The sequence below is a fragment of the Caretta caretta genome, chromosome 13 (genome assembly GCF_965140235.1).
Source record: "Caretta caretta isolate rCarCar2 chromosome 13, rCarCar1.hap1, whole genome shotgun sequence".
NCBI classification, from domain to species: Eukaryota; Metazoa; Chordata; order Testudines; family Cheloniidae; genus Caretta; species Caretta caretta.
This window is the reverse complement of record NC_134218.1, coordinates 42,576,861-42,720,723: the sequence shown is the minus strand read 5'-3', so window position 1 is coordinate 42,720,723 and position 143,863 is coordinate 42,576,861. Positions and strand designations below refer to the sequence as shown.

At 47.5% G+C, this 143,863-nt stretch overlaps 3 long non-coding RNA genes and 8 gene segments (V, D, J or C); 10 read left to right on the top strand and 1 right to left on the bottom strand.

The window, feature by feature from the left end:
• Nucleotides 1–27,382: 27,382 nt before the first annotated feature.
• Nucleotides 27,383–28,249, top strand: LOC142068775 (T cell receptor delta variable 1-like). The segment is given in 2 exon segments: nucleotides 27,383–27,654; nucleotides 27,870–28,249. Coding segments are annotated over 2 exon segments (378 nt in total).
• A 5,947-nt stretch (nucleotides 28,250–34,196) lies between these two features.
• Nucleotides 34,197–35,293, top strand: LOC142068774 (T cell receptor alpha variable 30-like). The segment is given in 2 exon segments: nucleotides 34,197–34,497; nucleotides 34,995–35,293. Coding segments are annotated over 2 exon segments (336 nt in total).
• A 2,174-nt stretch (nucleotides 35,294–37,467) lies between these two features.
• On the top strand, nucleotides 37,468–39,030 carry LOC142068773 (T cell receptor alpha variable 21-like). The segment is given in 2 exon segments: nucleotides 37,468–37,809; nucleotides 38,313–39,030. Coding segments are annotated over 2 exon segments (354 nt in total).
• A 10,896-nt stretch (nucleotides 39,031–49,926) lies between these two features.
• Nucleotides 49,927–54,999, top strand: LOC125629016 (T cell receptor alpha variable 27-like). The segment is given in 2 exon segments: nucleotides 49,927–50,811; nucleotides 51,027–54,999. Coding segments are annotated over 2 exon segments (348 nt in total).
• Nucleotides 55,000–66,329: 11,330 nt separating this feature from the next.
• On the top strand, nucleotides 66,330–67,997 carry LOC125629018 (T cell receptor alpha variable 41-like). The segment is given in 2 exon segments: nucleotides 66,330–66,444; nucleotides 66,866–67,997. Coding segments are annotated over 2 exon segments (408 nt in total).
• Nucleotides 67,998–75,248: 7,251 nt separating this feature from the next.
• Nucleotides 75,249–76,146, top strand: LOC142068719 (T cell receptor alpha variable 27-like). The segment is given in 2 exon segments: nucleotides 75,249–75,306; nucleotides 75,854–76,146. Coding segments are annotated over 2 exon segments (351 nt in total).
• Nucleotides 76,147–90,163: 14,017 nt separating this feature from the next.
• On the top strand, nucleotides 90,164–92,935 carry LOC142068868 (uncharacterized). Its single transcript, XR_012664790.1, has 3 exons — nucleotides 90,164–90,414; nucleotides 90,624–92,273; nucleotides 92,854–92,935. It is a non-coding gene; the product is annotated as an uncharacterized LOC142068868 (long non-coding RNA).
• Nucleotides 92,936–95,160: 2,225 nt separating this feature from the next.
• On the top strand, nucleotides 95,161–95,875 carry LOC142068718 (T cell receptor alpha variable 4-like). The segment is given in 2 exon segments: nucleotides 95,161–95,164; nucleotides 95,550–95,875. Coding segments are annotated over 2 exon segments (330 nt in total).
• Nucleotides 95,876–95,914: 39 nt separating this feature from the next.
• On the top strand, nucleotides 95,915–98,199 carry LOC142068772 (uncharacterized). The gene is made up of 2 exons (XR_012664647.1): nucleotides 95,915–96,815; nucleotides 97,511–98,199. It is a non-coding gene; the product is annotated as an uncharacterized LOC142068772 (long non-coding RNA).
• A 2,766-nt stretch (nucleotides 98,200–100,965) lies between these two features.
• Nucleotides 100,966–107,747, top strand: LOC125629019 (T cell receptor alpha variable 4-like). The segment is given in 2 exon segments: nucleotides 100,966–100,999; nucleotides 107,446–107,747. Coding segments are annotated over 2 exon segments (336 nt in total).
• A 7,589-nt stretch (nucleotides 107,748–115,336) lies between these two features.
• LOC142068856 (uncharacterized) lies at nucleotides 115,337–130,943 on the bottom strand. The gene is made up of 5 exons (XR_012664777.1): nucleotides 130,719–130,943; nucleotides 129,687–129,778; nucleotides 117,897–118,050; nucleotides 116,510–117,706; nucleotides 115,337–115,897 (listed from the first exon to the last, which is right to left on the bottom strand). It is a non-coding gene; the product is annotated as an uncharacterized LOC142068856 (long non-coding RNA).
• Nucleotides 130,944–143,863: the final 12,920 nt, after the last annotated feature.

The window sequence follows — 143,863 nt, the reverse complement described above, 5'->3', positions numbered from 1 at the left end:
TAATTCTCTTTCTTCCTTTCTTTCCGAGGTGCCCTGGGCAGAGCGGAGACCCAGCAGCCCGTCTCCGCAGAGGCGTTGGAGGGAGAGAAATTGAACCTGTCTTGCAGTCACCCTAAAGTGGCCACCGAGAACATAACATGGTACCGCCATGTCCCCAGCCAGGCACCGAGGCTTTTGGCAGGTGGATTCAGGGGAGAGACTCCCAGCACCGAAGCGGACGGCACTTTATACATCGCTCAGGACAAAGCTTCCAGCTTCTTTGAGTTCCGCAGGGTGCGGCTGGGGGGACTCAGCGGTGTATTACTGGGCTCTGAGCGACACAGCGTGACAGCCGGGGGGGGGGGGGGCGCAACATCTCACACCAGCCCCGAGCAGGTGGGCAGCAGCGTCTCTTGGCTGGGCGAGCTAAGCAGAGAGAGTTTCTCTCATCTCGGGAGGCAAGAAAAAGGACCCACCCCTTTCAGAGTCTAAAACGTGGGGGATTAGAACTTCTTTTGTGGGCCGGTGAACAAAGTGAAGCACCAGCTGTCTGCAATTTCTCCCTTTCACACGCAGCCAACTTTCTGTCTGCAGTGTTTTTTTTAAAGACCTCCCCTCACCATCTTATCGGAGCTTCTGAATGATCCAGGCAAAGTGTGGGAACCCTTTAAACTAACGCCAAACTCCATACAGACATGCGAGGTTCTGTCTGTAGCTAAAATCAGGCAAACTGGTTGGAAAAATCTATAAGAAGGAGAGACCTAGTGATGTATGAAACATTTCCCCATTCAGTTCGTTGTTTTGCCCGTAAGGGGACGCTGCTTTTCACACACGCAAGGTTGTAGCAGTTCTGGGTACAGGATATTATGGACCCAGGGTGGATGAGATCGTATCTTTCATTGGACCAACTTCTGCTGGGGAGAGACACAATCTTTCAGTCAAGATGGATTGACCAGCAGAAATCCTTGTAGCAGATCTGTTCTATTTTGACTCATTTGGGGAAGGTATCATTGTTAATAATAATAACAACAACGTGTTATTTGAATTACCAGAGCCCCTTAGAGCCCAAGTCATGGACCATAGCCCCAGTGTGCCAGGCCTTCTACAGACAGAACAAAAATACAGGTTTCAGAGGAACAGCCGTGTTAGTCTGTATTCGCAAAAAGAAAAGGAGTACTTGTGGCACCTTAGAGACCAATTGGTTAGTCTCTAAGGTGCCACAAGTACTCCTTTTCTTTTAACAAAAATACAGTCTCTGCCCCTAAAGAGTTTACAATCCAAGAGACAAGTGGATACAGATAGAGAGAGCGGGATTACCAGGAAATAGAGACACTTTACTCAGCATGATAAGCAGTAGCCTATCCCTTGCCAAGTTTTGTGTAGGCAGCAGAGCACAGGAGAGTTTTAAGGAGGGATCTGAAAGAGAACAATGAGGCTGTTTGTGGAAATATTTGTGGGGAGCTCCTCCCAAGAGTGAGCGATGGAATGCTAGAAAGCTTGAAGATATTGTTTATAGACCGTGTTATAGACCGTCAGGTTCATAGAAGGAAGACAGGAGGGATAAACCCAACATTAACAAATGACATAGCCGTCAGGTAAATTCCCTTTTATATAGAGAGATGTTGTCCCTTCCCCCACAGAGCTAAACTGTTCATGGGGTGCCTGAAAACACCAAGTTGGAAAGAAGTTAACCCCCCTAATTGCTGAGGGTTGCCTAGCTATGCCTGAGAGTCTACAGTGATTAGTGAGACAGAGGAGCCTGTATAGAAGAGAAAAAGAAACAAACACCCCCCCCCCTTCCAGATAGCAGAATCTCACATCAAGGCTGAGATTTTTCAACGCTGCCTGAGGGATTTGGATGCCTTCTTCTGATTTACTGTTTAATGGGGCTTGGACATCCAAATCCTGCCATTAGGAACTAGCAGGACACACAGCCAGATCTACATATATTTTAAAAAGAATATCCGATGAAGTGAACTGTAGCTCACGAAAGCTTATGCTCAAATAAATTGGTTAGTCTCTAAGGTGCCACTAGTACTCCTTTTCTTTTTGTGAATACAGACTAACACGGCTGCTACTCTGAAACCGTATATTTTAAAATTTCCTTTTCTTATTTTCCAGTGGATTAAGTGAAGCACGACCAATCAGTCCTCAAGACATCCAGCACTCAATCACTCTTAAGGACCTAGGTGCTTAAGTAACTAAGGTGCCTTCTGAAAATTTTACTTGTAGGCTAATTTGATTCCCAGACTAAAATCACACAGAAAGACTGCAGTAAAGCCAGGAACTGACCTCTTAGGTCCCATGAGTTTCAGTCCAGAGTGGGAAGCACAAGATCACCCTTCTTGCTTTTAAATTTTAAAGTGGGAGAGGAAATATTGAGGATGTCCTATGATTCTGTCCCTCCCCTTTGGCAAGATAATTAACACAATGTACCAGAATGACTTCAATGGAGCTTTGCCAATATACAGGCAACTGAGGCCTTGTCTACACTATGAAATTAGGTCGAATTTATAGAAGTCGGTTTTGTAGAAAGCGTTTTTATACAATCAATGGTGTCTGTCCCCACACAAATGCTCTAAGTGCATGTAGTCAGTGGAGTGCGTCCACAATACCAAGGCAACTGTCGACTTCCAGAGCGTTGCACTGTGGGTAGCTATCCCACAGTTCCTGCAGTCTCCACTACCCATTTGAATTCTGGGTAGAAATCACAATGCCTGATGGGGCTAAAACATTGTTGCAGGTGGTTCTGGGTACTTATTGTCAGGCCCCCCTTCCCTCCCTCCCTCTGTGAAAGCAAGGGCAGACAATCGTTTCATGCCTTTTTTCCTGGGTTACCTGTGCAGATACCATACCACGGCAAACATGGAGCCTGCTCAGCTCACCGTCACCATATGTCTCCTGGGTGCTGGCAGATGCGGTACTGCATTGCTACACTGCAGCAGCTTATTGCCTTTTGGCAGCAGACAGTGCAGTATGACTGGTAGCTGTCTTTGATGTATTCCTGGGTGCTCTTTTAACTGACCTTGATGAGGTCAGGGTCGCCTGGGCAAACATGGGAGTGACTCAGCCAGGTCATTACCCTTTTAAGTTTCATCTCATGGGGATTCAGTCCTATCGGCAGCCATACTGCACTGTTTTTTAATGAGCACCCAGGAGATGACTATGGCTAGCAGTCGTACTGCACAGTCTGCCGACAGCACGATGTATAAAGATAGATGAAGTGGATCAAAACAAGAAATAGACCAGATTTGTTTTGTATTCATTTTCTCCTCCCTCCCTCTGTGAAATCAACGGCCTGCTAAATCCAGTGCTAAATCCAGCTTTTGTCCCCAATATGATTTTTGCCTAGACGGACTCTGTCTTATCCATTCCATTACTTCTTATTTCTTTACAGTTGTCAAGGTTCCTCCCCCACTCTGAACTCTAGGGTACAGATGTGGGGACCTGCATGAAAAACCTCCTAAGCTTATCTTTACCAGCTTAGGTCAAAACTTCCCCAAGGTACAAAATATTCCACCCATTGTCCTTGGACTGGCCGCTACCACCACCAAACTAATACTGGTTACTGGGGAAGAGCTGTTTGGACGTGTCCTTCCCCCCAAAATACTTCCCAAAACCTTGCACCCCACTTCCTGGACAAGGTTTGGTAAAAAGCCTCACCAATTTGCCTAGGTGACTACAGACCCAGACCCTTGGATCTTAAGAACAATGAACAATCCTCCCAACACTTGCACCCCTCCTTTCCTGGGAAATGTTGGATAAAAAGCCTCACCAATTTGCATAGGTGACCACAGACCCAAACCCTTGGATCTAAGAACAATGAAAAAGCATACAGTTTCTTACAAGAAGACTTTTAATAAAATAGAAGTAAATAGAAATGAAGAAATCCCCCCTGTAAAATCAGGATGGTAGATATCTTGCAGGGTAATTAGATTCAAAAACATAGAGAACCCCTCTAGGCAAAACCTTAAGTTACAAAAAAGATACACAGACAGAAATAGTTATTCTATTCAGCACAATTCTTTTCTCAGCCATTTAAAGAAATCATAATCTAACACATACCAAGCTAGATTACTTACTAAAAGTTCTAAGACTCCATTCCTGGTCTATCCCCGGCAAAGACCCAGCATACAGACAGACACAGACCCTTTGTTTTTCTCCCTCCTCCCAGCTTTTGAAAGTATCTTGTCACCTCATTGGTCATTTTGGTCAGGTGCCAGCGAGGTTACCTTTAGCTTCTTAACCCTTTACAGGTGAGAGGAGCTTTCCCCTGGCCAGGAAGGATTTCAAAGGGGTTTACCCTTCCCTTTATATTTATGACAACAGTCTACCTCATCATTGATATACAATGCTACTCCACCACCTTTGCCTTTATTTCTGTCTTTCCTAAACAGCACATACCCTTCAATACCCGTAGTCCAGTCATGACGACTATTCCACCATGTTTCTGTTATCCCTAGAATATCTGGTTTCACTTCCTGCACCAGTAGCTCTAGTTCCTCCATTTTGTTACCAAGGCTCCTCGCATTGGTGTACAAACATCTTCATTTTTGCTGTTTAGCTTCACTCACATTTTTTACCCGATTAGGCACAGACATTCTGCAGCCAGTATGACCTATTAGACTGGTATCCACGCTGCCCTTCCTCCTTAAATCCATTCTCCTACCCACGGCTGTATCCTTTCTTACTTAGTTTTCTTCCCTCTCAATGTTAAAATTCAGCGTGGAGATTACTTGGACATCTCCCAACCATCTCCCCCAAATTCCTAGTTTAAAGCTCTCTTAATCAGTTGTGCCAGCCTCCATCCTAGAAGTCTATTTCCCTCCCTACTCAGATGAAGTCCATCCCGAGAGAACAGTCCCCTGTCCATGAATGCCTCCCAGTGGCCATACATCTCAAAGCCCTCCTTATAGCACCACTGCCTGAGTCATCTGTTGAGCATCATAATCTTGTCACGCCTTTGTTGCCCTTCTCTAAGAACAGGCAGAATCCCACTGAAGATCACCTGAGCCTCAATTTCCTTAAGCGTCTTCCCCAGCCTGGAAGTCTCCCTTGATACGTTTCAGTGAGAATCTAGCTGCATCATTTGTTCCCACATGAAGGACAATCAGTGGATTTCCTACTCCCGTTAGGATCCTCTTCAGCCTCAGGTCCACATCCCGTATCTTAGCACCCAGTAGACAGCACACCCTTCTATTCTCTGGATCAGCTCTAGTTACAGGCCTGTCTATTCTTCTCAGTAAGGAGTCCCCAAACACCTAGACCTGCCTTTTCCTGGTGACGGTGCGATTCTCTGGTCTATCCCCTCTTCCCTCTGGCTGCAAGTCCTCTCGATTCCTATTGTCCCTTGCAATCCTCTGCAACCCATCCTGTATCCTCCTGGGGATCATATTTGGTGTTATCTCCATTGACTCTTCCCCTCTTCCTATAGGACTAGCTGCTTTTCTCTTCTTCCTTGCCCCTCCACCTTCAGTGACCACCTGCTGTGCCTCTTCTTCATTTTCCAACTCCGCAAACCTGTTCCTGAGCTCTATTTCTCCTTCACTAGCCCGTCTTTTTCTCTGCCCGGTTCTCTTAGTCACATACTTCCACTGTCCATTTTCTTCACCCAGCAGTCTTCCCTCAGAATTCTTTGGTCCTGCTTCCATCTGCAAGTCTGAGCTTTTCCCTTCAGCCTCCTCATGTCCTTGCTCCATCATCCACTTGAACCCCCTTCTAAACTCAACCAGAGTCTCCACCTGCATCTCCAGTCCTCAGATCTTTTCTTCCATCAGCTCTAGCAGACGGCATTTCATGCAGACGAAACTCTTGTCAGGTCCCCCCTCCAGGATCACGTACATGCCGCAGTTTCCACATCCCGTCATCTTCACGGTGTCTTTCATGACATGGGTCACTCCCACTGCTGCTTCTGTATCTGTCCTAGCCTTCCCACCTAAATCCTGTTAGTCCGGGAAACACAAACCACACGAAAAAACACCAGCACCCACAGCAAAACAAACCCCCAGTGAGCACCAGAACACTGCCAGACCACCACACACTCCCTTCACTAGCCTGGCTGTTCCTCTGCCTGGCTCTCCTAGTCTTCCTCCCAAACTCCCCTGTTTACAGCTCTGTGTGCTGGCTCCTTTGCCACTGCAGCCCTATTCCCATGACTACCTCCCTCCATCCCATCAATATACCCCTATTTTCCATCAGGACACCCCTGTTCAGCGGATGCCTTTGACCACAAGGAGGGTCTGTTTCATCTTTACAATGATATTTTATCTCTGCATGACCCACCCTTCTGTCCCCTGGTGTCTTATGAACTCTTGGCCTCTTGCAGTCCAACCCCTCCTCCTTGTGTTTGAGCCCTGTTTAAAACGCTGTCACTGCAGCTCAAGAAAAATGTCAGATGTGAAGGACCCACCCACTCAGGAGGATCTTAGCACCCACACAGACAGCTGAACAGAAACAGTAGAGAACCAGCCCGTGATTTTAGGGCTTTACTCTGAAATAGACAGTTTTCTGGTAGCTGTGGGAAATAAAAAGGCGGATCCTTTCCTCATAATTGTTTTTTTTTTTTTCCCGAGGGTGATAAGAACAGTTCGGATCAAGAACCATTGACTTCCCACCATGTTCTTCACCTCAGGGTCAATTATTTTGTTGGTTGTGATTTCAAGTAAGCAGCATTTTCATTTGTCCAGCTTGAAATACTTTCTATTGCCATTTTGCAAAACTCAACCACTCTTGAAAAGCCTAGGCTCGGAAGAGTTAAATGTTTAAAAGAGGCTGGATGCATTTAAGGTTCGGGTTACCCCCAGATAACGGGGTATAGGCATCTAAACCACTTAGGTAACTTTAAATATTTTCACCCTAAATGACAGTGTTTAGAATAAATGTCTGTTCTCTCCCCCCCCCCTCCCCCGCGCTCCACAAGGGAAGTTCGGAGACTCGGTCACACAAACTGAAGGCACAGCTATTGTCAAAGAAGGAGCACCTTTGGTTACTGAGTGTACCCATGAGTCTATCCTATTCCCTTATCTCCTCTGGTATATTCAACACACCCATAAAGCACCGAAGTTATGGCTGAGAGATAAAACGTCAGGGGGTGCCATGATGAAGGGGACTAGCAGGGGTTGTTTGCTGACCATGTCCAAGACAAGAAATCCGTCCATTTGAAGAAAAGCTCCAGTGAAATGAACAACTCTGCGGTCTATTACTGCGCCGTCAGAGACACAGAGATTGCAACTAGCAGGGGAGCTAAACAAAAATCCACTGACGCACAGAAAGTCCAAGACTCCTGTCTCTGAAAAAAAAGTTATATTTTCATAACTTGACCTCATTGTGGTATAAGTACTGTACCCGCAGGGAAGGCAGAGGAAAGAGCTGTAATCTAGTGGAGAGGGGAATGAAAAGAACCAATGGCTGGAAGATAAACCCAGACCAATTCCAATGAGAAATAAGGCATACTGTTAAAAATGGGGGAAGGGGGAGAACAAACCACCAAGGGAAGTGATGGCTTCTCTATCACCTGAAGTCTTAAAAATCAGGACTCTCTGCTTTTCTGGAATCTGTGTTTTTGTCAAACACAGGTTATTGTGCTCAATGCAGGAGTAACTGGGTGAAATTCTTACAGGTTCTGGTACACATGCGGTCAGACTAGATAATCTCTCATCCCTTCAGGGATTAAAAACTATGGTTCTACCAGTCTACGTACATAAGAATGGCCAGGCTGGGTCAGAACAATGATCCATTCAGCCCCAAGCCCTGTTTTCCTAGAGTGGCCTGTGCCACTGTGCCAGATGCTTCAGAGGGAATGAACAGAACAAGTCAATGTATTGAGTACTCCATCCCCCGTCATCCAGCCCCAGTTTGTAGCATCCCAAGATTTAGGAAGCACAGGGTTGCATCCCTGACCATCCTGGTTAATTGCCATTGATTGACCTATCCTCCATTAACTTATCTAGTTCTTTTTTCAACTTATTCATTCTTTTGGCTTTCACAACATCCCCTGGCAAGGAGTTCCACAGGTTGACTGTGTGTTGTGTGAATAAATACTTCCTTTTCTTGGTTTTAAACCTTCTGCCTATTAAATTCATTAGGTGACTTTCTCATTCTTCTGTTATGAGAAGGAGTAAATAACACTTCCTTATTTACTTTCTCTACACCAGTCATGATTTTATAGACCTCTATCATATCCCCCCTTAGTCCTTTCTTTTCCAAGCTGAAAAGTCTAATACCCAGTGGAACCCCTGCTCCCAGCTTGGGCAGACTCTATTAGGCTTTGTTTTAGATGTGGTCCCTTAAACGTTTCTGAGTTATGTGAGGGCTTAATAATTCTTTACTCACTTTCTTCACACTATTCATGATTTCATAGACCTCTATTATATGTAACAGTATGAAACCTCAGCTGGTGAAAATCTGTGTGGATCCATTTGTCTCAATGAAGCTATGGCTCTTTAGACCATTTGGGGATATGGTACATTAAATACGAATCCTTGTGGTGCATATTTTTGATTATTTCTCCCCTCTGTCTGCGTTAATACAGGGTTTTCTCTGGTTTATAAATTGATGTTAAACATCACAACCTCCTCCCTCCACAAATTTTAAATAAAATTAGGGAATGGGAACAGCTGGTTTAAATGCTCATGGTAGAGTCAACGGATCTGCAACAATCCACAGTAGCTGAGGATTTAGCCCATAAACGTGGCAATTCTGGAAGGGACCCGTGGCCACCGGTGATTATGATAACAAGTAGGAGCCCCTGTTGTTCTAGGCAAATACAGAACAAAAACAGGCATCCTCCTCACTGAATCCACTTACAATCCAAGTGGAAGAGGAGACAACAGGTGGGTGCAGATAAACAGAGGGAGGAATACAAAGGAAACACTGAAAGGACTTTGGGTGACACGACAGGCTGAGGTCTCAGCACAACAGCTGCCTAACCCGGCTCAGCATCACACCAGGCAGGTTTTACAGCTGGCTACTATGGCCGGAGTGTTGTAAAAGAAACCGTGTTAGAGGCTGAGGAAGTTCCCCTGCAGATGTACCACAAGAGGGCCCTGTTCTACCAGCCCCTCACCCAAGCGCAGAGCTGTCATTTCACAGCCCGCTGCTTCCTGTGGTCTCGGATTCCCCCGCAATTTCTCCCCCGCCCTTGCTCTCAGACACCCCGCAGAAGTCAGGGAGCCTAGTTCACGGGCAGTAGCAGACTGCCGTGTAGTTAGCGCCGTAGGCACACAGCGGAGGAGAGTTGCGCCGCAGAGAAAGTGGGTGGATTTATATTCTAAAGACCTCTTTCCCCACTTGTCCTCACGGCTGGGGAAGCCAAGGGAGACGCTTCCCTCTGCAGCCTGGGGACAAGGTTCTAGCTCACCTGATCCCCTGAAGATGTTCCTCACCTGGGTCTCAGTTGTTGCAATATTTTCCACTCTCGGTGAGTAAGATTTCAGGTCTACTGGGCCAGATCCTCAGCTGCTGTGAATTGTCACAACTCCGTGGAAGGCAGTGGGGTAAAAAGACGCCGCAGGAGATGCGGAGTTAGCTCCAGATTTTTGTTATTAAACCACCAGTTTTATAAATCTTAGCCCCTCCCCTCAGTTTTTGGAAGTTTGGAAGGTAGATAAACATCCCTGGTTCAAACCAAGAGCCGTCTGTATCCATGTGACTTTTTCTCCCCAGAAAGAGCTAATGGAGAGCCAGTGACCCAACCTGATGAGCGAGTGACAGTATCCCAAGGGGAACCAGTGCTGCTGAAATGCACCTATGACCCGACCCAGTCTCCAAGGCTCTGGTGGTACGAGCAGTACCCAGATGAAGCCCCTCGCCTCTTACTGGGAGACTATGAAGCATCGGATGAGGAGGAGAGAAGGAGCCGGAGAGGGTTCTCGGCCACACCCGACAGACAGGGGAAGACTTTCCACCTGAAGAAAAACTCCAGTGAACTTCGGGACTCCGCCGTCTACTACTGCGCCATGAGCGACACAGTGATCGCACCCAGCAGGGTCGCTGCACAAAAACCCGCTGGGGGAAGAGGCGGCGGCACTTAAGATGTGTGGGTTCGAGCCGCAGAAGAACAGACTTTGCACAGCTCCGTTGGAGTCACTGAATCCCATCCCCAGGGTGTAAATGCGTGTAGCTTTACTGGAGTCAATGGGCCAGATCCCAAACTCTTGGAACTGGGTGCAGCTCCATGGGAGTAAATGATCCAGTTCCTCAAATGTTCTAAATCCCTGAGAAAGTGCATAGGAATCAGCTGAGCTGCACTGGTTCCTATCTGCTGTGGAACTGAGCCATTGTAGTAGGACATTGGGGATCTCTAAAGACATTCAAATGTTAAAACAACGAGGAGCCCTTGTGGCACCTTAGAGACTAACAAATTTATTTGGGCATAAGTTTTCCTGGGCTAGAACCCACTTCGTCAGATGCATGGAGTGGAAAATACAGGAGCAGGTATAAATACATGAAAAGATGGGAGTTGTCTTACCAAGTGTGAGGTCAGTCTAACGAGAGAATTCAATTAACAGCGGGATGCCAAGGGAGGAAAAATAACTTTTGTAGTGGTAATGAGAGTGGCCCATTTCAAACAGTTGACAAGAAGGTATGAGTAACAATAGGGGGAAATTAGTATGGGGGAAATTAGGTTTAGGTTTTGTAATGACCCAACCACTCCCAGTCTTTATTCAGGCCTAATTTGATGGTGTCCAGTTTGCAAATTAATTCCAGTTCTGCAGTTTCACACTGCAGTCTGTTTTTGAAGTTTTTGTTGTTGAACTATTGCTACTTTTAGGTCTGTTATTGAGTGACCAGGGAGACTGAAGTGTTCTCTTACTGGTTTTTGAATGGTATAATTCCTGATGTCAGATTTGTGTCCATTTATTCTTTTGTGTGGAGACTGTCCGGTTTGGCCAACGTACATGGCAGAGGGGCATTGCTGGCACACGATGGCATAGATCACATTGGTAGACGTGCAGGTGAAGGAGCCCCTGATGGTGTGGCTGATGTGGTTAGGTCCCATGATGGTGTCCCCTGAATAGACTGGGAGTGGCTGGGTCATTACAAAACCTAAGCCTAATTTTCCCCATACTAATTTCCCCTACTTTTACTCCCAAGCTTCCAGAGACTGGAACCCTCTGCCCAGTCTCTGTAAGCTTGGGAGCAAGATAAACATTTCAGGTTCAAGCCAAGAGCCGTCTATTATTGTTTTCCAGAAGGGGCTAATGGAGAGTCGGTGGCACAGCCTGAGGACAGAGTGACAGTATCCCAAGGGGAACCAGCGCTGCTGAAATGCACCTATGACACTTCCTATACGCCTGCGCTCCGGTGGTACCAGCCCTACGCGAATGAAGCCCCTCCCCTCTTGCCGGCGGAATATAAAGAAGCATCGGATGAGGAGGAGAGCAGGAGCCGGCGAGGGTTCTCCGCCACACCCGACAAACAGGGGAAGACTTTCCACCTGAAGAAAAACTCAAGTGAACTGCGCGATTCTGCATCTATTACTGCGCCGAGAGAGACACAGTGAACGCAACCAGCAGAGGCGCTGTACAAAAGCCCACTGCGGGAAGATGACGAGAGACAAAGATTTTGTGGTTTAGCTCCCCAAATGGTTTTAATCTGCGTAGCAGCTATGGCGTGAATGGGCCAGATTCCAGATGGTGTCAATCTGCCTATGTCCCGTGGAGTCACTGGGGCAGATCCCACCTCGGTGCTAACTGGTCATAGCTCCGCTAAAAACCGGTCCAGTTCCCCTTTTGTTTTGAAGCAGTGAGCTTCCTAGGAATCAGTTGAACTACTCCAGTTTACAACAGCAGAGGATCTGAAACATTAAATATATACGGCATTGTGAAACTAAAAATTCAACGTGTTACTTTTTCCCAACAGGATACCTAAAAATGCAAATTCTGTCATTAATTTTTACACAATTCGTTGCTCCTGTAACTCCCCAGCTGTCTCTTGCGTGAAGGTTTCAGAAATGGAATGAAAGAGACATTGGGACGACAGGAACATTGGACTGACCAGACTGGATCAGAACAGAGGATCATCCAGAGGAAGGGGCAGGAGACGACACCTTGCTCTGGGTAGTTATGGGATAATCTCGGATAGGGGAGTTTCTCCCCTAACCCTGGACAAATATCAGTTTGTTTGAGATTGGAAAATTTCATCCACCTTCCAATTGTAGAGCCCTCATCAGGGACACGCTGGGATTTGTTTAGCCATATAATCATCCTTACAAAAAAATCCTGGTAAACTGTTGACATCACATATATAGTCTTGTACCAATGAGTTCCAAAGGGTCAATGGCTAACGTGACCATGAATTTCCATGAACCATTCACCAGTTTAAACAATGCATCCTACGAAGTGGGTATTTACCCAGGAAAGCTTATGCTCCAATACGTCGGTTAGTTTATAAGGTGTCACAGGACTCTTTGCCTCTTTTACAGTTTAAACAAGGATTTATTCATTGGAAATCTACAATTTAAGGACCAAACTATGAAATTTCTACTCAAATGTTATTTCCACCTTAACATGTCAACGTGAAAGCTGAAAATCCACCACAGTTAGACAGACATCTAGATGCCTTCAAAAGGCTATTCCTCGGGGAGTTACTGGGTACTAAATGGAACGATTTATAATAAACGGTGAGATTGGTAAGGAAGCTGAACAAGTTCTTATCTCCCAAGATACCCAGAAAAGATGGAAATATCTGGGACATGGGTGAAATGAAGCCGGAGCATGCATGGAGGAACATGTAAAAGGAGCTGGACAAAATAACTCCTCTTTTGAACACCACTTAAGAGGGGGAAAATTGAGGCATTTAACAACAGAGGCCACTAGCCGAAGAACTGGCCTCAAAATTCCCTTTGCATAACATGAGTCAGGTTTTGCAGCTATTACACATGGGAATAGTTAGAAGAGAAACACTTTAAGCTGCTTTGGAAAAATAACTTCCTCCTTTTTAACACATGGAGGCGATGTTTTATCAACAACACACCTTTCAGGCAGGGCTGTCATTTCAGAGCCTGGTCTTTAATGTGGTCTCCCTTACCCCCACAATTTCCCCTCCCACCCCCTCTCAGACACTGTGGAGAAGCCAGGCAGTCTCATTCAAGGGCGAGATCAGATTTCTGTGTGGTTAGAGTCACCGTCATTCTACAGATCAGAGAGTTTCTCACCACTGAAGCTGTATATATATGTAAGGCATTGCTCAGAATAAGACCTCTCTTCCCATCCCCTCTTCATCTCTGGGGAAAGAAAAAGGAGGAAGATTCATTCATGGGTGTTGGGAAGAAGGTTCTCTCCCAGCTGGTAGCGGGACTATGTTTTCCTCACCTGGATCTCAGTTACTGTGATCCTTTCCATTCTCGGTGCGTATGAACTCAGAAATGTGTCAGAACTATTGAGCCAGATTCTCAGACTTCACTCGAGTTAAATCAGGTTCCGCCAACTGAGAATTTGAACCCAATTTCTTTTTATCCCTCTAATTTAGCATAGATAGTGAAAGTTTGGAAAGGTCAGAAATACCCCTGCTTTGGGGCATAAACCTACCTCAAAGTGATTAATAGATTCTTAGATTTTTATACAGGAGGGACCACTATCATCTAGTCTGACCACCTGTGTAATAAAGGCCAGAGAATTTCACCAGTCTTTCCTGCAATAATCCCAGAATTTCTGGTTGAGCTATAAAATACCTTGTAGAAAGAGAGATCTAACTGAGGGAAGTTTCACCCATAACTGGCTTTTGCAGGGTGTTTGGCATCTGTCTTCCTTTGAAGCAACTTGTTCTGGCCACAGCTAGACACTAGTTGGATTTCTGATCTGATCCACTTTGGGAATTCCAAGAGCAGATGATAAAGTTAACCATTGTATCGGGGCTTCCAATATTTTTCCTCCTCTCATTTAACAAGGAACTACAGAACCATATTTCAGTTTTGTTAAAAATAGCTACTTATCTTTTTGATCAAGGAAGCCTTCAAACCATGCAATGAGGCATACTAGCCACTTTGGGAATATTCTTGTGGAAATACAATTTTTATTTTGTCCTGGGTGGAAATTATTAGTGTCTCATAGGGTTTGTGGGGGGAAAAGCCCAGCCTTTTCCATTTCAAGCACTGCATTCTTCCTTTTTCCTTTCCTGAAGTGGAGATAAAATATCCCCAAATGTCCTAAAATGTTGTGATTCATTTTAAATGTCTCTATTGTTCATTGCTTTCAGGATGGTGACCCAGAGCAGGGTAATCCTTGGTCTTCTCTAATTTTGCTATGGGGGAGGAGGGGGGAAGAGGAAGGCCAGGGGAGGAAGATAATTTTCCTTCCTTGCACTAAGTAAACCCTTCCATGGTTTATGTTCATGGCTCTACCTTGTGTAACTTTTGGGGAAAAAAATTATCCAAAGTAATGTGGATTATGTATTTCACTCAGCGATTCAAAGAAATTAGGAATTTACCACCTACCTACCATATTTATCACAACACATACACATTTATTTTTCCACCCAGGGGAGACACACAGACAATCGGTGACACAGACTCAAGGCAGCATCCCTCTCTCTGAAGGGGCATCTTTGCTTCTGGACTGTACGTATGAGAGCTCTGTGCCTGCTCGTACCTTCTGGTACATCCAATATCCCACAGAGGTGCTCCAGCTCTTCCTGAGAGACTCTGAAGAGCAGGCCGAGGAGGGAGAGAGGAAAGGATTCAAAGCCAAACACGAGAAAAACTCCTACCCTCTGCTCAAAAATTTCAGACTGCTCAGTGACTCTGCTGTGTATTATGTGCCGTGAGCCCCACACTGAGCCACAGGGCCTTCCAGAATGAAAATAAACCCTCCTCAGTTACCCAGGGGCTCCTTCTGCCTTCATTCACCCCAAAACAACAGGCTAAATTAGCCCCTTGCTCTGTACCCAAGGCCTCATTTCACCCCAGCGTTCCTTGGTCTATACAGAGTCTCTGGAGAGAGAGCGAGAGAAAGCGCCCTGAACTACCTAAAGATTAACAGTCTCTCATTGTATCTAATAAAGGATCCCACAGCAGATTTAGCCCTGCTCTAAGAATACACAGGCTTTTCCATGCCATCCCCAGTGTATAGGAACACAAAGGACTGATGCATCTGAAGTCTGGGTCACTCAAGAACTCAGCATGTAACAAATTTGTAACAGGGCACAGGCAAAATAAAATTCCCTTTTCTTTAATGTTTTCAATAATTCTGTCATGCTCTAATTCCCTCATTTATCCTTGGCCAGGTTAGTGTTAAGGCTGAAGGTTAGCATTAGGGTAAATATTTAAGGAGTCAAGGTTTTAGATTAGGGTGAGGTATAGGGTTATAATTGGGGTTATCATTAAGGTTAGTGCTGATAGTTGTGGTTAGGATTTCAGGCATATGTATCATTAGAGTTAGCATCAAGATCAGTGGTAATGGTTCAAATGTATGGCTAAGGTTAACATTAAGGCTTATGGTTCTGGTTTAGCATTAGTGTTATGGTTAGGTCAGGCTTAGTGCTGAAGGTTACTGTCCAATGTTGGTGTTTTGGGGGTAAAGTTTGGGCAAAAAAGCATTAGTGATTGGGATTAGGGTTAAGAATTAACTATTTTTGTACACAAATTTTAATTAAGTCAAGAGACACAGGACCATACTATATCAGCTGTTTAATATACCACAGTCTCCTGTCTCCAAGAGTGATACAGAAAAAGTTGCAGGAAACCTTGCAATGAGCAGTTATAGAATAATAGAACTGGAAGGGATCTTGAGAGGTCATCTAGTCCAGTTCCCTGTACTCAAGGCAGGACAAAGTATTAGCTAGACCATCCCTGACTGGTGTTTGTCCAACCTGCTCTTAAAAATTCCCAACAATGGAGATTCCACAACCTCCCTAGGCAATTTATTCCAGTGCTTAACCACCCTGACAGTTAGGAAGTTTTTCCTAACATCCAACCTAAACCTCCCTTGCTGCAATTTAAGTCCATTGCTTCTTGTCCTATCCTCAGGAGTTAAGACAAACAATTTTTCTCCCCCCTCCTTGTAACGACCTTTTATGTACTTGAAAACTGTTATGTCCCCTCTCAGTCTTCTCTTCTCCAGACTAAACAAATCTATTTTTTTCCAATCTTCCCTCATAGGTCACGTTTTCTAGACCTTTAATCATTTGTGTCACTCTTCTCTGGACTTTCTCCAATTTGTCCACATCTTTCCTGAAATGTGGCTCCCAGAACTGGACACAATACTCCAGCTGAGGCCTAATTAGCGTGGAGTAGAGCGGAAGTAATTCTTCTTGTGTCTTGCTCACAATACTCCTGATAATACATCCCAGAATGATTGCTTTTTTTGCAACAGTGTTACACTGTTGACTCATATTTAGCTTGTGATCCACTATGACCTCCAGATCCCTTTCTGGAGTACTCCTTCCTAGGCAGTCATTTCCCATTTTGTATGTGTGTAACTGATTGTTCTTTCCTAAGTGCAGTACTTTGCATTTGTCCTTATTGAAGTTCATCCTACTTACTTCAGACCATTTCTCCAGTTTGTCCAAATCATTTTGAATTTTAATCCTATCTGCCAAAGCACTTACAACCCCTCCCAGTTTGGTATCATCCACAAACTTTATAAGTGTACTCTCTATGCCATTATCTAAATTATTGATGAAGATATTGAACAGAACCGGACCCAGAACCAGTCCCTGAGGGACCCCACTCGTTAGGCTCTTCTAGCATGACTCTGAACCATTGATAACTACTCTCTGGGAATGATTTTCCAACCAGTTAGGCACCCACCTTATAGTAGCTCCATCTAGGTTGTATTTCCCTAGTTTGTTTATGAGAAGGTCATGTGAGACAATATCAAAAGCCTTACTAAAGTCAAGATATACCACATCTACCACTTCCCCCCCCATCCACAAGCCTTGTTACCCTGTTAAGGAAAGCTACCAGGTTGGTTGGACAGGATTTGTTCTTGACAAATCCATGCTGACTTATTTATCAGCATATTATTTTTTAGCTGTTTGCAAATTGGCTGCTTAATTATTTTCTTCATTATCTTTCTGGGTACAGATGTTAAGCTGAGTGGTCTGTAATTCCCCAAATGGTCCTTATTTCTCTTTTTACAGATGTGTCATAAATATAAAGGGAAGGGTTACCACCTTTCTGTATACAGTGCTATAAAATCCCTCCTGGCCAGAGGCAAAATCCTTTCACTTGTAAAGGGTTAAGAAGCTAAGGTAACCTCACTGGCACCTGACCCAAAATGACCAATGAGGGGACAAGACACTTTCAAATCTGGAGGGGGGGAAGTTTTTTGTCTGTCTTGTCTGTCTCCTTTGCTGGGAACAGATCAAGGATGCAAGGCCTTCAACTCCTGTAAAGTAATCTAGCTGGAAAATGTATTAGGTTTTTCTTTGTTTTGGCTTGTAAATTCGCTGTGCTGGCGGAAATGTGTATTCCTGGTTTTGTGTCTTTTTGTAACTTAAGGTTTTGCCTAGAGGGATTCTCTCTGTTTTGAATCTGACTGCCTGTAAGATTATCTTCCATTCTGATCTTACAGAGTTGCTCTCTCTCTCTCTCTCTCTTTTTTTTTTTTGTTCTTCTAATAAAGTTCTGACTTTTAAGAATCTGATTGGTTTTTTTGGGTCTTAAAAATCCAAGGGGTTTGTGCTCATCTTGTTTATTCTCAAGTCTCCCCAGGAAAGGGGGTGTAAGGGCATGGGAGGATATTTTGGGGAAATAGGAACTCCAAGTGGTCCTTTCCCTGTTTTTTTGTCTAAAACACTTGGTGGTGGCAGCTTTTTACCTAATCCAAGGGCAAAGACTTTGTGCCTTGGGGAAGTTTTAACCTAAGCTGGTAGAAATAAGCTTAGGGGGTCTTTCATGCAGGTCCCTACATCTGTACCCTAGATTTCAGCGTGGGGAAGAAACCTTGACAAGATGGGCACTGTATTCGCCCTTTTCCAGTCTTCTGGATTCTCTCTCATCTTCCATGAATTTTCAAAGATAATTGCTAATGGCTCAGATATCTCCTCAGTCAGCTCCTTGAGTGTTCTAGGATGCATTTCATCAGGTCCTGGTGATCTGAAGACATCTAACTTGTCTAAGTAATTATGGACTTGTTCTTTCCCTATTTTAGACTCTGATCCTAGCTCTTTCACTGGCATTCACTATGCTAGACGTCCAATCACCACCAACCTTCTTGGTGAAAACTGAAACAAAGAAGTCATTAAGCACGTCTGCCATTTCCACATTTTATGTTATTATCTTTTTCCCCTGTCATAAATACAAAGGGAAGGCTAACTACCTTTAAATCCCTCCTGGCCAGAGGAAAAACCCTTTCACCTGTAAAGGGTTAAGAAGCTAAGATAACTTCACTGGCACCTGGCCAGAATGACCAATGAGGAGACAAGATACTTTCAAAGCTGGGGGAAGGGGAGAACAAAGGGTCTGTCTGTCTGTGTTGCTTTTGCTGGGACCAGAGCAGGAATGCAGGTCAGAACTCCTGTAAAGAGTAAGCAAGCAAGCAATCTAGTTAGATATGCGTTAGATTCTGTTTTGTTTAAATGGCTGATAAAATAAGCTGTGCTGAATGGAATGGATATTCCTGTTTTTGTGTCTTTTTGTAACTTAAGATTTTGCCTAGAGGGATTCTCTATGTTTTGAATCTGATTACCCTGTAAGGTATTTACCATCCTGATTTTACAGAGGTTTTTCTTTTACTTTTTCTTTAATTAAAATTCTTCTTTTAAGAACCTGGTTGATTTTTCATTGTTCTTAAGACCAAGGGTTTGGGTCTGTGGTCACCTATGCAAATTGGTGAGGATTTTTATCAAGCCTTCCCCAGGAAAGGGGGTGTAGTGGTTGGGGGGATTTTTTTTGGGGGGGGGAGACGTTTCCAAGTGGGCACTTCCCATGTTATTTTTGTTCGACACTTTGGTGGTGGCAGCATAAAGGTTCAAGGACAAAAGGTAAAATAGTTTGTACCTTGGGGAAGTTTTAACCTAAGCTGGTTAAAATAAGCTTAAGGGGTCTTTCATGTAGGTCCACACATCTGTACCCTAGAGTTCAGAGTGTGGAAGGAACCTTGACACCCCCTCATTGAACAACCTGTCCACAGGTTTTTTCCCTTCCCTGAACTCTGGTCAGCTAGAATTTGGCTCATGCCCTGAAATAGAAGAGTTTGGTTCATTCCAAAACAGATAAATAACAAACCCACAAAAACACGAAAGAAAAAGATAATTCCATACCAATACTCTCCTCATTTTGGTGGTACAATTTTAACTGGGAAACACCCTTATAATCAGTGATAGAGAAGAGAAAACTCCCACGTGGTGGCAGTGTTGCATTTGCAGTATATATCCCATCTATCAATGACAGCTTCTAAAACCCTGTGTGCTCTGGAACTCTGCCTTCTGCAGTCCCCACCTCCTCCTTCCTTTCGGAGAGACTCAAAAAGAATTCTTGAGCAAGGGCAGAGCACAAAAGAAAGAGGCTAGGATAAGCTGCATAAGGCTAGGAGACAGGAGAAGTCCAAAAGATGCAATATAGATTTTAAAGGCATCACCGCCAAGACAGTATTTTCGCTTTGCGCTTTTTTTTTTTTTTAAATTTGGCAAAGAAAGAGGACACAGCTTCCTCTTTGCGCATACGATCAGGGGACAAGCAGAGGTGTAACGTTAACAATTATTACAATGAAAATGCCTCTGATTTTTGCTTTATGGGTTGTAATGGTTTTTGTTTTAAGAGAGTGTGATTCAATTCTGCCATTTTAAATATTATAGAATTTAATCTGTAGTTCTATTCTCATATCCTATACTCTATTCCATTCCCCATACATCTCAACGCCCAAATGTGAAACTCGATTGTTGAGAAAGATCCAATATGAGGGACACAGAAAAGTATTAATGTGGGAAAATGAAAAAGAGGTGGGCTTCCCTTCCTTTTGTAAAAGTGGTTCTTTATCTCCGATGTAAATATTTTTCAGCTATAAAAGGAAAAAGGACACCTTTTCTGGGGGACAGGATAAGATAGGTACTTGTGGGAGTAAATTGAATGAGAAGTTTTGAAATTATGTAAACTTGATGTAAGCAGTGTCAGGATGAGCTCCACCCTGACATCTGGTGGTGAGGTGTGGCAAGTTGTGGAAAAGAACTTCAGGGGCTGATCTCATTTGCATAGGCACACCCACCACGCCTAGAACGAGACCATAGCTGCCCAAATGGTCACTTTGGCTGCTGTGGGATCCCCAGTGTCTCTGTTATTGGGGCAGGAAGAATAAATTGTTATTACCCTGATTATGGGAACTGTGCTTGGAACTGTATGTGGCCTTTTGTTATGATGGAGGGATTCACCATCAACTAAGTAACACTCGCTAGGCAAGGGTCATGGGTTCCAAAACTGTGTGAATGGAGAGAGGCTGGGGACAAATATTAATACTTGGTGGCATGGGCCCCTTGGTGAGGGCCTTACATGCTAATTGCACCTCCTCCTCTCTCCACTGTGGAATATCAGAGCTAATTATGATTTCATTAGAAGTCTAGTTATAGGCTGTTGAGCTCACTTTGGGCTGACAGTGCACCAGCACTGGGGCTCCCCTACTACAAGCTGAATTCACCTAAGAGCTGAAATCACTGAGTGTTGTGTTAAGTAGTGGGGGAGCCTGAAGATATATTGTGGAGCAGTTTGCTGGATGGCTGGAGTGCCTTGTAGACCGGCTGGTGAAGCAGTTGGACGTGGAGCAGTTTGTGGATGGCAGGAGCTGCTTGTGGGCCGCGGAGCTGAGCGAAGGAGTTCGTGGGGCAGCTGGCGGAGTGAAGTTATGGAGCTATGGGGCAGTCAGCTTCAGATCATGTAAGGTGCCTCTTACCCCCATCCCATCTCCACCCAGGTTGGGAGGTAAAGCTCCGCAGATAAACTTTCGAACTCTGGGGCTGCCCTGACCAGGGACAGAGTCTTTTGGGTCATTGGACTTTTGGGACTTTGGGTGATTTGGGGTTGCTGGACTCAAGAACCAAAGGGAAAAGGCATGCCCCAATTTGCTTGGGGTGGGTTTTTTTTGCTCATGGGTTGTGTTATGAATCCTGTTGGTGGTGTTTCCCCAACATAATGCCACATTGTTTCTCTCTGTTATTAAAAGGCTTTTTGCTACACTCAGACTATGTGCTTGCGAGAGGGGAAGTATTGCCTCTTGGAGGCGCCCAGCGGGGGTGGTATATATTAGTCCCAGGTCACTGGGTGGGGGCTCGAGCCAGTTTGCATTGTGTTATTGGAATGGATCCCCTAGGTATTGAACCCGGCTCTTGTTGCTGCCAACTCTGATGGCAGAAGGGTTACATTGAGAAGTAAAGGAGTGAGGAACCCATCTACAATTACGTTTGGGATCACACCTGCCTCAGGAAGCTATGAAAACTCCAGCCCGAATCAGTTAGCAATTTTGTTTTCTTTTGCAGGAAGGTCCTATGCAGACCCAGTAACTCAGCCAGAAGGCGCCGTTCCCATCCACGAAGGAAAACCCGTGCTTCTCAACTGCACTTTCGACTATGCTGGGGTTCCAGATCTCTACTGGTACGGACAGTATCCCCATGAAGCCCCTCGCCTGTTGCTGACACAATACAAAGCCTCGGATGAGGAGGAGAAGAGACGCAGGCGAGGGTTCTCTGCTAAGCTGGAGAAAGACTCCAAATCCTTCCACCTGGAGAAAAAGTCCAGCGAAATGAGCGACTCTGCTGTCTACTACTGCGCCTTGAGAGACACAGTGAGCAAAGCCGCCAGGGGAAACTGTACAAAACCCCCGCTGGCTGAGAAACACAAAGGACTGAAATAGCTGAGTCTGTGGGTGTCTCAAGAGCTCAGAGGTGTTTGAATGTTCATAACTGGGTACAGAGAGAGCAGATCCTCTCTCTTTAACACTTTCAAAAACTCTGTCATGCTCTAATCCCCATTCTTTAGTCTAGTCCAGGTTAGGGGTAGGTCAAAGGTTAGGGGTAAGGGACTGGGGTGTTGCCTGTATGGCAATAAGTTAGAATTTAGGGTTACATTTATTGTTATTGGTAAGGGTTAGGGATTAGGGTTATGGCTATTTTAAGGTTACGGTTAAGATTGGGGTTAAAGCTTTAGGATTGGAGCATGGCTAGAAGCTGAAGGGTGGAAATTGGGGTTAGGCCTCTTTTAGGGTTAGGGTTTTAAATATGGGTTTAGGATTAGTCCTAAGCAGTTAGTGCTAGCACTAGGTTAGGGGTAGGATTATGTTTCTAATTACCATTTTTCTTAGGGTTATGGTTAGAGACATTGATGTGTTAGGTTAGGATTTAGGGTTAAAGCGAGGGCTAGGAGTAGGATTAGAATTAGGATTGGATTTCCATTTAGTGTTAGGGTCAGAGTTAAATTTTTGATTAGGGTTGGGGATAGGATTAAGGGAAAGTAGGATTAGAGTTGGTATTAGGGTTAGGTAAGGGTAGTGGTACAGATAAGTTAGGATTAGGTTAGCGTGAGGGTTTTGGCAATTTTTAGGTTAGGGTTAAGGTTGGTGTTCTGTTTAGGGTTAGGATTTCAGCATTTGGTTATGGCTCTGCTGGAATTAGGGAAAGGGTTTAGGATAAAGGTTCAGAGTTCATAGCAGGGCTGGGGGATAGGTTTAGCGTTAGAATTTTGAGTTAGGGTTTAAGATTACAGTTAGGGTAGAACACTAAAATTGCTCACAATTCTAAAGGAAACCAGGAAATGCAGGATCATAGTGGATCAGGCTTCACCTAGTCCAGTATTCTGTCTCCAGAAGTAGCCAGTACAAAGCTGCTTCAGAGGAAGGTCCAAGGGACCCTTTGCTGGATCGATATGGGGGAACCTGCCCTTAGGGAAAATTTCTTTCTACACCCCACCCCACCCCACTCATAAGACATTATTTTACACCCTAGAGCAGGAAGTTTATTTCCTTTACTCACTCAGATAATATTTTAATTGACCCCTCAGTTTTTATTTTGGGTAAAACTAAGTGACCCTAAACCCCCCTCCCCGCCCCCACTACGTCCAATGTGGAGTCCAGACAGACTAACGCATTCCAGCTGTTCTGCGACATATTCCCCATTGCTTAACAGATTAGCACACAGGGGGTCGCTGTTACACCTGTGAGACCTAGTCCATTTGTCTGCGACACAAAGCGTCTTTCCTTTCATCTGCAGTTTCCTGTAACTCTTCTCCTCAGGCATTGTCAGAAAAAGTTCAAGGGCTCTTGCAGGCAGAAAAGAGACACAAGCATACAACTAACACAGCTGCCAAGCTATTGCAAAAGCAGAAATATTTCTAAAGGCATCCCTTCCAAAGCAAACTTTTGTCTTTGCTCTTCTGTGCATGAGGGAAAAGAAAAGGACTCAGCTGTGGATGTGGGAAAGGGCAGATTTTGCAGGACTATTAAACAACAAATTATTAAAACGGTCATGACGCTCTCTTTCTCCTTCATGATTTTGATAATGTTTTGTTCAAGTGAGTATAATTTGTTTTGAACTATTTTATTGTTTTCATTTTATGAATTGTATTTTTGCAGTGGCCAAGACATTCTAGTCTATTTTTCTTACCTTCCAACATTTCAGTGCCTAAATATGAAACGGATAGCTGAGAGAGACACAACAGAAGGACATATACAATTATTCGTGTGAAAAAGAGATGGATTCCTTCCTTTTGTGTAAATGGTTCTTTATTTCTGATGTAAATGGCTTAAGAATAGAAGGAATCTGGACACCATTTTTAAGAGGGGGAAGATAGGTAATTGTAGGAGTAAATTGAAGGAGATCTTTGGAAGAGAGGTAAACTTGAGAGGATGTTTCATGTTATGTTTGGCTGAGATTTCAGATGGATTTTAAGAAAGTGAGGATCCGATCTACAACTCAGTTTGGGACCCCAAATGCCTTAAGATACTATGAAAATTCCAGTCCTGATCAATTAGCAATTTTATTTTCTCTTTTGCAGAAGCGACACATGCAGACTCAGTAACTCAGCCCGAAAGCACCGTTACCATCCATGAAGGAAAATCTGTGCTTCTTTATTGCACCTATGATTACTCTGGGTCTCCTGTACTCTACTGGTACGAGCAGTATCCCCATGAAGCCCCTCGCCTGTTGCTGACACAATATGAAGCCTCGGATGAGGAGGAGAAGAGACGCAGGCGAGGGTTCTCTGCTAAGCTGGAGAAAGACTCCAAATCCTTCCACCTGGAGAAAAAGTCCAGCGAAATGAGCGACTCCGCTGTCTATCACTGCGCCTTGAGAGACACAGTGAGCAAAGCCGCCAGGGGAGCTGCACAAAAAACCCACTTACTGAGGGCATGGCTACACTTGGCCCAGCGGCAGAGTTTGGTGCAGGATCACCCATAGTCCTCCAGCTTGTGAATCACTCTAGGGTTTAGGCCTCCACTTTCCTGTCATGGCAGTGTGCATCCTGACAGGAAAAACCACCGCAGGCACCTAAGGGAACTTTTACTCAAAAAAAATTTAGGCACGGTGAGATTTTAGGCAACTACAGGGCTTGGGAGCAGCTGAACCGGGGTTTTGTGAATCCTAAAAAGGCCTGATTCTGGGATTTAGGCACCTACTTGCCACTTTAGGTGGCAAAGTCCCTTTGTGAATCTAGCCCTTAAATGTGTTACGATGGAGATTAGGCGCCTAGAGGGGTTCAATGAGAGTTAGGCATCTAGGAGCTTTTAAAATACCACAAAGCCTCTATATTGCCTCATTGGTCACCTTAGTGCCTATAATAATCAGACCCTAAATGACTTGCCCAAAAAGTCACCCAGGAAATTTGTGGCAGAGCAAGGAATCAAAGCCGAATTATTTTGTATCTTTTGAGGGTAACTTTCAAAAACTGGTAACCCTCCCGTAATCCGGACAATGGCCTCATTGTCAAAACTCCTCTGGAGAGAGACCCCGGGCGCCGCGTCCCATGGGAGACGGCGGATTGTCGCAAGAGATGAGCGCTTGGTTTTCTTGTTGTTTTATCTGACATCCACTAGAGGGCGCGCCACACCTTCACATCCATATTAGGTTTTGCCTGTGTGTATTAAAGGAATTTGGAATCAGAAGCTAGATGAGTCTGCCTCGTTGTGTGGCGTCACAAGCGGAGAGGAAGGAGACAAAGGTCACGGAGGAAGCAGGTTTCATTTTTAGGACATGAATGGTCATTCTCAAAAACACAAATGAGGAGGAGGAGATATTCTCTGACTAGCTGCAGATCGTAGTAATAACACAAGGATAACCTGAAGCTTCAAAATGCTCTTGTACGTGGCTGTACAGCTCTGTCTTCTGCTTCCGCAGTCAGGTGAGACTAAAAAATTTCGTTTGAAATAAAAGCATTTGCAAAGAAAAAGAAAAATACAGGTCTCTGAACAAATAAGTCGTAGGAGGAATTTTGTTTTCCTTTGCAAAGAGACAGCCAGGTTAGCATCACAAATCAAGTCATCAGCGTGCTGGGAATAGAGAGATATTTTTTTTAAAGGTGTGACTCAGACCTATACATACACAGGCTGAAATTTTCACAGGAGCACAAGCGAGTGAAGGATCCAGGTGCCATCGAGTTTAAAAGTTCCAGCCACACATAGGTAGACGTTTAAAGCTTTCCTTTCCCTCCACAGGTCTTGCACAAACTGACTCCTTGCACCAGTCTCCTTCAGAAGTGAGAATCTCAGAGGGACAAAGTGTAACTTTACAGTGTAATTTCACCACCCGTGACCCAAGCCCGTATCTGTTTTGGTACCGGCAGTATCCGAACCAGCCTCCCCAGCATATACTGACTAAAGCGAAGTTTGATGCTCCGGATCAGACGCTTGTCCAGGGAAAATTCTCAGCATCTTTGTACATGGGTAATAAGACGGTTCCCTTCAAGATTGAGGCTGTTTCTCACCAGGAGAGCGCTGTGTATTACTGTGCTCTGAGACCCACAGTGAGGGAGAACTGCACCTCCACTCGTACAAGAAGCCAGCGGGGGTTTGTTTACGGTAATAGGACAGAATCATATAAACACAGGGCTGGAAGGGACCTCAAGAGGTCATCTAGTCCAGCTCCCTGTGAGGAGGCAGGACCAAATGTACTTGGATCATCCTTGACATGTCTTAGGGAAAAAAAACGTTGTTGTTTTTTAAACAGATTGTCCAATCTGATATTCTGTCAGTCCTCTCGAACACAATTTAGTTCCTTCATTTTGCCCTACAGTATATTCCTCTGTTTTTTTAATTATTATCAGTGAAGATGTTTTGGACTAAAATAGTCTTTTCGATAAGAAAGGTAAGCCACAAAGGACAAGTGTTAGAGCAAGGGTACAAACTTTTAATAACATTTTGTCACGACTATAATTTCATGTGAAAGTGAAATTCAGGAACTCCCTCCCAGTGTTATGCTACGTATCGGATAACAAGTTTACCAAAACAAGTCTGACCCTTCTAGAGAAGAGGAGGACTCTATCAATAAACGTGTAATGGATACGCTAAAATTTGTCTGTGTTTACAGCATTTTACGTGGCAACAAGACGCATGGGCATGCGTTCATTCCTCCTCCCTCCACCCCATGAAATCCTATCCACCCGAGCCCAGTGTAATGCAAGCCAACCCTGCCTAAATCATTCCAGCCTGGCTGAACCCTATATCCATCTGAACCGATCCCAATACAATCCAATCAAACCCAACCCAAAGCAGTGCAACGTAACTCAATTCAATGAAATTCAATCCCAAACCCAACTCGGGATTACAGCCCAACCCAACCTACTACAAACCCAAAGAAACCCGGTTTAACTCAATTCATTCCAAGCGACAAACAATCTCAGAGAGCCTCAACCCAGTCGAATCCAACTCAACGCAATTCAAACAAATGAAAATGGAGCGTTTTCTCAGCAAGACTGAGGCCCATTACATTTTAAATGAATGGGGGAAGTTGCGCTATTATTTCCCACTTCCATGCATCTCTCTCTCCTTCTCTGCCCAGTCTCAGTTGAAAACAGATCCCATTGTTTGTAGCAACCCTAAAATTTACATCTGGGGGGCGGGTGCCCGGTTCTCAGTAGAGAACTCTCAGAACGGGAATTCCTTTGCCCCTCTGATCCTGCAAAGCTCAAATACCCGGATATTCAGGAAATCCTTTGAAACCTGTGTGCATCAACCCCGACTTTTCTTGAATGAGCTCCAGGGGCGCACTCGGGTGTAATTTTGCCGTCCGGGAGGTCTCTCGCGAGCGATTCAACTTGAACATTTAAATGTGATCGTTGTAGAAGCGGGGATTTTCCAAGGCAGCCAACCCTGAAGCGCACCTCTTACTCACCGTGCACCAGTAAACAAGCACCCTTGAGATATTGGTCGCAGGGAGGTGGGGTCCTAGATTTCTCCGACATGTAATTTACTCTATGTACAACCCGTCACTGTACTTCCTACTTAATGTAGCCGCTTGCAAAGAGAGTCGCACTTGCTAGCAAATCAAGACCACGACAAGGGAGGTCTGAGGAAGGCAAGGACGCCGTTCAGAAGCGAAACCAACCACACTCCGTTTTCTGTGGGCTAGGAAGGGCTCCGACTTCCACATACGCCCCTTATTAGGCCAGGGGCTGAAGAAACTGGGGCTAGTTTATCACATTCAGCTGAGGAGGCTGTTTCTCCAGGGCTGAAGGGTTCAGGGCGGAATTGAAACCGGAGCCACTAAACACCATGAGCAAACGTGTGATGTTCGGCCTTTTTGTTTTCACTCTTTATCCAGGTAGTTGGTCGTAGAATTTGCCTCATTTGTAAGGAATCTCTCTCTCACTGTATATACACCCCCCAGGGTTTCCCTGTTCCCATTTCTCTCTTTCCCTCTCTCCCTCTTTGCAGTCTCTCTCTCTGTCCCGCTGCCTCCTCGCTCTCATTCTATCTAAGGTATAGACGTGAGCGCTCAGACTGCATACAACTAGTACATTTTATGTCTTGTTGCAGGTGCTGTGGTGGGTGACCGTGACTCGGTCCAGCCCAGGGAACCCCAGATATCTGGAGCTGAAGGCGGCTCCGTGACCCTCAGCTGTTCGTATGAAACCAGCTACCCTGCTGGTGTCTATCTCTACTGGTACCGTCAGTATCCGACCCGCGCCCCGCAGTACATCCTGCGGAGAGGGACGAAGGAAGTCAGCTCCGTCAGTGATACCGCAGGTTTCGCCCAGGAGAGGTTTTCTTCCCAGGCTGATGGCAACTCCACAGCTCTGAACATCACAGCCCTGGAGCTGGCAGACACGGCGGTGTATCTCTGCGCCCTGCAGCGGGCACAGTGACAGAGCCTCACAGCAGAGCTGTACAAAAACCCTCCCCTTCCCTTCACCTTCAGGGGCTCTGCATGGAAGAGGGACCAGAGAGAACGTCCCCATGACCCAGCATTCGCCCCCTGTGAGGGATGCAGGGCTGGGCCACAGCTCAGACACACAGGTGCTGTCCTCCCTGTCAGCATCTCGCTGACAGATTACAGAATGTGTACACACACACCCCTCTCCTGAAAATGCCACTCGTCAAAACAAATGGATACAGGCATTCACAAATACCTGTGATTGAATGGAGGCCTTCCTTCCTCGGGCTCTTAAATCCCAGCCCAAATGTTTAAACGCAGCGGGGTCTGTCTCTACCAGTGTCTGGGCAGCACCCAGCACAATGGGGCCTCGAAGTCAGCTGAGGATGAACTTACCCACAGTGCTCCTCCTCCTCCTCCTCCTCATGCCCCTCACTCATCACAGAACTAGGGTGATTTACACAATGAATGAGAAAAGACACCCGAGATCCAAAAAGTTAAAGCTATGTGACCATTCAAACATGATGTTGCCAATTTGTATGTCAAATGCAAAGTAAATAGCCCATAAATCAAACTCCAAATAAGTTCTCAAGCAGCGTTTTTCTTAACTGAACTTTACAGGGAGGCAAAGGGTTATCAAGGGAAACACTTGTACCTGTGTGGGTGTGGGGGGAAATCCACACTTGTTGAATTATTCTGGTAAAAATCTAATCAGTCCAAGCCTTTACAAGGCATATAAAGGACTCATTTGATGGATTTATTTGGCAAAGTTTTATAGCTGGCTGCCAGCCGGATGCCAACTCTCCTGCTATTCCAACCGGGATTGGGATTGGTTATGGCAGAGTTACAACCCCTAATACTCCTAATAATTTACACTAAGCAGGTTTTAAATGCGGAACTCTAGTGAGAAGATCTTTTTTTCTTAAGAAGCAATGAAACACTTTCCCCAAACTCCTGTAACTAAGGGATGGCTTGTAGGAATAATACAGTCTTTGAAATAATTTCTTTTGGAGATAAGTAACACAGAGATACACAGATTTTTAATATCCAAAGGAAGAATTATGCCCATGTAGTTTAACCTTCTGCTTAACAAGGGCTAGAGAATTTCTCCCAATGACTTCTGCACCAGACCCATAAATTATGATGGACCTAGAGAAGCGTGAGAAATTCCATGTGAAAATAAGCCTTTTTCCCCTTCAGAGAAATATATGATTGGTTCATGGAGGATAGGTCCATAAATGGCGAGTAGCCAAGATGGTCAGAGATGCAACCCCATACTCTGAGTATCTCTAAGCCTCTGACTGCCAGATGCTGGGACTGGACGACAGAGGACGGATCACTCGATACTTGCCCTGTTCTGTTCATTCTCTCTGAAGCGTCTACCTCTGGCCACTGTTGGAAGACAGGACACTGGGCTAAATGGACCTTTGGCCATACTGGGCTAGACCACTCTTACGTTTTCTAGCTGTTTTTTCAAAATTACTTGCATGATTTATTGTGTCCACAAGGGGGCGTGCCTGACGTTCTGGGAATTACATTTTACATTGTATTTTATGTATTTAAGTTGTAATTGAACCCTACACTCCCCTGGATAGCATTTCTTTCTCATGTCAGAAAGAAAAGAAGAGAAGAAAGAGGGGGAGTCACAGAGAGAGCATTTTTACAGCATGTACGTTCTTTTAATAAACGAAACAGGAGGAAGAATTATTTTTATAATTGGGTAAAGGGCCTCGCAAAAAGGAGGATAATTTCAAGTTGCAAAACGGTCTTCTGCCTTCTGCCTTCTCCTTGTGAAGTCAGGTGAGAGAAATGATAGTTTTTACGTGAGTTATTGTGTTTAAGAGCTACAAGAGTCCTCTTATTACAGGCGAGGGTTTTCAAACCCTAGGGGGTTTTAGGCACCCAAATTCCTAACGATCTTTTGAAAATCCCACCTAAAAGTTTTAAAAGAAAACTGGATTCGCTGAACCAGAGAATCGTATGGTTTAAGGAAAGAACTTTGCTTTCCTTTCGAGATACTTTGCTTTAAAATGGAAACCAGTTTCTACATAAGATCATTCGAGATTTTTGTGTAAAAATATGAATGAATAAATATAATTTAATTACTGGGTTTTTTTGTCTTTCAACATGTCTTGTTCAAAGTAATTTTGTGTTTCAGTCTCCTGCAGCAATGAAAATCTCAGAGGGGCAACCCGCCACTTTGCAGTGTAATTTCACCGCCGCTTTCACCAGCCCAAATCTCTTCTGGTTCCGTCAGTATCCGAACCGAGCACATATAGACAGCGCATCAATCTCCTGCTGAGAAGAACACGGTCACCTCTGGAACATTCTCATCAGTTTTTTCGACCATAATAAGAGGGTTCCCTTGAAGACTGAGGCTGTGTCCCTGCAAGGCACAGCCGCGTATCACTGTGCTCTGAGGTGCGCAGTAGGGCAGAGTTGCAGCTCTTGAGATACAAGAAGTGAGCGAGGGGCTCACACACACCGAGGGTGGCAGAGACTGTTTTCCTACCCGACCCTTTTTTATAACACGTCTCTGCCGAGTTCAGTTCCTTCTGCTCTTCCCATGTCTGGGAGGATCTTTCCGTTTCTATCCCTGTGCAGGGTTAGAGCCACCATGCTGTGCAAACCGAGCCCGATGCGTTATCGTCTCAGTTATATTTATGTGAATTAATATATGCATGAATTTACAACCTTTATGTAACAATATTTGTTGTCAATAAAACAAATCACCCACAAAACTTGGAAAATTGTACCAGGATTTCCTGCAGCTGGAAACATGGTAAAAGACACTGGGCGAGGTTCTGATCTGTGTCCCATCACCGCAACTCTGGTCTAACTCTGTCGGGCCAGGTTCTTAGCTGCTGTGAAGCGTTTCAGCTCCTCTGAAATCGACATCCATCCACCCAGGTCTCTCTTTGTGTCTGCCAGTCTCTCTGTTCGCCCAGCTTCTTATACACGCATGCCTCGCCAGGGAATCAGAGAGCCTAAGAAGTGCACTTCATGTCTAAACATTTTATCTATTGCATAGAGATAGTGACAGCTACAAAGAACCAAACCTTTCTGAAAGCTGGGGTGGCTGAGAGAGCCAGGAAACAGACCGTTTCACATAGAAATCAGAAGCAAACACCACTCCCCTCCCCTCATTTCCTCTGGGTTCGGGCACTGCACTGGGTTCAGATCCGCCCCTCTGGACTTTTCAGGGAGGCATGTGGGTTGGTTTATAGCATTCAGCCAACAATCCTGTTGCTTCCCTGTTGTGTTTTCGCCTCCTCTTTGTGACTCAGAGCAGAGTCCGCTAAACAATGGAAATGTGTTTTGTTCTAGACCTTTTTATACTCACTCTGTATCCAGGTCATTGAGCAGTTAGATTTGTTCATGCAGCCTGGCTCACTGCTAATTAAACACCCTCTCTCTCCTCCCCAAACCAGAAGCAATCCGCCACCTTTCTCCATTTCTCTGTAGCACTTTCTCCTTTTCAGTCTACCTACCTACATACCTAGTTTTATTCTCTCTCTTCCACAATCTCTTCTCCTCTCCCGGTTGGGCACTCCGCTTGTCTGTAACTGGTGCATTGTATTGACTTATTTCTTGTCCCTGGTGCTGCGCTGGGTGATTCGGTCCAGTCCAAGGAATCCCAGGTGTCTGACGTAGAAGGAGGCTCAGTAACATTCAGCTGTTCCTACAAAACCACCGGTTCTTCTGGCGTCTCTCTCTCCTGGTACCGACAGTCTCCTAACCGAGCCCCGCAGTACATTCTGTGGAGAGGGACGAAGCTGTACGGGGCTTATCGAGAAAATGCGGATTTCGCCCAGGGGAGGTTTTCTTCCCAGGCCGCTGACAGCTCCACAGCTCTGAGCATCGCAGCCCCGGAGCCGGCGGACACCGCGGTGTATCTCTGCGCCCTGCAGCGCGCACGGCCACAGAGCCACGCAGCGCATCTGTGCCAAACCCTCCCTTCCCTTCCCCTTCGCCGGCCCTGCCCTGGAGAGAGACCAGAGACGGGCGTCACATCAACACTCCTGTTGTAGCGACATTTGCATTTTGGGTAGATTTGTTTGGAAACTATTTAATTGCAAGACACTTTCCCCGAGAATATGTGTGTGGAGACCGGCGAACTCTGAAGTCCTGTGGTACGTGGTAAAACCGTGAGAAAGCAGCGCCCTCTGCTGGTTGAACAGATAAACACAGCTTGTCATTGGAAACCCTTCGACGCTCGGCATCTTCGGTTTCACTCGGGCTGTCGGCAAAGGCCGCAGAGGAAAGAGGAAAATGATTTAAAACCATTCTTTCAGGAGTTCTGGCTGGGCATTTCAAATGACGTTAACGGAGTTGGGTGCCTCATCCCATTACATTTGTTGTGATAATCCCAGACATTACTGCCGGTAAACATATTCATGCCCCACTGATTCCTGGGCCCGTCAAGAAATCTGAACAGTCCCTATATGAGTTAGAAAAAAACTCTCCTTTTTTTACAGCTAGGGAAACTGAGGCATAGAGGAGTACACATCCTCATACACAGACAGACTGCGGCAGAGCTGGTCTCTGAATCCCAGAGCAGACCCTTGTCCACAAGCCCATCCCTCTCTCCTTAACAACACTAATATGTCAGCTGCAGGCTGACCTGAAACCACGCTGTTCCGTGGATCTGCGGGCAGTTCCCCCAAACTCCTCCCTCTTCCTCTCCGTCGGTTTCTAGCTGCCCTTACAGACGTGAAATTTATATTCCTCTGAGGCAGCGGCAGTAGCTGGTAGTTTGAAACTTGGTCTGTATAGATAGAAGATACTATGGAAACATGTTTTATTCTCAGCATTTGGATATTTATCCTAGGTAACTGGGCTGAGATTTGAAAGAGGCCTCAGGAATCTAAAAAGAAAAGGAGTACTTGTGGCACCTTAGAGACTAACCAATTTATTTGAGCATCAGCTTTCGTGAGCTACAGCTCACTTCATCAGATGATCTTCAAACATCTGATGAAGTGAGCTGTAGCTCACGAAAGCTCATGCTCAAATAAATTGGTTAGTCTCTAAGGTGCCACAAGTACTCCTTTTCTTTTTGCGAATACAGACTAACACGGCTGTTCCTCTGAAACCTCAGGAATCTAGACACTCAATTCCCATTGAACCGTAAACCTAACCCTCTACTTAACCCTTGCCCTGAACTGTAACTGTCCCGCAAGACTGTAACCAAAAATGCGAATGCTACAACCTGACAGTTCACTCTCACCATAACCCTAAACCCTACCCCTGCCCTAGGGGGTGCAGAAGCACAGTCCGCCAGCCCAGTCTCTTCCCTAAAGAGCCTACAGTCTAAGGATGACTACCCGTCTCTGCCACTGACCTGCTATATGAGCTTGGGCAAGTCCGTTCTACTCTCTGTGCATGTTTCCCTCCCATCCCCTGGTCTGCCTTTCCCTACTGCCCACGTCATCTCTTAGGGGCAGGGAGCCTTGGGGCGATCTGTTTTTAAAGCACCAATGACGCTGCCGAGGGGGGGCCCTAGCCTCTTGCTGAAATAATCACAGTGCGGCACCAGCCTGTTTTGGAGTTGGGACACCAGGCCAAACGGATCGGCCCAGCCATTCCCGGGATACACCTGAGGGTAGAACCAGGCCAGTGCCCCATGTGCCGTACCCTCTGCTGCCCCCTAGTGGCTATTCCGCTCCACCCACCTTCAGCGGCAACCATCCGCTTTTCATTGACACCCTATTTTCACTCGCTTCCCCTCATCTTTTTTTTTTTTTAAATTCCCGATACAATTTTCGGTGCCTGATAGGGAGACAGGCTGGCTCTTCGCCTTGTTACCCTCTTCGGCCAGTGGCTTTTAACCATTTTTTTGCTTCCTTGATGTTGGTGTGTGCGCGCTACATAAGTATTGCTTAACCCAGGAGAGCACAACAGAGAGGGAAATCCATGAACTGTAGGGACAGAGCCTTAACTGTCAGAAACGGGACCAGCTGCCCCGGATTTAAATGCAGCTCCAGTGATTTACATCAGCCATTTACACAGCGGAGCTATGGCCAGTTTGCTCCAGCTGGGGAACCAGCCCAGTGACTCTGATGGAACCCAGTTAATCTGCACCAGTGGAAGATCAGGCCCAGGGCACTCAGACGCAAAACCCTTTCCCTCCCCCACCCACTTGAGCAGGGTAAATGTACCGATTTCCTTCCAACCTGAAGGCCACCCCTGGAGGCTGAGCGGTGTCAGAGCTTCACCTCGTCCAGCCACTTCACTCTGCAGCTGGGTCCCTGACAATGAGCCTGCACGTTTTGCTGCTGGTGCTGGCTCCAGGTATTCAAGGCTCTGCTCTGAGCACGGCGCCACGGGTTGGGATTTCCAGGCTTTTCTGAAAGAAAGGCACTCCGATACCATGGGGATGGGAGCCCGTGGGTAGACAGACGGACAGTGCAGAGGGGAGGATGCACAGATGGTGCAGAGTGAGAGAGAGACAGATGGAGTCGGGAAAGACAGCACAGAGGGAAGGTGGATGGAAGGACAGAAGGACAGTGCAGAGGGAAAGATGGGCAGATGGACAGGCAGCGCAGTGGGAGGGAAGGGTGGACGGACGGACAGACAGCAAGAGGGAAGGGTAGATGGATGGATAGGCAGACAGCGCAGAGGGAAGGTGGATGGATGGACAGACGGACAGTGGAAGGATAGGCAGATGGACAGGCAGAAGGGTGGATTTTCGTTTGCTTGTTTTCTCACTTGTCTAGACAGAGGTGCATGTATTTTTCTGTCATTGCTGAGCAAGAAAACCTGAACTAAAACCAACCTCCTCCCCCCAGGTACTTTGGCCCAATACACGGTGACCCAGGACCGGTCCCAGGCCCCTGCCCATGAAGGAGAACCCATCCAGCTCAACTGCTCCTACACGGGCACCGAGTACAGTGTGCATTGGTACCGCCAGCCCCAGGGGCGCCAGCCGCGGTTCGTGGCCTCCCTGTCCTCTAGCGGCAGAGACACCCGAGAGAATTTCACCATGAGCCTGGACACCAAAACCAAAAGCAGCTTCTTGTACCTGAACAGCAGCTGCCTGGAAGACGCCGCGGTGTATCTGTGCGCGCTGGAGCACCGTGCGAGATGAACACAGGCAGCCCGTCACAAAACCCTGGGTGGGGCAGGCCACAAGGACCGAAGAGAGGAGATAAGAGGAAGTTAGAATAGAACAGAGGATATGAGCACAGAAGAGAGGAAAGGGAAGTAGAACAGAGTAGGTGAGAGGCAATAAGAACAGAATGGACCGGAACAGAAGCTATGTGAACAGAATAAAGGGGAGAGAAGTCAGTAATTTAAGGAAGAACCTTGAAGAAACACCTGGAAAATTATAGACAGTCACATTTTCACCTTTTCGCCTTCCCCAGTTGCCTGGATCGGGTGGTTTTATATCACAAATAGCTTCCTTGCCCCACAACACTAGCAGATGGGGAAGCATTCTCTGGGGAGACAATCTGGTAACTCAGTAATTCCAATAAGAAAAGGAGGACTTGTGGCACCTTAGAGACTAACCAATTTATTTGAGCATGAGCTTTCGTGAGCTACAGCTCACTTCATCGGATGCATCTGATGAAGTGAACTGTAGCTCACGAAAGCTCATGCTCAAATAAATTGGTTAGTCTCTAAGGTGCCACAAGTCCTCCTTTTCTTTTTGCGAATACGGACTAACACGGCTGTTACTCTGAAACCAGTAATTCCAATGTGATTTTCCCTGTTGTTCAGGTCAGACAGTTTCAGACTGGAAACGTGCACACAGACATTCTCACACAGAGTCACACACAGGACACACTCACAGAAGTAGTCTCTCTCTCTCTCTCACACACACACACACACACTTGCACAGACATACACACTCACATAAGGATTCTCACATACCACACACACACTCCCTCCCTCCTAGACTCACACACACAAATAGACAGATTCTAACACACAGCCGGAAACCTACACACTGAAATCACACACACAGGCACACTCTCTGACATCTATCCCCCCTTCACACACACTCAGAAATATAGATATCTATGCCTACCTCCGTCACACACACACACACATTTCTTCTCAGAGGCAAAGAGATCCATGCACGATCCTAGATGATAATATCCTCGCTTGGACCAACTTCTGTTGGGGAGACAAGTTTTCCAGCTACACAGAGCTCTTCCTCCGCTGGGAAGCCGGTCTCTCCCACCAACAGAAGTTGGTCCAATAAAAGATATGAACTCACCCACCTTATCCCTCCAATAGCGTGGGCCCCACACAGATACAACAACACGGCACACTCCTAGATAAACCTGCCCCCAGAATGCAGCCCACACCCAGAGAATGTCCTGTGTCAGACTCAGATCTCTAGGCAAAGGGACCCAGTCCTGCCCTTCATTGCAAGGTCTGACAGACACCACAGCACCCATGAACTTCCTTCTGCTCATTGCACTGCTGCGAGGTATTACACCCTTTAGTTCTCTGTGTTTTGTTATTCTCTCTCACACACACACCCCAACACACCTTCCCCCTCACACTCATGCAGGATTTAAGAGCTTGGCGTCACTTGGTATTTTATTACTGCATTTAAGCCAATCCCGTCTCTTTGTGGTCAGCTCTACTGAGCACAACAGAGACACCTGCAGTTTGTAAAACTCCGTCTGTCTCCTGGTGGCTCATCTCTAGCCCTCCACTGCAAGGGGACTTCCAGCCAAACACCCGCCCCTCCCTGGGCCTGACCTCCTTTGGCCTCCCTCACCCCGTTTTCCCCACAGGGGCCCGCGGCCCATACGCCGTCACTCAGGACAAATCCGCTGTCTCCAGCGAGGGACAGTCCGCACAGCTCAGCTGCAGTTACCGGCGGGGAGAGCGGAGCATCCCTTGCTGCCAGCAGGTCCCGGGCGGTTCCCTGCCGTTCCTGATATTAAGGATCACAGGTGGCTGGCAACAGGGAGATTCCTTCACCAGGTCCTTGGAAACCACCAACCGGTGCAGCTCGCTCAGCTTCCCCAGCAGCCAGCCTGGGCCCTCAGATGTGAACTCGTGTGCTTTGTACGAGTGTGCTTTGAGGACAAAATCCACGGCAGCCTGTCCGGGAGGTGGGTATGTGCTTGCAAAGACTTGTAGAGCCCTTGGGCCTGTGTGGGGAATGATTTTACTCTCAGCCCTCACATACCACGGAGATGCGTGTCAGCATAGATAGATATTGCAGCAAGAGGGAGGGCTGGACAAAGCAGCGGGCAGGGTGGCTAAATGGATGCCTAGACCGATTTGCAGCAGGAAATCTAGATAGCTATTCTAGCCACAAGTCTCACAACATCCAGTCACAACTCCGCCCACTCACAACACCCACTTGCTCAGAGCAGTTCTACAAAGTGACTTCCTGGGACTCATTTCCTGGCTGTCTTAGGCTACCCCGTAATTGCTGAAGGCACCAAAGAGGCTCCTACTTCAGGAGGAGGAGCTGGTAAATTTGCCCCAGGGGGAGAAGTAAATCTACTTGTGAGGGGGCGGAACCTTCTGTACTGAACGGGGAACACCCGGCTATAAAGCTCCTTTGCTGAGGGACAATGGAGAGACCCTGGCTGCTGTTCCCACGGCTGCTGCTACTGCTGGTGAACATTCCCTGTAAGTCTCGGGGCAGGAAACGCTACAGATGATGCTGAACGTGATGGTGGATTTAAGAGACAAGAACTAATTCTCTGACTCTCCCTTTGCTTTGCTAGCCACGCACCATTCTCTGTACTGGAGTGGATGGGGATACAGGACTCCTGGGTTCAGTTCCCAGCTCTGGCCTGCTGGAGTTCCTTCCCTTTTGTGTGCCTCAGTTTCCCCTCCCACCCTTTGCTTGGCTATTTAATCTGTAAACTCTTTGGGGCAAGGGCTGTCTCTTATTATTGTGCCTTTGTGAATCTCGCAGCCAGCAATAATCTACGGCTAACCCCCTAACCCTAACCCTAGATGAGAGCAATCTAGGAATACAGCAATCTAGGAAAAGAGCAGTTGTGGGCCAGATTCAAAGCCCCTGGAAATGAAGAGAAACTCCACCGGGCTTTGCATCCGGCCAGTGTGTGAACTGGGCAGAGGTGCCCTGTCATCTATGGGGTGTGTCTTTTGCCTTCTGCCCGCAGGGGGGAGCTGCCAGGCCGAGGTGCACCAGAACCTGTCTGCGGTCACTCGGGAAGGGCAGAACAGCAGCATCACCTGCCACTACACGACGAGCAATTTCTGGAATTTGCAGTGGTTCAGGCAGCTTCCCGGAGGCCAGCCTGTCTCCCTGCTGATTCTGGTGTCCGATGGGAAACAAACCAAGGAGCCCAACCTCACGGCGGAGCTCGACAAGGGGAAGCAGCTGAGCTCCCTGCACATCAGAGAATCACAGCTGGGAGATGCAGCCACCTATTTCTGCGCCGTGGAGACACAGTGACACAGGAGCACTGGCAGCCTGTGCAAAAACTCCCCAGCTGGAGGGTAGCTGTCAGGCTGGCAGGCGGTACAACACCACCACCTACTTCTTACACAGTGCATCTCTGAGCGTGCGTCACCTTCCTTAACACGGTCAGCCCCCCACCCCCAGGTGAGGCAGGGCTGTGCAAGGATCCCCGTCGCATGGGTCGGGAGCTGAGACAGAGAGGCTGAGGAGGGAATGCACTTGGGGAATACCTCCTAGGGAAAGACCCCCAAGGGAGCGGCTCTCAACCTTTCCAGACTAGTGTTCCCCTTTCCAAGGGTCTGGTTTGTCTGGCATACCCCCAAGTTTCACCTCACTTAAAAATTACTTGTTTACAAAATCAGACCTAAAAATACAGACGTGCCCCGGCCACACTGTTACTGAACAATTGTTGACTTTCTCCTGTGTACCAAATAATTATAAAATAAATCAACTGAAATATAACGACTCTACTTACATTTCAGTGCATAGTATATAGAGCAGTATAAACGAGTCATTGTCTGTATGAAATGTTAGTTTGTACTGACTTCGCCAGCGCTTTTTCTGTAGCCTGTTGTAAAACTAGGCAAATCTCTAGATGAGTTGATGCACCCCCTGGAAGAACTGTGTACCCCCCGGGGTACATGTACCCCTGGTTGAGAACCACTGACCTAAGGAGCCTGGAGGTTTGGAGGGAGGAAGGAAATTAAAAGTTAAAATATAAAAACAAATGAACAGGGAGAAAAGAAAGGGAAAAGAAAAAAGAGTTGGGTGGGTTTATAGATACATCGACAGGGAGAGGGACAGACAGTCAGGCATAAGAAACAGAAATGGAGATACACAAGATACACCAGGGGCACAAAATAGCCCCCTTCCTTGGGGGAGCATGAGACGCTGAGGATTAAACCGAGGCTGATCTCCGGTTGCCACAGGCTGCGCCCTACAGCACAAGGCTGAGACAGAGGCAGAGTGTTTGTGCAGAACTGGCTCTGCCCATTCCCATGAAGCCCAGCTCTGGGGATCCCCCCTTCGCCCAGGGGGAGGCAAGTCAGAGCGTTAAACCCAGGGGAAAGGGAACTATTTAACACAGACACAAAACATAGAATCATAGAATATCAGGGTTGGAAGGGACCTCAGGAGGTCATCTAGTCCAACCCCCTGCTCAAAAGCAGGACCCATACCCAATTAAATCATCCCAGCCAGGGCTTTGTCAAGCCTGACCTTAAAAACTTCTAAGGAAGGAGATTCTACCACCTCCCTAGGCAACGCATTCCAGTGTTTCACCACCCTCCTAGTGAAAAAGTTTCTCCTAATATCCAACCTAAAACCTCCCCCACTGCAACTTGAGACCATTACTCCTTGTCCTGTCCTCTTCCACCACTGAGAATAGTCTAGAACCATCCTCTCTGGAACTACCACTCAGCTAGTTGAAAGCAGCTATCAAATCCCCCCTCATTCTTCTCTTCTGCAGACTAAACAATCCCAGTTCCCTCAGCCTCTCCTCATAAGTCATGTGTTCCAGACCCCTAATCATTTTTGTTGCCCTTCGCTGGACTCTTTCCAATTTATCCACATCCTTCTTGTAGTGTGGGGCCCAAAACTGGACACAGTACTCCAGATGAGGCCTCACCAATGTCGAATAGAGGGGAACGATCACGTCCCTCGATCTGCTCGCTATGCCCCTACTTATACATCCCAAAATGCCATTGGCCTTCTTGGCAACAAGGGCACACTGCTGGCTCATATCCAGCTTCTCGTCCACTGTCACCCCTAGGTCCTTTTCTGCAGAACTGCTGCCTAGCCATTCGGTCCCTAGTCTGTAGCTGTGCATTGGGTTCTTCCGTCCTAAGTGCAGGACCCTGCACTTATCCTTATTGAACCTCATCAGATTTCTTTTGGCCCAATCCTCCAATTTGTCTAGGTCCCTCTGTATCCTATCCCTGCCCTCCAGCATATCTACCACTCCTCCCAGTTTAGTATCATCCACAAATTTGCTGAGAGTGCAATCCACACCATCCTCCAGATCATTTATGAAGATATTGAACAAAACCGGCCCCAGGACCGACCCCTGGGGCACTCCACTTGACACCGGCTGCCAACTAGACATGGAGCCATTGATCACTACCCGTTGAGCCCGACAATCTAGTCAACTTTCTACCCACCTTATAGTGCATTCATCCAGCCCATACTTCTTTAACTTGCTGGCAAGAATACTGTGGGAGACTGTGTCAAAAGCTTTGCTAAAGTCAAGATACAATACATCCACTGCTTTCCCTTCATCCACAGAACCAGTAATCTCATCATAGAAGGCAATTAGATTAGTCAGGCATGATCTTCCCTTGGTGAATCCATGCTGACTGTTCCTGATCACTTTCCTCTCATGTAAGTGCTTCAGGATTGATTCTTTGAGGACCTGCTCCATGATTTTTCTGGGGACTGAAGTGAGGCTTACTGGCCTGTAGTTCCTAGGATCCTCCTTCTTCCCTTTTTTAAAGATTGGCACTACATTATCCTTTTTCCAGTCGTCCGGGACTTCCCCCGTTCGCCATGAGTTTTCAAAGATAATGGCCAATGGCTCTGCAATCACAGCCGCCAGTTCCTTTAGGACTCTCGGATGCAGCTCATCCGGCCCCATGGACTTGTGCACGTCCAGTTTTTCTAAATAGTCCCTAACCACCTCTTTCTCCACAGAGGGCTGGCCATCTATTCCCCATGTTGTGATGCCCAGCACAGCAGTCTGGGAGCTGACCTTGTTCGTGAAGACAGAGGCAAAAAAAGCATTGAGTACATTAGCTTTTTCCACATCCTCCATCACTAGGTTGCCTCCCTCATTCATTAAGGGGCCCACACTTTCCTTGGCTTTCTTCTTGTCGCCAACATACCTGAAGAAACCCTTCTTGTTACTCTTAACATCTCTCGCTAGCTGCAGCTCCAGGTGCTCCTACATGCCCAAGCAATATTTTTATACTCTTCCCTGGTCATATGTCCAACCTTCCACTTCTTGTAAGCTTCTTTTTTATGCTTAAGATCTGCTAGGATTTCACCGTTAAGCCAAGCTGGTCGCCTGCCATACTTACTATTCTTTCGACACATCGGGATGGTTTGTCCCTGTAACCTCAACAGGGATTCCTTGAAATACAGCCAGCTCTCCTGGACTCCTTTCCCCTTCATGTTAGTCGCCCAGGGGATCCTACCCATCCGTTCCCTGAGGGAGTCAAAGTCTGCTTTCCTGAAGGCCAGGGTCCGTATCCTGCTGCTTACCTTTCTTCCCTGTGTCAGGATCCTGAACTCAACCAACTCATGGTCACTGTTTCCCAGATTCCCATCCACTTTTGTTTCCCCTACTAATTCTTCCCGGTTTGTGAGCAGCAGGTCAAGAAAAACTCCCCCCCTAGTTGGCTCCTCTAGCACTTGCACCAGGAAATTGTCCCCTACGCTTTCCAAAAACTTGCTGGATTGTCTATGCACCGCTGTACTGCTCTCCCAGCAGATATCAGGAAAATTAAAGTCACCCATGAGAATCAGGGCATGCGATCTAGTAGCTTCCGCAAGCTGCTGGAAGAAAGCCTCATCCACCTCATAGGTCCGGTGGTCTATAGCAGACTCCCACCACTACATCACTCCTGTTGCTCACACTTCTAAACTTAATCCAGAGACACTCAGGTTTTTCTGCAGTATCGTACCGGAGCTCTGAGCAGTCATACTGCTCCCTTACATACAGTGCTACTCCTCCACCTCCTCTGCCCTGCCTGTCCTTCCTGAACAGTTTATAACCATCCATGACAGTGCTCCAGTCATGTGAGTTATCCCACCAAGTCTCTGTTATTCCAATCACGTCATAATTCCTTGACATTACCAGGACCTCCAGTTCTCCCTGCTTGTTTCCAAGGCTTTGTGCATTCGTATATAAGCACATACTAACAGTGACAATGACAGGGGGATTCACTTCAATATGTGTGTCTCTTGCCAGGAGGGGGAAGCATTTGTAATGAAGAGGAAGGAGATTGAGATTAATCAAAAAGAACAGGAGTACTTGTGGCACCTTAGAGACTAACCAATTTATTTGAGCATAAGCTTTCATGAGCTACAGCTCACTTCATCGGATGCATACTGTGGAAAGTGTAGAAGATCTTTTTATACACACAAAGCATGAAAAAATATCTCCTCCCACCCCACTCTCCTGCTGGTAATAGCTTATCTAAAGTGGTGCTGGAAATGGTCCAACTTGATTATCATACACATTGTAAGGAGAGTGATCACTTTAGATAAGCTATTACCAGCAGGAGAGTGGGGTGGGGGGGGGAGAGAAAACTTTTTGTAGTGGTAAACACCCATTTTTTCATGCTTTGTGTGTATAAAAAGATCTTCTATACTTTCCACAGTATGCATCCGATGAAGTGAGCTGTAGCTCATGAAAGCTTATGCTCAAATAAATTGGTTAGTCTCTAAGGTGCCACAAGCACTCCTTTTCTTTTTGCGACTACAGGCTAACACGGCTGTTACTCTGAAACCTGAGGTTAATCAAGTTGCACCCGTCTCTTGTCTCTTTGCCCGGCAGAGAGCAGCTTTTCCCCTAAGACACCAGAGGCAAAGGGAAGGAGGACTTGTGGCACCTTAAAGGCTAACGAATTTATTTGAGCATAAGCTTTCGTGAGCTACAGCTTATGCTCAAATAAATTTGTTAGTCTCTAAGACTCCACAAGTCCTCCTTTTCTTTTTGCAGCGACAGACTGACATGGCTGCTACTCTGAAACAGAGGCAAAGGGTTATGCCAGGGCATGGTTCTATTTTAGTGAGACTAAGGGCTTGTCCCTGATTGTCTGGGCTCACAGTGTGAGAATAAAGTGTGTGATTCCTCCAGCAAAGAGGGCTGCAGACAGATTTTGCATCACTGTCCTGGAGGCAGGGAAAAAGCTCCATCCCCTGGCCTCAGTGCGCTGAGGGGTAACCCGGAGCAGCAATGGAAAGGCAGCTGGCATTCTTGTCAGCGATACTGTCCATTCAGTTCTAGGGGGAGTTTGTCTGTCTAGACTGTGAGCTCATCATGGCGTGGGCTTTTCCACACTGTGTTTGTGCAGTGCCTGGCGAAACAGGGCCCAGATCTCAGTTCCTGGGGGTCTCTGCAGCATCCGTCACAATGCCTCACCCCCCAGCTCAGTTCAGTTCCATTGTATGTTTGTGGAGGTTTTGTCTATTGAGCTCTGGGGGACAGGAATTGTCTTGTATTCTGTGTCTCTACAGCGCCTGGCACAAGGGGCTCTGATCTCAGCTGGGTCTCCAGGTGCTATAATAATAATTCATAGAGTTTAATGCCAGTAAGGACCTAGCCTGTTCTCCTGGGCAATGAACAGGCCATGGAGTTGCACTGAGTTACTCCAATACTGAGATAATTATAATGTGGGGATGAGGAAGGTCTGGTGCTTTAGCCATTAGACTGGGCTCAGGAGACGTGAACTCATTTCCCAGCTCTGCCACAGACTCTGTGGTCTTAGGCAAGTGACTTAGGCTTGGATTTTGCAAGGAGGCCAACAGCGTCAGGTGCCTGAATCCCTTTGAAACTGCAATATGCATTGAGTGCCTGGCTCCTTTGGAAACCCCCTCCCCTGTCTCTTGGTGCCTCAGTTCCTCAGAGCAGTTCTAGTCCCTGATGACCCAAGAGGCCTCTGCATTCTCCAGGAGATGCTGGGCTGAATATCACAAGAACGGAGCAGGCACTCAGCTGGTGCTTATCAGGGGAGGTTTGCTGACTTTGATGGAGCCACACAGATTTACACCAAGGCCCAGAATATTAAGAGATTCTGATTTATTTTGGCTGATGAAGAACAGCGATAAGGAGCAACTGCTGGGGAAGATGAGGGGCTGATGAGAACCGAACAAGCTCATCTGTTGCTTCTCCATTTGCCTTTGTCTACAGGGGTGAGCTGCCAAATTAAAGTGGATCAGAGTCCTCCATCTCTGACCAGATCTGAAGGGGAGATCTCCACTCTGACCTGCAGCCACTCGGGCGCAGCGGCCTGCTTATGGTGGTACAGACAGTTGCCTGGGGAAAGTCCTGCCTTGCTGCTGAGCCTGTATGAGGATGGGAACGTTACCCAGGGACCAGATTTCATAGCTGAGGTCTTGGAAAGGGAGAGACAGAGCCATGTCACATCAACGGTTCTCAGCTCGCCATTTCTGTGCTGTGGAGACCCAGTGAAACAAAGTGGCCATCCTCCTGTACAAAGACTTTAACTGCTGGGGGCAGTGTTGCGTCTTGAAAGAAGTGCATTGGAGAGGAAGTTAATTGCATAGGTCTCTGCAGTGAGTTTGTGTTTTGTCTGGGAGGGACGGGCCTTGCTGTTGATAGGGCGAGAGGGGACGTGTCTTGCCTCTAAAGCAGGAGAAATGCAAGTTGTTAGGGGGCTTATTCCTTCACCCACTTACTTCCCTGGTCCTTCTCGCATGAACAGAGAGCAACAATACCCGAAGTCCAAAGGTGCAAACAATTCGATGTTTATTGGGGTGAACTTCCAGCAAGCATGATTCCAGTTTCCTTCCTTAGTATCCTCCTTCCCAGCTCTGACACCACAGAGCCTTACACCTGTGTCCCTGTTCCCATTCCTGCCCTTAGCCAAACATGATTCCAACTTCCTTACTCCCATTCCCTGTTCCCATTTCCCCCTTTAGCAAAACATGATTCCAATTTTCTTACCCCCATTCCCTGTCCCCATCTCACACACCCACATGCCCACCCCCACCCACCCCCCTTTACTTCCTCATTGACTACAGATTATATAGTAAAACTTGAGTTCTGCTTAGCTATACCTTAACCAATCATTTTCCTGAAATTTAACGAACCAATCCTAACATATTGTAACATGATTATGTAACCAATTATATCCCACCACCTCAATTAGTTTACACCCAGCAAAATTAATTATACAGCAGACAGGAACAATCACAGAACCAGACAGAGATTATACAGACAAACAACAGCAAAGTGGGAACTATAATGACAAAACAATACAGAAGTGAGGATTTCACATCCCAGCTATTGATAAGTGAGTTCTTGCCAGACAGGATGCTATCAAACTAAGTTTCCTTTTACATTTTCTAGGCACTTCCCTTTCTCTGGAGGTGATAGGAATACAATCCTGTCCTGATAGTGCCTAACAGCCCAATAGCACCTTATTTCAGTGTGACTAGTTTGGAATGTGAGGAGGTGACCGGTCGCTTCCCAGCTTATGGCTGCCTCTGCTGCTTAGCCAAAGGTCTGAGCCTAAGCACAGGGCCACAAACTGTCACAGTAAGAGAAGGCCCTTACACTGGCAGACAGTGGTTTTGATTCTTTCTTTTATACCTCTATCACTAGCCAAGTGATAAGAATACACCTAAATTCTTAGAGTATAGGCCTTTACAGACAGGCCTGAATATCTATATCCTAACACAAGTAGATTTAAAAAGCTCCAGGAGAGGACGGAGAAGCCTGCAGGTGATAAATACATGAGGGGCCAGGAACCCTTCTAGGACATGGGTCACAGAAATGAGAGGGAGCACAAAGAAGAGGTGTCCTGGGGCCTTACTAGTGATCCTGGTCGTTCACCTTTACTGTAAGTCCTGCCGCTTTTTAAACCCTTTGATTATAACAGGAGCCAAGATTCTCAGAAGTGATGAGTGATTCTGGGTGCCTCTGTTTCATAGATTTTAAGGCAGAAGGGAATACTGTGATCATTTAGTCTGACTCCCTGCACCCCAGACAATGTCACCAGTGATTCCCGCATTGGGCCCATGCTCTGTGTGGATCTGGAGAAAGACATCCAGTCTTGATTTAAAGACTCCTAGCTGGAGAATCTACCCACTTCCTTAAGAAAGTTGCTCCGATGGCTAATCACCATTACAGAGCTGGCACCTTATCTCTAGCCTGAATTTCTCTAGCTTCAGCTCCTGCCATTGGGTCTTACATGTCTTTGTCCGGTAGATTAAACAGCCATCTACTCATAAATCTCCTTCCCAGATAGATGCAGAGAGACTGGGACAAAGTTACCTTTTAAGAATTATTACAAGAATGGCTTAAATCATTCTTGTAATCACAAACTAGAGCATTGCCCTATAACTGATGTTCCTGAGCTCAACATTCAAAAACCAGTTGGAGAACACTTCAATCTCCCTGGTCACTCAATAACAGATTTAAAAGTGGCAAAGTGTCCTGTGGCACCTTATAGCCTAACAGACGTATTGGAGCATAAGCTTTTGTGGGTGAATATCCACTTCTTTAGATGCCACCCAGGTGCCACTGGACTCTTTGCTGCTTTTACAGATCCAGACTAACATGGCTACCCCTCTGATACTTGAGATTTAAAAGTGGCAGTTCTTCAACAAAAAAAGAAAAAAAAAAAACCTTCAAAAACAGACTCCAATGAGAAACTGCAGAACTGGAATTAATTTGCAAACTGGACACCATCAAATTAGGCTTGAATAGAGACTGGGAATGGATGGATCACTACAGAAACTAAATCAATTTTTTAGTCTCTAAGGTGCCACAAGTACTCCCTGTTCTTTTTACAAAAGCCAATTTCACCTTGATAAATAGTCACACCTTCTTGTCAACTGTTTGAAATGAGCCACCTTGTTTACACTGGCCTCATTAACACTATAAAAGTGATTTCCACTCCTTCTTGTCAACTGTTGAGAATTGCCTAATTCCAACTTAAATTGAATCGGCTCATTAGCACTGACCCCCCACTTGGTAAGGCAACTCCCATCTTTTCATATGCTGTGTATTTATAACTCCCTACTGTAGGGTGCACTCCACGCATCTGATGAAGTGGGTTTTAGCCCATGAAAGCTTATGCCCAAATAAATTTGTAAGTGTCTAAAGTGCTACAAGGACTCCTTGTTGTTTTTGTATTACCCTAGTGCCAGGGAGCCCGAGTCATGAACAAGGAGCCCATTGAGCAAGGCGCTGCCCAAACACGGGACAAGAGATTCCCTGTCCCAAAGACCTTACAGGCTAATTAGCCTAGGCTACAGATCACACTGAATTCCATGCACACGTCATTCTTGGGATCAGAGTCTTAAAGTCACCTCAAATCATTCCTGTAGCTCTTTTCTGGCTGGCTGGGGACACTGCCTCTGGTAATTAGACTCTTTACCATGTCTTATGCTGGGCACCCAAGAATCACGAGTCACTTTTGTGAATCTTAACCCAGGGGAGGTGATGACTGCCAGAACAATGTGAAAATGATGCATTCTTCTGTTCTCCTGGGATTTAGGGATGATGGAGGGACCTGTTTAATTGATTATTCTGTTTATAAATCTAAATTCCCTTTCCCACTAGGTGTAAGTTGCCAGGTTAATGTGGCACAGAGCCCGCTGTCATAAAATCATTGAATATTAGAATTGGAAGGGACCGCAGGAAGTTATCTAGTCCAACCCCCTGCTCAAAGCAGGACCAATCCCCAACTAAATCATCCCAGCCAGAGCTCTGTCAAGCCAGGCCTTAAAAACTTCTAAGGAAGGAGATTCCACCACCTCCCTAGGTAACCCATTCCAGTGCTTCCCCACACTCCTAGTGAAAAAGTTTTTCCTAATATCCAACCTAAACCTCCCCCACTGCAACTTGAGACCATTACTCCTTGTTCTGTCCTCTTCCACCACTGAGAATAGTCTAGAACCATCCTCTTTGGAACCCCCTTTCAGGTAGTTGAAAGCAGCTATCAAATCTCCCCTCATTTTTCTCTTCTGCAGACTAAACATCCCCAGTTCCCTCAGCCTCTCCTGATAAGTCATGTGTTTCAGTCCCGTAATCATTTTTAAGAGTAGCAGCCTGTCAAGGTTCCTTCCCCACTCTGAACTCTAGGGTACAGATGTGGGGACCTGCATGAAAACCTCCTAAGCTTACTTTTCCCAGCTTAGGTTAAAACTTCCTCAAAGTACAAACTATTTTACTCTTTGCCCTTGGACTTCCACTGCCACCACCAAACTTTATCTGGGTTCCTGAAAAAACGTAGTTTGGAAACGTCTTTCCCCCCAAATTCTCCCAACCCTTGCACCCCACTTCCTGGGGAAGGTTTGGTAAAAATCCTCACCAATTTGCATAGGTGACCACAGACCCAAACCCTTGGATCTTAGAACAATGAAAAAGCATTCAGTGTCCTTACAAGAAGACTTTTAATAGAAGTAAAAAAAGAATCACTTCTGTAAAATCAGGATGGTTGCCTAGGGGATTTGAACACCCAGTTCTGGTAGAGGTCAATGGGAGTTGGGCACCTGACTCCCCTTTGAAAAGAACTAAATATTTCTGCACCCGCTTATGCACTTGGCCACAAGGGGGCAGCCCTCACAAGGTGAAGGGCCCTGAGCGAAGGAGTTCTCCGCAGGGACACACGGCTGTGATGGGAGAGAAGGGGCTGGTCGCTGATTGGCTGGGCACACGAGGGGGGAGAAGGACATGTCCGATCCCTACAGCAGAGGAGACCTCAACACACGTGCCGGCCCCAGGGAGAACTCAGCAGCGTCCCCGCGCCCTGGGGTGTCAGTGAGCGCAGGGATGGGGAGGTTGCGGGGGCTGTCCTGGGTGATCCAGCTAATGCACCTGTGGGGTAAGGGCTGGGGAGACAGAACCCCTGGTCACTAGCAGGGAGCCGGGGCTGTATTTTATTGACTGTGTGGTGGGGAAGAAGGGAGTGAAATGGAGAGATCGGTCAGTCTATCCACCCACAGCCTAAAAAGAAAAGGAGTCCTTGTGGCACCTTAGAGACTAACAAATTTATTTGAGCATAAGCTTTCGTGAGCTACAGCTCACTTCATCGGATGCATTCAGTGCATCCTGTCTTTCTTCCCACCCTGTCCTGCGATTGCCAGGGGCAGGTGGCTCGGGGCAGCGTCTGACTTGGTTCCCCCTTGTCTCCGTTATTCCCAGTGGCCAGCGAGCAGCTCTCTGTGGAGCAGAGCCCGGAATGGCTGGATGTCTCTGAGGGGCAGAATGGCACCGTGACCTGTACTTACTCGGAAACCATCAACAGCTTACACTGGTACCGGCAGGCTCCCGGGGAGCGGCCCCTTTTCCTGCTGATGCTGTTCGGCAAGGGGAACCAGACACAAGAACCGAATTTCACTGCGGATCACGATCCGGGGCAGAAGCGGAGCTCCCTGCACGTCCGCGGCTGCCGGCTGGGGGACACCGCCCGCTACCTCTGCGCCGTGGAGACACAGTGACACAGGGGGCAGCGTAGCCTGTACAGTAACTGTGGGTGTGACCCGGGAGGGGGCTGCGGGGCGCTGGGGGCGCGCCGGGCGGTGTGGGACTAGCCTCATAGAGCTGGGGGAAAGGATTTACAGCTCTGGGGAGGGGGAGGCTGGTCTGGTGGTTAAGGGATGGGGTAGGTCTCCTGAACCCAGGGGTCAGTTTCCCGCTCTGTATCCCCCATTCCCAGCTCTCGGGCTATAGATGTATCTATCCCTTCACCCACGGGATTTTCTTTCTATCCGCCTGGGCATCTTTCAATACAATCTTTCTTAACTCTGCGTGACCTTGGGCAAGCTACTGAGACGAGCTTTCCCCAGGGAGCTTAAGGAAGTCGGGTTCCCCCAGCCCACTACGAAATGGACCTCTTAGTTCAAATTTATACGGTGGTGGCTGATAAAGCCACGGCCAGGTTCAGTCTCACTGTACAGACAAGGTAGCGGAGGAAGACAGTGGCAGAGCCAGGAAAAGAGGAAGTGATTTTCAGAACATCTTATGAGAATTAGGTGCCCAAATAATATGATATCTAGGTGCTTAACTCCCTTAGGATCGTTTGAGAACTGTGAAGCAAGTGATATATTTCCACTGGGATCTGCACTCAATTCCTTTGTGAGGGGAAATCACCCAACTGAAAGGATTTTCTGTCACGCTGGGGGAGGGTCCAAGAGGATGCTCTACTGCGACCTGAGGTACGGATTTGGCCACTAGGGGTCAGCGTTTAGCAGTGTAACCAACACACTAAGGTTGCGCACAGGGACGCACGGCTGTGATGGGAGAGAAGGGGCTGGTCGCTGATTGGCTGGGCACACGAGGGGGGAGAAGGACGTGTCCGATCCCTACAGCACAGGAGACCCCAACACACGTGCCGGCCCCAGGGAGAACTCAGCAGCGTCCCCGCGCCCTGGGGTGTCAGTGAGCGCAGGGATGGGGAGGCCGCGGGGGCTGTCGTGGGTGATCCAGCTAATGCACCTGTGGGGTAAGGGCTGGGGAGACCGAACCGCTGGTCACTAGCAGGGAGCCGGGGCTGGATTTCATTGACTGTGTGGTGGGGAAGAAGGGAGTGAAATGGAGAGATCGGTCGGTCTGTCCCCCCGCAGCCTGTCTCTCTTCCCACCCCACCCCGCGGTTCCCGGGGGCAGGTGGCTCGTGGCAGCTTCTGACTTGCTTCCCCCTTGTCTCCGTTATTCCCAGTGGCCAGCGGGCAGCTCTCTGTGGAGCAGAGCCCGGAGTGGCTGGATGTCTCCGAGGGGCAGAATGGCACCGTGACCTGCACTTACTCCAGCGCTATCCAAAGTTTACACTGGTACCGGCAGGCTCCCGGGGAGCGGCCCCTTTTCCTGCTGATGCTGTTCGGCAAGGGGAACCAGACACAAGAACCGAATTTCACTGCGGATCACGATCCGGGGCAGAAGCGGAGCTCCCTGCACATCCGCGGCTGCCGGCTGGGGGACACCGCCCGCTACCTCTGCGCCGTGGAGACACAGTGACACAGGGGGCAGCGTAGCCTGTACAGTAACTGTGGGTGTGACCCGGGAGGGGGCTGCGGGGCGCTGGGGGCGCGCCGGGCGGTGTGGGACAGAGCCCCGTGGGCAGACGGGGACAGGAGTTTATAGCCCTGGTGAGGGGGAGGCTCCCTAGTTAGGGCGGTGGGAGGGGACCGAGGAAACGTGGTTTCGGCTCCCAGCTCTACCGGAGGTGGTTTGACCTTGGCCATGAAGGCAGCATTTCCCCAGGAGCCCCAGGGAGCGGTCGATGCTTCTATGCCCGAGGCCTCACCTCTCGTGTCCGGGTCTGGTGTGACAGGGGACTTCGCCTGGCTACTTCCTTGGCTGCCGGGTCCATTCCCGGCTGTGTTTTCTCTGGGCTCCAGGCTCCAGCCAAGTCATTCAGCAGTTCACTCCCCTTTCTGGGCTAACAAATGGGGCAAATTAACGTCCTCAGCAACTGTCCAAACAGCTTTTCTGCCCCTGCCTCCTCTGGACCCACTGAAGTCCTCTGCTTCTTGGCCCTGCTTCCTCTTCTCTCTCTTCTTGCCCAGCATAATGCCCTGCCGCTTCCCTTCCCCAGGGACTCCAGCAGTTAAGCTCCGAGGAACTCCTCGCTTCTTTCGGGCCCAATCTCAGGGATCCCCCTCAGGAGCAGCCTGGGTCTCTGTCTCCTGTTGCAGGCCCTATCTCAGGGACCCCCCCCTCCCCACAGGAACCTACCCTACAGTCTACGGGTAACTCAACCTGACAACCACATGCTCTTCCTAGGGAGGGCCTCCCCTCACACCTCTCTCCAGGACCGTCTCTCCATTAATGAGCGCCCTGCCCTATTTAAATAGTGCTCTGCCTGCCTCACCACCGCAACTGGGGCTTGGGGCGGGTCAGCCTTTCTAATTAACCCCCATTAGGTCACTAATGAGCCCTTATGTTGCCTGGTCATGAGAGAGCTGGTAGCTGAAGCTAGCTTGCTGCAAAGGGCCGGCCAGCCTATGAGGCTGCCCAATCCCCTTTGAAACTTTCTTATTATTGCTAAATTGGGTCTGGTGGTGCTAGGTGTCCTACAAAGAAGCGACTCGTGCAAGGTCACATAGGAGGCCAGAGCCAAGACTGTCAGAGCATTTTATAGGAATTAGATGCTTATCTCCCATAGGCACCTTGGAAAAAATCCAACCCTAATCTCCCTGGGTTTCAGTTCCCCATCTGTATAATGGAGGTGGCGAATAATACTTTCTCTGTCTGTCTTTTCTATTTAGAGTGTAAGTTTCTTAGAGCAGGGACTGTCTCTATATATCCGTGCAGTGCCCATCAAAAGAAGGCTCTGCTCTCAATTGGGCTTCCAGGTGCTATTATAATGTCAAAAGACAGCAAATGGTACCAACAGCAGCTCTGAATGTGTAATTCGTTTTCATATATGCTACGTGACCAAAGACCAGATCAAAGGCAAACATTTTTTAACAGTGAGGGTAGTTAACCATAGGAACAACCTGCCTAGGGGTGTGAGGGATTCTCCACCCCTTGAAGTCTTTATATCGGATTTGGATGGGACACCTGATAATTCATGGGATGGTGTGGGTGACTCAGGGCTGGCCTCAGTGCCTCAGCAGGGTGGTAGGGGGCGCTGTGCTGCAGGCAGCAGGGTGGGGGCTCTTTATGGGGCTCTCTTCCCTGAGAGCTAGTGCTCACCCCAGTGTGACACTAGGGGGCGCTGTTCTGCAGGGGGCAGGTGGAGGAGCTCAGGCGGGAGGGCCCCCCTTTTTATAGAATCATAGAATATCAGGGTTGGAAGGGACCTCAGGAGGTCATCTAGTCCAACCCCCTGCTCAAAGCAGGACCGATCCCCGACTAAATCATCCCAGCCAGGGCTTTGTCAAGCCTGACCTTAAAACTTCTGGGGAAGGAGATTCCACCACCTCCCTAGGTAACGCATTCCAGTGTTTCACCACCCTCGTAGTGGAAAAGTTTTTCCTAATATCCAACCTAAACCTCCCCCACTGCAACTTGAGACCATTACTCCTTGTTCTGTCATCTGCTACCATTGAGAACAGTCTAGAGCCATCCTCTTTGGAACCCCCTTTCAGGTAGTTGAAAGCAGCTACCAAATCCCCCCTCATTCTTCTCTTCTGAAGACTAAACATCCCCAGTTCCCTCAGCCTCTCCTCATAAGTCATGTGTTTCAGTCCCCTAATCATTTTTGTTGCCCTCCGCTGGACTCTTTCCAAATTTTTCCACATCCTTCTTGTAGTGTGGGGCCCAAAACTGGACACAGTACTCCAGATGAGGCCTCACCAATGTCGAATAGAGGGGAATGATCACGTCCCTCGATCTGCTGGCAATGCCCCTACTTATACATCCCAAAATGCCATTGGCCTTCTTGGCAACAAGGGCACACTGCTGGCTCATATACAACTTCTCGTCCACTATAACCCCTAGGTCCTTTTCTGCAGAACTGCTGCTGAGCCATTCGGTCCCTAGTCTGGAGCGGTGCATTGGATTCTTGCGTCCTAAGTGCAGGACTCTGCACTTGTCCTTGTTGAATCTCATCAGATTTCTTTTGGCCCAATCCTCCAATTTATCTAGGTTCCTCTGTATCCATTCCCTACCCTCCAGCGTATCTACCACTCCTCCCAGTTTAGTGTCATCCGCAAACTTGCTGAATTGCAATCCACACCATCCTCCAGATCATTTATGAAGATATTGAACAAAACCGGGCCCAGGACCGACCCCTGGGGCACTACACTTCATACCGGCTGCCAACTAGACATGGAGCCATTGATCACTACCCGTTGAGCCCAACAATCTAGCCAGCTTTCTATCCACCTTATAGTGCATTCATCCAGCCCATACTTCTTTAACTTGCTGGCAAGAATACTGTGGGAGACTGTGTCAAAAGCTTTGCTAAAGTCAAGGAACAACATGTCCACCGCTTTCCCCTCATCCACAGAGCCAGTTATCTTGTCATAGAAGGCAATTAGATTAGTCAGGCATGACTTGCCCTTGGGAAATCCATGCTGACTGTTCCTGATCACTTTCCTCTCCTCTAAGTGCTTCAGAATTGATTCCTTGAGGACCTGCTCCATGATTTTTCCAGGGACTGAGGTGAGGCTGACTGGCCTGTAGTTCCCAGGATCCTCCTTCTTCCCTTTTTAAAGATGGGCACTACATTAGCCTTTTTCCAGTCATCCGGGACCTCCCCCAATCACCATGAGTTTTCAAAGATAATGGGCAATGGCTCTGCAATCACATCCACCAACTCCTTTAGCACTCTTGGATGCAACGCATCCGGCGCCATGGTCTTGTGCTCGTCCAGCTTTTCTGAATAGTCCCAAACCACTTCTTTCTCCACAGAGGGCTGGTCACCTCCTCCCCATGCTGTGCTGCCCAGTGCAGCAGTCTGGGAGCTGATCTTGTTCGCGAAGACAGAGACAAAAAAAGCATTGAGTACATTAGCTTTTTCCACATCCTCTGTCACAAGGTTGCCTCCCTCATTCATTAAGGGGCCCACACTTTCCTTGACATTCTTCTTGTTGCTAACATACCTGAAGAAACCCTTCTTGTTACTCTTAACATCTCTTGCTAGCTGCAACTCCAGGTGTGATTTGGCCTTCCTGATTTCACTCCTGCAAGCCCGAGCAATATTTTATACTCATCCCTGGTCATTTGTCCAACCTTCCACTTCTTGTAAGCTTCTTTTTTATATTTAAGAGCAGCAAGGTTTTCACTGTTAAGCCAAGCTGGTCGCCTGCCATATTTACTATTCTTTCTACACATCGGGATGGTTTGTCCCTGTAACCTCAATAAGGATTCTTTAAAATACAGCCAGCTCTCCTGGACTCCTTTCCCCCTCATGTTATTCTCCCAGGGGATCTTGCCCATCAGTTCCTTGAGGGAGTCAGAGTCTGCTTTTCTGAAGTCCAGGGTCTGTATTCTGCTGCTCTCCTTTCTTCCTTGTGTTAGGATCCTGAACTCGACCATTTCATGATCACTGCCTCCCAGGTTCCCATCCACTTTTGCTTCCCCTACTAATTCTTCCCGGTTTGTGAGCAGCAGGTCAAGAAGAGCTCTGCACCTAGTTGGTTCCTCCAGCACTTGCACCAGGAAATTGTCCCCTACATTTTCCAAAAATTTCCTGGATTGCCTGTGCACTGCTGTATTGCTCTCCCAGCAGATATCAGGGTGATTGAAGTCTCCCATGAGAACCAGGGCCTACGATCTAGTAACTTCTGCGAGTTGCTGGAAGAAAGCCTCATCCACCTCATCCCCCTGGTCTGGTGGTCTATAGTAGACTCCCACTACGACATCACCCTTGTTGCTCACACTTCTAAACTTAATCCAGAGACTCTCAGGTTTTTCTGCAGTTTCATACTTGAGCTCTGTGCAGTCATATTGCTCTCTTACATACAGTGCAACTCCCCCACCTTTTCTATCCTTCCTGTCCTTCCTGAACAGCTTATATCCATCCATTACAGTACTCCAGACATGTGAGTTATCCGACCAAGTCTCTGTTATTCCAATCACATCATAATTCCTTGACTGTGCCAGGACTTCCAGTTCTCCCTGCTTGTTTCCCAGGCTTCATGCATTTGTATATAGGCACTTGAGGTAACCTGCTGATTGTCCCTCTTTCTCAGTATGAGTCAGGAGCCCTCCCCTCTTACGCGCTCTTGCTCATGCCTCCTCCCAGTATCCCACTTCCCCACTTACCTCAGGGCTTTGGTCTCCTTCCCCCAGTGAACCTAGTTTAAAGCCCTCCTCACTAGGTTAGCCAGCCTGCTTGCGAAGATGCTCTTCCCTCTCTTCGTTAGGTGGAGCCTGTCTCTGCCTAGCACTCCTTCTTGGAACACCATCCCATGGTCAAAGAATCCAAAGCCTTCTCTCTGACACCACCTGCGTAGCCATTCGTTGACTTCCACGATTCAACGGTCTCTACCCGGGCCTTTTCCTTCCATGGGGAGGATGGACGAGAAGACCACTTGCACCTCAAACTCCTTTATCTTTCTTCCCAGAGCCACGTAGTCTGCAGTGATCCACTCAAGGCCATTCTTGGCAGTATCATTGGTGCTCACGTGGAGAAGCAGGAAGGGGTAGTGATCTGAGGGCTTGATGAGTCTCAGCAGTCTCTCCATCACATCGTGAATCTTAGCTCCTGGCAAGCAGCAGACTTCTCGGTTTTCTCGGTCGGGGTGGCAGATAGATGACTCAGTCCCCCTGAGGAGAGGGTCCCCGACCACCACCACCCACCTCCTTCTCTTGGGAGAGGTGGTCGTGAAACCCCGAACCCTAGGACAGTGCATCTTATGTCTTCCAATCGGCGGAGTCTCTTTCTGCTCCCTTCCCTCAGACGTATCATCTGGTCCACTCTCCGCATTAGTACCTGTGGAGAGAACATGAAAACGGTTACTTACCTGTATCTGCCCTGCTGGTACATGGACGCTCCCCTTTCTTCTTCTGGAGGTCACATGCTGCCAAATTTCTTCACCATCCTTCTGTCCCCGCAGTGCAGCCTGCTCTGAATCTTCAGAACCTTGTGTCCGTAGAACCATATCCTGACGTCTGTCCAGGAAATCTTCAGTTTCTCTTATGCAATGCAGGGTCGATACCTGTTGCTCCAGACCTTGAACCTTCTCTTCCAGTATGGAGACCAGCTTGCACTTTGTACAGACAAAGTCGCATCTGTCCTGTGGAAGAAAGACAAACATGGCACATCCAGTACAGGTCACAACAGCTGAACACCCCCCATCCATATTACCTTCCTTCTACGAGCTTCCTCAGGAGTTGTAGTAATTACTCAGAGAATCCGGCAAGATGTAAGCCTCAGTGGGCTCTCCCCAGGTGAACTCCCAGGCAAACTCCTTTTGTTAGCTGCTCTGCTGTTCGCTGCTCAGCTGGTTCGCAACTGACTGGCTTTTTCTGCAGTCAGGCCCACTTAAGGCTCACCTGGAACAAAGCACACCCAGTTCCCGCCCTTTTAGCCAGTTCTGATTGCAATCTGCCAGTGGGGTGGTGGTGTCACTCAATCAGTGGTTAACTCTGCCAGGAAGTTTGGGTCTGCTGCCAATCTACAATCAATCAGGAAACACTCTTTGCTTTTCTGCAGCAGAGAAGTCACAGACATGTCAGTTGTCATGTCGAGGGCCATGCAGCAGCCTGAGAGCTAACACGACTTCTGGTGCAGAAGAAGAGAGAAGTGTGATACTGAGGCAGGAGGAAAATCTTTTCATTATGAAGGAACAAAACCTACACTGGGCTGTGACCGCTTTGGTATTACTTGGTAAATAGAGACTCTACAGTTGGAATCTTCTTAACTCAGAGCCAGAATAGACTCGACTAGAAGTAAAGGTTGTGGAGACTCGGTGAACTGAGCAGGGATTTTCAAAGGGAGGTTTTGGGTACCTAGTTCTCTTCTGCTCCTTTGAAAAATTTCAGCCTGAAAGTTTGGTAAACCTTGGATGAAGAGGGTGGATCACTTGATAATAACCTATTATGTTCATTCCCTCTGGGGCCCCTGGTGTTGGTCACTGTCGGAAGGCAGGATACTGGGCTAGATGGACCTTTGGTCTGACCCGCTATGGCCGTTCTTATGTAATGGGAAAATATCGCAATGCTGCCCAGTCCTTGGGCCATTCTTCCCGTGGGTAAAACGTTCCAATGGAAATCACTGGGAATCTGAGTAAAACTGATTGTGGGGTTGGACTAGTAATAAAATAATAATACTATATAATAATATTTAATAATTAATAAATATTTGCCAAGAATTAATCAGCAGCAACAGCCAATGATTTCTACCTCGGGGTAGGTGCTGTGCAAAGAAAATAAGTGTCAGTGCCTGATCCAAGATGAAGATGACGAAGAAGATTATTATCATCATCAGGATAATCAATGAGGGATGCGCTCCATAAATCAAGTCAGGGGCAACATTCTACGACTGACCTCTCCCTCACCCACTCTGTGTAACAGGCTCCAGCATGGAAGATGCGGTAACGCAGACCCAGTCGGCGGCGTCGGGTGTGGAGAGTGGGTCTGTGACCTTGGACTGCGCTTACGAAATGGATGCTAGCTATTATTCTTTGTATTGGTACAAACAACATGGAGCAGAAAAGCTTGTTTTCCTACTTTGGGAATATTCTGATGGATTAAAGAAGAACGAGGCTGGGGAGAGTGTCTCTGTGGACTTCAAGAAATCCGAAAGCTCCATCAGTTTGAGGATCACGGGTTTGGAGCTGAGGGACTCAGCCATGTACTTCTGTGCTTTCAATAGAGACACACGGTGATGTGATTAACAGGGAGCTCTGCACAAAACCCCTACAGCTTTCTCCTTCCCTGAGAAACTGACTCCTTCACGCAAAGTTAGAAGGAGACCACAGACAGGAAAGGGGTGTGTGTGTGTGTGTAGGGGGAAAGGGAACTGCTGCAGCTGGCTTCCTGGAGATGAAAACCTCTAACTGATTTCTGGGAATCTGCACCACAACTGTGCTCAGAAATTCACCACAAAGGGGAGAGCTGGAAGGAGACAAAGCAGAATGTGACCCAAGGACCAGAAGGACCATTACTGGGAGAAGATTACTGGAAGCAGAGGAGTCTTTAATCAAGTATGAGAAAGTCAGAATGAGATCCAGTGTCTGGAAACTGAAGCAGGACAAATGCAGGCTAGAAATAAGGTGAAAATTTTCGAGGGTGAATGTTTCAGTTACCCATTGGACCAGCCTATCTAATGAGGTGCTGGGTTCTTCATCACTTGGATGATTCAAACCCAGATTGGATTTCTCTTTCTAAAAGACATACTATAGCTCAGGGAGCCGTGGCTGAAATTCTCTGCCCTGTGTGATACAGGGGACCAGGTCACATGATCATAATTGTCCTTTCCTTACAAATCCATGAATCTGCTGAATAAACCCCTGGTTGTGAAGGCTGGAACTGTCACAGGCTCCTTATGGTGTTAGGCACCCACATTCTATTGAAACTCAAGGGGGATTTAAGTGCCTAACTCCCAATGGATCCTTTGAAAATCACAGCTGAAATTGTTTAGTTGATCAGCAAAAAGGCCTATGCACCACTTAAGTCTTACTTCAGCCCCCAATGCATGGATTTAATCTGTGCTGGCCCCTCTGAATTGGGGCAAACACCACTGTATCGTAAGAAGAGTTTAGGCAGAACTGAAAAAAATAGCTCCCAGAGTTATATTGATACTGGAATTTTCAAAGGATGATCAAATCCCATTGAAATTAAAAGAGATTTGGGCACCTAACTCTCTTAGTCTGCTTTGGAATCCAATCCTGAATGCCCAATCCCTATTAATTTTAGGGATTATTTACCTTGCCTACCCTTAGGCAGTCTTCACAGTTACAGCCTGCATTTTCAAATCCCAGGGAAATATAAAATGGATTGAAAGTAGAAGGGTCCCCATAACCCAAAAACAAAAGTGAAATAATAGAACTCTTTGAAGACCCAGTGTGTTTATTTGTACATAACATTTAATAAAAGTGTGACCTGTCCTTGTCTGGAAGGAAATAGCGGGTTTGTGTTCAAGCGCTGCCACCTAAAGGCCTTTTCATCCAGTATTCACATCTACCGAAAATTTGTATAAAATTGTTCTGCAGTTTTCCACCACTGTTCTACTAGATAGATGTCAAATATCCACATAAATCCTCCTGTCATCCTGGACATTTGACCTGTAAATTTTACATATAATCCAGTATATTCTGGTCACAACCACACACCACTTACCCACACAAAATTCACTCATACATTCAAACTTACACACATCAAATTTACTCCCATACTCGTGGATGCGGCCGCTGGAATAGTCCCTATGGCTGGGGTTGCAGAGCTGCAAGAAGGCAGTTCAGCTTGGTGCCTAGCAAGCAGAGGCAGATATGGAACCTCAACCTGGTTTATGTGTCAGGTGATGAGCCTGAGGTGCAAAAACTCAGGCAGAGATGAGACAGGGAGCCAGTGTATCTCTGTGCTTTGAATGTCTCAGGTACTAGTAAAGTAACACCACTCATGTTAGAGCCATGAGGCTGAAAATGCCTTTGGGTCTTTCTTCACTTCTGCTGTAAGTTTCTGCTCAGAAAACTCTGGCCTCTTCCAACCCAGCTACTTCGTTTGTGGGATGTTGAACCGGAAATGGCTGAGGCAGCATTTCACTCGGGGTTTAGGATGATTAGGAGGTACTGCACACATAAAGAGAGAGGGGGCTGCCAGCTGGACGTGTCACTGTCCTATTTCATTATTTGTAGTGATTTGGAACATTTGTTGGCATTTTTACCTCCTTTTCTCAAGACTTCAGAAGGGCATCAAGAGAAAGCGAGAGAGAGAGATGGAAAGATATGGAAATTGCATTTTACAACAGATTGATGTATGGATAGATGGTGCAGAAGGAAGGACAGATGGACATGGGTAGATAGGAGAATTAAGAAATTAGAGAGAGGCAACAGAAGAAAGAAAGATACACAGATAGACTGGGAGAGAGACATAAGAATAGCCGTACTAGGTCAGAACAAAGGTCCATCTAGCCCAGTATCCTGTCTTCTGACAGCAGCCAATGCCAGGTGCCCCAGAGGGACTGAACCGAACCGATAATCAGCAAGTGATTCTGATCCCCTGTTGCCCATTCCCAGCTTCTGGGAGACAGACAGACATTACGTTAGACAGGTACTGTAACACTCTGACATACGTCGTCCTAATGCTATCATTGTGTTTCCCTGCAGTGTCCTGCTGTGAGGCCTTGTCGATTTAGGGACCCGAGTCATGGGCTGCTTGGGAAGGAGACATCTCCACCGTGACCTGGACTTACACCAGCGCTTACCAAACCTTCCAATGGTACCAGCAGCTCCCCTGGAGAGGGTTGGCTGCCTGGTGACTGTCAATGCTAGGGAGACAGTCACTGATGAGTGGCTCATGGGTGAGCACCTGGAGGATTTGAAAAGCAGCTCTTGGCAGAACTCAGACTCCCAGCTGGGGGACTCAGGCCCCTACTTGTGTGGGGTGGAGGCACAACGACCCAAGATGGGCTAAGTGTAAAAACCCTCATTCTCTGCAAGGCAGCTTGGTGGAGGAGATGCTGGTGCAGAGATCCCCAGCTGGTGTGAATGAATCATAGCTTAGCTAGAGTCAAGGAGTCAAATCCCCAGCTGCTGTACATAAACACAGAGAAAGTCTCTGCCCCGAAAGAGTTCACAAGCTCTATGGGCAAGACAGAGAAAGACTGAAAGTAGGGAAGGGGGTTTCTCAAGGTCAGACAGCTGGGGATAGAACCTAGCAGCTCTGAACCCCGTTCCAGCTGGTTATCCACCAGACCACACTGCTTATCAATTACAGTGACTTTATTGGCACTGCTGTGGGTTTACACTGATGTAACCAGATGTAGGGCCTAGAGTCCCTAGTGCTTTTCTTTCCCACTTGATACTCCTTAAAACATATGACCACAAACATTAAAAACAACAGGTAAACCCTGGAGGGGAATTTTTCTTTAGGAAATGGAATTTTACCATTTGTCCCTTCTCTGGACAACCTGGCATCATCCACCATTGCAGCCATGGAAAAATCCACCGGCAGCGAAGGGAAAAACGCCCCCAGCTTTTGGGAAGCGCAGCTCCCTTGGGACAGAGATGATGGGTCAGTTTCCGGCTGGCCCTGGGTCCGGCTGCGGTTCAGGCTGTTCTCCTCCAGAAGGCACCGCAGCACAGTCAGCATGGCTCTCCATAGACAGGGCGCACCAGTTTATTCCAGCCTCTGCTGTCCCGTGGCCGAGTTCTCCTGCCAGCCCCTCATACGTGGTGAGGCATGTGGGGGCTCAGCCAGGGGCGCTGGAACAATGTGTACAGTGGGGTGCTGAGAACCATTGAACCAAACTGTAAACCCTGGATCTGATGGAAACCACTTCAAGCCAGGGGGTGCAGCAGCCCCCGCTCTCCCCCCAGCACCCTTAGTTCCAGCACCTGTGGGCTCAGCGGCAGGGCAGGTATTGAGGGGAGGGGAGGCTCATGCTTGGCCCCACCTCCAGCTGTGACATCACTGCCTGATGTCTGACCTTCACCATTCAGACACCGGCTCTCTCGCCTCCCTCGGCCCAGGGCTGCGGGTGGAGGAGAAGAGCTGCCGCCTGGGTGACTCTCTCCCAGGCTGGCTGGAGAGAAAAGCGGGGGCACCCTGCAGAAGAGCCGAGATGCTGGGGGGATGGTCACGATCCCAGACTCAGCCATTGTGCTGATTTGTCTTTTCAGTGAATAAAATTCCAAATCCCATTTCTGAAAGATTCTCCACCTCCGCCTCCCCCTTCATTACTGGTGCCGAGAGATTAAACATACCTTCCTCCTCCTCCTCCTCCTCTTCCTCTTCCTTCCCCCTCCTCTTCTGCAATAAAGGATGCTCTCAGGCAGGCATTTAGGTGCCCAAATCCCACTGGAATTGAATTTCAATGGATTCTGGGAATCTAAATAAAGGGGAGGGTGATCTGTTCTCCATGTCCACAGTGTGGGACAAGAAATAACTGGCTTAGTTTGCAGGAAGGGAGATTTAGATTAGATGTTAGGAAAACCTTTCTAACTATAAGGAGAGTTGAGCTCCAAACAGATTAAGTAGGGAGGCTGTGGAATCCCCATCGTTGGAGGGTTTGAAGATCAGGTTAGACAAACACCTGTGAGGGATGGTCTCATGGTCGGGGGGGGGGGGGAGCACTGCACGACCTCTTGAGGTCAGCCTGACTTTTCTATGATTCCATGAAATCCCTGCAGATCCTTAAAAACTCCTTGAACAAAGAACTCCCCTCAGTGACAGCATCCTCCGACTAACCTCTCTTTCCCCCTCTCCTTGTGCCAGGCTCCAGCATGGAAGATGCTGTAACTCAGACCCAGCCTTCAGTGTCAGGGGTGGAGCGCGAGTCCGTTTCCCTGGACTGCACTTATGAAACAGCTGCTAGCAGTTATTATTTGTATTGGTACAAACAGCCCCCTGGGGAAAGCCTTCTTTTCCTTTCTTGGCAACATTCTGGAGGAACAAAGAGGAATGAGGCCGGGGAGAGATTCTCTGTTAATTTGGAGAAGTCCAGACGCTCTGTCAGTATGAGGATCACAGCTCTGGAATTGGGGGACGCGGCCATGTACTTCTGCACTTTCAGGAGAGACACTGTGTTGAAATTCATAGGGAGCCCTGAACAAAAGCTTGACACCTCTCCAACTACTGTAAGAAACTGACTCCTGCAGGTGAAGTTAGGAGGCGAGCACGGGCAGGAAAGGGGTGTGGGGGTGGGGGGAGGGCTATGAAGTGGGGTGAGACCTGCCACGGTTGGGTTTCTGGAGATGAAAACCTCTTCCTGATTTCTGGGAAAAGGGGGCACCACAATGGTACTCAGAAATTCGCCGCAAAGAGGAGATGGAACAAGACAAAAGCAGAATAAGATCCCATGGCTGGAAGCCGGAGTGAAACAAATTAAGACTAGAAAGAAAGTGCACATTTTTAACAGTGAGGGTAATTAAACACTGAAACAACTGACCCAGGGACATGGTGGATTCTCCATCATTTGAAGTCTTCAAATCAAGACTGGGTGTCTTTCCTCTAGGTCAGCCACAAGATATGGGCTGGATGCGGGTATCCCTGAGTATCCTTCTCTGGCCTGTGTTAAAGCAGGAGGTCAGACTAGATGATCACAAAGGTCTCTTCTCACTTTAGGATCTATCCATCAATCAATCTATTAATATCTCACTGTGGGCTGGCGAAGTATGGGATGGGTTCCTTGTGGATCTATTCAAAACTAATGGTTGCTGGGCATTTAATTCCCCTAGGCTCCTTTGAAAACCCTAGTTGAAATTCCATCCTGGGTTGACATTTAACCCAAGGGACACCTAACCCTCACTTCTGGACTCAACTGGCACTTAGGGCTCTGCACAGGGGCAAACATCATGGTATGGTCAGAGGAGCTCAGTTATTCCTGGAAAGAGAACTCCCAGATTTATACTGAGGCTGGCATTCTCAAAAAGCCCTAGAGGATTTAGAGGATCAACTTCCATTCAAATTCAAAAGTATGTGGGCATCCCTTAGGCTGCTTTGGAAATGTGGATACTCAAGCTGCATGAATTTTAATGGGAATCGGGCATCTTTTTCTCTTGGGCTAGTTTCAAACTCTCAGCCTGCATGTTCAAATCACAGGAACTACAAACTGCATTGAAAGTGCACGGTTCCCCATCACCTAAAATCGAGAGCGAAGTAACAGAAATCCCTCAGGCCCTGCTGGGTTGATCTGAAAAGAAAATGTAATAAAAATGTGGCAAACCCTGTTCTGAAAGCAAACAAACAGGCTTGTGGTCACGTGCTGCCATCTGGTGACCATTGCGTTGCACTTTGACAGCTGCAGGAACTAATGAAAATTTGTGCAGGAGTTTTCACCACTGTTTTACTACCAAATATAAAGGCACATCCTTATTTCAGCCTGGACATTGAAATGTCATTTAGACACATAACTACTTATGTGTTTCACGGACACAGACACAAACAGAAAATCTCTGTCACACACACTCACAAAGTTACTCTCTTTCTTCTTTGTCTCTCATACACACACACACACACACTTCTACATAAGTGAACTCACAATTCACATGCACAAACAAGTCACACACTCCCAGAATAACACATATACCAAATTTTCTCTTACATACAACAAACAGCCACACAATCACTCATACACAACCTTCAAATTCTCTCACTCACACACCATAAAGTGACACACACATCCCAAACTCACTCACGCATGCAGATCAAACATAAATGCACTCTCTCAAAGTCCTGCACACAACTTTCTCTCTCTCTCTCTCTCTCTCTCTCATACACACACACACATTTCAGAGTAACAGCCGTGTTAGTCTGTATTCGCAAAAAGAAAAGGAGTACTTGTGACACCTTAGAGACTAACCAATTTATTTGAGCATAAGCTTTCGTGAGCTACAGCTCACTTCATTGGATGCATGTAGCTCACGAAAGCTTACGCTCAAATAAATTGGTTAGTCTCTAAGGTGCCACAAGTAATCCTTTTCTTTTTACACACACATTTGTTTGTCTGCTGCAACCTGGTCATTTCTGGCCTTCTTGATATCAGAAATATTTGAAAATCTGTCCCCTTGTTTCCTCTGACTGAGAATAACTATTGCTAGACTCCTTAACTTCATAAAAACTCAAGAAATGTGCCATTGTGAGGCTAGGTGGCCAAATGTCACTGAAATGCAACAGGACATGGGTTCCTAAATCCCTTTGGTTCCTTTGAAAATCCCAGGCTAAATCCATTCATGTCTGTCTGGTGCTGAGATACTGCAGGGGTTGGGTCGGGGGGGTGGGATGGGACAAAAGCGCGTTTAAAATATTTTCAAAGGAGCCCAAGGGAATTAGGAACTCAGCTCCCTGTGGAATTCAAGGAAAATTGGGCTACAAACTCCCTCAGAAATCTTTGACCATTCCAGCCTAAAACTGCCTGCATTGGGTATTTCTCTGGCCATATTATCACAGTATCTATCCACCTCACAATCATCACTTTATTGGTCCACACAATACCCGTGTTAGGTGGGAAAGTTACCCCCATTTTATGGCTGGGGATCTGAGGAACAAAAGGACAGATTTTTAAAGGGCTTTAAGTACCTGGTGGGATTTTTCACAAGTGCCTCGGTGCCAAACACCCTTTGAAATCAATGGGTGTTAGGAGTCCTGGGTGTATTTGAAAACCCCACTGGGCCACCCTTTAAAAACGTGGCCCTGAGTGATTTGCTGAAAGCCACCCAGAATGTCTGTGGTGGAGGAAGGACTCGAACCCAGGCCTTGGCTAACATTAGAGCCCCTGGACATCGCAGCGGGTGCTGGTCAGATACTGCCAAGGAAGCCCCTCGTGCTGGGTGCTTTTGTCTACGCTGTGATTGTACAGCTCCGAGAAGGCAGCTGAGCTTGTGCAGGAGCAAGGGGCGGCAGTTACAGGACCCTAGGCTGGGGGTGTCACATGCTGTGTCTGAGCATAAGAAAACATCAGGCCGAGATGAGCCAGGCACCATTGCACCTCAGTGCCCGGCTGCTACCGGTCTCAGAAATTCACCTCACCCCCCTGGGAATCATGAGACTGCAAAGCCCCTGGGTCTTTCTTCCTTTGTACTGTAAGTTTCTGCTCAGAACACTCTGGGCTCCTCCAAGGCAGCTGCTTCGCTTGTCGGACATTGAGGCAGAAATGAGTGGAGACGTATTTGATTCAGTTCCCTGCTCTGTTTGATTCAGAGTTACACCACCTATATATGGGAAAGAGGGGGCTGCCAATGGGACACACTCCGTGCCTGATCTACTTACAGAGTCATCTTGTCCCGGGGTTCTTTGTTAGCATTTCTTGCCTCTTTTCAGACTGGGGAAGATTCTAGGTGGAGAGAGATAGGGTGCATGGGTCAATAGATGGACGGAAAGGTGCTTCAGAGGGAAGGATAGGGAGATAGCACATAGGGAAGAATGGTCAGATAGGTAGACAGGCAAAGTAACACACTCTCACCTACACTTGAATATTTTAACTGGTATTTTGTTTCTCTCCAGTCTCCTGCTGCGAAGCCCAAGTGGATCAGAGCCCCCAGTCGCTGGCTACTTGGGAAGGGGAGGTTGTCACCATGTCCTGCACGTTCACCACCAAGTACCAAACCTTCCACTGGTACCAGCAGCTCCCTGGGCGAGACCTGACCTACCTGCTGGCCGTGAGCCCTCAGGACAACGCTACCGAGCAGCGGTTCGTGGGGCAGCCCCTGGAAGATGGGAAACGCAGCTCTCTGCACATCACCGACTCCCAGCTGGGGGACTCAGGCAGCTACCTCTGTGCAGTGAGAGCACAGTGACACAGGCAGAGCTGGGCTCAGGGCAAAAACTCTCATCTTCTGAGAGACAGCTTAGGGCAGGAAATGCAGGGACAGATCCTCAGACGGTGTAAAGCAACTTTACTCCATGGAAGTCAATCACAGAATCATAGAAATGTAGAACTGGAAGGGACACTGATAGGTTATATAGGTCAGGCTTCTGCACTGAAGCAGGAGTGAGTATTATCTAGACCATCCCTGACAGGTGTTTGTCTAACCTGGTCTTAAAAATCCCCAGTGATGGAGATTCCACAACCCCCCTAGGCAATTTATTCCAGTGCTTAACCACCCTGACAGGGGGCTTTTCCTACCGTCTAAACTAAATCTCCCTTGCTGCAACTTAAGCTCATTACTTCTTGTCCTGTCCTCAGCGGTTAAGGAGAACAATTTATCACCTTCTTCTTTAAAACAACCTTTTACCTACTTGAAGACTGTTATCATGTCCCTCTTCCTTCTCTTCTCCAGATGAAACCTGTAGTTTTTTCCTCTTTTCCCTCTAGATCATGTGTTCTAGACCTTTAATAATTTTTGTTCCTGCCCCCTGGGCTTTATCCACATTTTTCCTGAAGTCTGGTGCCCTAAACTGGTCGCAATACTTGAGTCACAGAATGATGTCCACTGTTTTTGCAACAATATTACAACGCTGACTAATATTTAGTTTGCGATCCACTACAACCCCTAGATCCTTTTCTGCAGTACTCCTTCGAGGGCTGGATTAACTCTTCTGGGGTCCTGGGGCTATTAGATTTTGTGGGGCCCCTCGGCTCCAGGGTAGGGCCAAAAATGAGGGGTTCAGTATGTGGGAGAAGACTGAGACATGAGGGTGGGTGTGGGAGGGGTGAGGGATCCAACTGGGGGTGCAGGCTGTAGGGTGGGGCTGGGGATGAGGCCTTAGGGATGCAGGAGGTGGCTCCAGGCTGGGGCCAAGGGGTTTGGAGTGTGGGAGGGGGCTCAGGGCAGGAGGTTGGGGTGGGAGTGCGGGGTCTGGGAGGGAATTAGGGTGCGAGAGGGGGCTCAGGGCTGGGGTCTGGATTCTAGGCAAAAGTTAGGGTTTGGGAGGGGGCTCAGGGTTTTGCTGTGGGGGTCTACCATCTAGAAGAGATTTAGGGTGCTCGAGCAGGCTCAGGGCTTGGGCTCAGAGTAGGGGCTCAGGGTTGGGGTGTGGGGTCTGGGAGGGAATTAGGGTGTGGGAGAGGGTTCAGGGTTGGGTTAGGGGGTTGGGTTGAGGGTCACTTACCTGGGGCAGCTCCCCTTTGTTGTGTGTGTGGAGGGGAACAAGTGGCTTTGCGCGGCCCATGCTGCTGCCCTGGCATGCAGCCTCCACCCCCGCCGCTCCCATTGGCCACGATTCCTGGCCATACTTCCTAACTTTCCTATACATTAGGATAGTTTTCTCTTCTGGCCATAATAATATCCCTCTAGAAAAACTGCCAACTCTCCTGCTCTCTTTTTCCTTATAGACTTGCTTACCAGGGGATCTTACTTACCAATTCTCTGAGTTTTTAAGGGACAGATCCTCAGCTCTTGTAAATTGGCAGTGGTTCATTGGAGCCAATGTAGCCATATCCCCAGCAGGTGTAAATCAGTGTAGAAAATGGGGAATGAAACTGTGTTTGTTTCTGTACCATTCTCGTGATCCTTCAGCTGGGATTCCTCTGAAGCAAAAAACTTCTTCCCACCCCCTCTCTGTCCCAGGGCAGCAGATGGCGCGAGAGGGCTCACCCTCCTCCCCTGCAGACCCTGGTTAATTCCCGCAGCCTGAGGTCCGGGCTGTCCTCAATGTCCCCAGCCCAGCCCAGGTCACAGAGCTGCCGTTCCTCCCCGGGGCACACAATGAAACAGCAGCCTCTGTAGGCGGAGAATCCTTCCCCTTGAGAAGGCTGAAACCTGAGGGGAGGGAGAATTCTCATTTCCACTGGCCTCCTGAAAACCTTCCACGGATTGACTCTGCCTCGGTATATTCCTCTGCAAGGGAGAGAAGAAACGGAGCTCACCATGGCCTCAGGGAGAGGAACTGCTCTGTGGAACCTTCTCCTCACCTTTGCTTTTCTCTGTGAGTGAAACAAATATCTTCTCGTTCTAAAGGGTAAAAAGATGCAAACTCTTAAAAGTCAGTGAGGGGCAAGATCTTATAGATGGATAGGTAAATAGTTAGATAGATAGCTCTCCATTACACTGTCTAACTATGAGCTACTGCACCCATCAGGAGAGAGGGGCCTGCCAATGGGACATATCGCAGCCTCTGATCTATTTGAACAGTAATATTGCTTTGGAGTTCTTTGTTATCATTCCTTGTCCTGCTTTTTTAAGATTCAGGGAGTGTACAGAGAAGAATAAATAGATGCTGATGGCAAGATCTATATCTAACTGTATAGACAAGTAGATATAGATACTGGGGATAGAACAATAGAGTGATGGATGGAGTCTGCAGAGGGAAGGCTGGATAGATAGATCCATAGATAAAGAGTCAATGTAACACTCTCATAGTCTTTATTTTACCTGCTGTTATTTCTTTTCCCTCCAGTCTCCTGCTGCAAAGCCCAAGTGGTTCAGAGCCCCGAGTGGCTGGTTACTGGAGAAGGGGAGGTCACCACCATGTCCTGCTCTTTCACCAGCACTTACCGAACCTTCTACTGGTACCAGCAGCTGCCTGGGCAAGGGCCGACCCACCTGTTGACCACGAGCTCTAATGAAAATGTCACTGTGGGGCGGTTCATAGGCGAGCGCCTGGAAAGTGGGAAACGCAGCTCTCTGCACATCACCGACTCCCATCTGGGGGACTCAGGCAGCTACCTCTGCACGGTGGATGCACAGTGACACAGGCAGAGCTGGGCTCAGGGCAAAAACCCTCAGTCTCTGACAGGCAGCTTAGGGGAGGAGATGCAGGGACATATTCCCAGATGTTGCAAAGCAACAGTAGTCCATGGAAGTCGATCACAGAATCATAGAAATGTAGAACTGGAAGGGACACTGATCAGTCGTAGAGTCCAGTCCCCTGCACTGAAGCAGGAGTGAATATTATTTAGACCACCCCTGACAGGTGTTTGTCTTAAAAACCTCCAGTGATGGAGATTCCACAACCTCCCTAGGCAATTTGTTCCAGTGCTTATCCACCCTGACAGGAAGCTTTTCCTAACGTCTAACCTAAATCTTCCTTGCTGCAATTTAAGCTCATTACTTCTTGTCCTGTCCTCAGTGGTTAAGAAGAACAATTTATCATCTTGTTCTTTAAAATAACCTTTTACCTATTTGAAGACTGTTATCATGTCTCCCCTCCTTCTCTTCTCCAGATGAAACATACACAGTTTTTTCTCTTTTCCCTCACAGATCATGTTTTCTAGACCTTTCATAATTTTTGTGGCTGCTCCCTAGGCTTTGTCCACACTTTTCCTGAAGTGTGGTGCTCAGAACTGGTCACAATACTGCATTGGAGGCCTTATCAGTGCTGAGTGGAGTGGAAGAATTACTTCTCTTGCTTAAGCGGGAAAGAGTCCTGTGGCACCTTATAGACTAACAGACTTATTGGAGTATAAGCTTTCATGGGTGAATACCCACTTCGTCGGATGCATTCTCTTGCTTAAAGCGCTCCAGTTAACATATTCCAGAATGATGTTCATTTTTTTGGCAACCATATTATGTTGCTGACTAATATTTAGTTTGTGATCTACTGTAACTCCCAGATCCTATTCTGCAGTACTCCTTCCTAGGCACTCATTTCACATTCTGTGTTTGTGCAATTGATTCCTAAGGGGAGTACTTTGTATTTGTCCTTATTGAATTTCATCCCATTTAACTCAGACCACTTCTCCAGTTTGTCAAGATCATTCTGAATTCTAATTCTGTCCTCCAAAGTACTTGCAACCCCTCCCAGCTTAGTATCTTTTGCAGACTTTACAAGTGTACTCTCTGTGGCATTGTCCATAAACCATTCATGAAGATATTTCATAGAACAAAACCTGGGACAGATTCCCCATGGGACCCCATTCGATATGCCCTTGTAACTCAACTGTGAACCATTGATAACTATTCTCTGTGTACACTTTTCCAGGCAGTTGTGCACCCATCTTATATAAGGTTTGTCTGGGTGATATTTCTCTAATTTGTTTATGAGAAAGTCAGGTGAGACAGTAGCAAAAGTCTTACTAAAGTTGAGATGTATCCCATCTACCACTTCTCCCCTATCCATGAGACTTGTTAAAGAGGGAACTATCTTCGTTTGACATGATTTGTTCTTGACAAATCCATGCTGGCTGTTATTTATTATCTTATTTTCTTCTAGGAGATTACAAATATATTGTTTGATCATTTTTTGCTACATTATCTTTGCAGACCCTGAAATTAAGCTGACTGGTTTATAATTCCCAGGGTTGTCCATATTCCCCTTTTTAAAGACAGGCACTACATTTGTCCTTCTCCAGTCCTCTGGTGTCTCTCCCGTCCTCCATAAGTTCTCAAAGATAATCACTGATGCTCAGAGATCTCTTCATCCAGTTACTAGGATGTATTTCATCAGATCCTGCCAACTTGAAGACATCTAACTTGTCTAAGTAATTCTTAATTTTTTCTTTTCCTGTTTTAGCCTCAGTTCCTACCCCCATTTACACTGACGTCCACTATGTTAGCTGCCCAATCACTTTTTTTGGTGAAAATGGAAACAAAATAGGCATTTAACAATTCAGCCACTGCTGCATTTTCTGTTATTGTCTTTCCATCCTTAATGAGTAGTGGGCCAACCCTGTTCTTGGTCTTCCTCATGCTTCTTGTATATTTGTAAAATACTTTGTTATCCTTTATGACCCTAGCTAGTTTAATCTCATTTTGTGCCTTGGCTTTTCTAATTTGTTCCCGACATGCTTGTGCTGCTGTTCTTAAATATTTGCTCTCGTTTCTACTGTTTACCTTTCTTTCTTTCTTTCTTTCTTTCTTTCTTTCTTTCTTTCTTTCTTTCTTTCTTTCTTTCTTTCTTTCTTTCTTTCTTTCTTTCTTTCTTTCTTTCTTTCTTTTGAGTTTCAGGTCATTGAAAACCTCCTGGTTGAGCCAAGGTGGCCTCTTACCATACTTCCTAACCTTCCCATACCTTGGGATAGTTTGCTTTTGTGCCCTTCATAATATCTCTCTAAAAACCGCCAACTCTCCTGAACTCTTTCCCCCCCATAGATTTGCTTCCCAGGGGATCTTACCTACCAATTCTCTGAGCTTTCAAGGGGACAGATCCTCAGCTCTTTTGAATTGGCAGTGGTCCATTGGAGTCAATGGAGCCATATCCCCAGCTGCTTTAAATCGGGGTAGGTCCATTGGAGTAAATGCATGTTGAAGAGGTGTATGGCTCTGTATCATTGCCATCCTTCCCCTTGAGAGGCTGTAACCTGAAGGGACAGAAAATTCTCATTTCCACTGGTCTCCTGCAGACCTTTCTCGGATTGACTCTGCTTCGAACTGCATCTGCAAGGGAGAGAAGAACGGAGCTCACCATGGCCTCAGAGAGTGGAGCTACTCTGTGGGGCCTTCTCATCACCTTTATTTTTCTCTGTGAGTGAAACAAATATTTCCTCATTCTAAAGGGCAAAAGGATGCAGATTCTTAGATGTCACTGAGAGTTTAAAATCTCTTAGATAGATAGAGGAATGAAGATCTCTCTCTCTCTCTCTCTCTGAGCTACTGCACCCATTTGTTTCCCTCCAGTCTCCTGCTGTGAATCCCAAGTGGTTCAGAGCCCCGAGTGGCTGGTTACTGGCAAAGGGGAGGTCACCACCATGTCCTGCTCTTTCACCAGCACTTATCAAACCTTCTACTGGTACCAGCAATGCTCTAGGCAAGGGCCAGCAAATCTGTTGACCGCAAGCTCTAATGACAATTTCACTGTGGGGCGGTTCATAGGCGAGCGCCTGGAAAATGGGAAACACAGCTCTCTGCACATCACTGATTCCCAGCTGGGGGACTCAGGCAGCTACCTCTGTATGGTGGATGCACAGTGACACAGGCAGAGCTGGGCTCAGGGCAAAACCCCTCAGTCTCTGAGAGACAGCTTAGGGGAGGAGATGCAGGGACATATTCCCAGGTGTTGCGAAGCAACATAACTCCATGGAAGTCGATCACAGAATCATAGAAATGTAGAACTGGAAGGGACACTGATCAGTCGTAGAGTCCAATCCCATGCACTGAAGAAGGAGTAAGAATTATCGAGACCAGGGCTTCTCAAACCTGGTCCATGGCTTGTTAAGGGTAAGTCCCTGACACGCTGCAAGATGCTTTGTTTACCTGAGCATCTGCAGGTACGGCAGCTCGCAGCTCCCAGTGACCAGGGTTCACAGTTTCCAGCCAATGGGAGGTGCAGGAAGTGGTGGCCTGCACCGCGCCGCTTCCCACAGCTCCCATTGGCCAGAAACGGTGCACCGCAGCCACTGGGAGCTGCGAGCTGCCCTGCCTGCAGATGCTCAGGTAAACAAAGCATCTTGCAGCGTGCCAGGGGCTTACCCTGAACAAGCCATGGACCAGGTTTGAGAAGCCCTGGTCTAGGTGATATTTCTTTAGTTTGTTTATGTGAAACAGTATCAAAAGTCTTACTAATGTTGAGAAATATCCCATCTACAGCTTCCCCCCATCCACAAAACTTGTTATTCTGTCAAAGAAGGATACTACCTTGGTTTGACATGATTTTTTCTTGGCAAATCCATGTTGACTGTTATTTATTACCTTATTTTCATCTCGGAGGTTACAAATAGATTGACTGATTTTTTGCTCCATTATCTTTCCAGATACTGAAATTAAGCCTACTGGTTTATAATTCCCCACGTTTTCCATATTGCTCTTTTTATAGCTAGGTACTATATTTGCCCTTCTCCAGTTCTCTGGTATCTGTCCTGTCCTCCCTAAGTTATCAAAGATAAATCGCTAATGGATTCAGCCAGTTCCTTCAGTATTCTAGGATGTATTTCATTAGGCCCTGCTGTCTTGAAGACACTTAACTTGTCTAAGTAATTCTTAATTTTTTCTTTTCCTGTTTTAGCTCAGATCCTGCCCCATTTATACTGATGTTCACTATGTTAGCTGCCTGATTACTTAACTTTTTTTTTTTGGGTGGGGGGGGGGGGGTGGAAACTGAAACAAAAAGGGCATTGAACAATTCAGCCATTGCTGCATTTTCTGTTTTTGTCTTTCCATCCTTAGTGAGTAATGAGTCTATCCTGTCCTTGGTCTTTCTCTCTGTTCTTATGTATTTGTCAAATACTGCCTTGATATCCTTTACGATCCTATCTAGTTTAATCTCATTTTGTGCCTTGGCCTTTCTAATTTAGTCCCTACATGCTTGTGGGTTTTTAAAAGTATTTGTCTTTTGTAATTTAATCTAGTTTCTGCTTTTTGCCTGATTTTTTTTTTGACTTTCAGGTCATTGAAGACCTCCTGGTTAAGCCAAGGTGGCCTCTTACCACAATTCCTAACTTTCCTATTGGTTGGGATAATTTGCTTTTGTGCCCCTATTAATATCTCTCTAAAAAACTGAAAACTCTCCTGCTCTGTTTCGCCCCATAGACTTGCTTGCCAGAGGCTCTTACTTACCAATTGTCTATGTTTTCAAGGGCTTAGATCTCAGCTTTCCTAACTTGGCAGTGGTCTATTGGAGTCAATGGAGCCATGCCCCCAGCTTATGTAAATCGGCCAAGATCCACAGGAGAAAATGGATGGTGCAGCTGTGCCTGGTTCCGTATCATTTCCATGATAAAAACTGGAATTCCCCTGTATCAAAGAATTTCTCCCCCGCCTTTCTCTAACCGGACAGCAGATGGCGCTAGAAGGCTCACCCTCCTCCCCTGCAGACTCTGGTTAATTCCCACAGCCTGAGGTCCGGGCTGTCCTCACTGTCCCCAGCCCAGCCCAGTTCACAGAGCTGCCGTTCCTCCCCGGGGCACACAATGAAACAGCAGCCTCTATAGGCGGGGAATCCTTCCCCCTGAGAAGGCTAAAACCTGAAAGGACAGAAAATTCTCGTTTCCACTGGTCTCCTGCAGACCCTCCTTGGACTGATTCTGCTTCGGTATCTGCATCTGCAAGGGAGAGAAGAAACGGAGCTCACCATGGCCTCAGAGAGTGGAGCTGCTTTGTGGAGCCTTCTCCTCACCGTTGTTTTTCTGTGTGAGTGAAACAAATATTTTGTAGTTCTAAAGAGCAAAAAGATGCAGAATCTTGGAAGTCAGTGAGGGACAAGATCTCTTAGCCTTTCTTCATGGCTCTGTCAGTAGGGATCTATCTATCGATCTATCTATCCATCCATCCCCATATACCGCCTCTATCTATCTATCCATCCATCTATCCATCTATCTATCGATCTATCTAAAGAGCTACTGCACAAGTCAGGAGAGAGGGGTCTGCCAATGGGCCATAATTCAGCATCTGATCTATTTGAACAGTAATATTGCGTTGGAGTTATTTGTTAGCATTTCTTGTCCTGCTTTTTAAGATTCGGGAAGAGAACAGAAAGAAATATAGAGATGTAGATGGAAAGATCTATATCTATCTGTATTGATATATAGACATGTAGAAATAGATACTGGGCATGGAACAATAGAATGATGGATGTAGGCTTCAGAGGGAAGGCTAGATAGTTAGATCCATAGATATACAGACAACGTAATACTCTCATATTCTTTATTTTACCTGCTCTTATTTTGTTTCCCTGCAGTCTCCCTCTGTGAAGCCCAAGTGGTTCAAAGCCCCGAGTGGCTGGTTGCAGGGGAAGGGGAGGTCTCCACACTGTCCTGCTCTTTCACCAGCGCTTACCAAGCCTTCCAGTGGTACCAGCAGCTGCCTGGGCAAGGGCCGACTCACCTGCTGACCGTGAGCTCTAATGACAATGTCACTGTGGGGCGGTTCATAGGCGAGCGCCTGGAAAGTGGGAAACGCAGCTCTCTGCACATCACCGACTCCCATCTGGGGGACTCAGGCAGCTACCTCTGCGCGGTGGATGCACAGTGACACAGGCAGAGCTGGGCTCAGGGCAAAAACCCTCAGCCTCTGACAGGCAGTTTAAGGGAGGAGATGCAGGGGCAGTTCCCCAGGTGGTTTAAAGCAAAGTAATTCCATGGCAGCCAAAGGGACAGATCCTGACCTGTTATAAATGAAAACAGCTCTAGTGGAATCAATGGGACCATATAGTGAGGACCAGGGGACTGGAACCCAGGCCTCCAGATTATGGGACAGCTGTGTGAAGATCAGCATACATCCGGAGTCACTCCACATGTGTTCATTGTATTGACTAGATTACAAGAAATCCGAGACACGAATTCATTTTTTTTTCTTTTCTTCCCACGGGGTACTTTCTCAAGGAAAGTTCATTTCTAAACATAATCAGTGGGAAACCACCTTCCCTTAAGGGAGCCGAATGCAAAATATCTCTGGCTTCAAAGCTATAAGGTCATCCACGTTTCATTAGCAACAAGAAACAAACAACACTACCCCCCCCCCCCCCAGCCCATGAAAGCCAGAACAAAGTTCTCTGCTCCCCCGTATCCCTGTGCAGTTCAGACAAGAACCCGGGAGGGGATTCTCCAGAACTGAGACCACTTTCTGGTTGGTCTATAAATACAGTTTTTTCTCTCCACTTCCTCCGTCAAGCCTCACCCCAACCCCTCCAGTCCCGGACCCTGCGAGACTTTTTAGCAGCTCAGCGCAAAGGCAGCTACCAACCAAGCACAGAGCGGTTTGGTGCTTGACACCAAAAGTCACAATTTAATTCGGAGCGGAAGCAGCGTTCCCGGATTCCTTCAGCCCTCAGAAGACAGAGGCCGGCTTCCCTCTGCGAGAAGAGCTTAATTAATTTCTTTTAACATTGCTGGGGGCGGGGGGTGCCCGAGTGGAGAGAAAACGGAGCTGCTCCTCTTGCAGAAGCGTAGAGACACCGAATCTTCATTGGGAGGATGCTTAAAACCCTGGCCTCCATGACTGCGCTGCTCCTTGTTTCCAGTGAGTCAGATTCCCACGTGGCATTTCTGGGCATTATTCCCCCCGTATTTATTAATTTTCACCTGTGTCCAGGTGTCCTTCTCGGCGACACTTCACGCTGCTGCTTCTGCTGCTGCCAGTTTCCCTGTCTGTGTCTGGGGGATTTTTCATGCTCTGGTTTTATTTTATTCCCAGGCGGAGCGGTGGACGGGAAGGTTTCTCAGCCTGCTGCGCTGCTTTTCCTGGCGGGGGGCAGGGCTGAGCTCCCCTGTAACCACAAGTGTCGCTGGCTACGAGAGAATTTGTTGGTACTCTCAGCGCCCCGGAGCTGCCCCTCGAGCTGTGATCTCTGGCTACAAGTCCGCGGAGACATCGGAGCGGTTTGAACTGTCCATTGACCCCTCCGGCCGGTCCGCCCCGCTGCGCATCACCGAGGTGGCGGTGGAGGACTCGGGGGTGTATTACTGCGCCGTGAGAGGCACAGCGAGAGGAAATGCAGGGCGAGCTGAACAAAAACCTCCCCGAGTCTGCGGGCTTGTCTACACTGCCAAGTTTTGTCACAAAAACTGCCTTTTGGCAGCACAATAGCGAGAGCGTACACACTGCCCTGCAACGGGACTTTGTCGAAAAAAAAAAACACTCAATTTTGGTGACAATAAACTTCCACCCCTGCGAGGGCTTCTCTACACTACCAAGTTTTGTCGATGTCATCATGAAAAAATCGACAAAAGCAAAGGCACCAAAGCGTGTCTAGATTTCCTCCCTCTGTCGACAGATCATGTCCACATTTGGGGCACCATTGGGGCTGTGGAGTGAAAAGGGATGTGCGGGCGTGCGTGGGGGGGCAGGGGGGAGAGGGAGCGTTGGCAAAGACTTGTGCCCGTGCTGCAGTGGAGGTCGACCACGGACCTGCTCAGTCTACAGCTGGATCAAAGACTTGAGCGTCAGGGCCCCACCCTCCATCACTTGTATCATCTGCTCTGTTGCTTGCCTAGCAAACGCTGCATTCTCTTTTCTGTCCTGACTGTCGGCTTCCCAGCACTCTTTGCGTTCCCTAGTCTGTCTCTCATCATGCTGCAGCACCTCTATGAACTTGTCTTCTTTGCTGCATCTCAGATTCTTCCTGATCTTCCGAAGCCGGTGGGCAGGGGTGGGCGGTGTGTTCCTCAAGGACTCAGCTGCTGTGGACAATGCGCAGATGAGGGACTGTTACATTCCAGCGAACGACTGAAACAATCCATTGCAACTGACATACTACACTGATTATGGTGAGAGATTGTGCCACACACTCTCAAAGAAACTGAGGAACCACCTGATCAACATCCTCTACAGCAAGCAGGAGAAGATCAAGAATGAGCTCTCAAACCTGGAGACTCTCATACAAAACCAGCCTTCCACACAAACTTCCACGTGGCTGGACTTTACAAAATCTAGGCAAACCATGTACAATGCACACTTTACTTCCCTACACAGGAAAAAGGGCAGTCAACGATCTAAACTCCTACATGCCACAAGGGGCTACAACAGTGGTACCTTTAATTCACCCAACAATATTGTTAATCTATCCAACCACACACTTAGTCCAACAGAAGAGTCTGTCCTATCTCGGGGACTCCCTTTTTGCCCCACCACCACCACGCACATGATACAGTTCTGCGGTGATCTGGAATCCTACTTTCTCCATCTCCAACTCAAGGAATATTTTCAACACACCACTGAACAGCGCACTGGTCCACAGGAACCCTCCTACCAACACCACAAGAAGAAAAATTCCGCGTGGATTCCTCCTGATGGTTGAAATGACAGACTGGACTTCTACAGAGGTTCTTAAGGTCAGGCTTGACAAAGCCCTGTCTGGGATGATTTAGTTGGGGATTAATCCTGCTTTGAGCAGGGGGTTGGACTAGATGACCTCCTGAGGTACCTTCCAACCCTGATATTCTATGATTCTATGATACATAGAGAGCTTCTGCAGATGTGCACAGGCTGAAATTGTGAACAAACAGCATCACTTGTCCCATAACCTCAGCCGTAAAGAATGCAATGCCATCCACAGCCTCAGAAACAACTCTGACATTAAAATCAAAGGGACTGACAAAGGAGGTGCTGTAGTGATCATGAACAGGTGGGATTATGAACAAGAGGCTGCCAGGCAACTTTCCAACACCACATTCTACAGGCCACTATCCTCCGATCCTACTGAGGTGGGGCCTTTGGGAAAGGGGTGGAGTGGGGGCAGGGCTGTGGTGGAGCAGGGGCTGGAGCATCATGCAGCTGCATAGGGCACCAGGAAATTTCGTCCCCCAAATTTTCTGGTGCCCTACACAGCTGTGTACTTTGCATGTGGGTTGGGACGGCGCAGCAAAGAAGACATGTTCAGAGAGATGCAGCAGCATGATGAGAGACAGACCAGGGAATGCAAAGAGTGCTGGGAAGCCAAAAGTCAGGTGTCAGGGTTCCCTCCCCACTCTGAACTCTGGGGTACAGATGTGGGGACCCGCATGAAGGACACCCTAAATTTATATTCCACCAGCTTAGGTTAAAAACTTCCCCAAGGCACAAATTCCTTTCCTTGGATGGTTTTGCTGCCACCACCAAGTGATTTAAACAAATATTCAGGGAGGGGCCATTTGCAGCCATATTTCCTCCCCCTCCCCCCCCCAAAAATATTCCCCAACCCTTTCACCAGCTTTCCTGGGGAGACTTGAGAATAATATACCAACCTGTAGGTTAACAAAGTGAGCACAGACCAAATTCCTGGGTTTTAGGACACTAAAAATCAATCAGATTCTTAAAAGAAGAACTGCATTATAAAGAAAAAGTAAAAGCATCACACCTGCAAAATCAGGATGGAAGGTAAATTTACAGGGTAATAAAAGATTTAAAACACAGAGGACTCCCCTCTGGACTTAACTTTACAGTTACAAAAAACAGGAATAAAACTCCCTCTTAGCACAGGGAAAATTCACAAGCTAAAACAAAAGATAATCTAAAGCATTTCCTTGTTATTACTTACAATTTCTGTAATTGTATATGTATCATCTCAGTAGAAGCTGGACTACTTGCTTGGTCTCTCTCTTTGTCTCAAGGGAGAACACACAGAAAGCACAAACAAAAACCTTCCATGCCCCTCTCCCCCAGATTTGAAAGTATCTTCTTTCCTCATTGGTCCTTCTGGTCAGGTGCCAATTAGGTTATTTGAGCTTCTTAACCACTTACAGGTAAAGAAGGGATTTTATGCTACCCTTAGCTGTATGTTTATGACATCAGGACAGAAAAGAAAACACAGCATTTGCTAGGGAAGCAACTCAGCGAATGATACAAGTGATAGAGGGTCAGGCCGGGATGCTCAAGTCTTTAATCCAGCTGCAGACTGAGCAGGTCCGTGGTCGACCTCCACTGCAGCATGTGCACATGCACAAGTCTTTGCCAACCCACACGCCAGCACATCCCTTTTCACTCCACAGCCCTCCTGGGTTTCCCCGTCGCTCCACCCCCTCTCACAGCTTGGACCATGATCGCTGGAGCTACACACACTTGGGAGTTTTTACCCTTTTTAACAATAAATAAAGGCTAAGGATTTTAATGGTACCGCGTTTTTATTCTGTGTTCTACAAAAGCCGATAGCAATCAATCCACTCTCGGGAGCAGGCTTCTAAAGCATTTTGTTGCATGGATCTTGGGCCCCAAAACTGTACATGGATGCACCAGGGAGGCAACTCCAAAGCAGACATGTGTTAATGCCCCTCATTGTCAAAGTGGTTCCTCAAAGCCTCTCCGATGTTCATAGCAGCCACCTGGGCTCCTCCGACAGCCCTAGCATCTGGCTGCTCAAAGTGTGCAGCCAAGCACTCTGCCTCCGTGCTCCACACCTGAGCAAACCTTTCACCCTTAGAGTAACACAGATTATGCAAAGTGCAGTCCACAGCTATGACCACGGAAATATTATCCTCGGTAAGGTCTAGCCTGCCATTGAGACACCTTCAGCGAGCTTTCAAACAGCCAAAGGCACATTCGACTACCATGCGGCACTGTTGTTACAATGCTCCTTGCTGCCGTCCAGGTGTCCTGTGTAAGGTTTCATGAGCCAGGGCTGTAAGGGGTAAGGTGGGACTCCCAGGATTACGATGGGCATTTCCACATCCCCCACTGTGATCTTGTGGTCTGGAAAGAAAGTCCCTGCCTGCAGCTTTCTGTACAGACCAATGTTCCTGAAGATGCGTGCGTCATGCACCTTTCCAGACCAGCCTTCACTGATGTCTGTGAAACGCCCAAGGTGATCCACAAACACCTGCAACACCATGGAGAAGTATCCCTTCCTATTGATGTACTCTGAGGCAAGGTGGTCTGGGGCTAAAATTGGAATGTATGTGACATCAATCGGCCTGCCACAGTTAGGGAAACCCATCTCTGGAAAGCCATCCACTATTTCATGCACGTTTCCCAGAGTCACGGTCCTCCATAGCAGGATATGATTTGTTGCCCTGTACACTTGAAGTAATACAGCCCCAACAGTGGACTTTCCCACTCCAAATTGATTTGCAACTGACTGGTAGCAGTTTGAATTCGCCAGCTTCCACACAGCTATTGCAACACGCTTCTCTACTGAAAGGGCAGCTCTCAGTCTGGTGTCCTTGCACTGCAGGTCGGGGAACAGCTCAGCGCATAGCTCCAGGAAGGTTGCTTTCTGCATCCTAAAGTTCAGTACCCACTGGTCTTCATCCCACACCTGCATGACAATGCAATCCCACCAATCAGTGCTTGTTTCCCTAGCCCAAAAAGCGATGGTCTACCGTATGCAGTTGCTCTGTGAATGCCAAAAGCACTGATAAGTTGCTGCCATCCATATCGCACTCGGGTGCCTGTGAGTTGTCCTCTGTCATTAACTTAATGAGTAACTGCTGCCATGCACCATGTCCTTATGGCAGTTGACAGCGCATAGGGAGAGAAGCGCGGGATCCAGCCTCTCTCACTGCAGATGCTGGCGTGCACTAGAAAGACTTGTGACAGTTGGATAAATGGTGCGAAAGGAAGCTGGAATCCCTTGGAGGGCTGGGACACAAAGCAGTGCATGATGGGACATTTTGCACGTCTCAGGATGTGCCGTTCTCCATTTCTGCCTTACCACAACACCTAGGGGCAGATGGTGTCACCAGGCGCTGTGGGATACATATGCACAGTGCGTTGCTCATACTGCGGACAATGGTGCCCCGAATGTGGACATGATCTGTTGACAGAGGGAGCAAATGTAGACATGCTTTGGCGCCTTTGCTTTTGTTGATTTTTTCATGTCAACATTAGTTTCATCGACAAAACTTGGTAGTGTAGAGAATCCCTGGGAGTCCTGGGCAGGGAGCTCACACAGACAATCCATTTACAACCTGGGATCCTCAAAGGGGCTGGAGAATCGACCCAGGGAACCCCAGGGAGAAATAAGTGCCCAACTCCCTTAGGCTCTTTTGAAATTCTCAGCTTTTAAAAACACCATGGAGAAGTTCATGACTGTATCCAAAGTCTCAGACACTTAGAACCCTAATTGCTATTGTCTTCCAATGAAATGTCTAGAGAAGAGCAACAAAAAGTGATTAAAGGTCTAGAAAATATGACCTATGAGAGAAGATTGAAAAAAAAGGGGGGGGGTTGCTGTTTAGTTTGAAAAACAGAAGGCTGAGAGGGGACATGATAATGGTTTTCAAGTACCTAAAAGGTTGTTACAAGGAGGAGGGAGAAAAATTGTTCTCCTTAACCTCTGAGGCTAGGACAAGGAGCAATGGGCTTAAATTGCAGCAAGGGAGGTTTAGGTTGGACATTAGGAAAAACTTCCTAACTGTCAGGGTGGTTAAGCACTGGAATAAATTTCCCAGGGAGGTTGTGGAATCTGCATCATTGGAGATTTCTGAGAGCAGGTTAGACAAACACCTGTCAGGGATGGTCTAGATAATGCTTAGTCTTGCCATGAGTGGAGGGCACTGGACTAGATGATCTCTTGAGGTCCCTTCCAGTCCCACAATTTTATGATTCTATGAAGGGTCAGATTTGCAAAGGTATTTAGGGACCTAAAGATACAGAGAGGCACCTGGAGCTAGATTTGCGGAGGTACTTAGGTGCCCAGAGAACCAGCAGATGCCTGGAAGGATTTTCAAAAGCTCCCAGGTCCCATTGGCTTCCCTGGAAGTTAGGGGCTAGCTGCATTTGGAAATCCCATGAGGCATCCACGTCTGAGTCTTGAGGTTCCCAAATACTGTTTTGACCAGAGCATCTGGTCAAAGTCTGGGGCCCTGTGGATGTACCTGTTGGGAGGAGAAATTAGTCTCACAGGGTTAGCAGGGGCCTTCTAGTCTAAACCCCTGCCCAGGTGCAGGATTTGCAGGCTTGGTAAGAACATAAGAATGGCCAGACTAGGTCAGAACAAAGGTCCATCTAGCCCAGTATCCTGTCTTCTGACAGTGGCCAATGCCAGGTGCCCCAAGGGAATGAACAGAACAGGTAATCATCAAGTGATCGATTCCCTGTCGCCCATTCCCAGCTTCTGGCAAACAGAGGCTAGGGACACCATCCCTGCCCATCCTGGTTAATAGCCATTGATGGACCTATCCTCCATGAATTTATCTATTTCTTTTTTGAACCCTGTTATAGTCTTGGCCTTCACAACATCCTCTGGCAAAGAGTTCCATGGGTTGACTGTGCATTGTGTGAAGAAAGACTTCCTTTTGTTTGTTTTAAACCTGCTGCCTATTAATTTCAGTTCTTGTGTTATGAGAAGGAGTAAATAGCACTTCCTCATCTACTTTCTCTACACCAGTCATGATTTTATAGACCTCTATCATATCCCCCTTAGTCATCTCTTTTCCAAGCTGAAAAGTCCAATACTCATTGGAACCCCACTCCCAACTTGGGCAGATTCTATTAGACTTTGTTTTAGGTGTGATCCCCTGTAAACATTTCTTACAACTACCTTAAGTGAAGGACAGTTTCACACATCAATTTGAACAAGGTTTTTACTCAGGGCCTAACAAGGTTTCACACAGTTTACAATGACATCTTTAAAAATTTGGTCCAAAGTCTCTTTGGAAAATGGTACTTTAATCCTTTAAGTCACTTTTGCAACTTGAACCCCAAATCTCCAAGAGTGTAGTTCCACCTTCAGTGATGTAATTCCAGAGTAGCTCTGGAACTGCATGAGTGACTCTGGAGCTAGTACACTGATGTGAGTGAGGGACCAGTTTCACCCCTTTATTCTGTTTATGGCTCTCAAAAAGGGCCTTTAAGAATAACACAAGAGTGACCCTCTTCTATCCAGCCCCACCACCCACCCAACCAAAATTCTTCTTCTGCTATTATATTATTATTAATCATTACCAACTTCCCTACAACAAATGAATACGAAACAAACAGAAAGTAAATTAATACAATCAAAAACTCTAACCCTCCAAGCAGAACGTTCACACTTAACATGGCAAAAGCCAGAGACTCCCCGAAGCCCGCTAAGGACTTTGCTGCTGCTATCAATAACGTGTGGAAGGCATTCCCATACTACGCTGGTGAGCAGAAACAAGATAAACCCCTAAAATACAGAGATAGAATTCTTTTTAAAAGACATGTTATAGGAGGATAAATGCCTATTGCTTAAGAAATTGAATTTTAAAAAAACATAATTCCCAATGAAATATATTAGCCCATTTTATAGCAACCACAAAGAAACTCTTGGAAAAGATCTTCTGAAATAATTACAGTAATAAGAAAAGGAGGACTTGTGGCACCTTAGAGACTAACAGATTTATTTGAGCATAAGCTTTCGTGAGCTACATGCATCCGATGAAGTGAGCTGTAGCTCACGAAAGCTTATGCTCAAATAAATTGGTTAGTCTCTAAGGTGCCACAAGTCCTCCTGTTCTTTTTGCGGATACAGACTAACAGGGCTGCTCCTCTGAAATCTGTAATTACAGGAATGCAATTTTTCAGCTCCCCTGTATCTGTCTCTGCAGTTCACCGAGTTGCCCGGCAGAGGGCACTGCGAAACCAGCAGGAATGTCCCCTGTATAGACATGATGACACACGGAGCTATTTCACCCCCCTGGCTCTTCATTCGTGAGGCCACCTGCCTCCTCGCAGGGGCGGCGAGGAAATCCTGAAGGCAACTACGACCAAACAGAAAGGGGGGAGGGGTAAATTGGCAGCGGGAGGCGCTCACCACCCCAGCTCCCGCGGAAGCACGGCTTCCCTACTTTTAAATCTCCGGCCCTCAGGAGAGCCAGCGTTGGTTTGCAGCTGCAAGAAAAGGAGAAAGCGGACAACTCGTGGGAGTGGTCAGAGAGGAGCGAGGAAGCTCCCGGCAGAGGAGGAGCAGAGACCCCGAGAGGATGTTAACAATCCAGTTCTCTCTGGTTGTGATGGCTTTAGTATTCAGTGAGTCGGATTTCCTATTTCTGAATGTTTCTCCCCCTGATCTCTTGTCCTCTAAATATACAAAATTGCCAGTTAAAATAATTTCGCTCTTTTTTCTCTGTCTACCCACTCCTCTCTATTTCCACTATCCAGCCATCCATGCAGTCTTCCTTCCCATGGCAGCATATCTCTCGCTCAATCTCTCCTTCGCTCTCTCTCTCCTTTTACGGCCCTAAATCCCCTACATTCAGTGAGCGTCTGAAATTTTTAAAATTCGCCTGACTTGGATCTACGCACGATGCGCAGGAATCCCTTGGGTGGCTTTGAAAAAATCTCAGCTGTCACATCCTTCACGCCAACGAGGATTTATTTTTTCCCCTCCAGAAGGGGCCACTGGAGTGTCGGTGATGCAGACGCAAGGCCCCATGACCGTGTCCGAGGGGGAAGGTTTGCGCCTCAATTGTAGCTATGATGATGCCGCAGTGTATGCTGTCTTCTGGTACGTGCAGTTCCCCAGCCAGCCCCCCCGGCTCCTCCTGAGGGACCCGGGAAGCGAGGACTCGGATGAAGGGATTAGAAAAGGGTTCGATGCCACCCACGAGAAAAAGCACAAATCCTTCCATCTGTGGAAACCGGCCAGCGACGTGAGCAACTCCGCGACCTATTACTGCGCCGCGAGCGACACAGTGACTCGGACCAGCAGGGAGATGAGCAAAAACCGCGCAGGGTCTGTGCGGAGCAGCGGGAAGGAGGGCACCGGGGTCTGGGGGGGGGGGGGGGGGAAGGGAGGAATGGTGCAACCACAGAACTTGGATCAGATCTCTCTGGTCACCGGCTAGCTCTGGGCTTCACCGGCTTGATCCAGTCCAGGGCGTCACCTTTTTTAGACATTATACGGAATAGCATGAAACAAAATTACCATTACCCCGATACAGTCTGTCAAACAAACACACACACACTCCACAGAGGAGGCAGACAGCAACGTCGGCACTAAGGTTGCTGGTGGAGCTGGTTTATCGGCCGAGTCACCAGCAAATCTCATTCCGCGTGAACAGCTCCCCGCCGTCTGGCACGCGCTGGAAGTAAACGGGGGAGCGATTTCGTTGTTCGGCCGGGTTGCACCGCGGAGGCGGGAGTTAACCCGTGTCCCTGCTGGCGGTTACCAAGCCCAGGGCGAGGGGGAGAAAGGGAGGAGCCGGGGGTCACAGACAAGGCATCGTGGCCTGTGGTTTGCGGTCCCCCGCGCTGTCTGGGTTGCCGCCCGCTGAAAGGAAAGGCCGGATATTCTCTCTCTGGCTTTCCCGGGGGCTGGAGGCAGAGCAGAAGGGCAGCGCCCCCCCCCCCCCACACACACACAGAGCTGTAGCTGCTTCCGCAGGCCAGCGTGGCTTTCGACACCTCGGCCACATGGCTGACAGGATGGTGGCTGCGAGCCCGGGGTTAGAGGCGGTGCTGCTGGTGGTTGTTTTCAGTGAATAAAATTCGATGTCCCCATCTCTGCCTCCATCTCAGCATGTTACGCCTCCCTCTACCCCACACCCCCATCTGAACGCGTCACCCCATCTTCTAGCCCACGCCCCCTCCATCCAACCGCGACATACCCTGTCTCCTCTACCCCACCCCCTCCACTTCACCATGTCACCCCCTCTACCCCACCCTCGAGCTCACCCTGACACCCTCCTCCTCTACCCCACCCTGCATCTCACCAGATACGCACCCTCTCTATCATACACTCCGTCCGCTTGTCCTCTCTTTCAGTCCAGCCGCACCTCTCTCTCCTTTCCCCCTGCATTCTCCCCCCGCCCTTCGAAACTCCCGGGGCAGTCACTGGATGGGGGCTGGCGAAAGGCGATTTACTCCTAGGGTCCGCCGGAAGTTTCACGCCCACTGAATCAATTCTCTTGCTGGCTTTCGCTCCTAGTGGCCACGGGCAGGGCCGAGATCCAGCAACCGGGCTCCACACAAGCTTTGGAGGGAGCCGAGCTGAATCTCACCTGTTCCCACCCCGCCATCAAGGCGACTGACAGCACAGTCTGGTACCGGCAGCTCCCGAACCCGGGACCCGAGTTTGTAGTTAGCTGATACAAGGAAACCACGAAGACCCCCGAGCCGGCGGGAGCCCCGCACATCTCCGCCGACAGAGAGTGTCCAGCACCCTGGCCCTGCGCCGTGTGAGGCTGGGAGACGCTGCGGTGTATTTCTGTGCTCGGGACAGCCAGGGGCTGCGCCCCTTCACTAAATATCTCACTCCCCGGTGTGGGTGTGTTTGGGTGGTGTGAGCCGAAGGTGGGGTAGGCTTCAGTAGATGCCGAGGAGAGGGGTGACCGGGGGAACAAAATGAGAGAAATAAACCCTTTAGGGCGAAATTTACAAAAACGTCTCTGTGCGCCGAACTATTTAATTAGGCGCACAGAGACCTTTATAGATTTGGCCCTAATTGTTTTATTGATTTCTTTTTTCCGTCTTGCTTCCCACCCCCCAGCCTTGGAAGCACACTCACATTCCTCTCCCACCACACACACAGCTCCAGAGGGGGAAGCTTCTTGTCCGGAACCAGCCCCTGGCTCTCACCCTGTGTCTCCCAGAGCGCAGGAATCCACCGCTGCGTCTGCCAGCCGCGCCCTGCGCAGGGCGAAGGTGCTGGATTTTCTCTCTGCGGGAGTGAGCAAGGCTCCCTCTGGGTCGCTGCTGTTAACGATCCCCTGGTATCCGGAGACTATAAACTGGGGCCTTCGGTTCGGGAGCTGCCGGTGCCAGACTAGAGCTTCAGTGGTGACGGAACCGAGAGAGCAGGGGAGGTTCAGTTCGGCTCCCTCCAAGGCTTCTGCGAAAACCCACTGCCGGATCTCGGCTCTGCCCCGGGCGCCAAGGAGAAACAACGCAGCAGAGAATTAATTTAGTGGGCCGTGAAGCTTTTAAGCGTTTTATTAATGGGTTAACTTCCTGTCGCCAACCCCCACCCTTTCCTTGTGACTGCCAGGTGTGCTTAAAAGAGCTAAGAAGGGAGAATTCAGAAGGGGGGAGGGAGAGAGACTGGAAAACGTGTAATCTTACTGGGAACAAAAATCTGCCCAACCGCTGAGCCCAGCATTGGTGCCATGGTCACAGGGGAATCTCGGTGTCTCTGTTCCTCCCCAGGGTCAGCCCCTGGTGTCTCTGCCTTGCCCCTGTGGAAATGCCATTTTTCTATAGCTACCAGCTGCAGTGTTATCCGGAGCTTGCTTACCCGAGTGGTGAGGGCTAAATAACAGGCAGTGACGCTTCTGCTGGAGCTGGAGGTGCGAGTGACTGGGAGGGGTCCGGTAACAGCATAACCCCCCCCCCCCCGCGCCCAGCCCCAGCCTGTCTCTCTTTGCACTGCGTCTGGCAGGAGGCGGGGGCAGGAGAACCCGACTTCAAGAAAAGCCAGGCGAAGCAGCAGAGACCAAGGGATGTCATTATGTCTGTGTAGGGACCATTTTTGCTCGTACTGCAGCGGCTCCTGGCGGGAGACGGCCCGAGCTCCCAGCAGGTGAAACCAGAAAACTGTCTCTGTTAACATTCCCCAAGAGAGTCCGCCTCTGCAGAATTCATTGGCCACTTGCACAAGGCAGGAGTTCTTTGTGCAGTGAAATCTTACCAATTCATTCCGAATTCGCGCCACGTGGTGGGAAATTATTAAATCACATTCTGCTTTACTAGCCAATGGGTGTGCAAATCGTCTTTTCCAGTAACCTGTGTGGCCACCCCACAGTTACAAGACAAGGATGGTGACATAGATCGATAATATCTGTTTACCCCCATATAGCGCCTCCATCTATCCATCCCCATCCACTGCATCTATCTATCTATCTATCTATCTATCTATCTATCTATCTATCTATCTATCTATCTATCTATCTATCTATCTATCTGCTTACAGGTGTCTTGAAAGGGTTTATTTACTTCCATGGCTTTATCCTTTCCTTTATCGTTCTTCTTCATTCTCTCCGAAAGGGACTGTCTTAGAAGTTTTCCAAAGTACCCCATCACTAGTCGTCTGTGCACGTAGGCGACTGGTAAGAGTCTAAGAAAATCCTCTTCGGAGAGAAATCTGAAGCACAGTAAAAGGTTAAACAAACAAAGGTTGGCACAAACAAACCCCAAAACCTGATCTTTCTGCAGCTGCAAGGACAATATCTTGAAAGACCGATAACTAGACAGTACAACACTGTCTTTTTCTTGCTTCGGGGCCCACAGATATTACCGGAAAACCCTCCAATTTAATGCCTAATTAATTAATTAATCAATCAATCCCATTCTGCTCTAATAATCTCCCACAATTTAGCGGGAATTCAGGGTAAATTAGTACTTCATTGGGAGTACCTGACAACACCCACTTTTTGCAAATCATCCGTGTATGCTGCAGAGACGAACTCTCTTGGGAAAGAGTGTGTGTATATGTGTGTGTGTGTGTGTGTGTGTGTGAGAGAGAGAGAGAGAGAGAGAGAGAGAGAGAGAGAGAGGTTTTGTGTTGAACACTTCTACAGTTTCCCGGTCGAGGGCGCTGCAGGCCAAGCAGGAGCGATCCGTGTAGACACGCGGACCCATGGATCTATTTCACAGCTTTTTCATGCTGTCTAGCACCCATGTCATCCCTCTGAGCCCGCCCCTGGCAGACACAGGACAGTTGCCAAGCAGAGACACTGAGAGAGAGGTTTATGTGATTGGCACCAGGAGTGACCCATCCCAACATCCAGCAGCATCATCATTGCATGCGTTTCTCTCCCTTGGGTTTGCAGCTGTAGGAAAAAAGGACCGAGCTTCTGTCCCCGTGACTGTCTTCGGGGCTGGAGAGAGAGACAAGGGGCTGATCCTTGCAGAAGAGCAGAGACACCCAGAGTTTTCGGAGGATGGGAAAAATCTGGGGATCACCGGTTGTGCTGCTTCTTGTTTTGAGTAAGATCTCGTGTTCCCAATATCCATCCACCTAACCCGATACATCCCTGTCCCGCTCTCTCCCCTGCTGCATTCTCTCGTCCTAGCTGTTTTAAACAGGCATGGCAGTCCCAGGAAGGATGGGGTTCGGGGAGAGGCAATTTACCCCTAATGTTCCTTAGACATTTAATACCCACGAACTTAATTTCCTGTCTGGTTTTCTTTCCCAGGTGCCCCGGGCAGAGCCGAGATCCGGCAGCCGGTCTCAGCAGAAGCTTTGGAGGGAGCTGAACTGAACCTCACCTGCTCTCACCCCTCAGCCAGCAGTGATAATATAGCCTGGTACCGGCAGTTTCCAAACCGAGGACCCGAATTTATAGTGACTGGATTCAGGGAAACCGCTCAGAGCCCCGACCCAGAGGGAACTTTGCACATCTCCAAGGATAAAGAAAACAGCACCTTCGCCCTGCGCAGGCTGAGGCTGGCAGACGCAGCGGTGTATTACTGTGCTCGGAGAGACACAGTGGGACAGCCAGGGGCGGCCCCGTACAATAAATCCCCTACTCCAGGGCTGGGTGCAAGTGTGTGTCCGTGGGGAGGGAGACAAGAGAGAGGAGAAGGGCAAACTAAGAAGCCAGAAAGGAGGAAGAGAACATTTAAGCGGGGTGGGTTCCAAAGAAGTCGAGAGACATGAAGTTCAGCGGTATTTGGGCGCCTAAGTCCCCCAGGCTCCTTGGGAAATCCGAATCTAGGGCCTGCGCCAGAAACAGCTTAAGGCAAAGGACAGACTCATATTGACGTCAATGTATTTTGGGGGACGCTGGGAGTTTCCCTGTTATATGGAACCTTCATTGGTTTATTCTACCCAGTTATCTATTCATCCTTCCCCATATATACCCATCCATCCTGCCCCATACATACCCATCTATCTATGCATCCGCCCCATACATACCCATCCTTCCTTCTCCATACATACCGATCTATCTATCCATCCGCCCCATACATACCCATCTATTTAGCCATCCTTCTCAATATATTCCCATCCATCCTGCCCCATATATACCCATCCATCCTGCCCCGTACATACCCACCTATCTATGCATCCGTCCCCATACATATCCATCCATCCTTCTCCATATATACTCATCTATCTATCCATCCATCCATCATCATTTTTATAATGTCCCCCAGCACCCTGGTATATTAGCAACTAAATCCTGTAGGCAAACCATGTAAAATAGCCTCGTCTGTTAAAATAAGGTACTACTAATCTCTCCTTCCTTACGACACCCTACAGGGATTGGCTGCTCCGTAAATGTGAGAAAGTTGGATGTTTTGGTAGACTTGTACGAGAACCCAATTCAGGAAAAAAGATGAAGCAGGTTTAAAGGCGAAACCAGGAAAGTAACCACCATAGGCCCAGGGACTTCGATGTTTGTGTGATGGGGGGTTGATAGACGGACCCACAGACAGATAAACCTTGACTCTAATTGCATTTGTGAAGTGACCACAGATATTGCTGGGGAAAGTGTAACAAATCAGATTCTGCAAAACAACCCCCGCCCCCATGTAGCGAGTATTCGGTCAAAAGTAACAGGATTTCAGGTCACCGCCTGGCAACGCCCGCCTCTTGCACTTGATCGTGAACTCTGCCGCGGGGATGAACTCTCCGGGCACGTGACAGTACCGGCCGCTTTCTCTCTGTGTCGCACCAGGGCCCGTTTGGTCGCCAGAGGGCGCCGCATGGAAGCCAAATCGTCCGTACAAAGCAGCCTCGAGAAGGTCTCTTTCAGCGCGCGGCTTTTCATCAAATCCACGTTGTCCTGTCCCCGCCGGAGCCCGCCCCCTGACAGACGCAGTGAGCCGTCTTGGAGCCCCAGGTGAAGGGCAGATGCAGAGAACAGCGGAGGGACACGCGGGGGGGGGGGGGGCTGGTTTATGGGGCAGGCCCCAAGGGTCACGCACAGCTCGAGTTCCAACAGTGGCATCTCTGCGGGTTGTTCGGGGCCCCCACTCCCCCCACTCCGTCTCTCTTTGGCTTGTGGCTGCGGGGAAAGGGCGGAGCCTCCCCCCGCTGACTCCCACAGGGCTCAGACAGAGAGAAGGGGCTGGGACGCAGCTATTCCGCGGTGAAGATGGGAACGATCCCGGGCTCAGGGATCGTGCTGATTTTTGTTCTGAGTGAGGTTCCCGTTTCCCCACCTCTCTCTCTTTCTCCATTTCTCTCTTTCTCTGCCTAGCTCCATCTGCCCCAACACACACCCCGACTTTCTCTCTCTCACTCTGACCTGACCATACACCCTTCGCCTCTGTGTTCCCTCATCCTCTCTCCCTAGCTCTTGTAACACCCGTGACAGTCACAAGAACAGGGTGAGCGCAGGGGACAGGGAATGAACCCACAGAGCCCCGAAAACGCTTCATGTCCGCTAACTTAATTCTCTTTCTGGTTTCCTCTCCTAGTGGCGCCGGGAAGAGCCGACATCCAGCAGCCGGGCTTCGCAGAAGGTTTGGAGGGAGCGGAACTGAACCTCACCTGCTCTCACCCCTCAGTCACGGCGAGTGAATACATATTTTGGTACCGGCAGTTCCTGAACAGAGGACCCGAATTTATAGTTTCTGGATTCCGGGGAACCATTGATAGCCCCGACCCCGAGGGAGCCTTGCACATCTCTGGGGACAGAAAGTCCAGCACGCTGGCCCTACGCAGAGCGAGGCTGGCAGACGCAGCGGTGTACCACTGTGCTCTGAGAGACACACTGTGACAACCAGCGGCTGCCCCTGTACGATAAATATCGTATTTGGGACAGTGTGTGTAGGCGGGCGGGGGGTGGGGGTGGGGGAATGTGGGATGTGGGATGTGCTTCCATGTGGAGGAGGGGAGAGGGACGAGCAGGGAAGAGTAGAGTTCACTAAAATATTTGGGGCAAAATTTACCAAGGTATCTGCGCACCTAACTATTTGCCTAGGCGACTAGTTGAGATTTGAAACTTTGGAAAAGGTCTAAGAAAAATCCTCTTCGGAGAGAAATCAGAAGCCCAATATAAAGCATGGCCCAAAGAAACCAGAAAACCCTTCTCACTCCAGCTGCAAGGACAATATCTTGAAAGCTCGATAGCTAGACAGTAAAACACCGTCCTTGCACCTGGCCACAAATATTACTGGGGAAAATAATTTATTGTCTAATTCGTTAGCAAATCCCATTTTGCTTGAATAATCTCCCACGATTTAGCGGGAATTCAGCGTAAATAAGTAAGTCACTGGGGCCGCCTGATAACACCCGCCTTTTGCAAGTCATCCATGTATGCGACCTATGGAGCTATTTCACCCCTTGGGTTTTTCATGCAGACTCTCCTGTCGGACACAATGAGGCATTCTGCAGCTTGGCAGCTCAGCTGAAGGGCAGTTGGCAAAGAGGGGAGGGTGGGGTTTATGTGGTTGGCACCAGGAGTGACCTATCCCAAAATCCAGCACCAGCATCACTGCATGCGTCTCTCTCCCTCTCTCTCCTGGGTTTGCAGCTGTAGGAAAAAAGGACAGAGCCTCTGTCCCAGTGACTGTCTTCGGGGCTGGAGAGAGAGACAAGGGGCTGATCCCTGCAGAAGAGCACAGGCACCCAGATTTTGGGGAGGATGGAAAAAATCTGGGGATCAGCGACTGTGCTGCTTCTTGTTTTGAGTAAGATTTCGTGTTTCCGACATCCATCCATCTAACCCGATACACCCCTGTCCCGCCCCCTTCCCTGCTGCATTCTCTCTTCCGACTACTAGATCCTTTCATGGATTGAGAACGGATTAAAAGACAGGGAACAAAGGGTAGGAATAAATGGCAAATTTTCAGAATGCAGAGGGGTAACTAGTGGTGTTCCTCAAGGGTCAGTCCTAGGACCAATCCTATTCAACTTATTCATAAATGATCTGGAGAAAGGGGTAAACAGTGAGGTGGCAAAGTTTGCAGATGATACTAAACTGCTCAGGATACTTAAGACCAAAGCAGACTGTGAAGAACTTCAAAAAGATCTCACAAAACTAAGTGATTGGGCAACAAAATGGCAAATGAAATTTAATGTGGATAAATATAAAGTAATGCACACTGGAAAAAATAACCCCAGCTCTACATACAATGCGATGGGGGTTAATTTAGCTACAACTAATCAGGAGAAAGATCTTGGAGTCATCATGGATAGTTCTCTGAAGGCGTCCAAGCAGTGCTCAGTGGCAGTCAAAAAAGCAAACGGGATGTTAGGAATCATTAAGAAAGGGATAGAGAATAAGATGGAGAATATCTTATTGTCCTTACATAAATCCATGGCACACCCACATCTTGAATACTGTGCACAGTGTGGTCCCCTCATCTCAAAAAAGATAGATTGGCATTAGAAAAGGTTCCGAAAAGGGCAACTAAAATGATTAGGGGTGTGGAACTGGTCCCATATGAGGAGAGATTAAAGAGGCTAGGACTTTTCAGCTTGGAAAAGAGGAGACTAAGGGGGGATACGATAGAGGTCTATAAAATCATGAGTGGTGTGGAGAAAGTGAATAAGGAAAAGTTATTTACTTGTTCCCATAATATAAGAACTAGGGGCCACCAAATGAAATTAATGGGTAGCAGGTTTAAAACAAATAAAAGGAAGTTCTTCTTCACTCAGCGCACTGTCAATCTGTGGAACTCCTTGCCTGAGGAGGTTGTGAAGGGTAGGACTATAACAGGGTTTAAAAGAGAACTGGATAAATTCATGGAGGTGAAGTCCAGTAATGGCTATTAGCCAGGATGGGTAAGGACTGGTGTCCCTAGCTTCTGTTTTGTCAGAGGGTGGAGATGGATTCATAGATTCATAGAATATCAGACTTGGACGGGACCTCAGGAGGTCATCTAGTCCAACCCCCTGATGGCAGGAGAGAGATCACTGATCATTACCTGTTAGGTTCATTTCCTCTAGGGCACCTGGCACTGGCCACTGTCAGTAGACGGGATACTGGGCTGGATGGACCATTGGTCTGACCCAGTATGGCCATTCTTACGTTCTTATTTACTAGCTGTTTTAAACAGGCATGGCAGTCCCAGGAAGGATGGGGTTCAGGGAGATGGAATTTACCCCTAAAGTTGCTTAGAAATTTAATACCCAATGACTTAATTCTCTGTCTCTTTTTCTTTCCCAGTCTCCCAGCGCAGAGCTAAAATCCAGCAGCCGGTCTCAGCAGAAGCTCTGGAGGGAGCCAAACTGAACCTCACCTGCTCTCACCCCTCAGCCAGCCGTGATAATATATTCTGGTACCAGCAGTTTCCGAACCGAGGACCCGAATTAATAGTGACTGGATTCAGTGAAACCGCTCAGAGCCCTGACCCAGAGGGAACCTTGCACATCTCCAAGGATAAAGAAAACAGCACCTTCGCCCTGTGCAGGCTGAGGCTGGCAGACGCAGCGGTGTATTACTGTGCTCAGAGAGGCACAGTGGGACAGCCAGGGGCGGTCTCCATACAATAGGCCCCATCTATACTGGCAAGTTTCCCTGCAGTAAAGCAGCTCTGAGCGCTGTAACTCCCGAGGTGTACACACTGCCAAGCCACTTAGTGGGCGGAAACTGCACAGTTGTAGCGCTCTAAAAAAAATCTCGACGAGAGGCGTCGAGCTTTCTGCGCCTGGGCTATAGCGCTGCGGGGCCAGTGTAGACACCGTGGCGATGACAGCGCTGCGATTGGCCTCCAGGAGGTGTCCCACAATGCCTGTTCCCACCTCTCTGGTCATCGGTTTGAACTCTACTGCTCTGCCCTCAGGTGACCAACCGTCAGCCCCGTACCATACATTCCTTGGCAAATTTGAAAGTCCCCTTCCTGTTTGCTCAGTGATGCGTGCAGTGGTCTCAGCACATCTTTCCAGGTGGCCAAGCCTGATACACACACCAGGCGATCCCCGGCTTGGAGCAATGCCGAGCTGCTAGTCCTCATCGGCATTTGGGGAGAGGAGGCTGTCCAGACCCAGCTGCACTCCAGCCGTCGGAATTATGCCATCTACGGACAGATTTCATGATGCATGACAGAAAGGGGCCATGACCGGGACACATTTCAGTGCAGGGTCAAAGGGAAGTAGCTGCAAAATGCCTACCACGAGATGCACGAGGCAAACCTCCACTCCAGTGCTGTGCCCACGAGTTGCCGGTTCTACAAAAAGCTGGACGCGATACTCGGTGGCAACCTCACCTCCACTGTGAAGTCCCCCGTGGATACTTCGTTGGTTTGCGTGCCAGTCGAGAGTGGACCGAGCCAGGAGGAGGCAATCTTTGAAGAGGGGGAGGGAGACCCAGAGGCAGAGGATAGCTCGGAGACCAGAGATGCATGCAGACAGGAGCTCTTTTCTACCCCAGAGGAGCCTAGTCAGTCACAGCAGTCGGATCTTGGTGAAGCGCAAACAGGAGAGGAGGTCCCTGGTAAGTGGATCTGATTTTGGGAATTGGTGAAGCGAACTGTTGCTGGCAGGAGGGTTGCAGAAAGCCGGCTTGTCTCCCAGCTCATGCCTAGTTTGAGCGGCAGAACAGGATGTTGATACACTCCCTCACTTCACGGGAATCTCCCTTAGAGATCTCCAGGAAACTCTCATGGAGATACCAGGCAATCCGCTCCCGCAGGTTCCTTGGCAGAGCTGTTTTGTTTCTTGCCCCATTAAAGGTAACTTTCCCGTGCCACTGTGCTGTCACTGGGGGCGGGCGGGGGACCATTGCTGCACACAGGCTAGCCACATAGGGGCCAGGGAAGAAGCCACAGGCTTGGAGAAGACCCTCTCTTGATTCCCTGCTCACCCTCAGCAGCATTATCTTCCATAATGACCACCTTCTGTTGAAAGTGTGGGGACAGGAATGATTATCAGGCCCACCCTACAGTGCTGGCTCTCCCCAAGTGTCCAAGAGCCATGTGCCCAGTGTACAGCAGGGTCTGGGAACAGTGATTTACCCTGCCCCTGCAGCTACTCACCATTTTGGGGGTCTTGTGGCTCATGTGTACTTGCCTGGGGTCAGCGAGTGAGTGACAGGTGTGTGAGTACTGGCTCTGTTTTAAAGCACTGAATCACTGTTGTCTGTGTTGCAAACAATACTGCTTCTGTAAAATGTCGCATTAAACTTCACAGAGATGACCTTGGGAGCACAGCCGCCCTCTTTGTTATCAGTGGCAGAACGGTTGGGAAGAATTAGGAAGTGTCCAAGAAGAACTAAGGACGACTTTCTGCATGAGTTTATGATGCACTCCACCACTGAGAAAAAGGAACTGAAGGAGTGGCGGGACAGCGCGAAGAGGGAACGAAAGGAGAACATGGCACACCAGAAAGAAGCCACGGAGGAGCTCTTAACAGTTATGGAGCACCAAGCGGACACGCTCCAGGCGATACCAGCTCTTCAAACAGAGCAGCTCCACGCCCGCCCTCCCCTGCAGCCGGTGTCACAAAACTCTTTCCTGTGCACCCCCCACCCCACCCACACCACCAACACACTCTTATCAACCTCCTGGCTCCACTCTCTACCCACAGCATTCCACTCCTCCCTCCTCACAGTCCAGCCCCGTGGACTCCCACTGCACTCAGCACCCATCCCTCTGCAGTTTGGCCCTGCTGAAGTACAGCACCTGCTGCATCGTACTCCGAAGGAGAAGGCTAGGTATGATCCCTGGACATACATAACTCTGTAGCTGTCCCGGGACACCTTCTCCTCTTGAGACCTTCCCTTCCCCAATCCCCCCTCCCACTCCCAGCTGATGAATGTTTTCATTTGACTCTCTCCTTCTATTGTTGTCTTTTAATGAAAGAATTGTGTTTGTTTGAAAGCAATCTTTATTCTATTAACTGAAAGCACCAGAGATCTCTGCAAAGCAACATACAGTTATGTTAAGGTCCCTTCTTGCATCATGTGCCCCAATCACTGCCTAGCATTACAAGCACTGCAATCCCTAGCATAGCAACAAATATTACTGGCTTTCAGCTTCAAACTGCTGCCTCAAGGCATCCCTGATCCTCATGGCCCCAAGCTGTGCCCCTCTAATAGCCCTGGTCTCTGACTGTTCAAACTCTGCCTCCAGGCTCTGATCCTCTGCGGTCCAGCCCTGAGTGAAGCTTTCACCCTTCCCTTCACAAATATTATGGTTCCATACAGCTATAAGCATAGGAATATTGTCATCGGCCATGTCCAGCTTCCCATACAGGCATCACCAGCAGGCTTTTAAATGGCCAAAAGCACACTCCAAAGTCATTCTGCACTTGCTCAGCCTGTTGTTGAACCACTCCTTACTGCTGTCAAGTTACCCCGTGTATGGTTCATGAGCCATGGCATTAAGGGGTAGGCGGGGTCTCCCAAGTATCACAGTGGGCATTTCAACTTCCCCTACAGTGATCTTCTGGTCTGGGAAGAAAGAACCCGCTTGCAGCTTCTTGAACAGGCCAGTGTTCCGAAAGATGCGTGTGTCATGCACCTTTCTGGACCAGCCTACGTTAATGTCTGTGACATGCCCATGGTGATCCACAAGCGCCTGGAGAGGAGAACCATTGAGAAATACCCCTTGTGAGTAAAGTACTCTGTGGCTAGGTGCTCTGGTGCCAGAATAGGAATGTGCGTGCCATCCACAGTTAGGAAAGCTCATTTGTGCAAAGCCATCCACAATGTCAAGCACGTTGCCCAGAGTCACTGTCTTTCGGAGCAGGATGCGATTAAGGCCCTGCACACTTGAATCAACACGAATCCAACGGTTGACTTTCCCACTCCGAACTGGTTAGCAACCGATCGGTAGCAGTCTGGAGTAGCCAGCTTCCACAGTGCAATTGCCATGCACTTCTCCAGAGACAGGGCAGCTCTCATTCTCTTGTCCTTGCGCCGCAGGGCTGGGGCAAGCTCATCACACAGTCCCATGAATGTGGCTTTCCTTTCCTACAGCCACTGCTCGTTATCCCAGACGTGCATCACAATGTGATCCCACCACTCGGTGCTTGTTTCCAGAGCCCAAAAGCAGCGTTCCACTGTGGTCAGCACCTCCGTGAATGCCACAAGCAATCTCATGTCGTATGCATTATGTATGTCAATGTCACTGTCAGACTCTTTATCCTCATGTTGCAGTTTAAGGAGTAACTCATCTGCCATTTGTGATGTGCTGGCGAGCCTCATCAGCACATTCCTCATCAGTTCGGGATCCATTCCCTCAGACCGAAAGGGAAGACAGAGCGCTCAATACAAAAAACTATGAAAGATGGCGCCAAACATGGACGGAAGCAAAGAGGCTGCTGGAATGCAAAGCGATGCATGACGGGGCATTGCAACAGGGCCCAGGATGCCCAGCACCCCACCTCCCTCTTCCCACAAGCCTCAGCTGCAGAAGGGGAAGAGGTGATCTGTGGGACAGCTGCCCACAGTGCACCGCTCTGAATGCCGCTGCAAGTGCTGCAAGTGTGGCCATGCGGTTGGGCTGGCAGCTGATAGTGTGAACACACAGGAGCGCTTTCCCTTCTGTGCTCTCTGAGGTGTGCTTTTACTCCCGGCATTTTACATCTGCAAATGTAGACTGAGAGCATGTCTACACTGGGAAATTTACAGCACCGGCAGTTACAGCGCCACTCAGAGAGCGCAGAAGGAAATCCGCTGTTGTGTGTTCACACTGTCAGGTGCCTGCGCAATAGCGTGTTCACACTTGTGGCACTATTCGGAGCGGTGCACTCTGGGTAGCTGTCCCACAAAGCACCTCTTTCTCTTTTGCCGCTAAGACTTATGGGAACGCGGAAGGGGTCGCGTCCCAATGCATTGCATAATTGCTACTGTGGAAGAAAAATGCAGTCTTCACTCTTAGGTTGTTTGCAAGAAGTCAGAGACAATTTATTCTCAAGCAATTGCAAGGGGGAGAGTACGCACGGACAGGGATTCCCCCTTTCTAGGCAGGTCTCCGCCCGATAAACAATTGGGGCAAGCATTTATACCTTTTGTTGCATACAATAATGATCAACAGCCACATCTTGTTTATATATATTCCTTCCTGATATCTTACTTTTTCTCAGCAGTTCCTGCTACAGTCTGCGATCCATTCTTATCTAACACAAGGTCAAAACAGCATCTCACAATTTTTCCACTTGCTTCCCACTCGCCGAGGCCCTGCCTTAAAGTCTTGAGTTATTAGAGTTAGAGTTAGCCTGACTCTTGCTCTATTCCTAAGAAAACTAAGATGTCTGCATCCAAATCCCCTTTATCCCTTTTTTTACTTCCACACTACGTATGATGCACTGACTAGCAGTGACTGTTGCTTTCCTGGGCTATGTTTGCTTTTAATTAATGCAATAAAGAATGCTTTCAAACCAAAAACAAAATTCGATTATTAAGATTTACAAAAGACAAGTTCCAGAGACACAAATGGGATCACACATCTGCACAGTGGCGGAAGAGTGGAGGGAGGTTGTGGTAGGGGCCCAGCACCATTACAGATTGGCATATGTCCAGGTGACTTATGCAGCCTTTCCATCTGTAGTGCCGTGCAAACAGTGCTGCACTTCATCCGGGCTAAATTGCATAGGGATGGGGGTTGGATGCAGTGGGTAATGGTTGGAGTTTGCAGGGCTGGATGGCGAAGGTGCAGGTGTTGGAGGCAGCTGGTGGTGACAAGAAACAGGATGTTGAGCAAACTGTGTTCGTGGTGGCATAGGGGTGCGAGGAAAAGAGTTTTGGGACAAGAGCTGCATGGGGGTGGGGGTGGGCGTGGATCTGCTCCATACGCAGTGTTACGAGCACCTGCATCGAGTCCACTTGGTGCTCAATAATGCTTAGGAGCTTCTCCACGATTTCTTTCCGGTGATCCATGTTCTCCTTGTGGACCCTCCTCTCACTCTCCCACCACTTCCACACTTTTTGATTTTCAGCAAGGGGCTGCTGCATAACTTCATGCAGAAGGTACTTCTTGCTTCTTCATGGCCGCTTCCTGAGTCTGCGCAGCCATTCAGCCTTCAGCCATTGACAACAAGGATGGCTGGGATCTCAAGGTAGTATCTGTAAAGACAAAATGCAACATTTAACAGAGGCAGCACTGTTAACACTAGACAGAGCAATGATTCGGCCGATCTTAAAGACAAGCACAGTTCACACAATAGCACAAACTGCCTGTCCCCAGGTGAGTGCACATAACCCACAAGAGCCCCGAAATGGTGAGTAACCACAGGGACAAGGGGAACTGATTTTTCCAGGGCTGTACTGTCCCCTGGGGTCCTGTGCCTTGGGGAGAGCCAACCGCTTCAGGGGCCCCCTATACTGAACACTGTCCACACATTTTCCACAGGCTGGGTTCATCCTGGAAGATATCTCACTGCTGAGGGTGACCTGGGAAGCACGGGAGGGTCTTCTGCAAGAATGCTTAGTCCTGGCCCTTATGTGGCTTGCCTGTGTGCAGCAATGGTGCCCCCCACTCATGGCACAATGATGTGGGTATGTTACCCTTACTGGGACAAGGAGCATAGTAGCTCTGCCAAGGAATCTGCATAAGCAGATTGCCCAGCTTCTGCATGAGACTTTCAATGAGATCATGGAGGCCGATTACCATGATGTGAGAGAGCACGTCAACACCCTATTCCACATCTATGCATGCACACAGGCCTGACCCTTCTTTCTGCAACCCTCCTCACCCCAACAACCCGTAGCCAACTACTCCCTTCTCAAAATCAAAACTGCTTACTGGGCGCCTCCTCTGCTGTTTGCTCTTCCCCAAGCTCCATCTGCTGTGACTGGCTACCTTCCTCCAGGCTTGAAAACAGCTCCTGGCTTCATGCATCTATGGATGGTGAATTGTCCTCTGGCTCTGGGCCCTCCTCCTTCTCAGTATCCTTGCTCCCACTTTACTCCTCCTGTCTTATTGCACTCTGGGCTGGCACGGCCTCTGAAGTGCCCATGGTAGTCTTCACAATGGAGGTGGGGTCATCCCCTAGTATTGTGTCCAGCTCTTTGTAGAATTGGCAGGTCATGGGGTCAGCACTGGAACGGGAGTTTGCCTCCCATGCCTTGTGGTCAGCGTTCTGCAGCTCCTTCACTTTTACCCTGCACTGTACTGAGTCTTGGTCATGGCTCCTTTCAGTCATGACCCTTGAAATCTGTCCATAGGTATCATAATTCCTATGGCTGGAGCACAGCTGGGATTGGACAGACTCCTCTCCCTAAACGCTGATAGAATCATAGAATCATAGAATATCAGGATTGGAAGGGACCTCAGGGGGTCATCTAGTCCAACCCCCTGCTCAAAGCAGGACCAATCCCCAATTTATGCCACAAATCCCTAAATGGCTCCCTCAAGGATTGAATTCACAACCCTGGGTTTAGCAGGCCAATGCTCAAACCACTGAGCTATCCCTCCCCCCAAATAATAATATCTGTCTGTCATAGAATATCAGGGTTGGAAGAGACCTCAGGAGGTCATCTAGTCCAACCCTCTGCTGGAAGCAGGACCAATCCCCAATTTTTGCCCCAGATCTCTAAATGGCCCCGTCAGGGATTGAACTCAGAACCCTGGGTTTAGCAGGCCAATGCTCAAACCACTGAGCTATCCCTCCCCCCGTGAGGTCCAGCACCTTGGCATTGCTCCATGCTGGGGATCACCTGGCGCATGGAGGAATGGTAACCTGGAAAGATGCACTGAGAGCACTCCATGGCTTGCTGAGCAAACAGGAAGGGGATTTTCAAAATTCCCAGAGAATTTAAAGGGCGGGTCTGACGGTTGCTCACCTGAGGGCAGGGCAGTAGAGTTCAAAGTGATGACCAGAGTGGCTAGAACAGGCATTGTGGGACACGTTGCAGAGGCTAATCAGAGTGCAGCAATAGACCAGGGCATCCACACTGGCACCGTGGTGCTTTGGCCTGGGAGCAGCTAGCTCTATGCCTCTTGTGGAGGTGGATTACCAGGAGTGCTCCAGCTGCGGAATCCAGCCACTCTCAGTGCCTTGCCAGGGTGGACACTTCACATCTGGGGCTGATTTAATGCGCTCCAACTTGCAAATGTGGACAAGGCCCTATTCTGTGGTTCTGAGGGCTAGTGTGTGTATGTGGGTGGGAGACAAGGGGGTGCTGGAAGAAAGAAGGGAAGGGCAAACTAAGAAGCCAGAAAGGAGAAAGAGAACATTTGAGTGGAGGTGGGTTCTAAAGAAGCATAGAGAGATGTTGAAGCCAGTTCAGTGGCATTTGGGTGCCTAGCTCCCCCAGGCTCCTGTGAAAATCCGAATGTAGGGCCTGAGCCCGAGACAGCTTTATCTAATCTATCTATCTATCTATCATTTTTATAATGTTCGTGGAATATTAGCAGCTAAATCCTGTAGGCAAACCATTTAAAATAGCCTAGTTTTTTTAAAATAAGAAACTACTAATCTCTCCTTTCTTATCACACCACTCAGTGATTGGCTGTTCCTTCAATGTGAGAAAGTTGGACTCTTTGGCTGTATTATAAGGCAATCAAATTCGGGAAAAAAAGATGAAGTAGCTTTAAAGGTGAAACCAGGAAAGTAATTACAATATTCCCAGATATTTCGATGTTCGTGTGATGAGGGGTCGATAGACAGACAGACGCACAGACAGATTAAATCTTATATCACCAGCTTCTAATTATATTTGTGAAGTGACCACAGATATTGCTGGAAAAAAATGACTGGCAACTTAAGCGTAACAAATCAGATTCTGCAGAATGGAATTTCCCCCCATTGAATCTAAATTAACAAAATTTCAGTTCACGCCTGGTAACGCCCGCCTTTTTCAATTGATAATGGATTCTGCAGCTGGCTAGTTTGTCGGGCTCAACGGGTAGTGATCAATGGCTCCATATCTAGTTGGCAGCCGGTATCAAGTGGAGTACCCCAAGGGTCGGTCCTGGGGCCGGTTTTGTTCAATATCTTCATAAATGATCTGGAGGATGGTGTGGATTGCACTCTCAGCAAATTTGCGGATGATACTAAACTGGGAGGAGTGGTAGATACGCTGGAGGGGAGGGATAGGATATAGAAGGACCTAGACAAATTGGAGGATTGGGCCAAAAGAAATCTGATGAGGTTCAATAAGGATAAGTGCAGGGTCCTGCACTTAGGACGGAAGAACCCAATGCACAGCTACAGACTAGGGACCGAATGGCTAGGCAGCAGTTCTGCGGAAAAGGACCTAGGGGTGACAGTGGACGAGAAGCTGGATATGAGTCAGCAGTGTGCCCTTGTTGCCAAGAAGGCCAATGGCATTTTGGGATGTATAGGTAGGGGCATAGCGAGCAGATCGAGGGATGTGATCGTTCCCCTCTATTCGACATTGGTGAGGCCTCATCTGGAGTACTGTGTCCAGTTTTGGGCCCCACACTTCAAGAAGGATGTGGATAAATTGGAGAGAGTCCAGCGAAGGGCAACAAAAATGATTAGGGGTCTGGAACACATGAGTTATGAGGAGAGGCTGAGGGAGCTGGGATTGTTTAGCCTGCAGAAGAGAAGAATGAGGGGGGATTTGATAGCTGCTTTCAACTACCTGAAAGGGGGTTCCAAAGAGGATGGCTCTAGACTGTTCTCAATGGTAGCAGATGACAGAACGAGGAGTAATGGTCTCAAGTTGCAGTGGGGGAGGTTTAGATTGGATATTAGGAAAAACTTTTTCACTAAGAGGGTGGTGAAACACTGGAATGCGTTACCTAGGGAGGTGGTAGAATCTCCTTCCTTAGAGGTTTTTAAGGTCAGGCTTGACAAAGCCCTGGCTGGGATGATTTAACTGGGAATTGGTCCTGCTTTGAGCAGGGGGTTGGACTAGATGACCTTCTGGGGTCCCTTCCAACCCTGATATTCTATGATTCTATGATTCTATGATTAACTCTCTCTCTGGCCATTATCTTTGAAAACTCGTGGCAAATGGGGGAAGTCCTGGATGACTGGAAAAAGGCTAATGTAGTGCCAATCTTTAAAAAAGGGAAGAAGGAGGATCCTGGGAACTACAGGCCAGTCAGCCTCACCTCAGTCCCTGGAAAAATCATGGAGCAGGTACTCAAAGAATCAATCCTGAAGCACTTGCATGAGAGAAAAGTGATCAGGAACAGCCAGCATGGATTCACCAAGGGAAGATCATGCCTAACTAATCTAATCGCCTTTTATGATAAGATTACTGGTTCTGTGGATGAAGGGAAAGCAGTGGATGTATTGTTTCTTGACTTTAGCAAAGCTTTTGACACGGTCTCCCACAGTATTCTTGTCAGCAAGTTAATGAAGTATGGGCTGGATGAATGCACTATAAGGTGGGTAGAAAGCTGGCTAGATTGTCGGGCTCAACGGGTAGTGATCAATGGCTCCATGTCTAGTTGGCAGCCGGTGTCAAGTGGAGTGCCCCAGGGGTCGGTCCTGGGGCCGGTTTTGTTCAATATCTTCATAAATGATCTGGAGGATGGTGTGGATTGCACTCTCAGCAAATTTGCGGATGATACTAAACTGGGAGGAGTGGTAGATACGCTGGAGGGGAGGGATAGGATATAGAAGGACCTAGACAAATTGGAGGATTGGGCCAAAAGAAATCTGATGAGGTTCAATAAGGATAAGTGCAGGGTCCTGCACTTAGGACGGAAGAATCCAATGCACTGCTACAGACTAGGGGCCGAATGGCTAGGCAGCAGTTCTGCAGAAAAGGACCTAGGGGTGACAGTGGATGAGAAGCTGGATATGAGTCAGCAGTGTGCCCTTGTTGCCAAGAAGGCCAATGGCATTTTGGGATGTATAAGTAGGGGCATAGCAAAGCAGATTGAGGGACATGATTGTTCCCCTCTATTCGACATTGGTGAGGCCTCATCTGGAGTACTGTGTCCAGTTTTGGGCCCCACAGTACAAGAAGGATGTGGATAAATTGGAGAGAGTCCAGCGAAGGGCAACAAAAATGATTAGGGGTCTGGAACACATGAGTTATGAGGAGAGGCTGAGGGAGCTGGGATTGTTTAGCCTGCAGAAGAGAAGAATGAGGGGGGATTTGATAGCTGCTTTCAACTACCTGAAAGGGGGTTCCAAAGAGGATGGCTCTAGACTGTTCTCAATGGTAGCAGATGACAGAACAAGGAGTAATGGTCTCAAGTTGCAGTGGGGGAGGTTTAGATTGGATATTAGGAAAAACTTTTTCACTATGAGGGTAGTGAAACACTGGAATGCGTTACCTAGGGAGGTGGTAGAATCTCCTTCCTTAGAGGTTTTTAAGGTCAGGCTTGACAAAGCCCTGGCTGGGATGATTTAACTGGGAATTGGTCCTGCTTCGAGCAGGGGGTTGGACTAGATGACCTTCTGGGGTCCCTTCCAACCCTGATATTCTATGATTCTATGATTCCTGAGAAAGTGACCGTGCAAAGAGTTTTGTCTCTGTGTCTCACCTCAGTGCGCCCATTTGGCCTCCAGAGGGCGCTGCAGTTGAAGTAAAATGGTCCCTGTCAGCTGCCTCCAAGGTCTATTCCACCGCTCGGCTTTTCATTAAATCCAGTCCTCCTGTCTGTCACGCCCGGAGCCCGCCCCCCGACAGGCACCGTGAGCCGTCCCGGAGCCCCAGGTGAAGGGCAGGTGCAGAGGAGAGAGACACAGAGGGAGGTTTGTGCTGTTAACCCCAGGGGTCACTCACAGCTGGAGTTCCAGCGGTAACAGCGCTGCAGTTTATTTCTTGCTCGCCACGCCGCAGGATCAGTCCCTCTTTGGCGTGTAGCTGCGGGAGAAGGGGGAGCCTCCCTGTCGCTGACTCCCGCAGGGCTCAGAGAGACAGAAAAGGGACTGAGAGACGCTGCTGTTCCGCCGTGAAGATGGGAACGACCCCGGGCTCAGGGATTGTGCTTTTTTGTTCTGCGTGAGTGAGGTTCCCGTTTCCCCACCTCTCTCTCGTTCTAGCTCCATCTGTCCCGACACACACATCTACTCTCTCTCTCTCTGATTCTCGCCTCTGTGTGGTCCCTCATCCTCTCTCCCTAGCTCTTGTTAGCCCCCGTGACAGCCACAAGAACAGGGCGCGCGTTGGTGACAGGGAGTAAACCCACAGAGTCCCCAAGACGTTTCAGGCCCGCTACTTTAATTCTGTTTCTGGTTTTCTCTCCTAGTGTCCCCGGGCAGAGCCGAGATCCAGCAACCGGGCATCGCAGAAGGTGTGGAGGGAGCCGAGCTGAACTTCACCTGCTCTCACCCCTCAATCAAGACGAATGAGAATGTAGTTTGGTACCGGCAGTTCCCGAACCGAGGACCCGAATTTATAGTTTCTGGATACCGGGAAACCACTCATATCCCCGACCCCGAGGGAGCTTTGCATGTTTCTGGAGACAGAAAGTCCAGCGCCCTGGCCCTGAGCAGGGCGCGGCTCGCAGACGCAGCGGTGTATTACTGCGCTCTGAGAGACACAGTGTGACAGCCAGGGGCTGGTTCCGGACAAGAAGTATCGCACTGCGGCCTGTTGTGTGCGTAGGCGGTGGGAGGGGTGAATGTGGAGTGCGTTTCCATGAGCGGGAGGAAAGAGGGGCGATTAGGGGAGATAAAAGAGATGAATAAAACATTTGGGGGCACATTTTCCAAGGTCTTGGTGCGCCTAACTATTTACTGAGAACTTTTCCAAAGGATCAAATCCCATTTCTCTCCTAAGAAAATCTGCTTCAGGGAGAACTGTGAAGCACAGTAAGTGAAAAGAAACAGACCTTTCCCATTGCATCTGCAAGGAGGCTATTTTGATACAAAGAGAGGAATAGATAGATACAGCGTTGTTGTAGCCCCGTTGGACGTAGGATATTAGACAGACAAGGTGGGAGAGGGAATATATTTTATTGGACCAACTTATATTGGTAAGAGAAACAGCTACAGGAGTTGGTCCAATAAAATATATTACCTCAGCCACCTTGTCTGGGAAGGTTAGAGAAGGAGAGAAGGAGACAGAGAGAAGGAGACAGAGAGATGATGAAGAGAGAGAGAGAGAGAGCGAGAGATCCAGGAGAGAGATAACACACAACACCATCCTCTCATTGCATTTGTGAAATGGACACAAATATTACTAGGGAAAAAGGACTGGTAAGTTTAGCAAATACTGTTCTGCAAACGAATTTTCCCCATACAGAAAATAAGAGCACATGGAGTCTAAATTAATAAAATGTCACTAAACATCCCCGTAACACCCGCCTTTTCCAGTTGGTCAGGGAATTTCCCAGGGGGCACCTCACTTGGGAAAGTCACAGTAAAAAGAACAGGAGGACTTGTGGCACCTTAGAGGTTAACACATTTATTTGAGCATCAGCTTTCGTGAGCTACAGCTCACTTCACCGGATGCATTCAGTGGAAGTGAGCTGTAGCTCAGGAAAGCTCATGCTCAAATAAACGTGTTAGTCCCTAAGGTGCCACAAGTCCTCCTGTTCTTTTTGGGAATACAGACTAACAGGGCTGCTCCTCTGAAACCTGTCACAGCAAAAAGATTTCTGAGCGGCATCTCCCCCCCCGCCGCCCGCGCGGAGCCCGCCCCCCGACAGACACCGGGAGCCGTCTTGCAGCCTCAGAGCAAGGGCAGTTGCAGTCAATAGCGGAGAGACACAGAGGGAGGTTTATGCGGTTAACCCAGGTGTCGCTCGCAGCTCGGGTTCCCACAGTAGCCCCACTGCGGACTTTGGCTCGTAGCTGCGGGGAGAGGGCGGAGCCTCCCTCTCCCTGATTCCCACAGGGGCCAGGCTGCGAGAACAGCGGCTGGGACGCAGCTATTCCGCTGCGCACTGTCGTGCGCCAGGCTCCCCACTTGAAAAGAAGTCCCACACAGGCATCTTCCCGGTTTTTTTGGAAAATAACAGCCTTGTGGTTCAAGGACTGGTCTTATTACTCACCTGAGGACCCATAATTTCCATGGAAGATGATCATACTATCGCCCATAATCATCATCATCATCATTCCGCTGTGAGGATGGGAATGACCCTGGGCTTAGGGATTGTGCTGCTTTTTGTTTTGAGTGAGTTAGGTTCCCGTTTCCCCACCACTCTCTCTTTCTTCGTGTCTCTCTTTCTCTGTCTACCTCCATCTGCCCCAACACACATTCCGACTTTCTCTCAATCTCACCTAACCATCCACCCTTCAAGGCCTCTGTGTTCTGTCATCCTCTCTCCCTAGCTCTTGTAAACACCCATGACAGCCATAAGAAGAACAGATGTGCGTTGGTCACAGGGAATGAACCCACAGCATTCCCAATAAGTTTCATGCCCAGTAAATTAATTCTTTTTCTCATTTCCTCTTCTAGTGGCCCCAGGCAGAGGCGAGATCCAGCAGCCAGTCTCTGCAGAAGGTTTGGAGGAAGCCAAATTGAACCTCACTTGCTCTCACGCCTCAGTCAAGACCAATGAATAGATATTTTGGTACTGACAGTTCCCGAATGGAGGGCCTCAATATATAGCTTCTGGATACCTGGGAATCATTATTAGCCCTGAGCTGGAGCGAGTTTGCAGGTTTATGGAGACATAAATCCAGCACCCTGGCCCAGCGCAGGGTGAGGCTGGTAGATGGAGCTGTGTATTACTGTGCTCTGAGAGACACAGTGTGACAGCCAGGGGCGGCACCCCCCCCTCCCCACAATAAATATCACATTTTTCTGGACTATGTGTGTACGTGGGGGAAGGGGAGGGGAGAGGAATGTTGGGTGTCATTCCATGTGGGAGAGGGGCTGTGAGGGAAGACAAGAGATTAATAAAACACTGGAGCCAAATGTACCAAGGTCTCGGTGCTCCTATTTACCTAAGTGACTGGTGAGATTTGATCCTCTGGAAAAGTCTAAGAATATCCCCTGGAGAGAGATCTATGAAGCACAGTAAAAGATAAAACAATGCAAATAAATAAACAAACCCTTCCCATTACATCTGCAAGGGAGGTATTTTGATATAGACAGATAGATACATTCAGCATTACAGTTGCGTTGGTTGGAGGTTATTAGGCTGACAAGGTGGATGAGGTAATCTCTTTTACTGGACCTGTGATGGATTCGGTCACAGAGACCCCCTTCAGGCTGTCACCTGATGTGCTGAATTTACCTTTGAGCCTATTTTCCCTAGCAGCTTGTGTCAAGGTTCCTTCCCCACTCTGAACTCTAGGGTACAGATGTGGGAACCTGCATGAAAACCCCCTAAGCTTATTTTTACCAGCTTAGGTTAAAACTTCCCCAAGGTACAAACTATTTTACCTTTTGTCCTTGGACTTTATTGCTGCCACCACCAAGCATCTAACAGATATATAACAGGGAAAGAGCCCGCTTGGAAACTTCTTTTCCCCCAAAATCCTCCCCAAACCCTACACCCCCTTTCCTGGGGAAGGCTTGATAAAAATCCTCACCAAGTTGCATAGGTGAACACAGACCCAAACCCTTGGATCTTAAGAACAATGAAAAAGCAATCAGGTTCGTAAAAGAAGAATTTTAATTAAAGAAAAAAAGTAAAAGAATCACCTCTGTAAAATCAGGATGGTAAATACCTTACAGGGTAATCAGATTCAAAACATAGAGAATCCCTCTAGGCAAAACCTTAAGTTACAAAAAGATACAAAAACAGGAATCTACATTCCATTCAGCACAGCTTATTTTCTCAGCCATTTAAACAAAACAGAATCAAAAGCATATCTAGCTAGATTATTTACTAAGTTCTAAGACTCCATTCCTGTTCTGTTCCTGGCAAAAACATCACACACACACAGAGAACCTTTGTTTCTCCCCCCGCCCCTCCAGCTTTGAAAGTATCTTGTCTCCTCATTAGTCATTTTGGTCAGGTGCCAGCAAGGTTATCCTAGCTTCTTAGCCCTTTACAGGTGAAAGGGTTTTTCCTCTGGCCAGGAGGGATTTTAAAGGTGTTTACCCTTCCCTTTTTATTTATGACAGCTTGGGACTCCAGAGCCAGACATGCCAGCCTGCTGCAAACACAGACCCAGGGTCTGAACCACACCCCCAAAACTGCAGACTTTAACCAAAAACTGCTCAGCAGGTCACCTATCTCCAGCACCCAGACACCCAGCTCCCAATGGGATCCAAACCCCAAATAAATCCATTTTACACTGTATAAAGCTTATACAGGGTAAACTCATAAATTGCCTGCCCTCTATAACACTGATAGAGAGATATGCACAGCTGTTTGCTCCCCCAGGTATTAATTGCTTACTCTGGGTTAATTAATAAATAAAAATGATTTTATTTAGTATAAAAAGTAGGATTTAAGTGATTTAAAGTAATAAAAGACAGAACAAAGTAAGTCACCAAACAAAATAAGGCAAAAACACGCAAGTCTAAGCCTAATACATTAAGAAAATGTTTACAGGTAAAATCTCACCCTTGGAGATGTTCCAACAAGCTTCTTTCACAGACTAGTGAAAGTCTTCCTTTCCTAGTCTGGACCCAATCCTTTCCCCTGGTACAGACCTTGTTAGCTTCAGCAGGCATTTTAGGTGAAAAGCAGGGGCTTTCTCATGACTGGCCACCCCTCTTGTTCTGCTCCACCCCCTTTTATAGATTTGGCACAAGGAAGGAATCCTTTGTCTCTCTGGGTCCGCAACCTTCCTTCTAAATGGAAAAGTACCAGATTTAAGATGGATTCCAGTATTATGTGACATGGTCACATGTCCTGTGAGATCCCTAGTCTCCATTCTTTCTGGGCTTGCCCCCATGTACCCCGGAAGGTTTGCAAGTAAACAGAGCCATTGACAGGTGCTTGATTCTGAAGCACCCTTAATGGCTTCCACTTAACATGTTGACATCAGTGATACAAGTTTATGTCTTATTCACCTAATGCCAGACATAGAAATAACACACGCCAACAAATGGGATGAACACACTCAGTAGATCACAAGCTTTGTAATGATTGCTTCCAAGAGACCTTTTGCATAAAGCATATTTCAGTTATATTTACACTCATAAGCATATTTTCATAAAACATTGTGGGGTGCAACTCAGAGGACCAACTTCTGCTGGTGAGAGAGAGACCCACAGAAGTTGCCCCAATAAAAGAGATTACCACACCCACCTTGTGTGGTTAGATTAGATAAAGACAGTGAGAGGGAGAGATGAGAGGTAGATAGATGACAGATATAACACCATCCTCGAATTACAATTGTAAGACACAAATATTACTAGAAAAAAATGACTGTCAAGTTTAACAAATACTATTCTGCAAAGGAATTTCCCCCTTACAGGGCATATTGAGTATAATATTAATAAAATTTCACTAAACAGCCTGGTAGTTCCTGCCTTTTCCAATTGGTCAGGGAATTTCTAAGGGTATGTCTACTCTATGAAATTAGGTTGAATTTATAGAAGTCATTTTTTTGGAAATCATTTTTATATATTCGAGTTTGAGTGTCCCCACAGAAAATGCTCTAAGTGCATTAACTTGGCGGAGTGCTTCCACAGTACCGAGGCTAGCATCGACTTCCGGAGCATTACACTGTGGGTAGCTATCCCACAGTTCCCGCAGTCTCCGCTGCCCATTGGAATTCTGGGTTGAGATCCCAGTGCCTGATGGGGCTAAAACATTGTTGCGGGTGGTTTTGGGTACATATCGTCAGGCCCCCGTTCCCTCCCTCCCTCCGTGAAAGCAGCAGCAGACAACCGTTTCGCACCTTTTTTCTTGAGTTACCTGTGCAGACGCCAGGCCACAGCAAGCATAGAGCCCGCTCAGGTAACCGTCACCATATGTCTCCTGGGTGCTGGCAGACGTGGTACTGCATTGCTACACAGCAGCAGCAACCCATTGTCTTGTGGCAGCAGATGGTACAGTAGGACTGGTAGCCATCATTGTCATGTCCGAGGTGCTCCTGGCCAGATATGGGTGCAGGGACTACATTAGAAGTGACTTGACCAGGTCATTCTCTTTAGTCCGCAGTCAGTCCTATTGAACCGTCTTATAGTGAGCAGGCAGGTGATATGGATTGCTAGCAGTCCTATTGTACTATCTTCTGCCGGGCAGGTAAGAGATAAGGATGGCGAGCAGTCCTATTGTACCATCTTCTGCCGAGCAACCACAAGATGTGGATGGCTTGCAGTCCTTCTGCACCGTCTGCTGCCAGCCAAAGATGTAAAAGATAGATGGAGTGGATCAAAAGAAGAAATAGACCAGATTTGTTTTGTACTCATTTTCTCAACCGCCCCCCCCCCCGCGTCTAGGGGACTCATTCCTCTAGGTCACACTGCAGTCACTCACAGAGAAGGTGCAGCGAGGTAAATCTAGCCATGTATCAATCAGAGGCCAGACCAACCTGCTTGTTCCAATAAGAACAATTACTTAGGTGCACCATTTCTTATTGGAACCCTCCGTGAAGTCCTGCCTGAAATACTCCTTGGTGTAAAGCCACCCCCTTTGCTGATTTTAATTCCCTGTAAGCCAACCCTGTAAGCCATGTCGTCAGTCACCCCTCCCTCCATCAGAGCAATGGCAGACAATTGTTCCGCGCCTTTTTTCTGTGCGGACGCCATACCAAGGCAAGCATGGAGCCTGCTCAGCTCACTTTGGCAATTAGGAGCACATTAAACACCACATGCATTATCCAGCAGTATATGCAGCAACAGAACCTGGCAGAGCGATACCAGGTGAGGAGGCAATGTCAGCGTGGTCACGTGAGTGATCAGGACATGGACACAGATTTCTCTGAAAGCATGGGCCCTGCCAATGTATGCATCATGGTGCTAATGGGGCAGGTTCATGTGGTGGAACGCCGACTCTGGGCTCGTGAAACAAGCACAGACTGCTGGGACCGCATAGTGTTGCAGGTCTGGGATGATTCCCAGTGACTGCGAAACTTTCGCATGCATAAGGGCACTTTCATGAAACTTTGTGACTTGCTTTCCCCTGACCTGAAGCGCATGAATACCAAGATGAGAGCAGCTCTCACAGTTGAGAAGCGAGTGGCGATAGCCCTGTGGAAGCTTGCAATGCCAGACAGCTACCGGTCAGTTGGAAATCAATTTGGAGTGGGCAAATCTACTGTTGGGGCTGCTGTGATGCAAGTAGCCCATGCAATCAAAGGTCTGCTGATATCAAGGGTAGTGTCCCTGGGAAATGTGCAGGTCATAGTGGATGGCTTTGCTGCAATGGGATTCCCTAACTGTGGTGGGGCCATAGATGGAACTCATATCCCTATCTTGGCACCAGAGCACCAAGCTGGCAAGTACATAAACCGCAAGGGGTACTTTTCAATAGTGCTGCAAGCTCTGGTGGATCACAAGGGACGTTTCACCAACATCAACATGGGATGGCCGGGAAAGGTACATGATGCTCGCATCTTCAGGAACTCTGGTCTGTTTCAAAAGCTGCAGGAAGGGACTTTATTCCCAGACCAGAAAATAACTGTTGGGGATGTTGAAATGCCAATAGTTATCCTTGGGGACCCAGCCCACCCCTTAATGCCATGGCTCATGAAGCCGTACACAGGCAGCCTGGACAGTAGTCAGGAGCTGTTCAACTACAGGCTGAGCAAGGGCAGAATGGTGGTAGAATGTGCATTTGGATGTTTAAAAGCGCGCTGGCGCAGTTTACTGACTCGGTTAGACCTCAGCGAAACCAATATTCCCACTGTTATTACTCCTTGCTGTGCGCTCCACAATATCTGTGAGAGTAAGGGGGAGACGTTTATGGCGGGCTGGGAGGTTGAGGCAAATCACCTGGCTGCTGGTTACACGCAGCCAGACACCAGGGTGCTTAGAAGAGCACAGGAGGGCGTGGTGCGCATCAGAGAAGCTTTGAAAACCAGTTTCATGACTGGACAGGCTAAGGTGTGAAAGTTCTGTTTGTTTCTCCTTGATGAAACCCCCTCCCATTCATTCACTCTACTTCCCTGTAAGCTAACCACCCTCCTCTCCTCCCTTCGATCACCACTTGCAGGGGCAATAAAGTCATTGTTGCTTCACATTCATGCATTCTTTATTCATTCATCACACAAATAGGAGGATGACTACCAAGGTAGCCCAGGAGGGGTGGTGGAGGAGGGAAGGAAAATGCCACACAGCACTTTAAAAGTTTACAACTTTAAAATTTATTGAAAGCCAGACTTCTGTTTTTTGGGCAATCCTCTGTGGTGGAGTGGCTGGTTGGCCGGAGGCCCCCCCACTGCGTTCTTGGGCATCTGGGTGAGGAGGCTATGGAACTTGGGGAGGAGGGTGGTTGGTTACACAAGGGCTGTAGTGGCAGTCTGTGCTCCAGCTGCCTTTGCTGCAGCTCAACCATACACTGGAGCATATTGGTTTGATCCTCCAGCAGTCTCAGCATTGAATCCTGCCTCCTCTCATCACGCTGCCGCCACATTTGAGCTTCAGCCCTGTCTTCAGCCCGCCACTTACTCTCTTCAGCCCACCACTTAGTCTCTTCAGCCCGCCACCTCTCCTCCCGGTCATTTTGTGCTTTCCTGCACTCTGACATTATTTGCCTCCATGCATTCATCTGTGCTCTGTCAGTGTGGGAGGACAGCATGAGCTCAGAGAACATTTCATCTTGAGGGCATTTTTTTCTTTCTTTCTAATATTCACTAGCCTCTGGGAAGGAGAAGATCCTGTGATCATTGAAACACATACAGCTGGTGGAGGAAAAAAGAAGGGACAGCGGTATTTAAAAAGACACATTTTATAAAACAATGGCTACACTCTTTCAGGGTAAACCTTGCTGTTAACATTACATACATAGCACATGTGCTTTCATTACAAGGTCGCATTTTGCCTCCCCCCACTGCGTGGCTACCCCCTCAACCCTCCCCCTTCCCCGTGGCTAACAGTGGGGAGAATTTCTGTTCAGCCACAGGCAAACAGCCCAGCAGGAACGGGCACCTCTGAGTGTCCCCTGAAGAAAAGCAGCCTATTTCAACTAGGTGACCATGACTGATATCTCACTCTCCTGAGGATAACACAGAGAGATAAAGAATGGATGTTGTTTGAACGCCAGCAAACATACACTGCAATGCTTTTGTTCTACAATGATTGCTGAGTATGTGCTACTGGCCTGGAGTGGTAAAGTGTCCTGGAGTGGTAAAGTGGTAAAGTGTCCATGGAGGACGCAATAAGGCTGCCCTCCCCAGAAACCTTTTGCAAAGGCTTTGGGAGTACATCCAGGAGAGCCGCGAATGCCAGGGCAAATTAATCCTTTCACACTCTTGATTTTAAACCATGTATACTATTTTAAAAGATACACTCACCGGAGGTCCCTTCTCCACCTGCCAGGTCCAGGAGGCAGCCTTTGGTGGGTTCGGGGGTACTGGCTCCAGGTCCAAAGTGAGAAACAGTTCCTGGCTGTTGCGAAAACCGGTTTCTCCACTTGCTTGCTCTGAGCTATCTACAACCTCCTCCTCATCATTTTCTTCATCCCCAAAACCTGTTTCCTTGTTGCCTCCATCTCCATTGAAGGAGTCAAACAACATGGCTGGGGTAGTGGTGGCTGAACCCCCTAAAATGGCATGCAGCTCATCATAGAAGCGGCATGTTCGGGGCTCTGACCTGGAGCGGCCGTTTGCCTCTCTGGTTTTCTGGTAGGCTTGCCTCAGCTCCTTACATTTCACGCGGCACTGCTTTGGGTCCCTGTTATGGCCTCTGTCCTTCATGCCCTGGGAGATTTTGACAAAGGTTTTGGCATTTTGAAAACTGGAACGGAGTTCTGATCGCACGGATTCCTCTCCCCATACAGCGACCAGATCCCATACCTCCCATTCAGTCCATGCTGGAGCTCTTTTGCGATTCTGGGACTCCAACTTGGTCACCTCTGCTGATGAGCTCTGCATGGTCACCAGCAGCTTGCCATGCTGGCCAAACAGGAAATGAGATTCAAACGTTCGCGGTTCTTTTCCTGTCTACCTGGCCACTGCATCCGAGTTGAGAGTGCTGTCCAGAGCAGTCACAATGGAGCACTCTGAGGTAGCTCCTGGAGGCCAATACCATCAAATTGTGTCCACAGTACCGCAAATTCGACCCAGCAAGGCCGATTTAAGCGTTAATCCACTTGTCGGGGGTGGAGTAAGGAAATCGATTTTAAGAGCCCTTTAAGTCAAAAAAAAAGGGCTTCATCATGTGGAAGGGTGCAGGTTTTTATTGATTTAACGCTGCCAAATTCGACCTAAAGTCCTAGTGTAGACCAGGGCTCAGGGAGTAACTCACCCCTGGGAAAGTCGCTGTAAAAAGATTTCTGAGCTGCCTCTCACTACAGTTCGCGGATTGTGCCGCCAGAGGGCGCTGCAGTACAAGCAGGAATGCTCTCTGTGGTCCGGATAACACATGGGTCTATTTTACCTCTTGGCTTCTCGGGGTCAAGACTGAGGTATAGAGGCAGGTGAGATTCAGTTCGGCTCTCTCCAAAGCTTCTGCGGGGCTTGGCTGCTAGATGTCGGCTCTGCCTGGGGCCACTGGGAGAGAAAACCAACCAGAGAATTAATTCAGTGGGCGTGAAACTTCGAAGGGAGTTTAGGGATAAATTCCCTCTTGCCAACAATCCACCTTCTGTTCTGTGCTTGCAAGAGCCAGGGAGAGAAAACGGGACAACGCAGGGGGACAGGATGCACAGAGAGATACCGGAAAATGTGAAATCTTACTCACGTAAAACAACAATCAGCACAATGGCTGAGCCCAGAGTTGGTACCCTCCTAGTTCCACCAAAACCTGTGTGTCTTGGCTCCTCTGCAAGGATCAGGCTTTTCCTCTGTGTCTGGAGCAGGTGAAAGTCAGCGAGAGGGGAGCTCTTAAACTACAGCTGCAATCCAAAAGAGAGAGTTATCTTCTGAGTGAAGAAAATTAACCATCCAGTGATGCTTTCGCTGTACCTGTGACTGTAAGCGACTCCTAGGGAAACTACTTCTCTCTGTCTGTCGGTCTGTCTCTCTCTGTGTGTTCTTTAAATGAGCCTCCAAACTGTCTCAGCATGTCCGGGAGAGGCGGTCTCAGAGGATTCAGAGAGAGTTAATCTCTGTGGAAATTCACCACCGAGGATGGCATTCAGCTCCTTACAGAAGCAGCAACTCTTAGGTGCCCCTCCAGAGCGATGGTTTGCCTCCCTCCCCTTATGGTAGGCCTGCCTCAGCTCCTTTGTCTTCGCTGGGCACTGCTGCGTGTCCCGATCATAGCCCTTTTCGCACAAGCCTGGGGAAACCTGCCCATATGTGTCCCGATTCCTAGGGGTCTCTCCCAGCTGCAACTGAACAGACTCCTCTCCCCATACACTGATCAGCTCCACCAGCACCTTGGTCCCAGCGGGAGCGCGTTAGGCGCGATAGCCAGCCATGCTCACCTGCGAAGACGCCAGGACACCTCTCCACGCTGAGCCAGCAAGCAGGAAATGGGATTTAAAATCCCCGGGGCTTGCAAGGGGGAGGGGCAGGTTGGCGGCAGGGCAGCGGAGTTAAAATCGCTGACCAGAGCGGCAGCATGGGAATTGTGGGACACTTTCTGGAGGCCAATAAAATTGAAAAAAACAGGTATGGTGTCTACACTGGCTGTTTGTTGACAATAAAGGGAGGGAAAAGACAAAAGTCTCTCACATTGCATCCGATGAAGTGAGCTGTAGCTCACGAAAGCTGATGCGCAAATAAATTGGTTAGTCTCTAAGGTGCCATAAGTACTCCTTTTCTTTTTGCGAATACAGACTAACAGGGCTGCTACTCTGAAACCTGTCACAGGGATGGAAGTTTTTTGTTGCCAAACTCGGTCTTTTTTTCTAGAAAAGTCCTGTTGCAGTGTGTACGGCTGTCCCTGTTTTCTCGCCAAAAGGCAATTTTTGATGACAAAACTTGCTAGTATAGACAAGCCCGAATCGTTTCTGCTACTAAAATTTTTTAACAGTGAAATTATTTTTGCCACTAGGGGGCAATGTTGCCTCGGACAATAAAACAAACAACACGGTATTTTTCTGGCCGGTGAGTTCCCTCCTCTCCCACCACGGTCCCTCCACCACCCCGGTAACCTTTCAGACAGCTTCCATCTCTGGCCGCATCGGTTCGGAGGCGCTTTAGGGAGTCGCGGCATTCACTCCGGCGCAGGAAGAGAGGCGCTGCACCAAGAGACACAATAGGCGCTTCTAAAGCATCATCTGAGGGGCAAAGTTATTATTCTTCCCTTCTCTTCTCTGCAGAACGACGATCAAAGAGAAACTCGTTCTTGCTGTTGGTGACACCATCTCGCTCTCGGTCCCATATTCTGGGAAGACCCAAGGATGCCTTTACCTTGGGTCACAGCTGTCCTGATGCTGTCTATTCTAAGTGAGTGCTTCCATTCCTCATCCTGTTCCCATTGTATTCTTCCAGCTGCTAACCCTGTCCGCGTAATGCGATATTGACAGTGCCTAAAATCATGTGGGTGCTTATTATATCTGCGCTTATATGTCTGTATTATACATTGAATTATAATACATTATATCTGTGCTTATGTAGTATGTCTGTGTTATGCATGTATTGTATTTCCATTATACCTGGGTGCATCTGTTATGTATACGTTATGTCTGTACCTACTGTATTTCTATTAGAACGGATTTTAAATAGGATATTCCTATGTCTTCTCTTACCTATTAAATTTCTATTATATCTGAATGTATGTACAGTATATTTGTATCACGTCTCTCTCCATCAATGGTATTTATTTTATCTGAGCGCACTTATGTATTTATTGTGCCTCCCTGTATCTAATATGTTTCTATGTACTCTTTCTGTTACGTTACTTTATATTGGTATTATTATTACATCCGAATGTATCTAATATGTTTATATCTGTATCTATTGTCTTTCTATTTTATATGAATGTATCCATAATGTGCTTATTATTTCTATTATGTTTCTATTCTATCTCAATGAAACTATTTTATCTCTATATATTTATCATGTTTCCATTATATGTGTGTCTGTTATGTGTACATTTACTTGTGTATCGAGTTGCTATTATGTCTCTATGTATATACTGTGTACCTATTTTGTTGCTATTACATTTAAGTGCACACAATACGCTATTTTCTTTCCCCCTTCCCTCCCCCCCCCCCCCCCCCCCGCAGGACGGAGCAATGGAGACTCAGTCACCCAAACCAAGGGCAGCGCCCTGATCTCCCGAGGAGAATCTGTGGTTGTTAACTGCACCTATGAGGCTGTTTCTCCCTCTCTCTTCTGGTACGTGCAGTTCCCCAGCCAGCCCCCCAGGCTCTTCCTGAGGGACCTGGGACGGGAGGACTCGGATGAAGGGATCAGAAAAGGGTTCGATGCCACCCATGATAAAAAGCTCAAATCCTTCCACTTGTGGAAACCGTCCAGCGAACTGAGCGACTCCGCGACCTATTTCTGCGCCGTGAGAGACACAGTGACACGGATCGGCAGGGGAGCTCAGCAAAAAACCCCCGGGGGCTGTGGCAGGAATCGCTGGTTCCTGGGAGCGACTCGGGGATGAAGGGTAGGAATTCTGCAAGCCCTGGACCTGGAACAGACATCTCTGTCTCTCACACAAACCAGCAGCACACAAGCCCTCCTCCCCCATCTAGTCCATCCTCCAGCCTGCATCGCCTCTTTCTGCTCCCGCCTAGGATTGCAGGATGCACTGGGCAGGTCATAGAACAAAATTCACCATCAGCTCAGGAAACCAGGAATGAAAGAATGAATGGAGCTGCGTAATCTGTCTAGGAAATAAAAATTAAGTAACTCCTCCCCAAACCAAACCGTACACAAATAGCTAGCTAGATATTGATTATTATTATTTATTTGTGTTATGCTAGCACCCAGAAGACCCCAGTCATTGACTAGAATCCTATTGTGCTAGGTGCTGTACAAAGACGGAAAAAAAAACCGATTCCTTGCCCCAGGTGCAAGGCAAGAAACAACAGGTGGAGACATACAAGGAAACCATGAAGCAATAGTGCCTAAATCAGGGGTTCTTGTACTGAGGGTTCTGACCCCTCAGGGGGTCGTAAGGTTATTATGTGGGGGTTGTAACCTGTCAGCCTGCACCCCCAAACCCCGCTTGGCTTCCACCATTTATAATAGTGTTAAATATAAAAATGTGCTTTTAATTTATAAGTGGGTGTTGCACTCAGAGGCCTGCTGTGTGAAAGAGGGTCAGCAATACAAAAGTTTGAGAGCCACTGGTCTAAACAGGTAAGACAGACACGGGGTGGGGGAAGGGGTATAATATATGTGCAGGGCTGTCAATTAATTGCAGTTAACTCTAATGATTAAGCAAAAAAAATAATTGAGGTTAAAAATTGCGATTACTCACTGTTTTAATCACACTGTTAAGCAGTGGAATACCAATTGAAATGTATTAAATTTTTTGGATGTTTTTCTACATTTTCAAATATATTAATTTTAATTGCAACACAATACAAAGTGCACAGTGCTCACTTTATATTATTTTTATTACAAATATTTGCTCTGTAAAAATTTTGAACAAAAGTAACGGTATTTTCCAATTCACCTCATACTATTTCTTTTGTTTTTTTACTGCAAATATTTGTAATACAAATATAAAGTGAGCACTGCAGACATTGTATTCTGTTTGAAATTGAAAACAATATATTTGAAAATGTAGACAACATCCAAAAATATTTAAATACATGGCTGTCTGTTGTTGTTTAAAAGCACAATTAATCACACAATTAATCTCAATTTTTTTTAAATCTCTTGAGAGCCCTATTATCAGCCAATATTTACTGCCAATGCATGCACTTTGCCACTTAGGGGCAGTGCTGTAGTAGAAAACTAATACAAAGGACCATATTCTTCTGCCTCACGCTCTCTCCCTTCCTTTGAACACCCCCAGTCTCTGCCCTTCATACCAGCCCATCCTTGGCTGCCTCCCTGCAGAGAAGAGACAGTCATGCCTGTGCAGGCCACTCTGCAGCTCTGTGGGTTATCCTGGCAGGCAGCAGCTTTGACACAAGAGACACAAGGTTTTTTTTTGTTTTAAGGGCCTAACGTGGGAGATTTTTCTCTTCACCTGCCAGGTCATCCTAGCTGAGTCTGGGGTCCAGTACATTTGTGTCCCAGCCTCCCCGAAAACCTCACCATGCTGTCACAATGGATCACAGCTGCCTTCCCAGTGTTTGCTCTGAGAGAGTGAGTGAGGTTTCCTGCCCCAGTTCACTGATTCAGATTAGTATCCTGTCCGTGGTTGGGACAGGGGTTGGGGTTTGGGAGCAATGGACTGATTGGCCCCTAAGGGCTTGTAAAGGGTGAATTTGGTGTGAAAATCTCTTTCCCAGGTGGCCCAGGCAGTGCAGAGATCCAGCAGCCAGTGCTTCGGAGGGAGCTGGGTAGAACCTCACCTGCTCTCACCCCTCTGTGACAAGGGAGTGGATATTCTGGTTATTCCCCAGCCAGAGGCCTGAGTTTATAGTTCAAAGACTCATAGACCTGGCTTCCAGCACTGACCTGGAGGGGACTCTGAAATGGAGCCAGTGAACAGGAGCAGCTAACAGGGGAGTTTGGCAAGGGAGTTCTCCAGGTGAAGGAGGAGTGATTGCAGGACCCTTGGGATAAGTTTGTTGTCTGCAGTGTTTGTGGCATGCTTGCTGCTTGACTGAAATATACTGTGTGGTCTGTTTGTTTGGGGGCCCATGTGCTGACCATGTGTGTGCTGAGCCTAGAGGCCTGCTAGGCGAGGCTGAGAGTTAGGAGCTTGTTGACGAGGCATCCAATCAACCCTTAACCAGGGGGTGGGGATACTCAGGCAGAACAGGGTTTTAAAAAGCCGCTCCTAAGCGACCAGAGGAGCTAGCAAAAAGGGGAATTTGGCAAGGGAGTTTACAGGGGGAGTGTGAGCAGGGGCTAGATACATCTAACATTTTTTGCACTGAAAGGTCAAAACACCGATTGATAAAAACAAAGCACCAACAAGGGAACCAGCTGCAGGAGTAAAAAGAGAATGCAGGCAGAAGTCCAGCAACAGAGCAGGAGCTACCCAGTTTATTGCAGCATGTCTGATTACCTGCCCTGTGGGCTGGTGGCATATGTATGCATTCGGTGCAAGGAGCTCCCGGCCCTCAGACACCACATATGGACTTTGGAGACCAGGGTGGCCGAGCTAGAGGAGCTGAGGGAGACAGAGAGGTACAAGATGAGACTTTCCAGGACACAGTAGAATGGTCCCACCCCCGGTCTGACAGCCTCTGTGTTGTTGAGGAGGATGAAAGCCTCAGGGAAGGAGAACATCCAGCTGGAGCAGAGGGAAACGATCCATAGTTGAGACCCTCCTCTCAGATGATGTTGTGGTATCCTCTCACACTGAGGATACTTCTCCGAGGAGGGAACTCCAGTTATTGGGAAGAGACAGGTGGGCAATTCAGTCATTAGAGACATAGATAGCTAGGTTTGTGATGACTGGGAGAACCGCATGGTGCCTGGTGCGAAGGTTGTGGATCTCTCAATACATCTAGATAGATGTATGTACAGTGCTGGGGAGAAGCCGGTGGTCATGGTACATGTAGGTACCAACGCCATAGGGAAGGAGAGGAGAGAGGTCCTGGAGGTCAAAGTTAGGCTTCTAGGTAAGAGATTCACGTCCAAACCTCCATGGTAGCATTCTCTGAAATGCTCCTGGTTCCACACACAGGGCCAGTTATACAGGCAGAACTGCAGGATCTCAATGCGTGGATGAGACGATGGTGTAGAGAGGAGGGGGTTAGGTTTATTAGGAACTGGGGAAGCTTTTAGGAGAGGGGGAGCCTGTACAGGAAGGATGGGCTTCACCTAAACCAAAATGGAACCAGATTGCTGGCACTTAAAATTAAAAAGGTCGTAGAACAGTTTTTAAACTAAGGGCTGGGGGAAAGCCGACAGGTGCGGAGGAGCATGTGGTTTGAACATCCCTTAGGGGAGGATCTATAAATGGAGATTCCCTATGTCCTAATACATAGGAGAGGATGGAAAATGATAAAATACAGGGAGGATCTGATGAGAAAAAGTCAAGTACGTCATGCAATAGGGGACCACCAAAAAATGACAAGTTTTTAAAATGCTTATATACCAATGCTAGGAGTCTAAATAATAAGATGGGTGAACTAGAGCGCCTAGTATTAAATGAGGATATTGATATAATAGGCATCACAGAAACCTGGTGCAATGAGGATAATCAATGGGACACAGTAATACCAGGATACAAAATATATCAGAAGGACAGAACAGGTCGTGCTGATGGGGGAGTGGCACTATATGTGAAAGAAAGCGTAGAATCAAATGAAGTAAAAATCTTAAATGAACTAAATTGTACTATAGAATCTCTATGGATAGTAATTCCATGCTTGAAAAATAAGAATATAGCAGTAGGGATATATTACAGACCACCTGACCAGGATGGTGTTAGTGACTCTGAAATGCTCAGGGGGGTTAGAGAGGGACTATTAAAATAAAAAATTCAATAATAATAATGGGTGATTTCAACTACCTCCATATTGACTGGGTACATATCACCTCAGGAAGGGATGCTGAGATAAAGATTCTTGACACCTTAAATGACTGCTTCTTGGAGCAGCTGGTCCTGGAACCCACCAGGGGAGAGGCAATTCTTGATTTAGTCCTAAATGGAGCACAGGATCAGGTCCAAGAGGTGAATATAGCAGGACCGCTTGGTAATAGTGACCATAATATAATTAAATTTAACATCCTTGTGGTGGGGAAAACTCCACAGCTGCCCAACACTGTAGCATTTAATTTCAGAAAGGGGAACTACACAAAAATGAGGAGGTTAGTGAAACAGAAATTAAAAGGTACAGTACCAAAAGTAAAATCCCTGCAAATTTCGTGGAAACTTTTTAAAGACACCATAATGGAAGCTCAACTTAAATGTATACCCCAATTAAAAAAACCTAGTAAGAGAACCAAAAAAGAGCCACTGTGGTTAAACAACAAAGTAAAAGAAGCAGTGAGAGGCAAAAAAGGCATCCTTTAAAAAATGGAAGATAAAGCCTAATGAGGAAAATAGAAAAGAGCATAAACTCTGGCAAATGAAGTGTGAAAATATAATTAGAAAGACTAAAAAGGAATTTGAAGAACAGTTGGCCAAAGACTCCAAAAATAATAGCAATTTTTTTCTAAATACATCAGAAGCAGAAAGCCAGCTAAACAACCAGTGGGGCCACTGGACAATCGAGAGGCTAAAGGAGCACTCAAAGACGATAAGGCCATTGCGGAGAAACTAAATGAATTCTTTGCATCAGTCTTCACTGTTGAGGATGTGAGGGAGATTCCCAAACCTGAGATATTCTTTTTGGATGACAGACCTGAGGAACAGTCCTAAATTGGGGTGTCATTAGAGTAGGTTTTAGAACAAATTGATGAACTAAACAGTAATAAGTCACCAGGACAAGATGGTATTCACCCAAGAGTTATGAAGGAACTCAAATGTGAAATAGCAGAACTACTAACTGTAGTCTGTAACCTATCATTTAAATCAGCTTCTGTATCCAAATGACTGGAGGGTAGCTAATGTGATGCCAATTTTTAAAAAGGGCTCCAGAGGTGACCCTGGCAACTACAGGTCGGTAAGCCCCACTCCAGTACCGGGCAAATTGGTTGAAGCTATCGTAAAGAACAGAATTGTCAGACACACAGATGAACATAATTTGTTGGGAAATAGTCAATATGTCTTTTGTAAAGGGAAATCATGCCTCACCAATCTAGTAGAATTCTTTGAGGGGGCCAACAAGCATGTGGACAAAGGAGATCCAGTGGGTATAGTGTATTTAGATTTTCAGAAAGCCTTTGACAAGGTCCCTCACCAAAGGCTCTTAAGCAAAATAATCAGTCATGGGATAAAAGGGAAGGTTCTCTTATAGATCGGTAACTGGTTAAAAGATAGGAAACAAAGGGTAGGAATAAAGGGTCAGTTTTCAGAATGGAGAGAGGTAAATAGTGATGTCCCCTAGGGATCTGTACTGGGCCCAGTCCTATTTAACATATTCATAAACAATCTGGAAAAAGGGGTAAACAGTGAGGTGGCAAAATTTGCAGGTGATACAAAACTACTCAAGATAATTAAGTCCCAGGCAGACTGCGAAAAGCTACAAAAGGATTTCACAAAACTGGGTGACTGGGCAACAAAATGGCAGATGAAATTTCATGTTGATAAATGCAAAGTAATGGACATTGGAAAACGTAATCCCAACTATACATATACAATGATGGCATCTAAATTAGCTGTTACCACTCAAGAAAGAGCTCTTGGAGTCATTCTGAATAGTTCCCTGAAATCATCCACTCAATGTGCAGCGGCAGTCAAAAAAGTGACCAGAATGTTGGGAATCATTAAGAAAGGGATCGATAAGACAGAAAATATCATATTGCCTCTATATAAATCCATGGTACTCTCACATCTTGAATACTGCATGCAGATGTGGTTGCCCCATCTCAAAAAAGATCTGTTGGAATTGGAAAAGGTTCAGAAAAGGGCAACAAAAATGATTAGGGGTATAGAATGGCTTCTGTATGAGGAGAGATTAATAAGACTGGGACTTTTCAGCTTGGAAAAGAGGCGACTAAAGGGGGATATGATAAAGGTCTATACAATCATGAGTGGTATAGAAAAAGTAAATAAGTGTTATTTACTCCTTCTCATAATACAAGAACAAGGGGCCACCAAATGAAAGTAATAGGTAGTAGGTTTAAAACAAACACAAGAAAGTATTTTTTTCATGCAACGCACTGTCAACCTCTGGAACTCCTTGCCGGAGGGTGTTTTGAAGGCCAGTACCATAACGGGGTTGAAAAGGGAGCTAGATAGATTCATGGAGGATAAGTCCATCAATGGCTTTTAGCCAGGATGGGCAGGGATGGTGTCCCTAGCCTCTGTTTGCCAGAAGCTGGGATTGGGTGACAGGGCATGGATCACTTGATGATAACCTGTCTGTTCATTCCCTTTGGGGAACCTGCCATTGGCCACTGTCAGAGAACAGGATACTGGGCTTGATGGACCTTTGGTCTGAGCCAGTGTGGACGTTCTTATGGTCTTATGTTCTCTCCCCAGACAGAAAGTCCAGCGCGCTGGCCCTGCACAGAGTGAGGGTTGCAGGCGCAGCGGTGTATTACTGTGCTTGGAGCGACACAGTGTGACACTCAGGGGCTGCCACCATGTAACAACCAACCCATTTTCTGGCCGGCGTGTGGGTGCAGAGAGGGGAGTGGAAAGGGGCACAAGGACAGAGAAACGCCCTGGTGACAGGGATTTGCAGAGGCGCCTAGGAGAGTTAGAGGAGGGATCTGCAAAAAGAAAAGGAGTACTTGTGGCACCTTAGAGACTAACCAATTTATTTGAGCATGAGCTTTCGTGAGCTACAGCTCACTTCATCAGATGTTTACCGTGGAAACTGCAGCAGACTTTATATACACACAGAGAATATGAAACAATACCTCCTCCCACCCCACTGTCCTGCTGGTAATAGCTTATCTAAAGTGATCAACAGGTGGGCCATTTCCAGCACAAATCCAGGTTTTCTCACCCTCCACCCCCCACACAAATTCACTCTCCTGCCGGTGCTAGCCCATCCAAAGTGACAACTCTTTGCATAATCAAGTCGGGCTATTTCCTGCATAGATCAAGGTTTTCTCACATCCCCCCCACCCGCATACACACACAAACTCACTCTCCTGCTGGTAATAGCTCATCTAAACTGACCACTCTCCAAGTTTAAATCCAAGTTAAACCAGAACATCTGGGGGGGGGGTAGGAAAAAACAAGAGGAAACAGGCTACCTTGCATAATGACTTAGCCACTCCCAGTCTCTATTTAAGCCTAAATTAATAGTATCCAATTTGCAAATGAATTCCAATTCAGCAGTTTCTCGCTGGAGTCTGGATTTGGTCACCATACTTCATTTTCACGTGTCAAGGAACTTCTAGCAACTAGTTTTGCCACAAGGGGCGCCAGTGCTTTCCAAAAACAATACCCTCACAAAAAGCACAACAGCAGCGTTGCTGTCCTGCCCATAGGCTCCAACTTCTCCTGAGGTGAGCAAAAACCAGGCAGGGGTTGCGGGGTCTGTGTGTCTGTAAACTAGCAGGGGCTACAGGACCTACTGGTGTCTCTGCTGGGACCTACAGTTGGTTCCACTGTTTGCTCTAATCCAGGATTTTTCGAACTGGGCAATTGTGGGGAACTGGATTAAACAAATTTCACTGCAACGTATGAAACAATCCGAAGTGCAAAACTCCCATTCCCTCTGATAAAAGCCTGGGACGGCCGTGTTCTGGCAGGAAAATTATACTATGTAGAAAAGGCAGGTACATATGGTGTGTGTGTGGGCGGGGAATGCTGCAGTGAAAAGGGCACACATAGACACACAGAGACAAGGCGGGTGAGGTAACACACTGCATAGATACATACACAGACAGACAAATGCTTTGTAACACCAGGCATTGCCTTGCACCAGTTATAACCACTATTGTTCCTCTGGAGATTCTGATTGCAAACTATCAGGAAATCCGATTCTGCTAAAATATTTCCCCCACTAGTTTACGCAGAATAGCTGTAGCCCTGTCAGGCCCATGATATCAGAGACACGAGGTGGATGAGGTAGTATCTTGTACTGGACCAACTTCTATGGAAGATAGTGTGTCTCCTAAGCTTGTCTCTCTCTCTCCAACAGAAGTCGATGCACCTACACAAGGTGTTGCCTCACCCCTTGTCTCCGGCTAGTTTAGGCCTTTTGCCACGCTGGGGCAGAGCTGATCTAGAAAAACACACCAATGAGATGATTCGGCTCTGTTATTGCCCTGAGTATTTTCCTACCAGCCAGCAACCTCCTCCCCCAAACTCTGCCCCTCAGCCGCTCCCATCTCGTGACAGCGCCATCCCGAAGCATTTACAGAGCACAGAAGGTGAAGCTGGGTCAATGTTATTCAGCTATATCGCAGCTACAACACAGAGATACCGGATACATTTCTAGAGGCACCTTCATGGGTATAATATTCTCACCTTCTCTAAACTGAAGCAACCAGACACGAATATACAAATTCTTATTGGTTTAGGAATTAGCTCTGTTTCGTCGAAGAATCTTTCAGTCCAGGCATGACTCTACCTTGGCTCTCAGCTGTGATAATCGTGTCTGTTCTAAGTGAGTAAGATTGTATTCCTCAGACTTCTCACATTTTATGAAACCATATCTTTATCCTGTCTTCCCCATTGAGGTTGTTTCAATGCCTAAGGTCACGAACTTGCTTATATTATGTCTAATTGTATCTAGTTTGTATTATCTCTGTGGGTCATTGTTTTCTCTTATATCCCAGTTTAAATATGGGTTTATTTTATATCTGATTGCATGTATGTTTGTATTGTCTCGGAGTGCCAATATTCTGTTTCCATTATATCCGAATTAAATTATGTTTCTGGTATATCTATTACGTTTATATTGTCTCTCAGTGCATTCCTTACCTTTCTATTATCACCAAGGGACTCTACTCCAGTTCTGTTTTGACATCGATCATGTAGTGTTGCGCTGTTTCTCTCTGTTACGTGCCTGTTACCTGGGAACACAAGTGCGGGAATTAGGGGTGCTGCCGCATCCCGCGGCTGGGAAGTACTCATAACAGCCCAGATAGATGGCTTCCGCCTTCAGAACCCCCACTAGAAAAACTGTTCCAGCTCCACTCTCCGGGAGCGTCTCAGCTCCGGTTCTGTTGTATCTGAGTGTGTCCGTTCCGCTCTGTTCCCCCCACAGCGGACACCGATGGAGCAGACTCGGTGACCCAAACTGAAGGCAGCGTTACCATCTCCCAAGGGGACCCGGTGCGTCTGAACTGTACCTATCAATTTTCTGTCGCTGCTAACGTCGATCCCTTCTGGTACGTGCAGTCCCCCAGCCAGCCCCCCAGGCTCTTCCTCAGGGACCTGGGAAGGGAGGACTCGGATGAAGGGATCAGAAAAGGGTTCGATGCCATGCACGATAAAAAGCTCAAATCCTTCCACCTGTGGAAACCGTCCAGCGACCCGAGCGACTCCGCGACCTATTACTGCGCCGCGAGAGACACAGTGACACGGACCGGCGGGGGAGCTGAGCAAAAACCGCGCAGGGTCTGTGCGGAGCAGCGGGGAGGCGGGCACCGGGGTCGACTCGGTGGCAGAAAGCGGGGGTGGAGAGCCTGAAAACTTTGATCTTGGAACAGAAATCTCCCTCCCTCCCTCCCTCCCTCCCTCTCTCTCTCTCTCTCACACACACACACACACACACACATTTACTTTAGCTCTCTGTGTTTTGCTGCTTTGCCCTAACCCGGAGCGTTGCTATCTCAGAAATGGCGGTGAATGTCATGAATCCCTAAAGGAGGTAAAATCAGGGAAGACCAGAACACATCCACCCGCACCACCTCCCATGAGCAAGTCTGGTGAAAGCTTCCCCCAGGTCCATTTTGGAAGAGAAGTGCAACCAGACAGCTAATATCACTCAAACTAAACCAATTAACTCACGAACTCGAGCATGATCACAGGTGAGAGGTTCATATCGAACCGGAAAACCAGCGGGCGCTGTGCAGCTGAGGAACCTTCTCCAGCCCAGTATACAGAGACAGACAGAAGAGCCTTTAGACGACCTCCGTCACCTGCTGCATCAGAAAAATGCCCCCTCTCTGCATCGGAAAGGCTGTTTTACCGGCAAAGGTGTAAACAAATCGGCTGAAACAATTTCCCATTTTTGTGAACACATTTTACCGCTTGGGGGCGGTGTGGTGCTAGGTAAATAATTAAAGTAGGAGCGTTTTTCAGTCCCGTGTTCTCTGCCCTCTCTCCTGACACCAACCCAGCCCCCTTTGTCCTCCCCACGCCCCCACCCGTTTCTGACAGTACCGTTGAGGAGGATTTACAGAGCAGAGGGAAGCACTCCTGTGAAGCTGGGTTCATGCTGCTGCGACAGGTGTCAGCTTCTACTCACAGATGCAACGTACATTTTAAGGCAGCTTTTACCGGACAGAACCCTTGCCTTTCCGAAACTGGCGCTCCTCGACACGCAGAGGAGAGGCGATAGGAGGATTAGCTCTGTTTAGTCAAAGTATCGTTCAGCCGAAGGATGTTTCTGACTTGGCTCTGCGCTGTTATAGTCACCGCTAGTGAGTAACAGTCAGTGTGTTCTCCGCGTTGTTATCTGCTATGGAACCATGTTTCCATCCTGCCTTCATCGTCTGGTTTGTCTGAACGGCTAAGATCACGAAGTGCTCATATTACATCCGATCGCATCTAGTATGTTTGTATGGCCCAGGAGGGTTAATGTTTTCTGTTGTATCCAAGTATAAATATTATATTTCTGTTATAGAGGATTGTATGTCTTGTGTGTGTTGTCTTCGAGCGCCAATATTCTTTATTATATCGGAGCCTAAATGTTATTTTTTCTTGCATGGTCTCTCAGGGCACACTTCGTGTCTCTATTAGTGACTCTACCGCGTTTCTATTGTATCTATGTGTTTATCTACCATGTTTTTGCTGCGCTATTTGTATCGGTTACATGCATGTTGTCTCGAAGTACATCAGCTCCGTTCTCGAGCGTCTCTTCTGCTCTGTTCCCCCCACAGCGGGCACCTATGGAGCAGACTCAGTGACCCAAACTGAAGGCAGCGTTACCATCTCCCAGGGGGACCCGGTGCGTCTGAACTGTACCTATCAATTTTCTGTCCCTCCTTATCCCTTCTGGTACGTGCAGTTCCCCAACCAGCCCCCCAGGCTCTTCCTGAGGGACCTGGGAAGGGAGGACTCGGATGAAGGGATCAGAAAAGGATTTGATGTCACCCACGATAAAACGCACAAATCCTTCCACCTGTGGAAACCGTCCAGCGAACTGAGCGACTCCGCCACCTATTACTGCGCCGCGAGCGACACAGTGACACGGACCAGAGGGGGAGCTGAGCAAAAACCGCGCAGGGAGGGGACGTGCGGAGCAGCGGGGAGGCGGGCACCTGGGTCTGGGGGTGACTCAGGGGCCGAAAGGGGTGAAGTCTGCAAACAATGAACTTGGAACTCTCTCTCTCTCTCTCTCTCTCTCACACACACACAGTTTAGCTCTCCGTTTTCCTTCTTTGCCCTAATCCGGAGTTTTGCCATCTCAGAAATGATGGTGAATGTCACGAATCACTAAATTAGGTAAAATCAGGAAAGACCAGAACACATCCACGCTCTCATGAGGAACTCTGGTGAAAGCTGCTCAACCCTGTTCTCGAAGGAAAGTGTAACCAGACAGCTCACTGTCACTGAAACTAAATCAACAAAAAAACACGAACTCTGCCTTGATCATGGTGGAGAAGTTCATATTCTATAGGAAAACTGGTACGGAGCAGTTGAAGAGTCTTCACTTCACAGGATACATTGATACATTGATAAACAGCGAGTCTTCACCGGAGACACCAGGTCTTGCACCAGAAAAATACTGTCTCTACTGGCAAAGGTGTAAGAAAAACTGCTGAAGCGATTTCCCGTTTCTGATTACACTTTGCGGACGGGGGGCGGTGTGTTCCTAGAAGATAAATAGGTTTCAGAGTAGCAGCCCTGTTAGTCTGTATCCGTAAAAAGAAAAGGAGGACTTGTGACACCTTAGAGACTAACAAATTTATTAGAGCATAAGCTTTGGTGAGCTACAGCTCACTTCATCGGATACGTGCAGTGGAAAATACAGTGGGGAGATTTTATATACACAGAGAACATGGAACAATGGGTGTTACCATACACACTATAACAAGAGGGATCAGGGAAGGTGAGCTATTACCAGGGGGTGGGGGGACCTTTTGTAGTGATAATCAAGGTGGGCCATTTTCAGCAGTTGACAAGAACAGTAGGAGGGGAAATAAACAAGGAGAAATAGTTTTACTTTGTGTAATGACCCATCCACTCCCAGTCTTTATTCAAGCCTAAGTTAATTGTATCCAGTTTGCAAATTAATTCCAATTCAGCAGTCTCTCCTTGGAGTCTGTTTTCGAAGTTTTTTTGTTGAAGGATAGTCACTTTGAGATCAGAAATCGAGTGACCAGAGAGATTGAAGTGTTCTCCGACTGGTTTTTGAATGATAGAATTCTTGACGTCTGATTTGTGTCCATTTATTCTCTCCCCCACTCTCCTGCTGGTAATAGCACTCCCCCCCCCCCTTTTGAAAAGCACTTGCAAGCTGGGCTAGCTACCACACTGCACTGCTCTCTGTGGCCATCGCAAGAGCTGCCAGTGTGGCCACGCCAGTGTGCTTGTAGCTGTTAGTGTGGACAGATTGCAGCGCTTTCCCTACTGCGCTTGAGGAAGGCTGGATTAACTCAAAGCGCTCTACATCTGCCAGTGTAGCCGTACCGTTAGTGAGTAACATTCAGAGTTCTCAAATTTGTTACATTCTATCGAACCAAGTATGCATAGTGACTCCATAATTTATTTTAAATGCTGAAGATCAGGAAGCGCTTATATCCGATTGTATCTGTTATGTTTATAGTCTCTCTAGAGTGTCAATGCTCTTTCGATTATATCTGAGTACAATTATATTTGTATTATATCTAATTGAAGGTATTGTGTTTCTGTTGTCTCTCAGGGTTTGGCTACACTTGCAAGTTAGAGTGCATTAAAGTTGGGGATGGGTCCTGCTTTGAGCAGGGGGTGGGACTAGATGACCTCCTGAGGTCCCTTCCAACCCTGAGATTCTGTGATTCTGCGATTCCAGGAGCAGCCCCAGGCCCATCATGACCCATCCGCACTGGCAAGGCACGTAGCGTGCCTGGACTCTGCAGCTGGAGCGCTCCTGGTAATTCACCTCCATGAGAAGCATAACGCTTGCTGCACCTTGGCTGAAACGCCCCCGCGCCAGTGTGGACGACGTGTTGCATCATTACTGCGCTTTGGTCGGCCTCCGGAAACGTCCCATAATCCCCTGAAGTCAAGTTGCCACTCTTGTCATTGTTCGGAATCAGCTGCAGGAATGCAGATATGCCCTTTCAAAGCTCGTTTCCCACAGCCGGCTGCTTATCTGCTCCGGGACAAAGCAACCATTAGCGTGGAATGCTGTGCGAGAGAGAGGAAGGCGGGGGTAGGGGGGTCTGCTGCCATCTGAACTTACAAGACAGCATGCTGACATGCTCTCAGGCCCCCAAAACCCACTCTCTCTCCCCCCACATACACACTCCCTGTCACACTCCACTCCCCACACCCCCCATTTGAAAAGCATGTTGCAGCCACTTGCATGCTGGGATAGCTACCACAATGCACTGCTCTCTGAGGCATTGGAAGAGCTGCTAATGAAGCCATGGGAGTGCACTTGCAGCTGACAGTATGGACACAGGGCAGGGCTTTCCCTGCTGCTAACTCACAGCGCTCCACATCTCAAGTGTAGCCAGGCCCTGTGTAGAGTGTCAATATTCTCTATTTTATTGGAGTTTAAATATTACGTTCCTGTTGCATCTGATGATGTCTATTTATGTTTGAATGGTCTCTCAGGACATAGTTTGTGTATCTACCAGGTTTGTATTGTATCTGTGTTTATCTATCATGTTTCAGCTGTGCTGTTTGTATCTGTTACATGGACGTTGTCTTGGAGTGTATCAGCTCTGGTTCTGTTCTATCTGAGTGTCTCTGTTCTGCCCTGTTCCTCCCACAGAGGGCACCTATGGAGCAGACTCAGTGACCCAAACTAAAGGCAGCGTTATCTCCCAAGAGGAGCCGGTGGTCTGAACTGCACATGTCAGATTTCTGGGTCTCCCACCCCGTTCTGGTACTTGTAATATCCCAATCAGCACCTCAAAGTCTTCCTGAGGGATGTTGGATGGGAGGACTCAGATGAAGGGATCAGAGAATGGTTCAGTGCCACCTGTGATAAAAAGAACAAATCCTTCCACCTCTGGAAACCGTCCAGTGAACTGAGCAACTCCATGACCTATTACTGCTCCATGAGAGACACAGTGACACGGAGCAGTGGGGGAGCTGAGCAAAAACCGTGCAGGGGCTGTGCGGAGCAGCAGGGATGCAGCACTGGGGGTGACTCAGAGATAGAAATGGGGAAGGTCTGCAAACATTGAACTGAAAACAGAAATATTTCTGTCTATCTGTCTGTCTCTCTCACATTCTGTGTGTGTATGTGTGTGTGTATTTACATTCTTTTCCCTAATCCAGTGTGTCACCAGATACAGACTAACATGGCTGCTACTCTGAAACCTGTCACCATGCAAGGCACTGAATTTAGCTGTATGGAGTGTAAATCTATCAACTTCATGAAAAACTCATACAGATACAGACATCTTCCTTTCCAAATGCAAACAGATGATCATACCAAAAGGACTGAAGGTAAAAAATCCATTACAATCTACATACCACACAGACTATGGTGACAGCTTGTGCCACACGCTCTCAAAGAAACTGCGGAATCACCTGATCAACATCCTCTACAGCAAACAGGGAAAGATTAAGAATGAGCTCTCAAAACGGGATACTCTCATAAAAAAACAACCTTCCACACAAGCTTCCTCGTGGCTGGACTTTACAAAAACTAGACAAGCCATTTACAACACACACTTTGCTTCTCTACAAAAGAAAAAGGACACTAAACTATCTAAACTACTACATGCCACAAGGGGCCACAACAGTGGTTCCCTTACCCCACCCAGCAATATTGTTAATCTATCCAACTATACTCTCAGCCCAGCAGAAGAATCTGTTCCATCTTGGGGCCTCTCCTTCTGCCCCTCCACCCCCACAAACATGATACAGTTCTGTTGTGGCCTAGAATCTTATTTTCGACGTCTCCGACTCAAGGAATATTTCCAACACACCTCTGACCAACATACTAATCCACAGAGACATTCTTGCCAACACTACAAAAAGAAGGATTCTGGGTGGACTTCTCCTGAAGGTCGAAACAACAGACTGGACTTCTACATAGAGTGCTTCCGCCGACGTGCACGGGCTGAAATCGTTGGAAAGCAGCATCACTTGCCCCATAACCTCAGCCATGCGGAACGCAATGCCATCCACAGCCTCAGAAACAACTCTGACATCATAATAAAAAAGGCTGACAAAGGAGGTGCTGTCATCATCATGAATAGGTCGGAATATGAACAAGAGGCTGCTCGGCAGCTCTCCAACACCACTTTCTACAAGCCATTACCCTCTGATCGCACTTAGAGTTACCAAAAGAAACTACACCATCTGCTCAAGAAACTCCCTGAAAAAGCACAAGAGCAAATCCGCACAGACACACCCCTGAAACCCCGATCTGCTACCCAAGATCCATAAACCAGGAAATCCTGGGCACCCCATCATCTCAGGCATTGGCACCCTGACAGCAGGATTGTCTGGCTATGTAGACTCCCTCCTCAGGCACTATGCTACCAGCACTCCAAGCTATCTTCGAGACACCACTGACTTCCTGAGGAAACTACAATCCATCAGTGATCTTCCTGATAATACCATTCTGGCCACTATGGATGTAGAAGCCCTCTACACCAACATTCCACACAAAGATGGACTACAAGCCGTCAGGAACAGTATCCCCGATAATGTCATGGCAAACCTGGTGGCTGAACTTTGTGACTTTGTCCTCACCCATAACTATTTCACATTTGGGGACAATGTATACCTTCAAATCAGCAACACTGCTATGGGTACCCGCATGGCCCCACAGTATGCCAACATTTTTATGGCTGACTTAGAACAACGCCTCCTCAGCTCTCATCCCCTAATGCCCTTACTCTACTTGCGCTATATTGATGACATCTTCATCATCTGGACCCATGGAAAAGAAGCCCTTGAGGAATTCCACCATGATTTCAACAATTTCCATCCTCAGCCTGGTCCAGTCCACACAAGAGATCCACTTCCTGGACACTACAGTGCTAATCAGCGATGGTCACATAAACACCACCCTATACCGGAAACTTACTGACCGCTATTCCTACCTACATGCCTCCAGATTTCACCCTGACCACACCACACGATCCATTGTCTACAGCCACGCTCTGCGGTACAACCACATTTGCTTCAACCCCTCAGACAGAGACAAACACCTACAAGATCTCTATCAAGCATTCTTACAACTACAATATCTACCTGCGGAAGTGAAGAAACAGATTGATAGAGCCAGAAGAGTTCCCAGAAGTCACCTACTACAGGACAGGCCTAACAAAGAAAATAACAGAACGCCACAAGCCATCACCTTCAGCCCCCAACTAAAACCCCTCCAATGCATTATTAAGGATCTACAGCCTATCCTGAAGGATGACCCAACACTCTCACAGATCTTGGGAGACAGGCCAGTCCTTGCCTACAGACAGCCCCCCAACCTGAAGCAAATACTCACCAGCAACCACATACCACACAACAGAACCACTAACCCAGGAACCTATCCTTGCAACAAAGCCCGTTGCCAACTGTGCCCACATATCTATTCAGGGGACACCATCACAGGGCCTAATAACATCAGCCACACTATCAGAGGCTCGTTCACCTGCACATCCACCAATGTGATATATGCCATCATGTGCCAGCAATGTCCCTCTGCCATTTACATTGGTCAAACTGTACAGTCTCTACGTAAAAGAGTAAATGGACACAAATCAGATGTCAAGAATTATAACATTCATATACCAGTCGGAGAACACTTCAATCCCTCTGGTCATGCGATTACAGACATGAAAGTTGCTATTTTACAACAAAAAAACTTCAAATCCAGACTCCAGCGAGAAACTGTTGAATTGGAATTCATTTGCAAATTGGATACAATTAACAGGCTTGAATAGAGACTGGGAGTGGCTAAGTCATTATGCAAGGTTACCTATTTCCCCTTGTTTTTTCCTACCCCCCCCCCCACACTGTTCCTCAGACGTTCTTGTTAAACCCTGGATTTGTGCTGGAAATGGCCCACCTTGATTATCATACACATTGTAAGGAGAGTGGTCACTTTGGATAAGCTATTACCAGCAGGAGAGTGGGGTGGGGGGAGGTATTTTTTCATGCTTTATGTGTATAAAAAGATCTTCTACACTTTCCACAGTATGCATCCGATGAAGTGAGCTGTAGCTCACGAAAGCTTATGCTCAAATAAATTGGTTAGCCTCTAAGGTGCCACAAGTACTCCTATCCTTTATTTTGTTTCAGTACCAAAAATCATGAAGTGCTTATATCCAATTGTATCTATTATGTTTATACTCTCTTTAGAATGTCAACATAAGAACATAAGAATGGCCCTCAGACCAAATGTCCATCTAGCCCAGTATCCTGTCTTCTGACAGTGGCCAGTGCCAGGTGCCCCAGAGGGAATGAACAGAACAGGTAATCATCAAGTGATCCATCCCCTGTCACCCATTCCCAGCTTCTAGCAAACGAAGGCTAGGGACACCGTCCCTGCACATCCTGGCTAATAGCTATTGATGGAACTATCCACCATGAATTTATCGAGTTCTTTTTTGAACATTGTTATGGTCTTGGCCTTCACAACATCCTCTGGCTAGGAGTTCCACAGGTTGACTGTGCACTGTGTGAAGAAGTACTTCCTTTTATTTGTTTTAAAGCTGATGCCCATTAATTTCATTTGGTGACTCCTAGTTCTTGTGTTATGAGAATGAGTAACCAACACTTCCTTATCTACTTTCTCCACACCAGTCATGATTTTATAGACCTCAATCATATCTCCCCTTAGCAGTCCCTTTTCCAAGCTGAAAAGTCCCAGTCTTATTAATCTCTCCTCATAAGGAATCTGTTCTATACCCCTAATCATTTTTGTTGCCCTTTTCTGAACCTTTTCCAATTCCAATATGTCTTTTTTGAGATTGGTCAACCACATCTGCATGCAGTATTCAAGATGTGGGCGTACCATGGATTTATATAGAGGCAAGATGATATTTTCTGTCCTATTATCTATCCCTTTCTTAATTATTATTCTTAATTATTAATGCATCTGAAGAAGTGGTTTTTACCCATGGAAGCTTATGCCCAGATAAATCTGCGAGTCTTTAATATGCCACCGGACTCCTTGCTGTTAAATATTCCCAGCATTGTGTTCCCTTTTTTTACTGCCACTGCACACTGCGTGGATGTTTTCAGAGAACTATCCACAATGACTCCAAGATCTCTTTTTTTGAGTGGTAACAGCAAATTTAGACCCCATCATTTTATCTGTATAGATGGGATTATGCTTTCCAATGTGCATTACTTTGCATTTATCAACATGAAATTTCATCTGCCATTTTTTTGGCCAGGTACCCAGTTTTGAGAGATCCCTTTGTAGCTCTTCACAGCCTGCCTGGGACTTACCTATCTTTAGTAATTTTGTATCATCTGCAAATTTTGCCACCTCAGTGTTTACCCCTTTTTCCATATCATTTATGAATATGTTGAATAGGACTGGTTCCAGAGCAGACCCCTGGGGGACACCACTATTTATCTCTCTCCGTTCTGAAAACTGACCATTTATACCTACCCTTTGTTTCTTATCTTTTAACCAGTTACCAATCCATGAGAGGACCTCCTCTCTTATCTTGTGGCAGCTTACTTTGCTTAAGAGCCTTTGGTGAGGGACCTTGTCAAAGGCTTTCTGAAAATCTAAATACACTATATCCACTGAATCCCCTTGGTCAACATCCTTGTTGACCCCCTCAAAGAATTCTACTAGATTGGTGAGGCATGATTTCCCTTTACTAAAATCATGTTGACTCTTCCTCAACAAATTATGTTCATCTATATGTCTGACAATATTGTTTTTTATTATAGTTTCATCCAATTTGCCTGGTACTGAAGTCAGGCTTACAGACCTGTAATTGCAGGGATCACCTCTGGAGCACGTTTTAAAAATTGGCGTCACAGTAGCTATCCTCCAGTCATCTGGTACAGAAGCTGATTTAAATGATAGGTTACAGACTACAGTTAGTAGTTCTGCAATTTCACATTTGAGTTCCTTCAGAACCCTTGGGTGAATGCCATCTGGTCCGGGTGACTTATTGCTCTTTTATTTATCAATTTGTTCCAAAACCTCCTCTATTGATACCTCAATCTGGGAAAGTTCCTCAGATCTGTCACCTAAAAAAATGGCTCAGGTTTTGGGAATCTCCCTCACACATACTGTGATGTTCCCCTCTGGTGTTGTCTGGACCAGTGATCTGCTAGGCCACTCCAATCCTTGACTCTGGGAGCCAGACTTACCCTGCTCTGCTGTGAGAACCCCGACTCCTGGGCTGTTCACACACAGCCTCTGGCATGTCAGCTGCTCTCAGCTACTTGCAAGAGAATGACACTAGCCAATGTCTCCAGTCCCAGACACTACCCTAGGAACCTCTGTCTTGGAGTGTCCAGTTATGCCCGCTGGACGCTGCAAGCTTATATTAGTTCGTCAATTTAATAAAGAAATTGATATGTACCAGGCTTTTTCTCCCAAGGGGAGCCTCTGACACACTTCAAAACAAACTCACTGCTTCAGGTAGACTAAACAAACAGATTAATTAGCTATAAAGATAAATTTTACGTGATTATAAATCAAAGCACAACAAGTCAGATTTGGTCAAATGAAATAAAAGCAAAATGCATTATAAGCTGATCTTTACACTTTCAGTGTCCTTACAAACTTAGATGCTTCTCACCTCAGGTTGGCTGGTTACTTTTCAGTCAGGCTCTCCCCTTTGATCAGCATTTCAGTTGCTTGGTGGTGGTGCTGTCTGTAGATGTAGGTGGGAGAGAGAGAGCATGACAAACATTTCTCCCTTTTATCATGTCCTTTCTCTCCTCTTGGCTTTTCTCTCCCCCTTCAGAGTCAGGTGAGCATTACCTCAGTGCAGTCCCAAGCTGACCAAAGAAAGACCCTTGAGGGAGTCACCCCCTAACAGATTCTTTTGTTGCTGCCTAAGCCAGTGTCCATTGTTCCTGTGAGGCTGGGCTGGGTTTGTCCCATCCAGGCCCTGACGGGGTGTGAACTGCCTCTCTGTTTTTGGAGAGTTTTTGTATGGGCTTGCTTTAAGCCATGAGGACACATTTTCAGCCTCATAACTATATACATGAAAATAGAACCTATAATATTACTATAACATTACTGTAACAATCAATCACTATAACAACCATGCTCAGTGCATTATGAGCCTTCCAAAGACACCCAACATGACAAACTTTGCATTGGATACCACACAATCATTTCACAAGGATGAACATGGGGGTGTAGGGTGTTCCCCTGAGGTACAGAGCATTACACATACTCAGCCGTGGAGACTGATGCAAATAATTCATTTAGTTTCTCTGCAGTGACTCCTTTAGCACCTTGATCGTCCAGTGGCCCCACTGGTTCTTTAGCAGCTTCCTGCTTCTGATGCACGTAAGAAAAAAAAAATTGCTATTACTTTTTGAGTTTTGGCCGACTCTTCCTCAAATTCTTTCTTGGCCTGACTAACTGCGTTTTTACACTTCATTTGCCAGTGTTTATGCTCCTTTCTATTTTCCTCACTAGGATTTAACTTCCACTTTTTAAAGGATGCCTTTTTGCCTCTCTCTGCTTCTTTTACTTTGTTTAGCCACGGTGACTCTTTTTTGGTTCTCTTACTAGGTTTTTTAAATTGGGGTATACATTTAACTTGAGCCTCTATTATGGTGCCTTTTAAAAGTTTCCACGCAGCTTGCAGAGGTTTCACTTTTGGTGCTGTACCCTTTAATTTCTGTTTAACTAACCCTCATTCTTGTGTAGTTCCCCTTTCTGAAATTAAATGCTGCAGTATTGGGCTGCTGTGGTGTTTTTCCTGCCAGAGGGATGTTAATTTTAATTATATTATGATCAGTATTACCAAGAGGTCCACCAATATTCACCTCTTGGACCAGATCCTCTGCTCCACTTAGGACTAAATCAAGAATTGCCTCTTCTCTGGTGTGTTTCAGGACCTGCTGCTCCAAGAAGCAGTCACTTAAGGTGTCAGGAAACTTTATCTCTGCATCCTGTCCTGAGGTGAAATGTACCCAGTCAATATGGGGATAATTGAAATCCCCCGTTTTTTTTTTTAACTTTAATAGCCTCTCTAATCACTGTGAGCATTTCACAGTCACTATCACCATCCTGATCAGGTGGTCTGTAATATATCCCTACTGCTGTATTCTTATTATTAGAGCATGGAATTTCTATCCATAGAGATTCTGTGGTACAGTTTGATTCATTTACGATTTTTACTTCATTTGATTCTATGCTTTCTTTCACATATAGTGCCCCTACCCCACCAGCAAGACCTGTTCTGTCCTTCCGATACTGTAATACCAGGGTACAAAATATATCCCATTGATTATCCTAAGTGCTCTTTCTATTATATCTGAGCATAATTATATTTGTATTATATCTAATTGAAGGTATGGTGTTTGTGTTGTCTCTAAGTGTCAATATTCTCTCTTATGTGAGTTTCAATATTATGTTCCTGTTGTATCTGATTTATCAATTTCTGTTTGCATGGTCTCTCCATGGCACTTTGGGTTTCTATTATGTCTTATACAATATAAATGTGGTATTTCTCTGTGTTTATCTGTTACCTGCACGTCATCTGAGTGTCTCAGCTTCGGCACTGTTATACCTGAGTGTGTCTGCTCTGCTCTGTTCCTCCCACAGAAGGCACCTATGGAGCAGACTCGGTGACCCAAACTGATGGCAGCATTATCATCTCCCAAGGGAAGCCGGTGCGTCTGAACTGCACATATCAGATTTCTGGGTTTCCTTCTCTCTTCTGGTACTTGCAGTTCCCCAGCCAGCCCCCCAGGCTTTTCCTGAGGGACCTGGGAAGGGAGCATTCGGATGAAGGGATCAGAAAAGGACTTGATGCCACCCACGAGAAAAAGCACAAATCCTTCTGCCTGTGGAAACTCTCCAGTGACTTGAGAGACTCCCTGACCTATTATTACTGTGCCGTGAGTGACACAGTGGCACGGACCAGCAGGGAGCTGAGAAAAACCGCGCAGGGTCTGTGTGGAACAGCAGGGAGACGGCCGTGGGGGGGGGGGGGGGGAACTCGGTGGCAGAAAGGGGAGAACTGAAAACATTGAAGTTGGAACAGAAATCTCTCTCTCACATTCACTCTTTAGCTCTCGGTTTCAGAGTAACAGCCGTGTTAGTCTGTATTCGCAAAAAGAAAAGGAGTACTTGTGGCACCTTAGAGACTCACCAATTTATTTGAGCATAAGCTTTCGTGAGCTAAAGCTCACTTCATCGTATGCATACTGTGGAAAGTTTAGAAGATCTTATTATATACACACAAAGCATGAAAAAAACACCTCCTCCCACCCCACTCTCCTGCTGGTAATAGCTTATCTAAAGTGATCACTCTCCTTACAATGTGTATGATAATCAAGTTGGGCCATTTCCAGCACAAATCCAGGGTTTAACAAGAACGTCTGGGGGGGGGGGGGGGGCGTAGGAAAAAACAAGGGGAAATAGGCTACCTTGCATAATGACTAAGCCACTCCCAGTCTCTATTCAAGCCTAAATTAATTGTATCCAATTTGCAAATGAATTCCAATTCAGCAGTTTCTCGCTGGAGTCTGGATTTGAAGTTTTTTTGTTGTAAAATAGCGACTTTCATGTCTGTCATTGCGTGACCAGAGAGATTGAAGTGTTCTCCAACTGGTTTATGAATGTTATAATTCTTGACATCTGATTTGTGTCCATT